The sequence below is a fragment of the Symphodus melops genome (assembly GCF_947650265.1).
Source record: "Symphodus melops genome assembly, chromosome: 5".
Lineage (NCBI taxonomy): Eukaryota > Metazoa > Chordata > Actinopteri > Labriformes > Labridae > Symphodus > Symphodus melops.
This window is the reverse complement of record NC_136695.1, coordinates 13444433-13551423: the sequence shown is the minus strand read 5'-3', so window position 1 is coordinate 13551423 and position 106991 is coordinate 13444433. Positions and strand designations below refer to the sequence as shown.

The window sequence follows — 106991 nt, the reverse complement described above, 5'->3', positions numbered from 1 at the left end:
TGATCTGTGGGTTGGAATCTGTGACTATTCTACAGAACCTCCAACAAGAGATATTTTGGGAAGGGTAAACGCTTTTTTCTGAAATTTGGATTTAATGTTAAGGTTTCTGCAGGTTCGTTTGATTTTTAGTTCAGACTCTTAACCCAATCCCTCCAAATCACTGCATCCCTGTGGAAACAGAAATGTGCACATCGTGAGTCTAGCAGAGCATCAGGGAGACGGAGAGATGAACCGAGGCTGCATAGTGGATCTCTGTCGCCATCTAGAGAAACAAGTCCCACCCTTTTAGTGTTAAGACCTGAGTGACCTGGGAAAACTACTGCAGATTTCACTCGATGCATAATACATGGTGTGTTTGATTTATGTGGCAGAATTATAATCACATTTAGTCATTACTTCTTGAATATCCTGTGTGTCACCGCCTCTCTCCGGCGCGCTGAAGGACCAGAATCAAACGCGCCCTGCAGCATGTGAGTCATGTGATTGATCATGAGGAAGTAAACAGGGAAGAGGAGTCTCTAAAAGGCAAGCATAGATTCTGCGCTCTGTTCTACAGTAATGTCTTTCATTTTCATTGACATAATCGAGATATTCATAAAGTCCTTACTCTGAGGTGATCGCATGTTTTCACGTTTGTCGCCTGCAGCATTAAGGCTTATGTTAATAGCTAGCAGGCTACATGCTAACGTTAGCTTGGGTGCATATGATCATGAAATAATAAATTCACGTTGCAAATTCTTCCCATAAATGTCGAGCAATGAGTCTATTAAAAGGTTAAAACATCAGTCTGTGTGTGTGTGTGTGTGTGTGTGTGTGTGTGTGTGTGTGTGTGTGTGTGTGTGTGTGTGTGTGTGTGTGTGTAATGAGTCTGCTTTACAGAGATATTTTTGGGCAAATAGTGAAATTGAGTTAAAGAAATGACTTGAATTACTATTGTGAGAGTTATTTATTGGTTTGAGAACAAAGTAAGACGTACTAACAAATCACTAAAGGCACTATCGTAATGCTTTGTATTTGCTCAGTTTATCTCATGAAACCATAATAAGCAATTCTATAAACTTGCTTAATTGCTCCTTTTGTTTCTCAGGAGGAGTCACACATCAACTCAGGGCAGAAATGAAAGAAATGCACAGCATCACGACTTGAATTAATCTTGTATACCGATCTGTCCCATTGTTTTCTTTCAGCTGGGGTTTCCAAACAGCCTACTCTCGTCCTCTTCCTCCAGCTGCCATGGTGGACTTCCTGGCAGAGAACAACCTGTGTGGACAGGCCGTCCTCAGGATTGTTTCTCGAGGAAATGCTATTATCGCAGAGCTCCTGCGCCTCTCAGACTTCATCCCTACAGTTTTCAGGCTCAGAGACAAAAGCGACCAGCATAAATATGGAGACATAATCTGCGACTTCAGCTACTTTAAGGTAAGAATCACGCTATGGCAAGATGTTTTAGATGACCTCCAGTTGACCTGCTGAAACAACCATCCAATAACGTGTACGCTTTATAGCCTTGAAGGAACTCTTTCAAAGGCTCGTTGTGAGTTAGTAAATATTGAGGTCATCATTTATTTATTCTTAAGTAACTAAAGATGGAGATAATTTTCATCTGCAATAACTAGTTTTATAGATTGGAATATGTTTTCTGTATATCAGTATCTTAATGTTATACACATTTAAAATGTCCTTCCACAGGGTCCAGAGTATTACGAGGCAAAACTGGAAACCAAACCTGAGCTTCAAGACCTGGATGAAGAGTTTAGAGAAAACAACATCGAGATTCTGTCCAGGTTCTATCTGGCTTTCGAGAGCGTTCACAAATATATAGTTGATCTTAATCGGTAAGGCGGCAAATCAAATCTTTACAGGGCTTGTTTTTAAGTGAACTCGAATCAACCAATCGAAAAGATAAATGTTATTTTATCATCTTCTTCCCTCCTGCAGATATCTGGATGACCTACATGAGGGTGTGTATATTCAGCAGACCCTTGAGACCGTGCTGCTAAATGAGGATGGAAAACAGCTTTTAGTAAGTGACACAGATGCAAATCAGGTTTAATTTCGTACCATTACAAAAGCCAGCTGTCATTACATCTTCTTAATAGTTGTTTGTGACTTGTCATATCAGAATTAATTAATTGTCTCTTTTTTTTTACAGATTGATTTACACCTTAAAAGGACATGTAAAAACAAACTGACAAGACACTTGAAGTTGTTGACAATGTTGTGTTTGTTTTCTTACCCCTCCAGTGTGAAGCGCTCTACCTTTACGGAGTCATGTTGCTGGTTATTGACCACAAAATAGAGGGAGAGGTCAGAGAGAGGATGCTTGTTTCCTACTATAGATACAGGTGCGCATGTGATTCATACACACTGACACACATGTTCAACACACCCTCATTAGCCTTTTTTCACACTGCTTTTTTTTTTTTTTTTGCACTGAAGTGCCGTCAGCTCATCAAGCCTTTGTACGTTCATATTGATTCTGCAACAGCGTACTGTTGGTTTCCCTGTCTGTGAATTCAGCTAGAATCCACAGATCACTTTGTCCCCCCTTTTATGCCTCTGTGACATGCAGATTGAAGGCTAAACGTCACAGGGGTGTAACTATTGTGGCTTGAAGCAGCTGTCTAATTAGGGCTATTGACTCATGTGCTTGTTTGCACCGTTGACTTGTTGGCCAGTGAGCTTGTAAACGGTAACATTAAGGAACTAAGCTTCACTGCATTTCCTTAGAATATGAAGTAAACATTGCAGATGGACTACTACATGACCTCTTTTCGCTCACCTTGTTAGCCTGTGATTTGTGTTATCGCCACTCTGTGTTAAATTGTTTGAAATTCAGGATTCAGTGTGGGTGTTTCTATTTCACTTTCTCTCTCTTGCTGTGCTTTGAGTCATTTGTACGTCAGAAATCTGCTTATTGTTTTAAAATGTAACTTGTACACGTTCATATTTATATCTCATTAAAACAGCTATATCATAGTTTATTTCTTGGGTTTATCTTCAGTGCTGCCCGTTCCTCAGCTGACTCCAACCTGGATGACATCTGCAAACTTCTGCGCAGCACTGGCTACTCCGGCCAACCAGGAGCCAAACGACCGGCCAACTATCCAGAGAGCTACTTCCACAGAGTTCCCATCAGCACCACTTTTATCAGCATGGTCATTGGCAGGCTGCGATCAGACGACATATACAACCAAGTGAGACATGCTGCATTTGCTCACCCATGAACGTTGTTCCTGTTCTTTTTGTAACAGGTTTAATGCGAGTAACAGCATGAGCGAGTAAAGCTTGGGGCAGGTGGATTAAACATGGTTTTGTCTTCTGGTCCGTCAGGTGTCTGCCTACCCTCTACCAGAGCATCGCAGCACAGCGCTGGCTAATCAGGCAGCCATGCTGTATGTCTGTCTCTACTTTAGCCCCTCCATACTACACACCCAGCAGGCCAAGATGAGGGAGATTGTTGACAAGTACTTCCCTGACAACTGGGTGAGACATTAGTTATAAAGAAGGATCATTCAGTCGACGTGCTTAATATGCCTGATTGTGTCATTGTGAAGGATCAGAGCGGAAGATTAAAGCTTCAAGAAACGTTGTGCCATGTCTTGCTTCGTCTCGGCGTTTCAATGTAAATGTCGTCCTGAAAGCGTTTTGTGTTGTCTGCCTTCAGGTTATCAGCATCTACATGGGGATCACAGTGAACCTGGTGGAGGCCTGGGAACCATACAAAGCTGCCAAGACCGCCCTCAACTACACCCTGGACTCTGCAAACATCAGAGAGCAGGTGTGGAACTTTTTGGATTGGATTCAATGTCACACAGCCTTCGGCTTGGTCGATTTACAGTCCGTCAGTGTGGCACTCTGTTGTAAGCAGATGCTGATAACTGTGTGTACAGCATTTGGAAGTGATCCAGTGTGACGGTGCAGAATCTAAATTTACACCCAAGGGGATTAATCAAAGAGGGGACTTTAGAAAGACATATTTAAACTTGCCTTATATAGTTGAATAAATGAAAGTTTGTCACACGCAGCAGTCCTCGTTTAGTGTCTCATCTGAACACGTTTCTTTCTCACGGCTACTTGCAGGAGCAAATGAATGAGTAATTCATCGTCCATGGTTAGGAAATACTTTTTAACCCTTTTCCACCACCACAATTACGTTTTTTTAAGGCCACTCGGTATGCAGCCAGTATGGAGAGCCTGAGGCCTCAGGTGCAGCAGCTGCTGAAGGAAGGCTTCCTCAGAGAGGAGATCATCCTCGACAACATTCCCAAACTGCTCAACTATCTGAGGGACTGCAATGTGGCTATACGCTGGCTGATGCTGCACTCTGCAGAGTCAGGTGAGTGCATTTACGTCAGCAAGAATATTCTAAGACAATTGCTTTAAACTTAGAACTTTAAAACTTGACCTTTGGATATCAGATTGGATTTTCTGATCTAGTGAGAGTTTACTTTGTGAGTTTTGTGGTTTTCTTCCAGCCTATGATCCGAACAACAAGCGCCTGCGTCAGATCAAAGAGCAAGTCCTCTGTGACTCCAAGTACAAGCCCAAGATCCTGTTCCAGCTGCTGCTCGACACTGCACAGTTTGAATTCACACTCAAAGAGGTGAGGGTCACCTTTAAATTAGACGAGAATAAAAGTGTGATATTATGCTGGAATATTTCCAAAGTGCTGATTCAGCCCACATCATTCATCACACAGTGTCAGCTCTGTTGTCTATTAGCAAACGGGGAGACAGCATATGGCCGGTCTATCGCTAGCAGACGACACAAATTTAATGTTCTCATTACATGTCTCATCCGACTCATCCTCCCTCATTGATTAAGCATCTGTGCTGACCCTCTTCCAGATGTTTAAGCAGATGCTTTCAGAGAAGCAGCTCAAGTGGGAGAGCTACAAGAAGGAGGGATCAGAGAGGATGACTGAGCTGGCTGAAGTCTTTTCCGGTGTGAAACCTCTAACTAGAGTGGAGAAAAATGGTGAGTTCCACTGTCGGGGTGGATAAGGTGAAGGATTACATGCACAGCAGAGAAATGGCAATGCCTACAGGAGACTCTGCAGTGTTTCAGGCTTTGAATGTCATGGATTATTGCATTGTGGAACAAAAAAAAAGGCTTAAATGAGTTCAAGCTTGAAGCAGTTTAGAGAAAAATGCAGAGGCAGGGAGACACACTGCACTGTAAACAAGCATCAAGGACAAACATGCAGGGAGAGGCGGATTAAATTTACATCAGTCATACTCTCTTCTGTCACTGCCACTTTAGCTCTCTGGCACAGAGACACATTTTTATAAACCACCACTTGTGAACGATACTTTCTTTTTTTGCCTCTCACCCACACCTATTTTATTCTTCACAGAGAACCTACAGGCCTGGTTCCGAGAAATCTCAAAGCAGATTGAATCTCTGAACTATGAGGACTCCACAGCTGCGGGGAGGAAGACGGTCCAGCTCATACAGGCTCTTGTCGAGGTGAGCGAGATGATCACATTTCGCATATTTGTACATGCAAATGATCATCATGGTCAAATTTCACACAGGTGGACCTTAGAGCATTGCATCTGATTACTACATGAGAGTTTGAACACAGATGGTCAGAAAACAAATGCTCTCTTGTCATCCCTCCCTCCTGCCTCCACATTAATATTCAAAATTCATTCACTCCACATTTATTTGTCTATTTATGTCAAAATAATTATTTCTTTGTTGGTTCTATTTCAGCAATGCAAATAGTGCCCTTGAGTGGGCATATTAGGCAAGAGTGATGGCCCATCACTCTTCTTCAAAATATATATATATATAAAAGATAGCCAAATACTAAGTACCAAGTACTGCCTTGAAATGCCTTTAATTATAGGAGCACCAGAATAATGATATCCTGTTACTTAGTGGATTGAAATGGCCTCATTTTCCGTCTGTCCTGACGGCTGATGAAAAGTGGAGATAAAACAAATATGATTGTCACATGAGTTGCAAAAACTGGGTTACCTTTATTTTTTTATTCACAATCCAAATGTCCATCAGTACAGTCTTCTGTAGCCAGCTCCAAATAATTGTCACGAGCCAGATGTTGTATAAATACCAATATTTTATTTGCTTTATAAATCTGTCAGTCGATCTCCAAACCTTGGATACAGATACACATGTGCAGTGTTTGTTTCCTGTCCTGCTCAGTGTGTCTTTAAACACATTTCTCTCTTTGTATGCAGGTCCAGGAGTTTCACCAGCTGGAGTCGAACCTGCAGGTGTGTCAGTTCCTGGCTGACACCAGGAAGTTCTTGCACCAAATGATCCGCACCATCAACATCAAAGAAGAAGTCCTGATCACCATGCAGATAGTAGGAGACCTGTCCTATGCCTGGCAGATAATAGACAGGTACATAGAAATATTAAAGCTAGAAGTGCTAGAAGACGGTGAAGTGACTACAGATCAATGAAAAGATATTGGTTTTCACCACAATTTAGTGAATTGCAACATGAGCGAGTGATTTTGTTGCATATTTTGCCTTTCATTGTTTCCCCTTCATTTGGAAACTCCTCAGCCATGGCACTTTTATGTGGTCAGCTAAAGATGCTAAACTTTTTAAATTCAACTAGAAGACCATGGTGAGCCATGGTTTAGTTTTCTTTCACTCGGTTATGTTTGGCTCTCTTGTCTGAAAAGAAGAGTTCACCAGGTTTCCTCCATATTTTTGACTCTGCAGCTTCACATCAATTATGCAAGAGAGCATCAGAGTGAACCCATCGATGGTTACCAAACTGAGAGCTACATTTCTGAAGGTGAGGACTCTTTAGGCCTGCCTTACACACATACACTCTGAGACACTGACAACAGACCCAAACAAAATCCTCCCAACAGGACTGTTAAAAGAATGTATCTGGTGTGTGTGTGTGTGTGTGTGTGTGTGTGTGCGAGAGCAGCTTGCATCTGCTTTGGACCTCCCGTTGCTGCGCATCAACCAGGCCAACAGTGCCGACCTGCTGAGTGTATCTCAGTTCTACTCTGGGGAGTTGGTGGCTTATGTCAGGAAGGTACAGTTTATGAAGTTCATATTTTTGTTTTTGACACTCTTTGATGTTGCTTTGTTGAAGTCGTTGCGGATCATGATGTAAAGTGCTTGTACAGCTTGAACAAATGAGCCCTGCATGCCGTTAATGATTGTTGGATGAGTGTACAGCAACAGCTGCAGTCCTGATTAATGTTTCTACAATCATCTGTTTGGTATATTTCCCCCCCAAAAAACAGATACTTAGTGGATGTTTTCCCTTAAAATCCTATTACCTTCTGGTTTCATGAGCTACTCACCAAGTTGTTTTATGCCAGAGGATTTTTCTTCTCCTGTCTGTACACACGCTTCCTTACGCAGCATCATGAAGCCATCTGCTTCTGATGACTAATCTCATATTTTCTGTCTATACCCCCCCACAAAAAAAAACCAACACATTAGATACATGTTGGAACTCAGTCTTGGCATGATATCCGCTTGTTTTCAGGTGCTGCAAATCATCCCTGAGAGCATGTTCACCTCTCTGGCCAAGATCATCAAGCTGCAGATTCACGACATCATGGAGGTGCCCACGCGGCTCGATAAGGACAAGCTGAAGGACTTCTCCCAGCTCGGAGCTCGCTATGAAGTAACACAACTGATGTGGTTGAAATAGTCTAACTTGCAAAATGCATTTAGCTCTTGAAATTGTGTTCACAGTCTCATGAGCCGATGAAATAAAACACTTCTCATACATTATATAAAATCAAAAGCAGAAATTGAAGCCCTGTGTCGACTGTGCGATCACAGAGACGTTCACTCTAGCAGGAGCAGCCTTTCTGAACTCGTTTCAATCTCACAGCTTTCGATCAATATGGAAGCAGATGTTGCAGGTAGAGACTCCCTGGAATCAAATTAATTAGATGTTGTCAAGCTGGTATTGAAAAACACTTTTTGAAATGTAGTCAGACACTTTAAATTTGAACAAGATTGAGTTTCACTTTTGACGAAAGTTTGAATTTAGCATAAAAAGACAGAATAGCAAATTTTAAAAAAAAAGAGTGTCTGCTGGAATTCCTCTATCTTTATACAGTTTGATATAGAACTCTGTCAGGTCCCTCTAATGCATGAATGTTGTACTTGTTAACAGTAATTAAAGATGCACTTTATTACATCTGTTATTGTGCACTGGTAACGTCCCTCTTTTCCGTGCGCTTACAGGTTGCCAAACTCACCCACGACATCTCCATTTTCACTGAGGGGATCCTGATGATGAAGACCACTCTAGTTGGCATCATTAAGGTAGAGGATGTCTACAGTTATTGTCCGATAGTCGAGGAGATTATCAGCTTGAATTTTGACAAGAAGAAACAATATTATGCAGGGTTTTTGTTCTAACATGCGCGCAGATATTTTGGTTTTGAAACAAGCTCGAATTCAGTTCATGAATAAGTTACTGTAGTAGATTTGACTTTGCTGACACACTTTGATACTTCAGGTGGATCCTAAGCAGCTTCTGGAGGATGGCATCAGGAAGGAGCTGGTGAAGAGAGTAGCTTATGCTCTGCACAAAGGATTGATCTTTAACCCCAAGGCAAAGGTCAGACATATCCATTCTGAGTTTATGCTTCACGTCTTATCATGCTTTTTAATGACTTCAGTAAAACAATAGTCTTCCACTCTTTTAGCCTAGTGAGCTGATGCCAAAGCTAAAGGAGATGGCAGCCACCATGGACGGCTTCTATAGGTCGTTCGAGTACATTCAGGACTACGTCAGCATTTATGGACTTAAAATCTGGCAGGAAGAAGTGTCCCGCATCATCAACTACAATGTGGAACAAGAGTGCAACAGCTTCCTCAGGGCCAAGGTCAGGATTAATACAGCAGCTTGTGATTTACTGTCTGATCACACCGCTGAATAGTGCACCGACATCAGTCAATTTCCTTATTGTGGATGTGAAATAATAAGGTTTTTAATCATTTGTGTCATTGACAACGGCTGTTTTATTGATCGGTCCTTTCCTTGTTCAAAAACAGATCCAGGACTGGCAGAGTGTGCATCAGTCCACTCACATCCCCATCCCAAAGTTTCCATCTGTGGACGAATCTGCTACCTTCATTGGTCGTCTGTGCAGAGAGATCCTAAGAATCACTGATCCTAAGTATGTATGTTTCCTCGAATGACACTGAAATAGAAGACTGATTGAAATACTACGAGGTGTTTTTTTTTTCTCTACAAACATCCGGGCTTTAATCTGAAGGACATTTTTTTGTTGCGAGTTTTTAACAGTTGTTCTTTCTTCAGGATCACATGCTACTTCGACCAGATGAACACCTGGTACGACCTGAAGAGCCACCAGGAGGTCACCAATAACCGACTGTTCTCTGAGATCCAGAACACACTCGGTACATTTGGCCTCAATGGACTGGACCGCTTGCTCTGCTTCATGATCGTCAAAGAACTTCAAGTAATGAGTATACAACACTGAGGCAGATCACAAAACTGCCTTTTTGAAAGAAGCATACATGACAAGCGAAGGTTTTAAGGGCCTGTAGTCCAATTTCAATGTCTTCATTGCATATTGTGTTCACATCAGAACTTCCTGACGATGCTTCAGAAGACCATACTGAAGGACAGAGCTGTGGTGGATGTTTTTAAAGCCATGCTGATTGCTGTCAACCCAGTCCAGGGCATTGTGGGTAGGTATTTCATTTTGAATCCTTTCACATGCCCAAATCTTTTTAAGTTTGTCTCTTGAGAAGAACGTTTAGTTTTTTTCTGCAACAGGTAATGCCAGCAAAGTATATGCCAGTGCTGTGGCCAAAACACAGAAGATATGGGGGGCATACCTGGAGGCCATCATGAAGGTACTGGTCTCTAATTTTTCTAAAAAGAAACACATGAACATTCACTCTTAACTGGGATTTCCATAAGCTATGTTGAATTAATGTGTTCATCATAGGTGGGTCAGATGCAGATTCTCAGACAGCAGATCGCTAATGAGCTGAACTATTCATGCAAGTTTGACTCCAAACACCTGGCAGCTGCTCTGGAGAATCTCAACAAGTCAGTCCAGTCTCATCTCATAAACAGTATCTCTGTGATTGTGGTACACTACTTTTTAAATGATGAGTTATTGTATTCATTCTTACATTTATCTACCAATTCTAAACTCCCATTTCAACTTGTTCAGGTCTCTGCTGGCAGACATTGAGGCTCATTACCAGGACCCATCCCTTCCCTACCCTAAAGAGGACAACACTCTTCTGTATGACATCACTGCTCACCTGGAGGCTGCCGGCATTCACAACCCACTGAACAAGGTGTGTGATTACTCTTTGACGAATATTGTTTTGTTTTTTTTGTTGTTGTTTTTTATGCTCTTGGCACAAAACACTCACTGTGTTTTTGTTTAGTGTTGTGTAGAGTGTAAAATGCTTTGACTTTTGCCCACTGTTCATGTTTGTCACAGATCTACATTACCACAAAGAGACTGCCTTATTTCCCAATCATAAACTTCCTGTTTATAATCGCTCAGCTGCCTAAACTTCAGTACAGCAAAAATCAAGGTAAGGGTATCTGTAGTTTGGACCAAAACTTAATTATATAAAAGTATTATTCTTTTTTTTTTGGGTAGCACTCGTAGATAATTACTCTAAATGAAGGAACAGACTACTTGGATCAGGAGGCTTTAAATAATGTTTGCCCACCAGATTCTTCACATCCTAGTGATCATTCACGTTTTCGATTTTTTTGTCAGTGCTGCTTCCAAATGAAAATTACCACCAACTGATCTTGTTTTTTTTCCAGGAATGACGTGCAAGAAAGCCACAGATCCAGTTGACTGGCCCCCACTTGTGCTTGGCCTGTTAACTCTGCTCAAGCAGTTTCACTCCAGATACACACAGCAGTTCTTGGCTCTGATTGGTCAGTTCATCCGCTCTATAATGGAGCAGTGCACAAGGTAATGAACAACATGAACACTTTATTTTTGTTTAAGTAAACTACTACATTACATTTTTAACACTTCTCTCTATGTAGATTTGGGTAAACATAGTGAAATATATTCGGTTCTGACTCTATGAACTCATCTTTGAGTTTTTTATTTGACTCCTTCATAGTCAGAAGATCCCTGACATGCCATCTGATGTGGTGGGAGCTTTGATGTTCCTGGAAGACTATGTCAAGTACACAAAACTGTCACGCAAGGTAGGACAACTTTGACCTTGATTGATTTGATGAATAGACTTTGATTTCCTGCAACACCTCATGATAAATGAACACAGCACTAGGCTGGTAGTGTAACAAAAACAGATTTTATTTTTTTTATAGATGATATTTTAAATTGTTTCTGTTTGTACTGTTTAAGATCAATGTGTCTGAACCTTATCTGTATTCCTTTTGTGTTCTTCAGGTGGTGGAAGCCCATGTGCCAAGTTTCATTTTTGATGAATTCAGGACAATACTGTGAAGACCGTGATGACGCATTTCATCAGGAAATTGTGCTCTTTGCTGCCCTAGACTTTTTTAAAAATATTGCACATTTATTTGTAACAGCCACTTTTAACATCAATCATTAAAATTACAAATTAACATTTTCTTCTATCAAAGAGTCATGGTTAGTCCCTAAAATTAAAGCAGCTAAATATAGTTAGGCTATCAATAATTATTTATGAATTGTTTGAGCGTCATTGTCTTCATGGGGGGAAGCATACCGAAATATTTCCTAAAGCCTTCTCATTTCATTGACCATTTTTGTATTATTGCACTAACAGTAAATTGTGTAGATAGAAAATATAAATTGTCTATGACTTAACCTGCCAATTTTCTACATTAACACTGTGTGCCATTTCTAAATGTAAATCATGAAAAAATAAATATGACTGTACATGTGTTGTTTTTGTGTCTGTTCAGTTAGAAGGATTCGGAAAAAAGTTTTTACTTTCAAACGTCCCCGACAACAACCGGAAGTCAGACGCCATTTTTGTAGTTTGGTTTCCGCGGGTGATTTGCGTCCCTTTCCTTCCTGTAATGTATTTCACTTGTGTTATTTTGTTCGTAGTATAACAAAACCTTCCTGAAAATACCACCAGGGATGAAGAGCCTGCTTCTTTTGATTCATACAGTAGATCAGTAGGTCGTCGGTTAGCCGCTGAAGCTAAGCCCATCAGGGGAGAGGCTAACGTCGCTTCAGTCAGATTAACTTCAGGTTGTATTTGTTGTCTGTGCTCTCAGACGATAAAAAAAAAAGTTACTATCATGTCTCTCAGCGCTGTTCATGGGACTCTGTCGAGCCTGAAGACATTTCAGGCAGACATCGGGACGGGGATGGACATAGTGACGGATGTTGCTATGGACCTGGCTGAATCTCAGAGTAAATATTACTGTCTTAATGTTCTATTATTTCTATCTAACGCTACCGTTAACATGGGCAGATGCATCAAAACCTACTTTTGAAGGTGACTTTTCAACCTTGAAAAGTTGCATACATGCTACTTCAATGTTAATGGGTCACTTCTATTGTTTATGATTACTGATTCAGATCCAATCAGATAATAGTAAACAACAGATATAACTGTGTATATTGACATCATGCATGTTTTGTTAATACTTTTGAATAAGTGAGGCTTTAAATGCAAGATTTATACAGTGTTTTATACAGAGCCTATTTATATTGTATGCAGAGTTTTTGGACATATTTCATCACTGTGTGCTGTTCTGTTACAGATGAGGCGATGAACCCGGCCATCGCAGAGATGGAGGCCATGATTCTTGAGTGTGCCAAACTTGACCGGGAGATAAATTACTTTGTGGACATTGTGCAACAAGTAACAGCAGAGGTGAGAGTTGTGACAAGCATCCTAACATGAACAGAGGCCTGTTTCAGAAAGAAGGTTGAACAAACTCTCAGTCTGACTCTGAGCTCTGAGGTGATTTACCAACAGGTGGGAAACTGAGTTTTGGGTTTCATAACAGCTAATTTGAGTTTGTTCAATCAACTCTGTGTAGGTTCACTCGGTGTTCAGCTCGTGCACCACAAGTATAACAAAAACAACCTTAATGAAGCCCTGATACTTCGATTCACCATGGCAACAGGTCACAAAAAAGAGGTCATTGTACTTTAACTCTCTGAAAATAAAGCTTCATCCTTACTTATCTTATTGCAAATGTGAAGATGTTAAAGTACAAAAGTAACACTGCCACACAGGCAAGGAGAATTTGGGTATAAAAATGGTGGAACAGTATTAAACCGAAATGTATTTTCATAAATCCAGTGGGAGAAAAACGACTTTAGAAACCATAAAAATATAACAACAAACTACACTCATGGTGGTGTTTTAATCATATTTGATATTATACACAGTGAACTTCAATCAACTTCAAGTGTCTAATTGAATGTACATTATCTTTATCCCCAACCTAATACTAGTGTCACACACAGGTTAACTGTCCTCTCACCTTTATCCTGTTTAGTTGATTAATTAGTCCTTATTAAATTAACATCTCCTGACGTAGACCCCTGGTGAGCCTCGAGGGTACAATACCGGGATGAGGACTAAGATGTACAAATTACAAATGTTTATTGGTTCTTTAAAGGTCAGGTCGGTATTCAAAGTTGATCCTGCTTCTCTGTGTACATTTAGATTTTCTTGAGTGGCCAGTTTTAATGTCAAGGTGTAAACTTGAAATGTCAGGGAAAACACTTTGTTGACCTCGATTGTAAAAGTCAAGGAGACAACCTAAACACGTTTGGCTCCTGCAGGTTACTACACAGCAGCCAGAGTCCATGTTCAGCCTGTCTGCCAAAGTGAAGGAGCAGTTCACAGGGAGAATGGCCCGGCTCTCTGACGCTGAGCTGCACAACCATCAGAAAGTGGTGGCCTTCAAGGACAGCATCAAGAACTCTGGAAACCAAGGTAAATGTTTGCACTGGCAGTCTCAATAAGATGTGTGCAGCACAGTAATACACTCTGATTATAGCTGCGTTTGTAGTGAGCTTTCAGCAGAGGGAGAATTCTAAACATGTTCCATTTTGACAGGATAAAAAGCTCTCTCTTTTAACCACCCCACACACTTTGTAAATGTTGAACAATCCTGTTTGTTGGCCAGCCTGTGGCTCGTCTTTTCTGCTCGTTAGATGTTGTCCTCATTATTGAAAAGGTGGCCACAGAGACAGTGCTGCAACAGTGTTATTTTCCTGATCCACTCTGTCCCTGAAGTTGTAAATGATTAAAAACAAAACATTGTGCGGTCCCTGAAGTGTATACATTTCTCTCTTAATGGCTGAAATATTTCTATAACCCAATTGCCTGTGCAGTTGGTTCTTTGCCTGTAAGAGTCCAACGAAGCTCAGTGTAGAGTGTCCTTTAACCTTGAATTCAAGATGACCTCGGACTGTTTAATAGGAGCTGCTGCATAGAGACGACAACCGAAGGCATTTTAAATAGGGGGCTGTCAAAGAGGAGACGGCTTTAAATGTGGTATGGAGTGTCCGGTGTTTGCGTATCTGTGAGAATTTTGATTTGATGGCATTTAATCTGTCTAAATGATAGTCGAATTTTGTAAATGTGAATTCTTTAGAGAGAAAAAAATGGTATTAAATTGTTTTGTTTTTTTAAATTGAATGACATACAAGAGATTGGTTGAAAACATATAACCGCCATATTTCCATGGTGGGTATCTAGCTGTCAAAGTGTAGTTGTTCTTTATTTCCCTCTTTGCTTTAATTTGGATAAAACTGTAGAACAGCAGTACTCATTTTCTGCTCTTGTTAACTGCATTTTAGTTTTCCTCCTGACAGATGTTAGAAGGAAACAGCTGCCATTGTCATCAATCCAGTTCATCTTTTATTTCTGTGATTTGATATTTGGAAGCTTACTCCGTTGTGTTTGTTGTATTTTCAGCCAACAAAGAATCAGAGGAGAACATTGAGGAATTGGATGAGGACATCGCTGTTACACAGAGCCAAGTCAACTTCACCTGTCCACTCACACAGGTAGAGCACTCCAGCTCATTAAACTTTACAGCAAGTCACGACGCCGTATCTCTTCGGACAAAAACAAATTAGTTTCAGAATCAGCAAAGCATAGAAAACCACCTGGTTTTGATATTCGAGCGATGTAAAACATTTTTGCTCAGTGTTCTGTTTCATTATATAACCCACCTCTCTGTTTCTGTATTCGAGGTGGAAATGGTGAACCCAGTTAAGAACAAGAAGTGTAACCACCATTATGACGAAGCAGCCATAGTGGGCCTGATCAAAAAGAAACACAGCCAGAAAAAGAAATGCCGGTAAGACATACTCCGTCTGAGGACTTTTGAGAACACAAGTCAGGTTTTTGACTCTGCAGTCTGACTGCTGCAGTCAGACTTAATTTACAATGCCTTTATCATACTGCTTTGATGGTGGAATATAATTAAATGTGGTTGCTCCTAGAGAAACACTGATTAAATCCCACTGTTAAATCCAGACAAAGAAAGATGAAGAACAGTCTGAGTCCTGATTGCGGCCATTGTGCACACCTTACATGCATAATAATTGCAGCAGCAGAGAAGGCTTTCCCTATTGTGATTGGGCAAAAGAACAATGAAATGCTGATGTATGTTGTGGTCACAGTTTATTTGCTAACCGTTTTTTCAACACACACTGGCTTTCTTTAGTATTGATGTGCTTTGTATTTAAATGTGTAAATCTTCTTTAAGGTGTGATTTTTTTCCTCTCTGTCCTCCAGCTGTCCTGTGGTAGGCTGTGGAAACTCAGACGTGAAAGAGGCAGATCTGGTTCCTGACCAAATGCTTCGGAGAAGGATCCAGAGCGAAAAGAGAAAGGCCAAGCGGATGTAAAAGTCTACCTTTTATCTTTTTTTTTTTTTCTATTTCAAATACTGTTTTGGGCCAGTTGTGTTTATATTTCCTAAAATTGTTAAACTGATTGTAGATATTTGTATAAAAGTTAAACATGTCTTTAAAAGATGTATCCCTTTTTTTTTTTTTTTTTACTCCAGTCTTGTTTATTATAAATAAAAGCTGCCGGCATAAATCAAACAATTTTCTAAGTATTACTGGGCGGGTTGGCCATTTATAAGTCAAATAGTTTCCAGTCTCTGTAATGCAGTGTGTTGACAAAACCACAAGAGGGCAGTATCTACAGTCTACAGAGCTAGAACAGAAGAAATGGACTTTTCATGTCTGGATTATAACATTTTTTACTGAAAACAAATGCATACACACATATATTTACTTTTAATAATATCAGAAATGTTGATGTGTGTGGACCTAAATAATTTTTCTTTGAGACACCGAAAGAGTTTTTTTTTTTAGATAAGTTTAGTGAATGAGCCATGAACAAACCCTTCTTAAAAATAAGCTGGAATGCACTTATGTGATTACACGTTTTCCTTCCTGCATGCTCTCGCCCCACTGTGAGGGGTCTTTGTTCCAAAAAGAAACAAACAAAGGCTGTGTTCAGATGAAATTATGTGACACTAATCTTTTAATAACCTTGCATCAGGCATTTTTAATAATCTCTAATTGCTCTTCCCCCCTGAACAGTATACGTCACGCAGCACTAAGAGCATTTCCTGATGAAGATATTAAGTGGAAATAAATGATGTAGCTGATGTTAATTCATTCATTTATTTCCACTCCGTTTCATTTTGAATTAGCACTCTGCAAATCTAGTCTTGTTTACTGCACAACACGTTAAGTCACAGGTTATTTCACAACAACAAATTAGTGCAAAGTGAGCACATGCAGGTAGCAGCATTACATGCACTGTAAATATCATCTGAAATTATTAATCACAATGTTGTACAGACACACAGCTGAGGATGAAAAAGCAATCAATTCCCAGGGGATGTTCCTTTCTTATGATGATGTTTCATCTGGAATTCACAGTCACTTGTTCAAAAGCTCCTGGAAGCAGGTGTAATGGCTGCCAGAGTCACTGTAAGCCTTGGTACCTGCCTTGTCCAAGAAGGGTTTTACCTTCTGGCAGGAAGTGAACACAGTCTCTCTTCCTGGCGCTGGAGTCCTGGTTAGGCGTCTGCCAAAGATGGAGGAGAGGATCGTAGGTAAACATGAGATTGGTACTCTAACATTCAGCTTTGATTGAGATGTCATGTTTTTCTGCCTCTGCTTTTCCGGGCTCAACCCCAGAGCCTGGTTTTATTGTGATTTTAATATACTAGATATATATATATATATATATATATATATATATATATATAATAGACAGAGTAGTGAAGGAAACTGTTATTTTAGAGGTTGTCTAAATGAACTGTTGGAGTAAATAACACGTTCCTTTATTCCAGACTTTCATTTTTCAGACTTTCAAATCTAAAAATGCATATTGCACATAATAAATATATATATATATATATATATATATATATAAATAAACTTCATTCACAATATGAAAGCACATGTCATTGTTAACGTGATGAGTAACACCTCTACAAGTTACAAGTCAAAGAGTAAATTAATTTCATGGCCCAGTGGTCATATGTGATGTTTAATTGCTGCAGCTGAAGTGTTTTGGAAACAAAACTCGGAGCAAAGTTGATATATAAAAAGTACAATATATTTCTGTGATTTTAGTTTTAATTTGACTGCATAAAACTGGGTTTGTTTGTTTATAGTGGCATAAGATGAGTTAATCGAGTGAGTCAGTGCCGTTGCACATTTGATTTTTTTTTCCGAACAAATGAAGGAAACTACATTTATAACCATGAGGTTAAGATGGGTTGTACTTTTTTAAGTCCTTATGACCCTTATCCGTACATTCCATCATCATGAGTCCCTTCAGAACAAACATTAGGGAAATTGCTGTGGAGATTTTACCTCATAATCTGATTTCACTCTCAAACCTTATTTCATCATAGTAGCCACATAACTTTTTGAAAATATAACTCATGAAAGGAACATCGACTGTATACGTGGTTTCTGTCAGGATTTAGCCCTTTTTTGTCTTAAACTTAGTATCTATTGTTGACAACAAAGGGCATCATTTCTAAAGACCCTAGCATTTCACTTTAGTTTACCAATTGACTAATATTGGCTCTCACTTAAATTTACCTTCCTATTGTTGCTTGTGTTGATTAGATTGTAGAATATATTATGTGAAAATATAACCTTGACAATTCTGCTAAGCATCATTTTCACACGTGTGTGTGTTTCCAGATGTGTCCTTTTAATGTACCGAATTTTGTGTAAAAAAAGATTTGTATAATATCTTTGGCTATCTTTAAAACTAACATGCCCAATTTCAGATTATGTTGTAAGGATCCACATGTATATTACAGATATACATATCTTATATAGATATACATATATCTACAATAATATATGTAAAAAGCAGAAATATAAATTTCTCCCTTTTGGTAGTTCCTCTTCTGTAAATATGTAAATAAAGCCAAAAAGGCGTACTGCCGCTTTAAATGATAACACCTCCCAGAAGCCACAGATCCGAGTTGAGTTTCGTTGCAACACACACGGCGGTTCATAGTACAGACAGTGTGTAGAGGCAGTGCAAACCAAGAGCCTGCTGTACAGGAAGGAGTTTCTGCTGACTGTACTCCTGTTTATTCTACCGATGTGACACAAGGAGAGAGAGAGATCGGCTGCGTGTCAGGAGCTGAACTGTGGGTGAGTCCGTCGGTTGGTCTCAGAGATAAATATGGACCGCTCTGAACAAATATTTGTTCAACACAGTAACGTGAGAAATGATGATAGCCTAATATGGTGCAGCAAGGATGTTTTTTTATTTTATTTTAAAAATTCGGTTTAGAGAGACTCAGGGAAACTGTGAGACAACAGGTGCGACAGGTCACACCTGTTGGGAATGTAAGCCACACTTCTGAGTTTGAGTTGAATATAGGCTTCTCTGCCCTAAAATGTATGTTTAAGCCACTGCTTTTTATAATTTCCCTCCCAGGTGTGCGCAGTTGGTGCCCAGTTGAAGGATATCTACAGCTGGGCATGGATTATTGGTGCCCGTTTTCTCCGTGTTGGATTTAGTTCAAACTCACCACCACCCTGTGCCGCCCACCGTCTCTCCTGCCTGAGTGCGCGTAGAACAGGTGAATCCTGTTTCTGTGCTCAGCTTTCGCTCTCTTCATCCACCTTTCACCTTTATGGGGAACCAGGTGGAGAAACTAACGCACTTGAATTACGCAGAGGTGCCAACGTCGGACCCAAATGGGTTCGACCCGGACGACGATGTACCGCGGATCGGCGTCTCATACATTTTCTCCAACGACGACGGTGACGACGAACAGGATGACCACATGGATAACTTTTCATCTGAAAATCACGCTGTTAGCCATGAGGAGAAGCCCTTCGACCCACAGGACGAGCTGGAGTGCGCGGTTTACTACCGAGAGGAGTGCGTCTACGAGAGGAACACCGGAGACGCCACTCACACTGCAGAAAGTCTCCTGAACAACTGCAGACCCGGAGACTTGCTGGAGTTTGTAGCCACTGGACAGTATCCTCACTGGGCTGTTTACGTCGGCGACTTCCAGGTGGTACATTTGCACAGGGCTGAGATAAAGAACAACTTCCTCACCGATGTGAGTCAGGGCAAAAAAGGCAGGATAGTGAACAGCCTCTACAGGTACCGTGCGCTCCCGCCGGAGGTGATCGTGCGTAACGCTCTGGACCACGTTGGCTCCAGAGACAGAGAGCTGTACTGGAGAAACTCAGAGTGCTTTGCTGCTTGGTGTCGGTTCGGTAAACGGGAGTTTAAGATCGGAGGGGAGATAAGGATTGGAAAGCAGCCGTACAGATTGAAACTTCTTTTTTCAGAGAAGAAGAGTCACGTCCTGGAGTTCCAGAGCTTAGAGGACGTGATCATGGAAAAGCGGAGGAACGATCAGATCGGCAAAGATGCTGTTATGCGAGAGCTTGCCAACCACCTGAACGCAACGCATGACATCAAAGACGAGGAATATGTTAAATGTTAATGGTTGCTTTGGTCATTGTGCGGATTTGAGCTCTACATAAAAGAGAAATGCACATTTTACATGCTTAGAAACAAAGCAAGAGTGTTGCTGCTGAGCGAGCTTTTATCCTTCCACTTTGCAAGAGCTCGGTCTGTGGACCCGGTGCGTGTGCCACACTGCAACCAAAAGTACATCTTCAGAAGATTAAATTAATCTTAGAAATCCTCTTTTCTTTCCGAAAAGAGAGCAGGGCTGTGGGATCTGCATAGACACTTCTCAAGTTTATTTGCAAAGCAGATCAAAAGTTCACAACAAAACTTTCAAGTTAACTGCCCATAATTATCTTTCTGATCCAATCAATCTTTGCACACAGGAGACAAACCTCTTAAATGTTCCTCTACTTGAAGAGAGAGCTGAAAGTGCTTGCTCCTGCACAACTCAGGTGTCGTTGGAGATCAATACAGAGTGGAAGAGACAGGACTGTGTGCTTTTATTACTGTCAACCTTCAGGATTCCCTTCTGTTGCTTTCTATTCAATCATCATGCAGCTTTACCCACTGTGACTATTGTGCACACTGCTCACTGTGCACTTGTATTGATTTAGTCCTCTGAACAGTTTATTTTTTGAGGAAAAAAAGATGTTTGTATGAAGGAATATGGAAATAAATATATATTTCAACAGAAAAGGATATTCTTTTCTTTTCAGTGAAGAATGATTGGTGACCTTTAAAATGATTTTATGGCAATGTGCAAACCCACACTTTAAACACAAATCTAAAATGTTTAAGAGCCTATTCTATATTCTCCCCAAACCCCATAAAACCAGTATTGTTTACACTGCACACAAAGCAGCTACTCCACCACCATCACAATCCCAGTTGACACATGTTACCTACCTGTTCAGCTCCTAAGATCCCTGCCTTTTGGTTGTTGTGTTTTGAAGTGTGCTGGCTGCCCTACAGTTAAAGCTGTCAATGCTGCCAGTTTTGATCCAAACATTTGCCTCAGAGCAGGAGCGGGGCCATCAAACTACTTACACATCAGCTTTGTTGGCGGGTGTTAAGTTGTGTTCCAACCGTGCTGGACATTTCGCTTTGTTTACACCTCTGCCGACTAAAGATAAGTCTTTTTTTTTTTTTTTTTTTAAGTTTAGCCGCAGGCATAAAATGTTCTTCACCCATATTTGGATTTCCTTCCTTGAGGTGCTGGAATCACAGCGTTCTTTAAACATTGGGCGAAGGTGCAGATTTGTTTGTGTACATCTGTAAACAAGCTCAACCAGCCAAATCTTACTCAAATTAAGTTATTTTAAAGACACAGTGCAATACATGGTAATGTATAAACATATGTGAAAGAATTGTGTGTGACATGGCATTGCAAAGATCAAAAAAAATACATCTGATGAAATGACATTATTTCAGGCATTATAAACAATAACAACCTATGACACACTTTATCGGACGTTCACACATAGAAAGGCTGCAACGGAAATTGCAGCAGACTGAGGTTGTTTTGAACAGTTTTTTTCCCCCTCTGGGTTTCAGAGGAAGCTGATGACTCCCTCGCAGACAGTCACTAGATGAGTTACTCTGCTTGTTTGTTTTCCTCTGGTCATATTTGCATGGAGATAATGCTGTTTCATTTAGCTGCAGGTAAGGTCCCACTGGACCCAAAGCGGGATCATCATCAACACTGGAATTAAATAGGAAAGCTGCCGGACACATTAGCATTTCCTCAGTCCCTTCGTGTCTACCACAATGATGAAATATAAATTGTGTGTGTGAGGTTGTGTGTATGTGATGCATATTTATGATAATCATCATATTTCTTTAGCACCCACAGCACTACAAAGCACACAATGTTAAAGCAGCTGCCAGAAAAGCTGTGTGAATGTGAATATTAACTCATATATTGCACTGTGCTGACAAAACAGAAATGCAATTATACTCCCATAATACAGGCGATTACTTTATTCACAATGATTTTATTTCTTATATCTTTGATCTCTCCAACAGCTCTAAAACAACTGATACAGTTAAGAATATTTTTTTTGTTATATTATTGGTTTGGCTTCTCTTCTGCTGAACATGTGAGGCTCTCCTTTGGAATGTTCTTTTAAACCAAGTTCCTTGTTTACATAGACTGTTACTCATCAAAACACCCATAACAGTATCATTGAGGTCCATCAAATGTACTCAAGTAATCTTACAATAGTTGGATTTTTTAGCAAAAATAATAATTTTCACGTTTTTTTTTCTTTTTTGCATCTGTGTTTGCAGCTCTTCTGGGCCTTTATGATGAAATGCTGCACAAAGTTTGAACAGTAAATCAGTGGGAAAGTGGCAACATGCATGATGCAAACTCAAATATTGATGTCTAATGCAGCCTTAGTATTTAAAACTTCAGATGGGTTTTTTAAATTTTCCTTGAACCAAACTAAATTGGTTATTACCGGTGAAAGTGATATGTACTGAAGCTGTCTTCTGCAATGCCATAAAAAGTGTGAAACCAGGGGAAGCTTTGGCTTTGACACATTGTCTCATTGTTGTCTGCCTCTTGGCCAGTCAGTCTGTCGTGTTTCCTTTGGACGGTTGGAGGAGAGCCCACAACCCTCAGGCAACACTGGCAACATCACAGAATTTGGGGGTGAGCCAGAGCTCAAATCAAACCCACCCTGTGTTTACAAAATGTCGTTATGTACCAAAACTTCCTCCCACACTCAAACATGTCTGAACTTTGAAGGAGTGTGCTCTATGAGGAGATCATATCTGACAGGCCTACAGGAAGAGGGAGTTTGTTTCAGATGAGGCCTTGAGTTACTGAGAGATTGTTATCCAAGTGGGACAAACACTGCATAGCTTTGAGATGGATAGTTTGAGGGCATTTAAAGATATCATGGGATGTGTGCTCCACTATTTAGAACATGGATCTCTTGAGGGTTTATAAGATGGCCACTTTTAGGCCACTTTTGCTTTTCAAACAGAATCTTTGAACCTCTCAGGCTTTTGCCAATAGACTGGATTCATCTTGAACCGAAATAAATATATAAATGGCTGTTGGGGGCAGTGTGTGTTTGTAAGATAAGATAGTAAAAGAGATTAAGATTACACCAGCCTTTGATAAGAAGTGCCACATTGAGTGTTTCAAACCTTGCCAGCAGTGATGTGAACTTTCCGGTCATGTTTCTGGTAATTGTAAAAAAAAAAAAAAAAAGTTTTAATTTGCTTCCTCACCAATAATACAATCTGCTTTAGACAGAAACAGGGTGCTGTGGGGGTTTGTTTGTCAGGCTATTTTCACTGCCCACTCACCTGAATCATGTTTGGATAGACAATTTCATTTCCTGGGAATTAGAGAGAAAATAATGTACCTCTGAAGCTCACAACACTGCATTCGTTAATAAGTATTGATCCAAAGTGCTGCAGCTCATTAAACTTTTTTTGTGTGGCTAAACTTTACTTCAGGTACCTCCCATCTGATTTGGGTTAATAATTTATACTGGACTCCTACCTGTTTGATTTGGACTGGGCTGTGTTAGTTGTTCGTCTCAGATGAGGGCTATGTCTAATTCTTGCTATAGTCCCTGCGTGGGATGACTGCTTGTTTTTTCAGGCGCACAAAGGCAAAGTCCAAACCCAAACACTTTCCAGTTGTGTAGTTTTCCTTGCTTTTTAAAGCAACATTCTCATGGATTAGTTAACTTTGTTTGTCTATCAGCTGCCCAATTCAGTTTGTATGCTTCCACACATACATGCTGGCTATGTTCCCTGCCTTCCCTTGTGCTTCCTTTCACTTTCCTTGACAAATGTGGTTTCATTGAACTGAGCAGCAAGCTGTGAAGGTAAAGCTGCTGTTAAACCCTAGAAGGAGAGAATTGCTTTCCTTGGAAGTGATCCGTTCAAAAACATCTTGATGCTTCAAAGGTAATACAAAAGAAACAAGAATACCGACGCTGCGAATGACGCTGGGTGAAAATCCAAGACAACGTGTACGGATAGCTTTGTGAGACAAATGTAGGAATATCTTTGATTTGGTTGTGGAGTATAAAGTCTCAGAAAATGGGAAGTGATGAGGAGCTTGTCAGCATAAATTGAGGAGCTATTTTAGTTTGAGCTGTCGTGTTGTGTGCGGTCAGTCAGGACTGTCTGATCTGCATAAGCAGAGAAAGAAAACAAAAAGAGAAAATCTTTGATAAACTGGCACAGTTTCATTGGACACGGAGCCTTAAATGTATCAATAAAAGAAAAAATAAATGGAGGAATGAAAGGCTTGAGTTACGACCTGTGAGCGAGGGAATTGAAGCAACAGTGATTATTAAACCCTCATAATTGAACTCAGACATAGCTGAGAGTTGTTGCCTTTAAGTACTCTGACCCGTTTTGTCACTTCAATTATTTATGGCAGGCTGATTCAATAGCTATCAACATTCATCTTATCCTGAGTCATCGCGCGAAATCCTGCCTTGTATCTTCAGCTCTACATTAACATTGTGCAGGGTGACCATTGACAGAGGTCAAATAACAAAAAAATTAATTAGCAGAAAGTCCAATTATGCAGTTTAAGTCTAATTATACAGTTTTAGGCACTTCAAAAATCACTTCTGATTGTTCTCCCTCATTTTTGGTCTTTTTCTGTTTTCTCTGAGTGTCCTCTTGAATATTTGTGCAAAAAAAGTAGCGTATGTCACATTAAAAGCCTTAATATCTGTAGGTCAAAGGGCAGACTCTTCTACACCTTCATCCAATATAAACTAAAAAATACAATCTTGAAATAATACCAAGGATAGACTCATTAAAACATGAGAAAAAGGCAGACATTTTCTGCCTGGAGCAATTCACCTAGATGTAAAAACTGTAATCCTAAGAGTGTGTTTTTTTTGGGCCATTACTCGAGTGCACCGTCCTAGCTTGTCTTTTCATACCTTCCTCTGAGGTCCCAGGGAATCAAATTAGCACTTATCAAACCTTCTTGCTCTTCCTTAATTGTAATTCCATGTTGCTGCTCCTCTGCACTGTCAGTTTAATTGTCAGGGCCAGAGCTGGGTTTCCTTGTGCCCTTAACCAAGGAAAAAAGGTAACCTGATGTGAAACACCTTTTCTCTTTCCTTGTTACCCTTTTTTGCTGCCTTCTTGCATATGTTCTGCCTTTCTTGTGCTGAATATCTTTGTTTGTTGCACAAAGACCTTGGCCATGACTCAGACTTTTTTCAGGTGCTCGTTGTGCAAACTTTCTGACTGGAGGCGGTTTAGAGAAGGGCTGTCAATTCTGCAAACAGCACAGAAAAAGAGGCAGTGGAGTAAATGATACCTAAAACACGACTGACTACAGAGTCACGGCCATTAAAAAGTGTTTGGTCCACAATGAGGCTGATGCTTGAACTAAAAGCTGTGCCCTACGGTAACATCAAAAATGCAGAAATATGCTAATTCTTTCATTTAAAGAGCCAGTTAAAAAAATCTTGACCACTATCAGGAAAACATTGTAATAGGGATCTGAGAAGGGGGTAGCCTAATAAGCTAGCATTGCTTAATCCAGAAGTAACAAAAGTCACTTAACAGCATTTACAAATATATTATATAGCCTACTAACATGTTGTACTCAGATATTTCTTTATCCACCAAGTTAAAAGTGTGAACATTTTACAATTTGTAGGTTTACAACATGGGTTTACAGGAATATTTCTTGGCTGGTTAAAGTTGCTTGCACAGGTCACTGCTTGTCGTCTGAAAATGTCATCGTAGGTTATCTGAAGCCTGTTCTAACTTCCATGTCGTCAAATCCTACAGCCTGGTTAGGATGACATCTGTATGCTGTCTGCCGGTTCATTGATTTGTTGTGGCGTTAAAGCCGTGTGATGTCCCGTTAGGTTGGAGTTTGGAGACAATGGAACTTGTATTCTGAAGAAGGATTAACAGAAACTGTCACTATTTTTCAATGTTGCCTTTTTTTTAAAGTGTAATCTGTTTTTCCAGATGCTGTTGCAAACCTCAACTAAACACGTAGTCAGATATGATCTCCACAAAATGGCGGCTTCATTTTGAATGTCTTGTACTTCAAGGTATTGCATGTTTGTTGCAAAGCTGAAAAATGACCTTGATGTTGATACTAGTATGGACCAGGTTTTTTCATCATTAGGTTAAGCCTTGCATTAACAAACTCAAATTATTATACAATTTAAAGTTGTAAAAACGGTTTGATTATAGAAACAAGACATCTACAAGAGGATTAACCAACAAGATCCCAGAAGGTGGTTTTAGCCACTTTTTGACTAAGCGACAAACTCCAGGGTTGAAAAATGAAGCCAAGTGGAAATACAAAAAGATACAATTCCCTGAGTGCTCGCTCAAGGTTAGCTCCATAAACCCCAAAATCCTGCTGAAAACCCTTATTAAAATGCCTTTAAGAAATGATAACAGAAATAAGCATGTTTACAGTCTGGAAAAGTTATTTTAGTTGATGATAAATAATCTGTTTTCATTTGAGTAAGGATATGAGTTGTGCATTTATTTCCATAATTAGGGGTGTGGCACAGGTGATTGACACGTGGGCCAATTGTAGCTGTTGACTTGAAGGGTCCACCTCACTTTTTCTGCATTGATAAAAAGTTTGGTTTAGACCACCATTGTTGGGCTTCTGAACACCTCAGTATTTTTTTAAAATGTTTATTTAGAGTAAGTACATACACAGTGTGTTTTGGATAAAGCCAGACAACCATTTTTTTCCTATTTCCATTGTTCTTGCTAACCTATCAGGTGACTTAAGTAGACGTGTAGAGAGTTCTATAAATCTTGGCCCATTCTAATCTCAATAATGACAGTAATTTGCTTTACGAATGAATACTAGAGTAAAAAAATCAGTGTGGACCGACAATAAAACATGAGTTATTGTGTGATCAATGATCTTGTTTTTGGAAATCCAAGAATAATTTCAAGCCCTAACTGTACCCTTTAGCTATTGTCTTATTCTGTCTGTCTGGGACTGTCTGTCTCTTGATTTTCAAGTATAGAGAAAAGAATACAGAAAGATGAGACTCAGGCATGAATCAGTGATCCATTATTTTGTCTGGTTTAACTTGCAGGCATGGCCTCCGCGTTCACACTGAGACCACTGATGCTGAATGAAAAAAGGTCTGCATGTTGTTTTGAAAAGGTTACACACGGTGACATTTTCTATGCGTAGTTGTGTGTCTGAACCTGTAATTTAAACCAACTTTACGCCAATTTTGCCCTGTGCAGATGTGCTTCACATGGGTTTAAGTGTTTAATTAACTTTATTTTTCGCAGCTGTGCATATTGGGAGGGGGGTGTTTTCTTCATTCATAATAAATCACTGCTCATTTCACTTGCGTGTTGTCGTCGTCACAAAACCTCACAAGATTACTCTCCCAGATTCCCACCACTGGAAAAAAAAAGCTTTTCAGTCTCCAGCTGAGGAGCATCTCATCATCCTTTGTGGGTGCCTGCCAAGAAAGCACGTGTTTCTCAGTAGCAACCTGGAAACCATGCTGGCTTAATCAAGAAATAGAAATATAGCTATCATAGTGAATGTGTACAAGTGTAAGAGACAGCAAAATCATGTCAGTGTCTGCTTGTGTGAACCGGTGAGTTCAGTGCACATTTGGTGTCGAAGTGAAGTGGGTGGCAGAGTAGCAGAGGTCTGGCCCTGCAGGCCAGATGTTGGCTGCAGATAATGAGGCACTGTTGGAGCTAATGGTGCTAAAGCCAATTTAGACTCACTCAGCGGCCGTGTGATATTGCCACACCGAGCAGATAAACGAGGACTTGTAGACAAGCTGTTATGCATCAGAATTCAAAGACATGAGATTGGATAGTCTAGACAGGCCTTTGGGAGAAATTATGGTGGGAAAAATTGTCTACAGGACTGGAATTTAAAATTGAATATTGTTTTAGGCAAAATCATTTAGTTTTCAGTCCCCGTTGGTTCCAAAAAGAAGGTCAGACAAATGATTAATTAATTTTTTTGAGCACTTATACATCCGACACACATTTTTAAACACAAACCTGAAATAAGGTTGTGTTCCGCGTGTGGTTTGAACCACAACACGGCAGAACTCCACTTTGCTTGTGGAGATTTGTCACAGCAACACATCTAGGCAGGGTAATTGCAGAATCCCAGAGATGGATCAGTCTCTTGTGTGTACCACAGTTTATTGCCTTATAATTATGAGACTAATTACCGAGATGTATTACAACCCCCCCACCCCCCCCCCCCCCACCCCCCAGTGCTTCACTATATGTGTGAACACATAATTCAAAAACACAGACACACAAACTCATGCACACACATCAATCAGAAATACTGTAGCAGTTGATTAAAACCTCAATGTGAAAATGGGAGGCAGTAATAAGGACACCACTGCCTTCATGACTCTGAGTGTTTTCTCTAAAGCCTTTCTAATAATACTCTAAGATCTGGGTTTAGAATTCATTGTCAACAAATCTCCCTTTTCTTTAAACAAAGAAACGCAATCAAGTTGTGTTCAGATTTCTTCACATTGCAGCTTTTGAATGCAAGATTTTCTACAATAATATACATAATATACATAATACAACAATTTTATAATAGTTGCAATTATAAAATTACTTTATTGCTATGACAATGATTTCTTTTTATAAATCTGGTTTTATTCAGGGTTTTTTTTATGTCTTTTAAATGTCATCAAAAGTGCTGTGATGTGCTGCTGCAACGAGAGAACAGAGGCACTAATCTCAACAAGGCTCTTCTGTGTAACATCAATCAAGAAACAAGAATCACTGTAAATGAATACAACTTCACAAAAACAGGATTATAGTACTTTGTTCTTCAGGCATTTTACACAATGTTATGCTCTTTGTTCTTTCAAATGCACACATGCACATACAAACACAAGACAAACAAACACACTTTTCCTGGAGCTCTCAAAAGACTGATAAAGACAATGGTGGGATGCTGTATACTAGTTCACAAGGATAAGGTGTGGCGACCAACACAGCAGGACGGGTGTGTGTTTTTTTAGCGTTTGCACACAGTGGGAGGAGGACTGTGGTGTACAAAGAGGTGATGGGAGTCGTCTCTGTAAACTGAGAAAACTGTGAAAAAGAAATTAAGGATGAAGGCTCCACGCAGGGTTCTTCTGATTGGATGGATGAATGGGTGGATGTGTGTATGGATGGATGAATGGGTGGATATTTACTTACTTACTTAGTCACAGTCTACACTCAACATCTACATCTCAACAAAAACATTTATACACATTAAGCTGACAGATCAATACTAAAATAACCCTTTCAAATGTACCGACGTACTAAAGATAATTATTAGTAAAATAACAATATCTTATTTACACAATAAAGTATCCAATATGCAAAATCAGCTTGTAATGTCTAAAATCCTAATAAGATAGACAGTGCATGAATATATAATAATATAAATGCTCTTGGAGCCACAGACTGAGTTTGCCCAGAAGGACCTCAGAGCCGAGGCACATTTGCTTTCATTAAACTTTGACTGAAGTTCATCAAAGAGCATTCTGCCCCTTCAGCAAAGCCAGTTGTGCTCTTGATGAGCTGCCGAGAAGCCAGTGATAAGTAGTTAACTCTTTCATGATAAAGACTCCATCAGTGCTGCACATGGGGAGAAAGAGGAGGAGGAGGAGGGGGAGACGATAACTTCATGTTCCTAAACAACAGGGAGACTTATCGCCACATGCTTTCCTGTTCAGGACATCCCACTTGGCTCAGAGGGAATGTTGTTATCATGGAAAAGGCTCAACTGGGTGTTTCTAAGCTCGAAGATTGTGCTGATTATTTTCCAACTTTAAGTTCTGCTTGGCATTTTCTAACCTCATATGAGAACCGTGGATTTTTCTAAAGGTTTTTGGTTTGTCGTGAGATATGAAAACAAAGGTTGACCTTGAGCCAAATCCCCCCCAATGGTTGTGAAGTCTTGCTGGTAGAGCTGTTTCTATCTGAAGGCGCCGTATGTTTACAAGGGAAGAACTGCAATTTCCTTTTTATAAAACAAGACACAGCCCTGCCACCCCTCAAATCACCCCATACCCTGCATCTGAATTCAGAAAATGATACCTTCAGGTATCCCAGCAGCACCACTGCTAAGGACACCACAATGAATACTATCTTGTCCTTTCTGTCTACTCACACAAAAGCGTACAAATATTCAAATGTATGTTTGGCATTTTCACCACGATGTTCGGATGAATAATTCAGGGCTAATCTTCTGCTGGTGGCTTGAATTGAACATACAGCAGTGAGAGGTGGCGGCTGTGCCAGGGGTTATGTTGAATGATCCACACACAGACAGTTTGCTTCTTTGGCCCGCCTCTCATTGACTTTTAATGTAGTTATGTGAAATGTATCATCATTATAAATCACAGCAGCAACGTAGGAGAGTTAGGGGGCAAAAAAGCAAAAAGACAACCCCCTCAAAATGTCTCTGTCTCGCTCTCTGTTCATTCATTAATGATATCTATAGCCCTTTAAGCCCTTCATGAGTGTTGGTGGAGTGTCGGGAAGCTCTCTAATCCTTAAGTTGCTCTTTATTCTGCCCATGACGCTCATCCCCTATGTGTCAGATCCTGAAACCCTGCTAATCCCCTGGTGGCATTGCGCGCAGGGCCCCAGCTGTCGGCTCCCATGCTGCGCCGCTTCTCGCCCGGCTAATTTGTGGCCCTGCTTGGGATGCTATTGATGTCACCCTGCCCCATCAAGTCCAATAACTTTGTTTCCACTCTCTGGTTTGTTCCCACTGCCTCCTTTCCCTTTTGCTTTCTCGCTTCTCATTCTCTCTCTTTCCTGGCTGACGATGAAACTCCCAGTTGGCACCGATTGCACCCTTTTGTTCCCTCTGTTGTGTAGAGTGTCAATGTCCTTTCCTCCTGCCTGCAAACCTGCCACAGAGGCTGTCCTGCCCTCCACCAAAAGCCGAATGGGAGTGTAGCAGAGGAGGTGGAGATAAATGCGAAGCAGAGGGCAATTCGGACTAAGCAGCCGAGATCTCACAGACTAAGCATTTGAATGATGGCACATTAAGAATCCTCAAGTTCAATTAAGAGCGCTTAACAATGCATCAGTATGCAGGATAGCTCTCTCGGACTTCTTTTAATGAGAGGAAGGAGGTGGGAGGGAGCAGAGAGGAAAAGGAAGGGTATGGGTAATGATTAGAACGGTTTTCTTTCTTCCTAAGCTCCACTGTGCACTTCAATGAAGCAGTGGGCTGCAGGGAGATCTTGGACGTCTTGGTGTCGCCCACCCAGACTAATGCCACCCGCCTGGCACTGTGTGGTTGCAGTGATTGAATCTGCAGAGAAACAACAATAGTGTAGATTATCCACAGTGGTGTGCAAAAAGTTTTCAGATGATTACATCTGCCGCAAGAAGTTTTTAAGAAGTTACAAAACAGCATCACTTCACAAACAAGTGTACCGTGTGAGCCAAAAAAGCAAATTGGGCCATTACCAAGAAAAATGACTGAATCTCTACAGTTAAAAGAGTCTTACCTGTGAAATCTTTTTTACAACAATAACATCACACAACACAATTACCTTTGTTTCTGGTTGGTTAACCTAGAATTACAGGGCTGTACCCATTTATAATTGCTGTATCTTAATTTTCTTTGCTTAATTGTCATTGGTTGAGAGAATTGTTGTCTTATCAGGTCTTTTTAACATATCCTTGTACTGTGCATAGTTTTTTAGTTGTACATGCGTTTTTTTTTAATTATTATTAACATTGTATTTTATATCTTGCTTACACAAAGGCCCAACTAAGGACAACAGTTGTAATTTAGCCTTAGTTCTCCGTGCAACACATCAGTTCTTTGTATTAAAACTTTGTTTACTTGCATCGTCCCTATTAAATAAATCAATTCCAATTCAAATGTGTGGTACATATTGTGCATATTGAAGAATATATGAACTGATATATTAGGCTCTACTTTACCTTTATAGTTGTCATTCTCTTGTTTAATTTGATGATACATCAAGGTGGTGCATGGAGCTGCATGTCTTTTGCATATAGGGACAGTCAATTTGATCTTATTTAAACTTACTGCATACATGGCTTATAATTGTTCAGAAGAATATTTCAAACTGATTACAAGTTGAACTTTGGCTACTGCTAAAATACTTTAGTTTTACAAATCAAACATTTAGATTGAATAGAAATGGACAGCCTCATTATGTAGGCTTCTATCATTAGTGTAGCACTAACATGCTTTAAAGCATCCTTTACTACTCTATATTCCCTTAACAAGAAGACATTTTGAGTCCAGATCATAGAAGTGAACTAAAAAGACTTTGAAAGAACTGATTGAGAAACAATAAGACAGAGGAGACAGATGAAAACTGTCCTTTGTTAGAGAAAGTAGGGAAGAAGGAAACAGAACAATCACAGTGAAGCAGTGGCAGTTTGGAAGAAAAAAAGAGACAAATACGCAGACATAGAAATGGCAAATAAATGATAACAGGGGAAATTAACGTCAGATATCCGAGCAGGGAGATGGGATGCGGTGTTGACCCCATTCTCTTTGCATGGCCTCATCGATGTGACATGCATTACCATTGCCGCTTTTGTCTGTGGCCCCGTCGTCCTTTTTCTTCGCTGTTGTCTCTCTACTGCCAGTCATGATCACAGCGTCTCCCTAAGACGCAGCGTCCCTCTCTTTCTCTTTGTCGTCCTCTCTTCTGGACTCACTGTCACAAAGATAAATAAGAAAAAAAGAGTCAGTGAGAATTTTCCAACAGTCACTCTCTCTGGGGGGATTTTTCTACACACTTTCTCAGCTCCTCTGTAAAGCGGTGGGATTATCCTGGGCAGCTGACAGGCTATTTGAGGTCAGGATGAGTATTTACAGGTCTGGTACCCAAGATGGAGACAGGAGGATTCACAAAGTGACACAAATCAAATCAGTGTGAGGAGAGGTTTCGAAAGAGTGTGAACCCTTATTCAGGTGTCAGTCCTCATTCTGCTGAAAAGACCAAGAGGTGACACAGAGGGATTTGAAGTTGTAAAGTTTATTTCATCGTAGTACCAAGTACTTTTCATGATCTGTTATGCTGAAATTATCTAAGTTACACAAGTCTAAAGAAGAAGCCCTGAATGGTTTTGTCATGTTTGTGAACTTTAAACAGACGCAGAACTTAAAATCGACCTTTATTTGAAAACCCATTTTAGTTCTGTCTGTGAAATCCAGCACATTGGATTCTAAAATCCTGAATTTCTTCTCCACAACTTCATGGAGACAAGAGTTTTTAAGTTCCATCAGGCACCATGCATCTGTTTCTGTTAGACAACCAAAAGAAGCCAGCCCTATGATCACAGTCAGAGGATTCAGGAAGAGTATGTTTTCAAATAGACAGGTACTATGAAGGGAGGCTGACAGACTGAGAAAGAGAGAAAATAACTGTGAGGGAAATTGACACAAGAAAGAAGAAACCTTGTTCGAAAATTATTCTTTCATTTCCTTTCAAATGTCTTTCACAGTAGAAAGTTAGCTTTAGTGACCAGACTGATACTCCCCTGTAATGTTGATTTATATTCAAACATGTTTTAAAAAAGACAGACAGACATATATTTATAACAATAACCTTTATTCTATGCAAGTTCACCATATCTTTAAAGGCTCAAATACAAAGCTGTCAAAGTCACCCACAGTCTATGCCTGTGGCTAACCCATTAGCCGATGAGTAAGCTAGTTACCGCTCTGTTTCTCACAGAATGAGAAACTTGTGGGAGTTACATTTGCTGCATGTTGCCCACATACTACAGTTTGAGAACATTGCTGAGTGAACAACATTTTACATGTTAAAAGCATCATAACCATGATATTTGTCCAAAAAACAAATACCACAAGGTGTCGAGTTTAGTGACTCAACACAGCTTGTGGTAGCCTATTAATTTCTCTCTTAAAGTGACCACATCCCAAAATATGCATAACTTTAAACCTTATTCATAAGTATGTTGATATAGTGCATAAATATCCACCCCCTTTGAAGTTGTCCAGACAGAGAAATAACCTAAACACCAAAACGGTTTACAGTACTGAGCTGTAAATTTGTGTTTTCATTTTGCGTCGAAAGTCAATTTTCTTGCTTTTTGAGCCAGCCCAAAGTGGCCCATCGAGGAACTGCTGATTTTGACCTTTTGTTTTGGTTCATTTTTTATCCTGGCTTGTGTCAGCTTTTGTGTTGTCACTTACTGTAGACTACTGTATATGTTGAACAAATTTGTCTATGTCTTTATGCTGTTCATTCACTCACATTTGCTTCTGGAATGGCTTCACAGCCAACAACACTACTCTGCCAGAAACATTTGAAAATACAATGAATGAAGACAAACTTCAATGAATGATTATTTTGAAGTTTTTGCTTCAGAACAGGAACTCTGCTTTGTGCTATTGCCCCACATGCCATTGACTCCTGAATGAAGGTATTATGAGGACCGGAGTTCACAGAAAGTTTGCAGTAGAGATTATGTAGCAGCTTGAGCTCTGCAGTGCACAAGGTTATGAGCTAATTCCTCAACAACACTGAACCTGATGAAGGCATGTTGATGTTATATACAGCCTCAGACTATTAGATATGGGTGTATTTGCAATTTTGCATTCATGTGCTACATGAATTTGGAGTTGTTGTACAAGTAAGGTGTGTATTTATGTCCTTCTATGTGTTTTTCTTCACGTTTAATTTCCAAATTCCAACGGCATCCTCCTCCTGAACTGCCTGTTTATCTTTCAACCACTGATAGAAAGCAACATTGAGCAGGTCTAAAAAGTAGAAATATGTTGACTTGCAGAACAGTTACAGCGTGATTTGTAAGATGTGCATTTTTAGTTTGAAAAAATGTATGTGTTGATAAAATATTCATCTGACAAAACAGCAAATAAGAAAGAAATACAGACACTCGGCTAGTAAACACACCACGAAGGTCTGTTCTAGGTGAAACAAACATCAGCTCTGGAATTACTTTAATTTATTTATGTGAGCGACAGAGGTCTTTCACAGCCCAGCACTAATAACACTCTGAGGTGTTGCACCAGCGCTGGGAGAAAAACCTCAGGGCAGGCTTATGCCCAGGATTTCTGTGGTTATCTCCAGCGGGGTGCAAAGGGTGATTTGCATCGCCCCCTCCAGGCACTTTTATCCTGACCCGGCAGCACTGTGCACGTGGCGGAACGGTAGCCACTGCTGTTGCCTGGACAACTGATCGCTGGATTACAGGCTGGGAGAAGGCAGAGAACGAAAGAGAGTGTTTGAATCAGTAGCCCTCCATCATGGTCCTGCTGGTTTTTCATTTTAGCCAACTAATGAAGCACTCTTTTAGGCCTGGGACTCAGGGTGAAAGCAATTAAGTGGCTGGTTGGAAAGAAAACCATCAGCTCTCTGCTGACTGTGGGCTGATGTTTTCTTATTGTGCATAAACTGCATGCAACTTTTATCAGTTATATTTAATCTTAAAGCACAATGCTTGACACACTATTTTATCAGTGTTAGCAGTATAAAAAAGATAATGAGTTCAAAAGGCTTGGATGTATAATGACAAAGAAAAGGCAATCAAACAATGCTAAAAGAAACCATACAGGCTGAACAGAATTTAGAGAAAAATCAAGAACAGGTTTAATTAATATCAAAAGGATTGAGTTGGTACAAAGAAGGGCTAAGAGGTGTACAAATAATAAGGCCTATAAATCAATATAAGTAAATGAAATGCATACATTAATCTTGTGGTTGAACAGACTGTTTCCCATTACCTATACAAAGGTGGTTTCAGTTGTGGGCTGGGCTTTAAGGAAATGGTCTTATTTACATTAATAAAAGGTTGCTTAATTAACATACAGATGCAAAAAACAAATGTGTGGGTGACAGAGGACAGCCAGACAAGGCAAGGCAGAGCGGGCAGGACAGAATGCTGCATGTGAATAATGTAAATATGTGTTTGATACATTGATTAGCTTTTGTTTTGTGTTTTTCAAAAACGTTTTAGCAGGAGCACCAAAAAAAAACCTAGAAAGATTTACAAAGTGTATTCAGTCACTGAATAACTGTCCGACACAAAGATTAAGAATCAAAGCATCATGTTAAAGCTGGGTTTGGTGCACAATTCACGACTCTTGGTACATAGGAGCATGTGAGGCCGTTGACTGTCTGTAAAGTGATCTATGCTCATGTTCTCATTCATGAGATGTAAACAGCACTGAACTGGGAAGAACATTTGGCTCTGGCATCTCCACACTTGGCTGTATAGCTGTGGTATACTGCTCTATAGCAGATTAAGCTACAGGAATATCAGAGTGACCAATTTTAGTCGAGCCCTGGTTGCAAACAGATTTGTTCTTTGTTATTTATTGAGCATATTGGGGATCAGATTTTCGGTATGTGTTCGTGGTCCAAAAAGTATCAGGCAGTAGTAAAACTGTTTTTGTAGTTATTGTCATCTTATTCCGCTAATGTATTTAAATATATTTGCATGCAACTTACTAACAATCCACTCTTATACAATGTTTTGTCTTTTTAACACTTAACACAGAACAAGAGGTCATTTTGCTAACCACAAGGAAGCCCTGAATAGTTGTCTGTTGCTCCTTAAGGCTATTCTGTATTATTGTCAAATTGGGTTCTGAGATTTAACCAGATACAGTTGCTGATGCATGTCCACAAATTCAATCAGAAAGCAGCTGTGACATGCTGGACATCAAGAGCAATGCAACAGCTCCCCCATGTACATGTAAACACAAATATATATATATATATATATATATACACACACACACACATATATATCCTTTTCTTATAGGTCTATTATTTTTTTAACCTTCAGAAAGGCTGACGTTTATGTAAAAACTTTTAAAGTAATCTTAAGATTTTGTTTTTCCTGTTACCCTGTTTTCAATTCAGTATAATTTATACTAATTAGGAAGAAGAATGAAACCACACATGCTAAAATCCAATGGTTTATTGGTCTACTTACACTAATATCCAGCAACACAACACAGCAAGAACGCTCTGAGGGTTTTTCCCTGATCAAATTATTAAAACCAAGAAGAAAAATCTCTCTTGAATATAAAACTAAATTGAGCTACTTTTAGAGTCATTGGTTAGATTAGGTGCCTAAATGGGTTATCATGAGTCAGGGAACACTTTTCCATTTGTTGCTCTTAAAGTGAAATCACATTTATCTTTTGCCCAAATCTGTGCAATGAACAAATGGACATCACCTGAAACGTTTTAAGTGAACGTAAAATATGTTGAAGTAAACCTGCCTGCGTTCAGCTCTGTTGACATTGTCTCCATGTAGACCAGGACATCGAACAACAGAATTCACTTTAATCTAAAGCGCTAAGAGAAAAAAACCCAGAGTTTTTTCTGCTGCTGCGTAATAAAACATAGCTATTTCTGTGGGTGAGGCACGTCTTTATTCAATATCAGCAGCTCCTCAGAGACATGTATAGCTTTAGGCTGGCAGCCACGCACTCAGACTGTGAGTAGCAATCTGACTGACTGATGGTTTTTAATAATCTTCACCCCCTCCTTCGCTCACTTTTGTTCATATTTAACAGGGGAAATGTTTGAGTGGACCGCTGTTGCTCTGTTTTTCTATTAAGCTAACAGAAGGACAATTGTCATTATTTGTGGAAACAAGGGGGTGGCCTTCCCTCACACTAACTCAATGACCTCATTATAAAACAACCGAACTAATCCTGGTTGTCAATGCAAGGAGAACCCAATAGTATCTTGTTGTGTTGTTTCTGTTATACTATCTTTAAAGCATTAAAGGCCATCTCTAAAATATTCATAAGCCCTCATTGCTATAAGGTAGATGAAAAGTCACATAAAACCTTTACTTCACTGTAAACATATGTATACCTGTACTATTCAATTTATCTCACAAGGCTCTCGATTTCATATCAAGCAAAGTTGTTCCATAAACCCAGGAAGTGTTCAGATGCTTTAAGACTAATGACCTCAGCACATTTTAGATACAGCTCAACTGCCTAGCATTCATAGTTAGAGGCTTCACATCATCAGGTTTCTTGCTCTGGTGAGTGGTCTCACAATTTTCCTGATCACTGGTTTAAAAATTTGTGATATATTTTCACAGACCTCTGGTCCATCTGCCTCCTCAATGGAATATGACACATTTGTTTTATTCTCTACCAAAATGAAGAACTCTTTTGACTCACATACTAACATACACAACTCCTGTTCAGCCACCTGTCTCAAACACCTTATTGACATGATAAACTCTGTGTTAATTTCTTCCAGTCCTGTGGAGATTTTGCCAACTGATTATTTTATGGAAGCATTGTCCCGAGACTGCATATAATCATTGCTAACACGTTCTCCTCTGGTTGGTCCTGTTGTTTGATATTTAAACCACTCAGGTGCTCATCCATTTTTCATTATACCAAAACATCCAACAACAACTTCATAACAAAACAAACATGAAATGTGTATCAAAGCAGCTTGCAGAATGGTTTAACAATGGCGATTAAACACTGCTGATTTTCAATGCTGCAGGATTGAACATGCAAATCATTTAAATTCATGAATTTAAAGTAGATATTTTGTTGTTTTCTCTTTTTTGTCCAACTTTGTTACTTGGTGCAACTCTGTGCATTGCTTTCTTATTTTTAAAATGACATGAGGAGATGGATAGTGAACCTTACACCTGCTTTAGACAAATATTGAATAAAGTGACTCATGGGGGAATTGTGCAAAGTAAGATCTATTCTTTCAGACGATGACGCTCAGTTTTCTGCATGTTGTTGTGACAGACTTAAAGATCATTGTTATCACTTTTACATCAATCCCTTCCAGCCTTTTTAAAAGTATGCTGCCAGGCTTTAGTTGTTTTGCTTTTACTAACAGAGAAGGGATTTGTTTGAATTGCACCCCCAGTGACAAAAAAAATAAACATAAAACAGTTGAATTGAATTAAATAGATGATATATGATTAGCACAAATTAAAATAAAAGAGTTTACCGGTCACAGTTGGGTAAAAACAAGAAACAATAACAAGGTCCAACAAAACACAAGCAGAACCCCAAGGAAACATTGACACAAAAAGCTGCAGGGCAACAGAAATGACCCAGCAAAAACACAGGGGAAGACTATTATACAGAGTGAGGGTAATCAGAGACAGGTGAAAACAATCAGGGCAGGACACACAACCGCAAAGGTGGGAAAAGAAATAAGGAAAGGGGGAAAAGCTGCACACCAGAGTGACACGTCGTAAACAGGAAATAAAACTGTACAAGAAAAATTAACAAAAAGCAAAAGAAAACAAGAATAATGTGTCATTTACACTTGGTCAGGTTTTAGCGTGACAACATTGGGTGCTGGTATTGGGTTTTAGACAACATTTTTAATTTACAAAAAGGACATGTTTAATTAAAAGAGGTAGTTACTTTTATTCTTAACTTGTATTAAAAGCCGTTCACTGACATTCCTTTCCTCTTGTATAGTCCTCTGAATAAGCCTAAATTTTTTTAACCTCTTACATGCAAATCATGTTAGAGCATACAAAAGCTTTATTGTTATTGTAATCTAAAATCTGCTTGTAAAATCGTTGCACGCCTTTGCAAAGGCCTTTTAGTGCTCTCTAGTGTTCCAGTGCAACACAGTTCGCACAGTTCTTCATGTTTGACATGCATTTGTAAGCCTATTCTTGTGGTTGCTAAGAGGGGTTGAACAGCGATGTAAACATGGCGGTTGTGTAAATTAATATCTCTGTGAAAAAAAGGCTTCTTTCCCATAAAGGTTCAAGGCCAGCAAACTGTTGAAGCGACAAAAGAGAGCAAAACTGTTTGAATTGTTATTGAGAGCTAGCATTCAGCTCAGCTGCTTAGTGTGGCTAAACACCGATGACCTGTGCTGTTACATTAGATACTCATGTTTCTCAGTGTTAGGAGATCACTTTGTTGGGATGATAGTCGAATTGTGAAAAATGAGGCAAAGGACACTTATATTAAATAGAAAAATTTCAGCTTTCTTTTCAGCTATATCAATAATTATTCCTTTTGTTTTTATTCTAACCAACACTGTTTCTGCTCTTATCAATTGTTAAAAAAAAAAATTGAGCCTGCTTTCTTTTTTAGCTCAAAGAACATAAAGTCATCTCAGAGATATATCTGTCCAAAGGGATTAATAGCTAGACATTACTTTAAAAAGTAGGAGGCAGGTTTCATTAATTGAAGTGTTTGTTCTAGACAGTCTTTTATCAGTGTGTACTTTCTATCCAAACACAGTTTATCAGCTGGTTCAGGTTTGACGAATCACAGCCAAGGTCAGCACAGTCCTCCCCTATCTTCTGCCACTTTGCCACTTTAAAATGAACAATGTTTGATCTGTGAAGGAGGGTTATATAGGGGAGGAAGGAGTGGGTAGGGAGAAGGTTTGGTGGAATGAGGGAGTAGAGTGGTGTAACACGTTTCCAGGAAAAGATGGAAGGTTTAGAAGAAAGGGTGGGTTTTGTGAGAGCAGGAATGGCAACATAGTGAAGCATGAAAAAAGAACCAAAAGGAGATGATGGATGATGGAAAGAGGAGAAGAAGTTCACCTAAATGAGAGTGTGAACACAATGGTTGAACATCAGGTATGTTTTCCCTTATTGCCACAATTGACAGCACCATGTTAAACAGATCTTTAGTTTATTACCAACTATGGATGTGATTTTTTTTTGGTTCTTTTACTGGCATTTCCTCCAAAAGGTTAGTTTTAGATTTTGTTAATCTACAATAGAGCAAGTAGGTTGCTCTGAACACAATGGAAGACATGTTCAGATAGCATTTGTTCCTTTGGATATCAAGGTATTGTGATACATAAACTTGACTATCAGCTGATTCAAGTATCCCTCAGATACCAGGTTTCAAAAAGAATCAGAATCAGCGTTATCGGCCTGGTATGCTTACTCACACTATGGATTTGTACTTTGGTGAAACGTGCTCTCTAATACAACATTACATTTCAACAACACAAAATAAGAACAGACTAATATGTGTGAGATAATAGTGTGGTGCTGAGTAGTTTAAAACACTTAACTGAACCTAATAATAGAATCATTTCATTTCAATAGATTAGTACATGTGAGACAGAGCATTGTTTTAGTATTTACAGTAACCAGTGTGCATTGAACAGCTCTAAACAGACATGATTTTACATGGCACCCCACACCAGTTTACATGATCCCCCTCTCTACAAAAGCCACAAATCTCAGCATCAACAAGGTCCCTCACCTGACCTTTAATGCCTACATTAAGCATCTGTGCAAACATTCATTCTACCACCTCAGAAACGTTGCCAAAGTCCGTTTCACACTGTCCATGCCGGATGCGGAAAAACTTGTCTACGCCTTTGTCTCCTCCAGGCTGGATTACTGTAATGCACTCCTCATCAGGATCCCATAGCAACTTCCTACAGAAGCTCCAACATGTTCAGCACAGCACTGCTAGGATCCTGATGAGAGTGTGTAAACATGAATGCCCCCATTACCTCAAAGAACACCAAACCACACAATCCTCCCCACGAAGCCTTCGCTATGGAAATACCAAGCTCCTCCATCCCCCCAGGACTAAACTCCACACCATTGGGGACCGGGCCTTCTTTTCCGCTGCTCCCAGTCTATGTTATGCTCTCCCCGACCAGCTGAGGGCACCACAGTCTGCGGACACTTTTAAAAGGGGCCCTACAAACCCACATTTTTAGCAGAACCTTCTGTCTTTGCTTTTAGTTTCCTTATTTGCTTTTATTTTCATTTTTTCTCTGTCGCACTTTTCTCTAGCTTTTTTTGCAAAAATGTAAAGTGCATTATAAATAAAATGCATTATTCTAGATTGATATCAGGACGATAATACAGTATTTAAATGTTTAAGTTATGTTAAGTTAAGTTATTGACCATAAAATGTAGTCTTGACAATCAAATGTACATTCACATTGTGTGTTGGATTCAGGGTTACCTGTATTTCACAGTGACAGTTCTGACACTCTGCGACTCTTTAGCATTCGTCAAAGTGACAGCTTGGGGAAAGAAACTGTTCTTAAGCCGAGTTGTTTTGGCGTACAGGGATCTGTAACGCACACCAGTGGGGAGGAGAGTTTGTGTCCGGGGTGTGAGGAGTCAGCTGTGATGATACCTGCCAGTTTCCTGACCTTGCCTGGACTGGTATAAATCCTGGATGGATGGCAGGTCCGCACAGATGATTTTTTCATTTGTTTAAGTCACATCCTGATTTACCTGAAACCAATTTGGAGTTCCCTATGCATACATACTTAAAGTCAAGGTAAAAAAAAAAGTCAATTAAAATAGACGTCAAGTAAACTTTGTTTGTTTCGTTGTAGTTAGTTCTTGTGCTGCTTATAGAAAAGAAGCTTTTAATTAGTTATTTGAAGCAATAAAAGTGGTACAATGTCAGGATTGATAGTGAGTGAGCTGAGTAGAGGAGAAGCAGCTGGAACAGCACTTTACTTTTCTGGAAAGTTTACTAGAGAAAAAGTGAATGACAATAGAAACACCATGGAGGCTAAAGACAACAAGAAATGCAAACAAAAGAGTCACTGTAGGAATCCTGCAACATTTGAGCTAAGTCTCTGTTTAATGGCAGGCAATGCTTTTTTAATGTTTGTGTGATTTATTCTTTTGTGTTTGTGTGGATTCACTGACCGTCTAAAAATTTGCTCTGTTTTGAAACCTGACATTTACACCACCTGTCCCTCCATCCACCACTCCCTCTGTGTCCATCTGTTTCTTTCTCTGTCTGCTGACAGAAGAGAGGGCAGACGATGAGGCCTTCAAAGACTTTAGAGTAATTTCACCTCCAGAAAACCCGCCAAAGCGTTTGCGCTCTCCCCCCTATCTGCATATTTTCCCTCTCTCCACCTCTCTCTTTCTCTCTTCAATTCTTTCTCTCTTCTCTGCTCTCTTTTCTCCCTTCCCTCTCTCGCCTTTTCTGTCCTCAAACCTTGGGTACACCTGGCTGGCTGCTGAGGGCTGACACTTTAAAGACACTGGCTTCGGCTTCTGCTGCTGCTGGAATATCAATATCTGCTGCACACACACACACACACACAAACACAGTTTCTCCCCTCCACATGTAGCAACGTTAACACACAAACACCACCCACATTCGGACACAGTGTCTTTGACTCTACATGTTGCACAGCGGTGGCCACATATAAACAAGGTTGGAACCTTAGGAGGGCTACAGTAGCAGGCACAATAAGTAAACAAAAGGCATTTTCTCTCCACATCTTTTGTTCCAACAAGGATTTTTTTTCTTCTTTTAAATAACATGTCCTCCATGTGTTGGTTACACCAGAGGAATTTTAAGCAGCTAACTGTAAGCCCTTTAAGACCTCATCCCCGCCTGAGAGTGTGTGTATGTACAGAACACACACATACATACCCTTACCTTTCAACACAAACCTCCTTCTGTCTCTCTCTTTGTCTCTGTAGGCTGCATCTCAAACCTCCCTCGCTCCTCCGCGCTCTTTGTTGATTTTTGCCTGGATGTCTATCCTTTAAAGCTAGATTGCTGCTCTCAGAGTTGCCCGTATGGACGCCTATACTCCCACGGCATGTTGACTCAAGGGGTTAAAATATCATTCTTACTCTGTTTCAATTATTTTCTGTATCTGTGTAAGACTAAATCATCTTTTTAAGTTTAAAATCACATCAGTTCACATTTGCAGCAATAAACGTATGTGTATCTGGAGAAATAGCCACATCGGAAGGCATGCAGTTGTTATCTCAAATGTTTGTTTACTTGCTGACTGTGAGTTTAGCCTTGATAATTTCTTGGAAGTCTCAGGAGACACAGTCAGCTTTTCAACACTGTAGTATGCATAACGTAGGCCTGACACCTAGTGGATGCAATAATGTTGGTCTAAAAGGGCAATCCGGTTGTCCAACACTTGATTAAGCTTCCAAATTACATTAGGATTGACTTTTCTTCAAAAGTAGTCTTTCCACTCTGGACCCAAAAACAAGGTGACGTGTAACTCTACACTTTAAACAATTAATTTGATCTGATTCTGAATTTGCAAACAATGCAAAGACAGTTTTGTTAAATTCACATAAATCATCAAAGTTGATTTGCCACACCATTTGTCTACAATTAGATACAATGAAATAAGCAATCAACACACATTAATTGCAAATAAAAAAAGGCTGCAAAGAAGAAATCATTAAATGGTTATAGTACATGGATTTTCGTATAATAATACCAATATTTTTACTATTTTTATGTTTACACTTAGTTTGTATTGTCAGTGATGGATTGGTGATGGTGATGGTGATGGTGTGCAAATACACAAGGGATCTGGATTCACAGCTTTGTTGTATGCATGATGCATTTATTGAACTAAATTTGTAAGACAGCCAGTGCATGCACAGTATGTATGTTACTTGCATCAGTGTTTTATGTATCAACATAGTATGGACAAAAGCCATTTAGAAGAGTTTTGTTTTATTGCTGACAGACAGGCTGTTTAAAATTTAATGAAAAGTAGTAGTGTAATGTGTTTATAGCATTACAATGAATAACCAATAGGTGTCATTGAGTAAACCAGAATTAAGTACCATTCGTAATATAACCTGTAAACTTATCCCGATATGCATTCATGTGCCTCTGGTTATACTCTTAGGGTTCATTGTCTTGCCCAATGATATTCGGCACGTGGGCCGCAGGAATTAAAATCAAACAGCCAACTTCCAAGTAAGTCTGAGACTGAGTCTTCTACTGTGCCCCAGTTTTGAGTTACACAGATAACCAACCATATTAAGGACAATGGTATAATTCTCAGTAACAGTTTTGATGCCCTGGATAAACTTTGATGTCTGATAAAGAAGAATTTTCAGGATACTTAGTGAAGTGCAGAATCAAACCAAAGCACCATCGCAAATCATTTAAACAGACATGACAAAGAGACAAACCATTTCAGGTTTATCCAGGAAGAAGTAAAATAATCAGAATCACAAACAATTTGAGATAGAATAGAGGCTTTTTGGACAGGATGTAATGCCTGTGAGCATCATTAAAGGAAAATAAAAGATTGTCTGCAGGATGTCTTATTGGGTTTTTACTTTTCCCTGATGTTGGAATAGCACTGATTGGCACTGATACAAAGAGTCTTACTTTTCCATCGTTTTAATAAGAGGGGCAAACATGGATGAAAGACAAGAATCATTACCTTGGTTTTCAGGAAAGAGCTTTGACCCTTCTCTTCTGAGTATGCGTTTTGTTCTTTTCTATCCAGCTCATTGATTAGGTCTGATAAGGACACAAACATGGAACTATATGTAAAATTTGATCTTACCTGTAGCAGTGCTCTTAGTAATCAAATGTAGTCAATTTACTCAGGAAGTAATGTGAACTTAATGTTGCTATTAAATTGACCAAAGAGAGCTGTCTGCCCTTCATACACACAAACCAACAAACACACACATGCACAATACTAATCAGTGAAATCTCAACCCCCTGGGTGTGGGCTCTATCAGACCATGAGCTTATGGGAAGATAACCATTTAGCAATATGAAGATGCAGCACCAGACGGTGGGCGGTAACAGTAATGCTTCTGCATGAAAATGGTCTGCTGCAAACTGTGCCAAAGCCTTGACTCTTAATATAAGTTGTTTTGCTTGAAGGCAGACAATTAACGAGTCCTTTTTGTCAAGGTGAAGGAACGACAGATACAAGACAATGTGCTTAACTTTAAAGGATGCAGTAACAGCTTTGAATATGAGAGGGAGGGTTATTAGATGACACTGCAATCCTCTGAGGAAACAAGTTAAGCTTTTGCCCTTCACTTTAGAGATCCATGAGATAATTATAATGTCACTGATGCAAAGAGGACAGACATCAAATTTGACATTTAGTTGCATGATGCGGTCAGGATTGCCCTGCAGGTACGGATGTCTTATGACCTTATAAATTAGCTGACCTTATTGTGGTGTTTATCTTTGAAAAGAAGTCCCCCACAAAATCAGAGGAAAGTAGAAAAATTTCAGGGAGTCGATTAGGAAATGAGCCAATTTTTCACAATTGACAAAATGACACTTTGAACACACAAACACTAGATGGTGCTGTTTGGTTGGTACTGCAATACCAGGACAGCTGACCTTGTGTCATTGTGCCCCAAGTGGAAGTATCGCTCATTAATGTAAATCTCCAGTTTGCACCCTCCCTCCCCCCCGATATTCTTCGCTTGTGTTTTCTGCATTCTAGCCCAAAAACATCAAGAAGGAAAACAAAAAAGCTGGCCATGATATGTCCAGCAGTTCCTGATACACTGAATGAATTTGTTGTGTAATTCACATTAAGCTGACCTCTAGTGGTCGTGGTATCTCAAGTAGCTATTTATGTCTCATTCGCTGAGCTCTGAAAACAAGCCTGGGTACAAGAAAAACACACCACTTCACGAGGACTGGAAATGCATTCCTGCTTTGTTGTTTTTAATCTGCAATGAAAAATCCAGACTAGCTTTCATTTATTCCAAGATTTAAGGAACAGGCAAACAATTATGTGGACAAAGCTGATATTTTACTGAGTAATTGTTATGTTTTGATATAATACATAGAGCTCAAGCATTACAATGATAAGAATTGTGAACTGTTGTGGACGTCAAAGACACTTAGACACAGTTGCAAGAGGAAACAATTCTCTTCAATTACCCATGTATCTTGCTAAATATGAAACAACACTAACAAATCACATGTGACACTGCAGTAGTGTTGCTTGTGCGTCTCTATTTTTGGAGGGGGAATGTACACAGAGACCTCGTGGAAAGAGTCCATAACAACAAACAGTACGCAACATGCGCCTACAAAGAGACAGCCCCCTTCAGAACATTCAGTCACACAGCATCAACACGAGCGAAACGAGGAAGAAAGGACAGGAAAATGTCAAGGCGTCAGATTTTCTGCTGAGGCCTGGCTTTGAATACAGAGAGGAACCAACAGAAAACATATAAAGAGAGAAGAGGGACAGGTAAGAGGTGAAACTCTGTTCAGCTTCATGAGCTGCACTTAAACTTGTCACGTTTGCATGGTTTTTATTCATAAACATCGTATTCAAACATGTTTTGGTGACATGGTGACGTAAACTTGTTCAATATAATATATTGAACGTAAATAAATCTGAAATCTCAAACTCATCTGTTTATTCTGATACTTCATTTGTCTGATTTGTTATGTACTTTGAGTCTCCTGTATCTAATTCAGGCTTTTTTTGAAAAGCTTTTTTTAAATCCAGTTTACCAATAACAAAAGCAAATAAAACAATCAACAACAATCATACAATAGGAGCACAAACTGCTCAAAGACTACACAATAAAATATTAAATCCTGCAACTGAAATAGCTGCACATGTGTTTCTGTAGTAATCTGTCTGGACAGCTAGTCTCCAGAGTGAGCACACGGGCCCTGTTCCTAAAATGACTGAGTGCAACAATGCAGAATTTGTATTGATGTGTCAAACATGATTTGAAAAGATACAGGTGGTCAAAAGCCATTTGAAGATATGTGTCTTCAATATCAGTAGAATCAGCAAAGCATATGTGCAGAGTTAGAGCGACAAACCAAAAGGCACGATCCCCTTTGTTTTCAATCTGACATGAGGTACAATGAGACGGCTTTGGTCAGAATGTAGGGATGGAGCAGGTCAGAGATATACACAGGTCCCTGATCATACAGTACTTTAAAAACACAAACATAGATCTTAAAAATGAATCCTGAATTTCACGAGAAGCTAATTTAGAGAAAAACAAGACAGATGTAATGTGACTTGACCTGCTGGACCTAATCCTTTAGAACAAGTTGTAGATTGTGGAGGGAGGTATTCTTCAGACAGGTGAAAGTAAATTGCAGTAGCCATGTGTGGTCTTTTTTGCTTTTTATTGCCAAATGTATAATAAAACAAAAGAACAGTTTGGTTAAGTGTTTAAAGTTTTGATTAAATCACTACTCTGAATATCCAAATAATACTGACAATTTAAAACAGGATAAAATAGCCAATTCTTTGATGTTGAAGGATTCCAGTTATGATAGAATAAAACAGTATTTTTTTATTCTATGATGCAATCTAAACTGAAACTAAACCATTGTTTAACTTACACAGCAATTTCGAGGGCAACCACAGGGTGATAATTGTCCTTCACTTTGCGACTAACACACTGAAAAATGAATCCATTTTCAGATAACTTCATGGACTCAGTCTGCAGTATGGACCAACCTGCAATGACGGTCTTCCACTTTAAAGACCAGGAGCAGTCGTCCAGCCTCCTGTTGCAGCTGAACAGACTCAGGCAGGAGAACATCCTGACTGATGTGTGGCTGTGCTCAGATCACACAGAGATCCCCTGTCATCGTAATGTCTTGGTAGCCAGCAGCCCATACTTCAGAGCAATGTTCTGCAACAACTTCTTAGAAACACAGCAGACAAAGATCCACATAAAGGGCATCACATCAAACATTCTGAGCAGTGTCATCGACTATGTTTACACAGGACTCATTAGTATTAGCTTTGAGATTGTTCTACCTTTGATGCAGGCGGCATCCATGTTGCAATATGGACGACTCTTTGAAGCCTGTTCGGGTTTCCTGCAGGACCATCTGAGCCCTGACAACTGTCTGAGCATGATTAGACTCTCTGAGATCATGATCTGTAACAGTTTGAGAGACAAAGCAAAAGAGATGGCGATGCAGAGCTTCTCAGATGTGTCAGTGTCTGAGGATTTGTGTGAGCTGTCCTTATCTGAGCTCATGGGATACCTGGAGGATGACGGTCTTTGTGCTGAGGAGGAGCAGGTGTTTGAGACTCTGATTGCTTGGATCCACCATGATCCTTTATCAAGACGTGGTGCAGTCAGCGACCTTTTCAAGAAAGTTCGTCTTCGCCATATCCATCCCACCTACCTCTTCCAGTTCATAGCTAACGACCCCCTGATCCAGTCATCTACCCTCTGCATCGAGCTCATCGAATCCGTAAGACGACTCATGTTTGCTGTCAGCACAAAATGCATCGACACAGCAGTTGACCTCAAACCTCTATGGGTGGCACCAAGACGATACTCTTCTCATGACATGTTGGTGGTTATAGGTGGAAGAAAGAACAACGAGCAGACCTCCAGGGAGGCCCTCGTCTTTGATGAGAAAAGCGAGAAGTGGCAGTGGCTCGCCAAGTTGCCTGTTCGTCTATATAAAGCCTCATACGTCGCTCTCCACAGTGTGTTGTATGTCATCGGAGGCCTGATCACAAACACAAAGTATAGCCAAGTCAGTAGAACCGTCTACACACTCTCACTAAAGACCAACCAGTGGAGGACAGCAGAGCCCATGTTGGAACCTCACTTTGCCCACCAGAGTGTTTCTTACCTCCACTTCATCTTTGTTTTGGGTGGCCTTGGCTCTGACATGCAACTGACAGGCAGCGTGGAGAGGTAAGCTCATTATTATGCACATAACAAGCATAAGACACACAAATGGGGCAAATAATAGCTAACTCCAAATAATGCTGTTAGGTTCAACAGCATGTTCAACCAATGGGAGACGATGGCGCCTATGCCCGAGGCTGTGCTGCACCCTGCAGTTGCTGCAACCAACCAAAGGATTTATGTGTTTGGAGGGGAGGATGCCATGCAGAACCCTGTCAGAATAATACAGGTAGGATGCATTGTTATTTAGCCGCTAAGAACCCATTTACACCTTGAATTAGCCCAGAGGAAACATTCAGAATGTTTTCAGATCTGCTGACCTCATCTGGAGGGAAAGTGGCTCACTTTGTATTTTAATGTCATGTAAATGTGGGCCTACGTGCAATCCATACAATTAACTGACGTCCTGATCTAAAGTGCTTCAGATGTCCATCCCAGTACTGGTATCAGCCTTAGCCTCCAATATTGCCTAAAATGCTGTATCAGGCATAGGTGGGAACTTTTACTATTTACTAGTATAAGGAGATTGCATTTAAAAAAAAAAACAAGTACCAATGCATGGCAAGTTCGAATCAAATCCAGGTTACAGGTTCATTTTATTAACAGGTGTGAATGTGATGCACACTGCTTATGTTTTCATTACTCAGTCCATTCTTGTTGAATTATTTACTCTTTTTTTCTACCCTTCCTCTAGGTGTATCACATTGCCAGGAACATGTGGTCTAAGATGGAGAACAGAACAGTGAAGAATGTGTCGGCTCCTGCTGCCGTTTTAGATGACAAAATCTACATAATTGGAGGTAGAAAACTGCTTATAAAAAAGAAATCTAGACAAAACATACCTTATTACAATTTTGCTTTTGTTGATGTTTTGAAACACATCAACCTGATAGTATTTACTTTGTTTTCTGTTCAAGTGGCATTTGTTGGCTGTTTTAAATTAATGTCCCTCCTATCACAGGATACACAAGGAGAATGATCGCATACGACACCAAGGCTAACCGCTTCATCAAGTGTGCCAACCTGAAGGAGAGAAGAATGCACCACTCTGCCACCGTCCTCAACAACAAACTCTACGTCACCGGTGGACGTCATATCAACGGCCATGATGTAATCGAGGACTTGGACAGTTTTGAATGCTACGACCCAAAGACAGACACTTGGACATCGACAGGGACTCTGCCTTATAAACTGTTTGACCACGGCTCCCTGACTCTGACGCACGTGTCACAGACAAGGGCAAAATCATAACTGCATTGTTGTTCATACTGGAGGATTTTCAACCACTCGTTTTCATGTAGAAAAATATAGAAACATGCATACCAAATAATAAATTTACCAATAAAACAATGTCCCTTTTAGGATTAAAAAAGTAGGCCCTATTTCCAATCCTGAATTATGCATGATATAAATATAAGAAATGTGATGCTTTATAAAGTACATTTCAATATTCAGTGTCTTTTAAAAAGTTTTCTGTCGAAACCAACCCGCTCTAAATCATGAGATTTCTCCTGTCATATCTAAATCCTTTGGCTGTATTCTGTGGTGAATGTCTCAGCTATATATCGGATTCCACTGCCGTGTTTGTTCAACTCATCTTTTGGGTCAATTATTGTGATAGTATTGTGACTAAGTTTTTTTGTGCAGTAAGAATTTTAATGTAAAATTCTCAGAATGTGTTGGCTTTCTGGCAAAACAGCTTAACATTTGATATAGACAATGTTTGATTGTTAATGGGCAACAGACTCCGTTTGTCATGATACCTCAGTATCCAGAAATGTTTATCGACTTTGACATTTGATTCCAAAGCTTAAAGTATAGCCTCAAATTGTGTTACATGTTATTAACAATAATTTTCTTTTGCTTTTTTACTCTTTTTTCAAGTTTTTACTGCTCATTTACATTAAAATCATTATAATTGTTGTTAATAATAAAAAAGTCCTTCCTGACATATGGCATCTCTTTCTAGCAATTTGTTGTTTGTCAGTTTACAGTGAATGCAATCTGAGCGTCACGTGCATCCTATATGTATCATCATGTGTCTGTTGACCCCTCTCACACTCCTGTGGCGTCAGCACAAGACCCAACATGCCCAGACTGCCACACACACACTCACAGACACACACACACACACACACACATACATATATACAGGCGGAGAGGATGATCCAGAGAGGTGTCATTTTACAAAGAGCAGCCTTATATACAGTATTCTATCATGTGTGATTGTGAACATGTTGATTTCCACCTGTTGCAGGTAAAATTAAAGCCAATGGTGCCCTATGAAGTCTCAACTGATAGACATAAATGTGTCTGCACATAGAAAACATGTAAAGGTGAACAGGAAATGGAAGTAGAATTCAGAGAATCAAAGCTAAAGCTAGGTTTATTGCCTGTTCATCATCACGAGAGGTGTGCAAATGTATGTGTAATTTAATGAAAAATTGCTTTGAACACAAATCTCTGTAAAGTCTAATATAGTTAAAATAAATCCTCAAAGTAAAGAATCAGGAATGGTTAAAGTGATAACATAACTTTATTCATCAATGACTTTCAGATAAATATGTCATACGGAGTGCACATCATGTGCCCAGGATGTATTACATGGGACTCCATGTGCATTTCTTTGAAACCAGAAGTCACTGGGTCAAATGTTTTAGCTGCTTACTGCCAGCAAATAGAGTACAAGTGACAGTGGGAGGGCTTGTGGAGAAAAGGTGTGAGTGTGTGTGTGTGTGTGGGGGACTACAGGTGATCTGATGTTATTTTGAGAAACAACCATGAGGATGAATGTTCCACCACGTGAGGCATGTGGTCTCGTCTGTTGCCATGCGTGCTGGCAGATGTGAGAGACGAAGAGAGAGAGAGAGAGAGAGAGAGAGAGAGAGAGAGAGAGACATTGATGAGCAGTGTTTCACAACAGAATCTGAACAAGTGATGAAACTCAACTCAGTAGGAGTAGGAGCAGCAACAGGTGTGTGTGTGTGTGTGTGTGTGTGTGTGTGTGTGTGTGTGTGTGTGTGTGTGTTTGTGAGTGAGTGTGATCATGTGTGTGTTTGTAATGAATGTTTCTGGAGGGTCGAGCTGGCAGGACAGCTGTAGCGTCTTGTCACAACATCCCAACAAAAACAGGGATGATGAAACCACCTTTCTGCTATAATAAGACTGTTAACACATATATTACATTCATTTATCCAGCCACCATAGCCAGAGGTTATAAGTATGTAGTATAATATAGTTTTTAAAATTCACCATTTTGTGTTTGCATAGGCTACTCACATTTGCTTCCTAAACTTAGACACACTGTATCAATGATAATGGGAAGACAAAGTCTTCAGGATACATCATCTTGGGAGAATTAATATCTAAAATGTTGTATAAAAAAATAAAATATCGAAAATCTTTGATTTTGTAGGGCCTGTCACTATACACATGTTTTAATCTAAAAACAAGCTTGAGAGAAAAAGAAACATTTAAGCTAACATTAGCAGCAGTGTGCAACTTGAAATGGTTTTAAAAACAGCACAGGCTGTGCTAAAGAAAGACAGGGTAGTAATATTAAACAAAGTAAACAAAGAAGTACAGCCATAAATATTGTTATCGAAAGAAAATGTCTGACAGCCATCATTTCCATCGTTTCTGGAAGAAACAACACGGTACTTCTGATACGATATGCAATCGTACTGACTCGAATGAATGACAGGTAATTTATATCAGTGTATTTACTGACACACTTGCCTCAACTCAATACTGCATTTTAAGGTGGTGTTGGATAAAGGTTTGATACTGGTAAATAGAAACCTTAAGCAGGAGTGGACTATTTGGTGGACAGCTCTTAGCTGACAGGTCTGAAGGTGTTCGGATGGAGGCTTTATCCTGTGTAAAAAATAATATCTATACTAATTTCATTGCAATATATCAGTCCAGGGCCAAAGAGGGAACTCTATATTTATATTTCTTGCATGAACTTAAAAGCCAACATCCCAGATTAGTCTTTGTTTGTAATGCTCTAACATATTAAACAGGTAGCCTTTGAGTCTTATGTTGCTTTCTTCTTAGTCAGTCATCAACTGACTGAGCACTTGCTGGGACTTTCCATGTGATCCTGTAGTTTGGCCTACTCTTAAAATAGACTTAATTACACTCTGAGGACTCTCAACATCACCATGCAGATTGCTAAACACTCCATGTGGTTCACATCATAATACTATAGTCTTTGATTTTCACTTTTTACATTCACCCATCAACACTCTATGATCATTCACACAGGAAACTAGTTATTTCATTACTGCAACTGTAAATTATAATACACACACATAGTCAGGTTACAGCTGTCGAGTGTGCTTTAATATACTGCCATGTGACCTCTTGTTGATATATTTTAACATGCAGAGTGTGCAGAAATCTTTGACCTTTCGAGTATATCAAGTTGTTGCATTAAAACCTCAGGCATGAAGCCACAGATGCACCTGTTTCAAAAGCTTTAGTGACAAGATATCTGTAACAAACAGCAGTAATGTTTGAATGCTTCCGACTATTCTGATAAAATTAGAGTAAAAGTTGTTTTTATGCTTTCCATACTCCATACTGTAAATGTTTTTCCAATGTTACAAACAGACAACTACTGAATAGAAGACGTAATTAGTCTGCAGTGCAACAAGCATGTTATCCTCATCTGCAAATCTGTCCATGTTGCACCAACAGGATGTGTCTCAACACCAGAACTGCATTAGCTAAAATACTGCCATGCTGATTCTTAGAAGTGCATGCTTGCAGTGCACCATGTGCTGCTACTGACATGTTGTACAGATTGTCTAGTGTGTCATGAGTTATGAGGAGCCAGAAAATGCCCCCTCCTCTTTCTCTGTTTAGACATGTAAGCATACACTTATTCAGTCACATGGACACACACACACACACACACACACACACGCACACACGCACACACACACACACACACAGAGCTCTGACTTTTTAAAAAAAGAACGAGAACAAACAAACAATCGGTTTCACATGCTGCAACATTTTCAGGAAGTTAACGCTCTGCAACATGACTTCAATGATCAAAGGGTTTTAGGTGAAACATTTACAGTACTCACTAATCTCTTTGTTATCATCCTTACTGTATGCTGATGACAGATCTAATACACAAGTCTTGGTGAACTTCCACAACAACAATGGAAACATTAACTTCCTGGTAATTGAATGTAAAAAACACAGACTTAAATCACACAAGAATGGCTACTGTACTTTTACCTTGAATTACCTTACAGATGAATATAAATATGCCATGTGTCTAACCTAGCTGAGAGTCAATCTTTATTTGTTAAGTGCCAGCAGATTTTATCTTAAGGCACTTTACAAAAAGCAGGTGAAAAAAACTATTATCAGTAACTCATTGTTACTGATAACAGTTAACCCAGTGACCTCGACGGGCTAGTTAAAGACCATCTAGCACAGTCCAAAATAAAATGTCTTTATCCAGTCTTGAAGTATCAGCTGATGCTGTTTTGGGGATTTGATAAAAATACAATGGAAACCCCCCTGCATACTGGTTACTCCCACACAATCCACAATGCAACCAAATACTCTGGAGGAATTCAAAGGACAGCTTCATCTTTTAATAAGACCAGGAGTGACTAAGGTTCAGGGGACTTCACAGCCACATCACTGTGTGAGGGTGTAATATTTTAAGCTCAGGAAAATCACTTCCTGAACTCTAATTACTTCTCTCCAAAACAGAGAATTAGCCATTAAGCACATCCCTGAGGCCCTGCATCATTTTGGTTGAGAGTTTTGTGGAGATTTGAATGTGATCCAGAGTGAGGTCTTTAGCAGAGAGCAGTTTGACTTCTTGATCAGTTCTCATCAATAAATCTCTTTGGCATTTTTAAATCCCATTTACAGCCAGAAGTGTAGTAAAAGTCCTAACCCAAACTGGGTCTTAACTTGATAAAAGTAAAAGTAGGACAGCATACAGCAAGAACATGAACTTATCCATAAATATCTTTGTACAGCTAAAACTTCATGCATCCAAAACTGTTGAAAAACCGACCTTAATCTCACGTCTAATAAACCACGTAGTTTAAAACACCTGTAGTATGAATATTCTGTTTTATCAGATTTTTGAGTTAAACAAAGTGAGAGCAGAGCTATAGAGCAAAAGGGCTACAAAGGAACTTTAAGAACAGCAAAAATGTCATTATAAAAAAGACAAAACAAAATAGAAATCATTAAACACTAAAAATAACTTTAACGAGAGCAAAGACAAGTAGTATGCCTACATAGAGGTATGAATTTACCTCAGACATACACAAAGCACATCATCACTTCTGTAATCACCCTGTGTTTCATTCAATCTGATGGTCTTGGTCAAGGATGTGTGAGGGGATTAAGGCTGTACATGTCTGATAACCCATCCATGAGAACAGCTCTAAAGTAGCCTAGTGTCTAGTGTAATAAGGAAGTACAATATCTACCCTGAAAGCCTGAAGGGTCACGTTTTGTTGATAGGAATTACTTCAGTAAACTAAATATCTCAAAATAAAGGACAGCAGCTTTTTGTTGTCTAAATACTCTCCTCCCCTCGTCACAGTAAAGTCAGTTATATAATCATATCCAATGCCGTTTTTAAAATGTTTTCTCAAAGACACTCATCATTTGGATTACTTCATCGGTTTTCTTTTGCTGAAAACGTGTTGTTACTTGTGCTGTCTTCTCCCAGAGGTTTCGCAAGCCTTGAGTTGATAAACAAAGCCACGTGTTGCAGGGAAGTTTCCAAAGTGGGCGGATCTTTTGTATTTCCGGGTTCTGACTTGAGGATATAAGAAGAGCTGCGCAATGTCAACAGTAGATCAGAAAGACGTGAAGGAGAAGTCGCTTTCAAACAAGCAGGAGTGGACGTTGACTCAAGCAGGAACTATTTTCCTGATATTCATTTCTTTAAGTGAACATCACTGAAGTGGGATGCCTTTCCTCGGACAGGACTGGAGGTCACCGGGTCAGAGTTGGGTTAAAACCGAGGAGGGATGGAAAAAGACATCAACAGAGGACAAAAACAACAATGTCTCCGTGGAGAGGTTGGTCATAAAGCCTCTAGAAATGAACTCTTTTTTTTATTTCGCAACTCTTGAATGCGCCATCAATTACAAGTTAGTTTGAAAACGGATGGAGGGAGAAAAGAGTGAACAGTTCTTTGGAGTTTGAACATCTTTCTGAACAAACATCAGGCCTGTTTCCTTTGTGTTGTCTATCTCCTTACCCCCAGCGTCTTTTTCTGGGGTCATGTTTCTTTTCCAGGCTAATCACTGAGCTATTAATAACCTCAAAACAACTGAGTGGATTAACAAACGTCAGATGAGTCCACTTCCCCGAATCAGTACACTTATTGTAACATGGCCTGAGGTAATACTAAGAACACAGATAACACAGGGAGTTAGAAATGTGTTTGATGTTATGGTGTCTTATTCGTTTCTGAAAAAAACCCAAAAACGGTTTTCTTTGCTGACAAGACATCGCAATTGTTGAAACAATAACACAAAAATATGGTTCCTTGTGCTTTTTCCAGCTTCTGCAAAGCCGAGGAGGAGGAGGAGTGTTTCAACAAGGAGAACCTGCTGCTCTCTCTCACCTATGACATGGATGCCAAGAAGAGGAAAAAAGACCTCATGAACAACAACACCAAGGTCCCCTGTGAGTCTAAATGACAGTTATTCTCAAAAAATAATCAAAGGATCACCTTTTTGTTTATTATGTGTTGGGTTACAAATCACATAATGATAAGACCCCAATGTTAAGTTCTTTCAAAAATACACAGAGGAGACACTCATGGGGATGTTATGTAACATTCATGAGATAGGCTTTTTGAAAATAGTATTGTTTATGATTTATTTTCCATAATTTCCAAAACTTTTTCGATTACCCTGAAAGTTTTTCTTTCATATATAAGGTGTGTTTGTGCGCATTTGTTACAATATTTAAGCTTATTGGGGGAAGGCTACTTATGTTTAAACATTATGTTTTCACTCAGATTTCCACCAGGAAATGTGGATTTATGTTCATAAAGGAAGCACCAAGGAGGTAACAAACCAACTCATTAAGTTTCACATTGTCAATGCTAATGCAAACATGCATAGAAAATCCTATACTCCTCCAGAGCTACACGCTAATACCATGATAATTAAATTCTCTCAGCGCCACGGATATTGTACACTGGGAGAAGCCTTCAACCGCTTAGATTTCTGCAGCGCCATCAAGGACACCAGGAGATTCAATTACGTCGTCAGGGTGAGTCTTGTCTCTTTTTTTACACTTTTTTTTTTCTTCTTCCTCTGTGGTTGTTTATAGTAGATGTCCTGTAGTGTCATAGAAGGGATCTGGTTCAGGAGGGCGTGTAGGATTTTGTGAGACTCTTATCAATACTGAGCAGAGTACAGATGAACTCCCAGGGAGGTTTTCTGTGTGTTTATGGTGTGTGTGGGGGGGGGGTGTTACATTTTGCTGTAAAAATATCACCATTCAGTGTCCCTTCATTAATTTTTTACTTTAGCATCCTTAAAACTCCACAGTATTTTGATTGAAAATACGCTCAGGATGCCAAATCCTCTTGAGAGCGTTGTGACACCAGCAACATCATTATGTCATTATCAAAAAATTAATTATTTATCAACCATAAATCACTTGAAAAAGCTTTTTTTCTGCCCACATCTAAGTACTACCACACTGAACCAAACACATAGCTCTCCCACATGTGCTCCCATGTGAGCTGAGGGCTGCATGTGGTCCTGGTCTCCTGAGGTAGTGTGCGTGTGTGGGAGGGGTCAAACTGAGGGGTGCAACAGCTGTGCGGTGAGGTGCAACCACCCGGCAGGGGTTTATGAAACCAGACCCGGTGGTTGTCAGGTGATTCAGTCCCTCAAAACACATCACAGCCACTTGCCTATCTCAGGCAGATTCGGGCTGCCTTCTATTGTGTCGTCTCCTTCTCCTTTCCTCATCCACTATTTGAACTTCTCTCCACCATTTAAATGCCAGCCTGATAAATGTTTTGGAACAGAGCAATTCAGGTTCAGCCAGGAGGAGACAATCCCATTTCTAACTCTGGCAGAACATTGAGATAGCAGGGGGATCATGTTTTATTATTTCAATGCTTTAGTCCACAACTATAAACACAAGTGTAGGGTGTCATCATCTAGAATACAAAACAGTTCTCAAAGCAACTCAGGCTTTTAATTCTTGCATATATCTTTCCACAGACAGTTGTAGCCATTTGTTTCTGCCTCTGTTGGAAGTTTTGGATTTGACCTTTTTAGCGCAGGCTCCAGCTAACAAGTGCAGTGTAGTGTGGAAAGCCCGAAGAACAATACGGCTGTGAAACCCAAGCATCCAGTCTGCACACAGTGTCCCAGGTCACTGCTCTTCACCGGTTGTGTGTGATGGCATTTGTGGGTTCGTTTAACCCCGTCTCAGTTACACAGATCAGGTTCTGCCACAAAGAGAGACAACGGGGACAGTGGCCCTCTCTCTCTCTCTCTCTGCTCAAAGGACATGTGGAGGTTATTTCAAGGAGACAGAAACCTTAAAATGAAGTTATTTAAACAGTGTCACACAAGAAGATGTACTGCTCTGACATGAAATCTTATGCAAAAAAGGTGAAGTGCTGGCTGCATGCAAACCTGAGCTGTACTTTGAAACTGTATCTTAATATAGTCGTTTGCAACACATCCGTTTCACATTGAATGTTAAATTGCATTGTCCATATTAAATATATTCAGTACATATTACAATTTTGGCGTGACTGTGGAAAAGTGTGAGCAGCATGTCAAGCTATGAGTTTCGGTGTGGTGAACAGCAGGAGCTAAAAGTAGACACGGAAACGCACGTTGTTCTGCCCGGCTGAACTACAAAGAGAGGAACACTTGATGTGCTGCTAAAAGAAAAGAAAAAAGAAAAGAAAAAAGGCCAGGGGATTATGTTTCAGGAATGGTGATGGAAAGAATGGGGGGTGAAAACAGGAGCCATGAAAGTGGCAAAGAAGCTTAAAGTTGTTCTAAATAACAGAAATGGGAGGTTGAAGATTTTATAAAGGAAACGTATAAACTTGTTATTTAAGTTTTATTCATTCTTACCTGCTGTCGGGGACATTCATTTCATGACATTGTCTTTTTCTTGAACCTATTACTTTCTTAAATATGTAGTGCCTATGCCTTTCATAACTGACCTACTAGCACTGCTATTAATCACTCCAGTTTAGCATTAAGTAGACCACAATATGTTGATGTTGATATGATGACTGAGGTCGCATGCTCGGGTCAGAATTGAGCAAGAGGGGACTTGAGTTTCTCCATGATGTCACAGCATCTGTGACATGCCAGACATGCCACCCTGGAACTGGCTGCTGTCGGCTCGCCAATGGCAACAATTTAGCAGACACACAAACGCGCACTAGTGCACACACAGTCTGTCAAATGATTCAGCTTATTCACAAGACAGCAGGCTCAGGAGTCAAATGATTAAAAGCTTGTTTGTGGAGGCTGACGTTGATGACAGGCCGGGCTCCTGTCCAACACCTTTCCAGTAGTTTCTTCCAATCACGAGCCAAGCAAGCTGTTATACGGTTGTTAATGACCAGGTGGAGGAGCTCCAAATTTTGTTGTAGACGCCATTTGCTATTAAAAGGGCATGTGCTTTTTAGTGAGAATGCAGCATAATAAACATCAAGTAATGAGTCAAAGCAGAGAGTCCTCGCAGCCGACAGGAGGAAATTTACGATGTTTCTTTTTTTTTTTTTCTTCGCCTCTAGCTCCTGGAGCTTATCGCCAAGTCCCAGCTCCCCTCGCTCAGTGGAGTGGCGCAGAAAAACTACATGAATATTCTGGAGAGGGTGGTACAGAAAGGTGAGCCCTGTTGATCTTATTAAGCTACTTTTCCTCTCAGTTTCTTTCTTCTTTATTTGTCCAGTGGTTTTATCTTTTTGCTCTGGGTTTATTCGTTTACACGTACAAACACCTCGCTCTTACCATATGAAGACAAATACACAGACAGGCAGTCCTTTCAGTCTAATTAACAATCACTAGGTGTCTCCCTCTCTTTTAAAGTGAGCACATAAAGACGGTTATTATAAGTAGACCATGATACGATCCTCGTGTCTCTTAGCTTTGAGCACATCTAAAGAAAGCCACACAGGGATTGTGGTGCCTTAAAGACACCAGAAGAAAACACTGACAGTCAGCAGACCCCTCTGCAACCCACAGTGTAAACCAAATGTTCCCTCTGCTAAACACAGATTAAGGCTGTTTAGGTAGCGTTATGAAATCTGTCGGCCAAATACTTTGAGCATCACAGCAGAGGAGTAGAACTGCTCCAAAACATTTAGTTTCATAATCGGGTTTTGGATGATTCACAATAAATATTTAATGGTTTGGATGTATGCCTGTCGGAGACTGATCTCTCTGCCGCCTCCAGAATTGTAAACGGTATTTACTCTTTGGTTTTGATTGGATTCAAACTCATTTGGTTCAGTGATTATCTTCTGATTTGTCCCCTAAGTTCTCGATGACCAGCAGAACGTTCGTCCCATCAAGGAGCTGCTGCAGACGCTCTACGTCTCACTGTGCGTTCTGGTTCAGGACATGGGCAAGTCTGTGCTGGTGGGGAACATCAACATCTGGGTGCACCGCATGGAGAACATTATGCAGTGGCAGCAGCAGCTCAAAAACATCCAGATCACCAGGGTAGGCGTTGATGAAAACATTCAGGCTCACAAAAAAAAAAAAAAATTAAATGTTCTTTATATTCATCACTTGAATTGCCCCCCAGGGATGAATAAAGTTTTAAAATTGAATTTTACCCCCTTTGTTTTCTTTAGCCGGCGTCCTCAGGCATGTCTCTGACTGACCTGCCTGCCAGTCTGCAGCTGAACATAATGCAGCGTCTGTCGGATGGCAGAGACCTGGTCAGCCTGGGCCAGGTGTGCCCTGAGCTGGAGCCCCTCACGGAGGACCGGCTGCTGTGGAAGAGACTCTGTCAGCACCACTTCACAGACAGACAGGCATGTAGACACAAGCTTCAATCCAATTCAAACGCATACAGTCCAGCTGTCTTCCTCATCGTTCGATAGAATAAGCCACTTCCTCAACCTGACCTGCATGTTACAGAATAGTGACAGTTCAGTAAGATAACATAAAAACACTGTCGAAGGAGGTCAAGCACGTCTGGTGGTGGAATGTGAGTCGGCTGTGTGTCTGTACAGACCCGACAGTAATCTGGCACCATGCTCGTAAGCGAGTTTGGTGATTAAGTGAAAGCAATTTGTTATTCATATTTTATAAATGTAAGTAGAAAACATTACACACTCAGGGTTGTATATGGTGGTGATTTCAGGTCAGAAAACTCTCAAGAGAGCTGGCATTAAAGAGGAATTTCAATTCCTCCTCCAGTCATGTCCTAAAGTCTGTTTTCCTTCTCTTCAGATCCGAAAGCGCCTGATGGTGTCAGATAAAGGTCACCTGGAGTGGAAAAGGATGTACTTTAAGATGAGCCGCTGCTACCCTCACAGAGAGCAATACAGTGACACCCTCCACTTCTGCACACATTGCCACATCCTCTTCTGGCAGGTAGTGTTTTTTTTAATATATATATATATATATATATATATATATTTATATCGTACTTTCTTCTTGATCAAAGGGAAAGCAAAGCTGGGCTTGGAAGAGAGAAGCGAATAAATAACCGAATGTTGATCTCCTGTTTGTCTTCGCAGGACACAAAACATCCCTGCACAGCCAACAACCCAGAAAGTTGCACTATGTCGCTCTCTCCTCAAGACTTTATCAACCTTTTCAACTTCTGACACTCCCCCTCTTGAATCCAGATGAACTGATGTACATACTGTACATAGAGATGTACAATGTTTTTCTTTAATAGCACAATGAATCCCTGGATGTGTATTTAGTTGAGGTATAACTGGAGGCATTGGGACAATTATGCAATCGAGTTTGTTTTGATAGAGCACAGAGGCCTGTGGGAGAGTTCACAGTGAGTGAATGTGACGGAGAGAAGAGCTGTAGCAGCAGTCGAGATGTAGACGGAGGAGGGAAACAAAGTGGATAAAGGGAACACTCAGCTGTCAGTATTTAGTCTTAGTTTATTGTCGTTGAGAAAGACTTGTCGAAAGTACGACACAATGTTTGACCTTTTTAGAAGTCAATGCTTGTTTTTCCCAAATTTGAAGAATTTGGTGTTTATCTCTGTTTTTAAACTTTTTTTTATTCTTTTTCTTAACACAGAAAGTAGACAATGACTCAAACCTGTTTCCTTAAAGTTGTAAAGTGTTGAACAGATACTTTAAGCCTAAGGTTGAGTCTTGAGTTGCTGCAGTTCCTAAGAGATGATGAATGTAAGCGAGGGAGTCAGTAACTGCTTGTTAGACTGAGTGATGATTCCTTGATATTTAGATGCACCATAATGTTTTCTATTTTCCTTGTCGTTTTTCACTTTTTATAAAGATTTGATATGACTTTTTTAACATTTCATTGTGTGTTCATTTTCTGGCTGTGGCTGCTTTAGCAACAGCGCCTGAGTGCAGTATTACCAAAACATCAGAGTCAGTTTAACATCGGTGTGTGTGCCTTCTCATGTAACTTGAAACTGGTACAGCTTCATCCTCCTTTTGTTTTTTTCCCATCATCAGCAAGTGTCTCCTCCACAAAGAGAGTACTCTTTGCGATCTGAGAGAGCTAAATTGACTGTTTGCAACATGTTACTTCCTGTAACCTCCTGCATGTTCCATTTTTTTTACACCCAGCTGGGTTGACTTTTATTTATTGAGATTTTTGGCAAGTGGCTCGGCTTGCACTATTGGGTTTGGAATAGGAATAGCAATAAAGAGGAATTTTGACCCACGTTCCTCTATCACTGCTCAGACAGTGAGGAATGATGTACATGCTATGCAATGCATTCTGTTTATGTTCTGTTGAATAAATAAAATAAATACTCTCAACTCTGCCATCAGTTCTATGTGGTCTTACTATAATGTGACTTCTCTTATCGCTAACTGAAGCAAAACATCCTTTAGAAAGGTGTAACATACACAGGCCTTGGCTCCTTTGAAAAGGAGCTGCTGTTTATGGGCTGGTCTTGGAACAGCAAAGTTGTGCCCTCTGTTGGACAAATGCTGAACTGGATGAAAATGCTTGTAGACTAAAACACTTGGCAAAAAAGCTGCTGGTACTTTGCAACCTCGGGACATCTTTGCTGTCACTGTTTAGATGTTAAATCAGTATGTGATATAAACTCAATTTCAAAAATCTTGTGATATAAATTCCTAAAGACAGAAAAACCACACCATGCAATTCAAAAATTATATTAAACAAATCGTATGGCATAAGTGACATGACATTCCTTTCTCTTTAATGATGATGGAGATGTGATTATTGAGGCTAACTTTCTTCACTGTTGGAGTCGGTCTTAAAAGTGGAAACACAAAGCGTCTTGACACAAGTGGACCTCTCCAGAGAGATTCAAAGAGCTCCACAGCTAATCACGACATGCCTGCTGTGTAATAACACTCGGCTGGTTGAACAACGACTCTCTCTGTGTAATCAACAACAAACACTGTGAGCACAAGTATCCAAACACACTTTTCTCAAACAATACATTTAATTGTGGCAGTCAGACAACAGATGAGGTCAAAACATAAGTTAGAAAAGCAATGACAGTCTAGACTTTATAAACAATATAATACATCTCTGCTGGTTAAACAATGTACTCAAATAAATACAATGTATACAAATATAGTGTCAATATTATTCTGATATAGAAATGAGATTTATTAGTCACTGTTGTTGTTTGCATCTCTGCAGCATTGCACATACAGTACAAACACTGCCCTGATCCTCAGGGCTTCAGGTAGCTTTTACAGAGAAATCAACATGTCAAAGCTTGATGTGAATGACTGGCAAAGGCATGAAAGAGAAAGCTGTCAAGGCAATAATACACAAATATGTTTTTAAGGCTATATAAATCGATAATTTGGCCCACAAAGTAACTTTTTTCTTCAATTATTCAAAGCCTAAACATGCCATCATTGCATGCTCATTTTCTTTACAAAACCGTTTGACACAACATTTAGTCATTGCCCATCCAAAGAAGTCGTCAGTGTATTGTTACCTAAACAGCTGAAAAAGAAGGCAATGGTAAAGGTACATTCCTAACTTTGTGAGTTCAAAATGATTATTTCTTTGAATTCTTATCTATCTAAAGCAATATTTTCAAAGTTATAGCTCGCAAACTGGCTCGCCATCTACCACACTACTAACAGGCTGTGTTTGATATCGTTCACTTATTCACAACTCCTTATCCCCGCTTATCAAGACATTAAAGACGAACAGAAAAGTGCTAATCTCAAAAAAATGGTCTAATTATTTCATTTTTTGTCATTTAGCCCAATGCATACGGGTATGCTCTGTGTAATCAGCTCCAGGGAGTGAAAAAAAGCCTTTTTGAGCTTGATGGTCATTTCTGTGTTCTGTCTCCATCAAATAAAAAGAAACAACATAAAAACAGTCCTTGGTTTACGAGTTGTACAGTACTTTTCAGGTGCATGGTGTGATAAATTATTTTAGTATATCATTACACATTTGCTTTACAGAAAGATGAACTCATGTTTGTGTAGGTCATTCCAGATGTGTTTGTTCACCACCTTATTTGCCTCTATGAAGGTTTATTCTCTGATGGGCCCACTGCTCAACAGAAATGTAGTTTTGCTTGTGTAAATTATGTAATCTGAATTGTGAATCAAGTGGACTATATTGGTAACAGTGATTGATTTCACTCACAGCCATTGTCTTTTATAAGCCCTCTCACTCATCCAACCTTTTTTTTTTGACTATCGTGCATGCAAACATACCTTCTACACCTTCCTACTACCTTCTAGTGCCTCTTTAAACACATAAGCACCAGAAGCAACTTTTTAATGAACTCCTGCTGCAGGAGTCCCCAGTGTTTGACATGACAGAAGATTCTCAGCAGGTCAAATGAAATAAAAATAAAAACTGTTGCATATAGTCATTGCTGTCATCCAACTATGTACCTCCTGTATCCCTCCAATGTATTTCTTTTAAAGAATGCTACGATATGTCACTGGAGAAAAGGTGATGTGGGGTAGTAATGTTATAATGTTTTTTTTGTTTTGTTTTGTTTTTTGCAGAAGTGCTGTTTCAGCAGTCAGAAACAAACTGTCCGGGTCTTCTTGCTTTCACTAATTTCAGTAGTTGTTAATGCGTTACAGATTTCTGAGTTAGCACTCAGGCTACACCTACCCTCGTTAAATCCATCTCTATCAGATTTGGCAGCACACATTGTCTCTGAACTTTCAGTGCATGGACTCCAGAGATGAGAGCAGGGTGAAACCCCACAAAACCTGCAGTGTAAAAACCCACTGCAGAGGATCCCGAGATGCTGGGAATCCCCCCCGCGAGGCTCATGAGGCGTAGCTGGGAAGAGAAGTCGACACTGCCGAGCTGCAGCCCTGTGTGTGCAGACAAATGATTAAGCACTATTTAAATTGATTTAGGAGTATTGCATGCTTTTTAAGTATCTGGTAAGACTGAAAGAATGAAGTTGCAAAGGAAAGCAAAGAGGAGAGTTACCAGAGTTAGTAAATATCACAGAGAGGCACGTTCTCTCTTTCAGAGTTCTGAATAATCCACTCAATCGCATCCCAACCCTACAGATTCACACGGAGAAATGGAAGATTAAAGAAGAAACAAACACAGCGAGAGAACACCTTCCATTTGTTCATCCGGGAAACTTTCAAACGGCAGAGAAACTATCAGAGGGGGTCAAGTACGTCTCAGTTAGACGGCATGCGAAAGAAAACAATGAACAGAGAGGAGTTTTTCTTTTGTTACCTTCCGAGCATTTGCGGACATTCTTCTCGCCATCATCCCCTCGAGGTAACTGCTTAGACTCACTCCCTTTACTGTAATGATGGCCTCCTGGGTCAGGACAGTGCTGAGGGTGGAGAGAGAAAGTGAGAGAGCACGAGGAGATTAAGTGGTGAACCAACAGCGTAACAATGAAAGAACACAGAGCCGGCCTCATCAGGTTCTTACTGTATCTCTCTGTGCACAATTCACATAGGTGGACTCATGCTCTCTGTTCCCTGAAATACTACCAAACATAATGAAAGAGTGAATAACTGAACAATGTACGTACACCTCAGGGTTGTCGGGGTGTGGTCTGTAAAGGAGCCTCTCGTCCACTGAGATCAGGTTGGTGAGAGTGATCTGGAAGATAAACTTTCTTGTTGAGGGGAAATGAAGCTGAAATAATGTCAGGTCAAACAAAGTGTGCACAACAACTGATGTGGAAAAAAGCAGCTTCTATAGAAACGTTCATTACGTTTCAATTATTGTTGTTATTATTTTCTCATTTATTTATTATGAACCCATTTTAATAAACAATAAATAAAAAAACAGGCTGCCTATCTGAATGTGGTTGAAAAAAACAAAAAACATATTTATTTTATTTCAATGTCAAAGGAGCATTCAGTCTTGCAGCAAATCAGTAATACAACACAGTGAAGGCTGAGGTGGAAACACACATGAAACAGGTTTTACATACTGTAGTATGGAAATCTTCATGCACTTTTTTCCTGATAATCTTGTCGTCTGAGTTGTACTTCCTGCCCCGCCGCACCTCGACTTTCTTTTTATTTATTATCACAAGCATTTCCATAAAACACCTCAACATATTTTGACAGACTACCAGCCTTTTTCCATAATGTATGCACATGTTTCCATTGCAAAACAAGATAGATTCATTTTGAATTTTAAATACTTTATTAATCCCTGAGGGAAATTCAGGTTTTACACTGTTATTTTAGGGACGTGCATTGGTGGAGTGATGTCAGAGTGGGGCTGCTACACATTGCTATGCAGGGAGGGTACCAGAGCAGTTTTGGGGGCTTAAGGGCATCTCGGCAGTGCTCGAGAAGTGTCCTTGCACCTCTCCAGCTATCAGACCATATTCCGACCCTCTGGTTCCCAACCCAAGTCCCTACTGCCGCCCCAATATCTGCTTATCTATCAGCTTGTAAGAAACACAGTCACTCTCTCAAGAGACATTGCTTGGATAAATATTATAATATAAGTCAAAAATGGATCTGCAGGTTTAATATTTGTCAATCTATGTGAGGTTCCTCGTCTTCCCAGCCACTTCAATCCGCATAACGTTCTCATCAATTTGTTGCTTGAGCAGTGATGTTTTTAGCGTTTTTATTAGTCCCGAGTGCTACACGGACTGTTTAAATGATGCTAATGAGATCAGTGCTAGCAGAGTTTGAACTTACATTTGTTGAGCAGAGCTCCATCTTCTTCTCCTCTGGGTCCACTATGGAGTGTTCCTTCACATACGTCTGCGTGTGGCTGGTTCCTAAAATCTACAAACACAATAAGACACAAACAACAACTTTTTTTAATTGATGTTTCCATCAAGACAGTAAAGCGAGCAATAAGTAGAAGTTAGTCCCGATGGAGCTTTGTCATGTCTATCCCTTTTTCTTTTGGGCTTCTTTTCCTGCATGTTTTTAAAAGGTTAAGATGATACTGACTGCTCGTACGATTCCCGGGAGACCCCACTCCGTGCTGAGGAGTCTGTGGCTGTGCAGGCGTCCCTTTTCATCCATACTGCGGTCCAGCACGTCTACCCCCACCACATTAGGGTTCATGGGGTTTGGGTACTTCCTCATGGCAGCTTTGATCACTGTCTCCCATGGGTAACTACACATAAAACACATCATATGGTACTGAATGAGTCATATGAAGGAAAAGAAACATTATAATGATTATAGATAAGACTACGAAGATGCTTAACAAAGAACAACAACAAAACAACATTGGCTTAATCATGCATACATTTTCTTTACAACCTGACAAAGAAGAAGAGGGGAAAAAAGGACCTTTGTATTAATTCCAGTTCACATGGTGTATGAAGACAATGCCCTGTACAGAAAGAGCTCCTCCGTTGTGCCTGTGTGAAACTCTGGGACAAAATTTGACTGGTGTTTGATTCGTGATGCTACTTTCTCATGGTGACTCTCCATCAGTCCATTGGCATGCATTTGGCAGGTGGATTCACAGACTTTCACTCCTGGTTATAATGTAGTGATATTTGTGATATATGTAGTGTAGTTTAAGGTCGTGTGAATAAATATTATGAGGAAACCGTGTGTGTGTCCTGCCTCATAAAAATACTCGCAACATCTAAAAAAAAAAAATAATAAAAAAAATAAAAATAGATTGTGACCAACCTGAAAACATGTTCCGTGCTCCAAATCTTCATTATTCAAACAGCCTTGACCTTATCGCTGTATTTCATCGGACCATTGTCATAAAGAGGAACAAGCTCCAGTAAGTAGAGAGAGAAGAAGACGGCCTTTAGGAGAGCTCACAGCCATCAATGAAGTGAGGAACAGTGAATATCTGCCTTTCTTTCTATGGAAGACTAAAGACTGCGCAATATACTCTGCTGATGAATGTGTCCTAGTTAAACATGCATACAACTCAAACTTCAAATATTATAACAATTAGCTCGCTCTGTAGAGGACGAGAGAAGCCGGTGCAGCAGCGCAGAAAGCCAGTGTCAAGTCAGACAGGGTAAGATACAGGACGAAGGTTAAGGACTTTCAAAATAAAACTCGTTTAAAATGTGGTTTTCAACTGTGGTTAAACAGTCTGAGTTAAACAGTCAGCACCCCAAGTCTTTGAAAAACCTGACGGTGAGATTGATTCATGCCTTTTAGAAACATTATAGAAAAGCATTTCAAATGAAAATCTTCTTTTTTTAGGCCTACAATATCGTATAATTTGCAACATAAGAAAATGCTACATAAAAAACAAAACAAAAACAAATTACACATATTTTATTTAGACTTTTTCGTCATTATATCTGATGGTATCTTTTATTTTATTATCTTATAGCTTTTTTTATAGCGAAGAAACAACTCACCTACACAGAAAACCTTCGTGCAACAACGTTTTAATAGCTTCTTCAAACAAGGCCATGCATAAATATATTACAGTTTTGTCTCAAATGACAGTGCTCTGCATTTCCTGTCGTGGTCTTTGTTATTCTGGTTAACTTCATGAAGAGGCTGAACTAACGCAGATGCTGCATCCGCTTCCACCTCTGCGCATGCGCAAAGCATCTTTCCATCATCCCGTCAAGTGTCAGCAGAGGAGCGGAACTTCATCAAGTTAGACATAAAAAACAAAGAGCAAAGCGGAAATACAAAAACATCTCCTTCAAATAAAGGTTTTCGATGGGAGAAGTCAGAACCAATCCAAGAAAACAAGCTCAACATTCAGCAGTCAGTGTTGATTAATCTTCTTGATAGCATATAACTTTAAAGATTTCATAACTTGAACAGGTGGGAGGTTGAATTACTATTAGTATTGGTTGATTGGCCTTTATTTTGAAAGTAGAACCGGAAGTGTGCACTCTATGCCTTGCCGGAGGTTGGACGATGCTCAGAGGATGAATTGAGTGAAGCAGACGCGCTGTGGAGGCCAGTGTGGTCCCGCTACGAGAAATTCATGCCATCGCCGTTTATTCAAGTGTCCGGTTATTCCGTCCTGGATCCCGAACATTCAATGAATTAATAGATAAGTCCAGCCGAAATCGAGCCGGATTACCGCACAACGCATGACCTTGCATTGAATGTCATTATAGACGGATTTTTTCCAAGGTAATAAGCATCTACACCCGCACACGGGGGAAGCGAGATAAATGTGATCATATTCTAGGCTAATGTAAGTCTCTTTTGCATAGTCTGGTTGCGGGAAATAGCCTATATGTAGCTCATCTTTTAAGGTAAGCAATTATTTTTTCCAGGTGATGAGACGAGAAAGCTCAGACGTTTTTTCTTTTTTCTTTTTGTAAAATTCATGTTATTGACAGCAGTGATCGTGCAGCCATGGTTGAAGGCCGGACTGTGTATGCCGCAGAATGAAAATGTGCCATGCAAATTGTGATCAAACCTGCTGTACAGATATTATCCCGATTCTTTCAGAGGTGGAATACGTGTGGTTAAATGTTTATTCCAACAGATAAATCGGTGACACTATAGAGCAGTTTATTTGTCGAGCAGCAGAGGAGGCAGATGCTGCAGCAGCCTGATCCGCTCCGGGCTGGAGAGAGAAGGAGGGAGGAGGGGGGGGGGGGGGGGGGGGGGGGGGGGGGGGGGGGGGCGTCATCCATCCTTAAACAGGATCATTAAATCATAGTGAGTCTCTGAGCGTGCTACTCATCAGCCTTTGCGTCGGTCTGCCCCCTTTTTGACCTATTTCAACGTAAAAGTGGGACACAAGGCATCCCCCCCTATATCACCAGGTTGGTGATCTGATCTTGTTCGTGCCTGAAACCTGCTGACACATGCGCTGTGCCAGCCAGTCCCCCCCTGCCTTTGTGCGCAGTGAAGCCTATAGCTCATCTATCACGGCCTCATGGGGCCACAGACTCATAGGTTGAGGTGTACTACTATACTGGCATAAAGCCTTATGTTTCAGGAATTTTCAATATTTAAACAACATATAAAGTTATGCGATTATCCAGTCACAGCCCAGCTGAGGAGGTGTTGTTGGTTACTGGAATATGACACCACTGGGCTACTACTAAGTGAATCTAGCTCTGCATACTAAACACTGTGTAAAACTAAGTGTTATATGTCAACATCTCACATTTCTCTTCTTTTTTAGGTCCTCAGCTGCAGCCATGGAGATTGTCACACATTTAATTAATGACACCATAGAGTTCTACAAATGGACCTTAACCATTGCAGGTAAAGCCCTTTAACTTTGCCATGACTATATTCTATTTTCAGAGAAATTATTTTTTACAAGTTTCTAAAAGCACTTTCATTTTGTGGCCAGTATAGGGCCATTCAATGTTAATAAATCAATGGCATTAAAGATATTGAAGGTTTTTTTTTTTTTGGATAGAGAATTAGTATTATCTGTCATAGCCTGAAAGTATCACAAGCATGATTAAACTATGGTGTTTGTATAGATCGACCTGACCCTCTTTAAATAAATTGACACTGACAAACAATAAGACTGGTTATGTAATGCTTTGAGAACATCTGTCCCTCTTGCAGACAAGCGGGTGGAGAAATGGCCCCTGATGGACAACCCCCTGCCCACACTGGCCATCAGCACCTCCTACCTGCTGTTCCTCTGGCTGGGACCCAAATACATGAAGAACAGAGAGCCCTTCCAGCTTCGCAAAACACTCATTGTCTACAACTTCAGCATGGTCTTTCTCAACTTCTTCATTTTTAAAGAAGTAGGTTACTATTATAGGTGTTTGTTTACCTGGATTTCTTATGAAGATGTTTTTTGTGGAAGTAACAAAAACCACAGCTTACTGTGTTTCTGTTTGCTCAGCTTCCTTCTTGTTTCCCTAAGATATTCTTTTGTTTTTTAGTTGTTTATGGCAGCGCGGGCAGCAAAATACAGCTACATTTGTCAATCTGTGGACTACTCAGAAGACCCCAATGAAGTCAGGGTGAGTGTTTGGAGCTAACACAGGAGTTCAACTTGTAAAGTAAAGTAAAAGACACACATTTGTGTTACTTGAGAAATGAGCATTTATTAAGATGGATTGAACTTGATCTGTCCTTTTATGTAACATATTTGAACATGGTTTGTGTGTGCACTACTTTTATAGGATTCAGAAACCTCTCCTTATTTACTACAACATAACATGTTTAACAGATAAATGTCACTTTACTGTAGTGCGTTTTTAATGCAACTAATGATGATTGCAATCTTTGCCAGCTTGCCACAGGAGCTTCACTCTCCATAGTTTAAGACACACGATCAACTTCCATTGTTTTGCACTCTGCTCCTGTTATCAGGAAAAGTGCAGGCTGCAGCAGGCATGACGGAAGGTGTTCAGTTTCACCTTCCTTCCGTTTGCTCCATGACGTAGACACACATACTCGGTTTCAGGTGACCCTGAGATTGAGATGTTTCAGAATTAATTAGAAAAAACAAAAAAAACAACAACAGTTTTGTTTTATTATACAAAGAGCTTCATGTAAAGAAAAAAAACTCCTCTTTGTCTTTGTCTGTTTTTCTCTTTTTGTGTCTCCATCTTTCCTCCACCTGTGCCTGTCTGTTCCCTCCACCTCTGCTCTTCTGTCTGACACAGGTGGCAGGAGCTCTGTGGTGGTACTTCGTCTCAAAGGGCATTGAGTATCTTGACACAGTGTTTTTCATCCTGAGAAAAAAATTCAACCAGGTTACTTTCCTGCACGTCTACCACCACTGCACCATGTTCACGCTCTGGTGGATCGGCATCAAATGGGTGGCAGGAGGACAGTGTGAGTAGCTCATGCTCAAATAGATTTCTATTTTGTCACCCCTATTCTTATTAGGGTTGCCAACTTTTCCATCACCCAATAAGGGACAGTGTTGTGTGAATGAAGTGCATAAACAAGGCCTGAGTAGCCTATTCGATTTGTAGTTTTACCAAAACTGTATTATTTTACACATGAATTTAAAATAAATCTATAAAAAAAAGGACCCCTACCCTGACATATTATACCTCAGACCTCCATCTGAGAATAATATCTGATTTTTTTTTCAAAGTTTATGCAACCATGGCCCATAGTTTCACATTCTGTTACTTTGGTGCATAAAGGTAAAATGATTGTATTGGAAATCCATTAACTTGGGAATCCATTAACTCTGTGACCCCCTTGCTGTTATTGCCTACACCTTCTATAGAGGGGCGTTGTTGTGGATCCCTGTAGCAGAATGCTCACCTTAAAAGGCTTTTGTTTTTCATTGTGGGCGGCTTAACCCACGTTCTCTTTGCTTTCCATTGCTTAGTTTAGCTGCTGTTTGACCGGTTTATGCATATTTTTATCCATACTTGGGCGCCAGAAGCCAACTGAACAACATCATTCATGAACAAAACTTATTTCGGAGGGATTTGGTGCTTTTGATGCTGCAGATATAACTGATGCGTCACTATATGTTACAAAATGATACGATTTCCCAAACCACAAGATACCATGCACATTTCCCTGGAGAGAATTTTGTCTTCAGCTAAAGTGCTGCAAAAGTGCATGCATCTTGTGCAGATTCGATAATGTCAATTAGTACTAAGTGTTCCAAATATGTTGTTAAAATTGTTATAACCCACATGATTGTAAAAAGTATTGTAAAAATGCCAGAATAAGTACTCTTTAGATCCAATTGCCAGATTTATTTGGGCTATGATTTTATTGGTGAGGACAGGACAGTAAAAGTAGGAAAACAGGAGGAGAGAGTGAGGAATGACATGTGGAACAAGGTGACGGGGTCAGAGTTAAACCCAGGCCACCATCTTCCAGGACTACAGGTTATATACATGGGTGCACAACCTACTGTTGGTCCAACCATCACCCCGAGAAACACAATTGAGTTAGCATTGGTAACAAATTCATTTTGAGTACCAAAGCCTAATTAGTTAATGTATGTTGTAAAAATGATAGAAAACCTATGTTCAAAACCTCGTATTGGTTGTGTTTATAAAAAATAAAACTGTACTTAAGCAACAAGTTAATGATCACAAAGCTCACATGAATGATTTCCTGTATTTGCAGCATTCTTTGGCGCACACATGAACGCAGCAATCCATGTCTTGATGTATCTGTATTATGGCCTGGCCTCTTGTGGACCTAAGATCCAAAAGTATCTGTGGTGGAAGAAGTACTTGACTATCATCCAGATGGTGAGAAATAACTGATTGCATTCCTTAAAAAAAAAAATGTACACAATTAATCTCAATGATAAAGCTTTTTTGGAAAAAGTGTAAAATAAAAATCCACGGCAAAAATATGATACGATTCCCGTTTTTCCGTCTTAGATCCAGTTCCATGTCACTATTGGCCACACCGCGTTGTCCCTCTATGTCAACTGTGACTTCCCTCACTGGATGCACTACTCCCTCATCTGCTACGCCATCACCTTCATCATCCTGTTCGGCAACTTCTACTACCGGACCTACCGCCGCCAGCTTCCCAGACGCGAGGCTTCCTCCTCCTCTTCCTCCTCCTCTTCCTCCAAAGCGAGCAAGGCAGTCTCAAATGGCTCCCTCAACGGGCTCAGCAAGGCCGCCAACGGAGCCACAGTGACGGGGAGTAAAGAGGAGAAGCCCCAGGAGAACTCAGGGAGGAGGAAGAGGAAAGGGAGAGCTAAAAGAGATTAGAGGATGAGTAAGGGAGGTAGAGGTGAGGAACTTGATTTGGGTTCTAGGTTTATTATGTTAAAATATGAAAGACTTAATTTGAGGCAGTTTTAGATGGATGGATGCATTGAGGTATGTCTATTTAAGCCATGATCTAAGTTGTTGTAGATAAAACATGAGACAGATGTGCATTGAGAGAAGATCCTAGATGGTGTGACAGAAATAACCCAAAACACAAAGTGTATGCTACAGGATAGATCTTAGTATTCCTTGTCTTCATTGTGGTGCCAAGTACTGTAGATCGGGTTCACAAAGTGACTTTCAGCTTGTAAAAACAACCTGAAAATGAAACTAAAAGTTTTTCAGGCTCATTGGGCATGCTGGAAAAGCAACATTACGTGTGTCTGAGCTGCTTAAACATCAATATTAGCAACCACTGCTGTGCTGCTGGGACAGGAATACACATCATAACACATGCAAAAGTGTGTCAGTGGATATTTGAACAGGATTTTTTTTGTTCACCTTAACAGATACAAAATGGATGATAATGTACAGTATCATATCTTTTTTTGTTGTTGTCCTCATTTCACTCTAGTTATTACTGACGTCGTGTGCAAGGACTTCAGTTTACGGAACGTGAAAATGGAGTTGTCTTATTTATTTTTTATTTATTTAAAGTTGTGGACTCACTTACTTTGTGTGTTTAGGGCACAGTTACATTCTAAAGATGGAGAAAAAAAAATCAATATTCAGATGTAAGATGTACATAGAAATAGAACAAGAAATTGATTTCTGACCCTTTGAGACTTGGATGGACGTTACATTGCTTGGTGGAAAATCACCAAGTGTAGCTGAAAGCAGGCAAATGTGAAGAATTTCTATTCCTGCAGAAAGGCTGTTACACTTTTTTTTGTTGATGTTTCTAGTTGTATGTAATGCAATGCTGTTTCATTGATATGCAGAGGAATGATGGATTATCTCAATGTTTCCTATTTTGACAGAGAGGATGGTGAAGTTTTGTCTGGGGAGATGTTTACTTGTTAACCTTTTTTATATTCTCTCCTCGCTGCTGATTGTGGTTGTTTGTCTTACATGCTGGTGAAAATGTCTGCTGAGCAGCAAGCTAAGGACATGCAGCTGAGTCCCCCCCTGTGTATTTACCCACATGACAGCCAATTCTTTATCAAGTTAATTAAAGCTCAGACACCCTTTTCTTTCCATCATCAATCAGATATGTTTTGGTGTCTAAAGTTTCAGGCTTTACTGTGAGTGCTGAGCTTGCTTGAATGTAAATGTATCAGGGGACATTTTTAGATTTAAAAAGAGAGAGAAACTGTTGGATCTCCGTGGACTGTATCCATATGAAGAATAATTCTGTCTGTGGTGTAAAGGATACATAACTGGTCAGCTCTTTTACAGGATAAACTCAGCTTTATGTCCTCCATTATCCGATATATTTTGACGTTACTTACTGGCTCTTTCTATTTATTTTATGTAAATACCAATTCACATCAACTGGGAGTGTTTGTCTGTGTATTATGTGTTCTTTTTGTGTTTTACATATAACATTGTGATATTTTGTACACTGCGCATTTGGGAACATTCCCAGCTTGTTAGCTCGGACAGTTATACGTCCACATTGCTTCTGTGTTGTTTTTTTTTCTAAATTCTCTGAATAACTTTGAACTCTCTTCAACATTAAATTAAACTGAATGCCTCTAGTTATGCTTGATGCTTCATTTGACTGACTTTAGGATGTGAGTTTTAAATATGACTATAAATCAATTTAAACGTATGTTTGTATCATCACTGTGGGACTGAGGAGGTTGCTGATGTTAAAAGACATTATTGGCAGCAGATGTGCAGTGTAGGTCTTCAACACTAGATGGGGTTGTTACATTGCAATTAAAAAAATAGAAAATGATTATTTTGTTTTTATTTGTTTAAATGTTATTTCTATTTGACAAGGCAATTTGACCCATTTGATATCAATATGTTTTACTTTAAGTCATCTATAGCACTTTTTGAATACATTCTTCATATTCAAATTTAAACAAAACATAATTTCTGATAACGCTGGCAAGGATTATCTTGAATATGATGAAAATCTGAAAAAACTGGTTCACAAGTTAATGATAAAGTTGATTTACTCAGGTTTGATGTGTTCGTTCTACAAGCAGAGACAATTTCAACAAGTAAAACGTCCCTATAGTGCTGCTGGATATTTTTGTTTACCATTGTTTAGAAACTATTTATTTATTTATTTCTACATGATACAGTATAACAGAACATCACCTACATTATTACTTTTGAGGTTGTTTTATCAGCCAGCCTAAGACAGAACACATCAAAGAATGTGTAAAATTGCATTCCATCCTGCTCCTTTGGAGATGACAAGATTAAACGTTTTCTCCTAGAAACTCATTAAGATACTGCAATAAGAGTAAAGTATCTCTGAAAACTCACACACTCAATTTATTGAAGTAAATTCATTCATGGTTGAGAACTTTATATGAAATCTCTGAAAACCATTTTTAGAACTGCTCAAGAAGCAACAGATCCAGATCCCTGTTTTATGTTATTAGTTCAAGAGCATGAGCATGAATCATCTCAAATACTTGACTCTATTTATGCCTGAGGGACATTTCTGGCAATGCAGTTGCTCTTATGCAGAATATAATCATTAAGAAATGAAATAAATGTAAGGAATATGCAAAATGTATTAAACAACACAATATATATAAAGACATTTGACCACATTAGGAAGGCAAAATGTACAAAACATGATTCTATAAATGTATGACTGCTCCGTTCTTATCTCACATGGCAGATGTGTAGTTTCTTTAACAGGTCTCCTGGGGGCGCTCTGACACTACAGAGAGAAGGCTGCTCCTCCTTGTTTGGCTTTCACTTCATCAAAGGTTTGCAGCTCCATTTGGTAAAGCTTAGATAGAGATGTATTTTGTTCTTCAGATATTGAGCAATGTACGACAATTGCACATTTTTAGTGGAAAGTTGGAAAGTTTCATTGAAAAGACTTCAAAGCTCAAAATCACTTTTTTTTCTGAGGCTTGATGTTGTGTGGAGTTGTTTGCCACAGACTGTAACTCTGTTTCAGTGTCTACGCAATACATCTGTGCTGGTCACTTTCTGTGGCAAAAGTTGTCAAGGTCCGACTCAAACTTTCCTCAACAGACTTTCAAATTTAGCAATGAAAAATATCATGGTGTGACATTTTGTTGCAAAGCAGCTAGCAGACTAGTTTTGTTGTTTTATATGAACATGGCTACACTATTAACATTACCATTCTTATTTACTTTAACATACCCCATAACCCTTCAGCCTATCATGATCATTTTCAATTTTTTTTAAGATTGTTTTAATATAGAAATATGCCTCAAAATATTCAGCCGTATAAATTGTGTTACAACGATGGGCGTGGCAATGTCTCAGATGTGTTTCTTATCTTATTTGGTTCAAAAATAAAAACTGAATTACTTTTAGTAAAAGCAGATCTATGGTAACCTGTTTGCTTTAGAAGAAGATAAATCCTCGCAAAATGTAATTGCTCATCCCTTTCAGTTTAAACAAAGGTTTCCATGGGAACAGTACACAGCAGCTGTGTGGACCTCCTCTACCCCCCTCATCCATCCCCAAAATCTCCCACCCCCACCCTCTGTGTCCCCTCCCTTTTTCTCCCTGAATCAGCTGAGCATGCGTGGGAAAAAGCCCCAACACCATAAAATATTTGAAAGGGTTTAAGTATTTATGTGTGAGTTTGTGTGTGTGTGTGTGTGTGTGTGTGTGTGTGTGTGTGTGTGTGTGTGTGTGTGTTAGTTAAGGTCTCATTTTGTGTGTGCTCGTGTAATGGGAAGAGAGACTGCAAAACACATGTATAGTGTACACTGTGTGTGTGTCTCTGTGTGTGTTTTTGAAGCTCTCCTGCAGAGTTTGAGTGGGAGGACTCCAGCAGCAGAGAGGGAGTATTATATGGATGGTGTTAGTGTTTTTCTCCCACTCTGAACCCTGAGCAATAGTTTCACAATCATTTCCTTTCCCTCTGGTCTCTTCTTTTTTTCTAACAAAACAAACAAACAAACAAATGTCTTTGGCATGTACTCTGATGTGATTTGGAGAGAGTGAAAATTTGTAGCTGGGAATAAATTACAGACTGAAAGTATGTAATAAAACATTCCAAACCTCCATCAACACTTCTTTGCTAAATACTAAGATTACAGTATACAATGTTTTTTTTATTTTTTATTTTTTATAAATCTTGTCTTTGAATTTTTTTGGAAATGGACACAATGGCAGATTTCACCTGCAGAAGTTGTGCAGCACGACTTAGTATCATCAACAGTACAGCATGCCAGTTCATATGTCATCTGTTTTTTTCTGTCTTTAGCCAGTCTTTCCTTCTAATAATAAATCTCTGTTCAACCAAATGTTGGTCCAAATAGAATAGAGAAACCCCAAGCCACATAAATATTGCACTGGTTAAAAAAGAAACCATTGCTGCCTAACGGAACTCAGCTTCACATATCAAACAGATGAAAAATAGGAGCTGAAATGGACATAAATCAAAATTTGACAAATAGGATTCACATACATGTCAGTTTGACTATGTGTCCACAAACAGGCAGAGCATCCTTGTTCATTGAAATCCCATGAGACTTTGACAACAAAGATGCAATTTTCCTGTCTGTCAGACTCTCAGTTGATGTCTGGAGCACAACAACTGAGACCAGAGGCAGGTGGGGTTTTTTTTATACCTTGTGGAAAACACAATGCACCAATCAGCACCAGTTTCAGAAAGCCCTCGAAACATGGGCTGGTGGAGAGGCTGTGGTGGAGTTGGTTCTCAACTGGAAGGTTAGGGTTTTGATCCCCAGCTAATGCTGTCACATTGTCAAATTGTCCTTGGTCTACCTCACCAGCATCATGAGAAATGTGTATGATGGAAATAATTTAATGGTGGGGTAAAAAGCACTGTGAGTAGTCAGAGGACTAGAAAAGCAACAATAAATTGACGCTTTACTAATGACTTTTCATAAACTCATTTGGGATATGATGTCATTTTCATCCTACATATCAATGGTTGAGTAATGAACATGTGCTCACAGATAATATGCTTATGTGTCAGGCAAGGAGTAATTTATGAATAAACATTACAATATAATGAATCTTTAAACTACAAGAACAGAGTCTAGCCCTGCTCTCTTCGTCAGTATCTCGGCAAAGCTTTACTTTTGATCAGTGTTTCGTATTCATTTTCTGTCAAAAGCACATTGTGTGTGTGTACAAATTCAACTGAATTGAATTCTGCATTTGATTCCTGACTGTTTGTGTGAATAGTTACAAACACACAGCCTGACTGTGATGACCACTGTTAGAGTATTTGTGAATTATACAGAAGGCGAGAATGTGAGAGAGACTCTGGAGTGCAAAATAAGGGAGGGGGGATATTTTTAGATGATGGTTCATCAGGGCCACTCTCTCTCTCTCTCTCTCTCTCTCTCTCTCTCTCTCTCTCTCTCTCTCTCTCTCTCTTAGAAGAACATGGAGTGGGACGGAAAGCTGAGAAATAAAGGAGATTTACCACTCGGAGGATGAACAGAACAGTGATGCAGACAACAATAGTAATAAAAAAAGGCTGGCAGTTATTTTTCTTCAGAAAGCTGTCTCATCATAGCCGAAAAACGCCGATCTTAACAAGTCATTTGGTCTCCAATGACGTCTTAAACAACACATCTTCTGATTAGATCAGGCAGCTTGGTGCAGCAATATTGCATAGAAAGGTACTTCACTAAGAAGACAAGAGAAGGCAATCAAATACAGAATGAAAATAAAAGTAAATTAATGACACCTTTTTAGTTTAAAGTAGTAACTACAGAAAAATTAATGTCATAATAAAAGACTCTTAAATCCTCACAGATAGTGACATGACTTGCCTCAGCTAAATATTACCTTCTTTTGTTTTACTTGACAAAAGGAAATCAGTAATCTTATGACACACATGGAGGCCTCCACGGTGCAGACATCTGTCACTTTAATGCAAGCAAATGATTGAATAGTCCCGGGGCAGAGGGAGAGCATAGGTGGGGGAAGTGGCAAATGTGGGTGTGTCTCTGAAAGGGAGCACAAGACCCCAAACATCTGTTATCCTAATAGACCATCATGGTGCCCAAAGGTGGCTGATTGGCCCAACAAAATCTTGTATGGCAATTAAACAGTGATAACAAAAGAAACCATGAGTGACTCAAGACATATTGTTGTAAAAGCCTGCAGCCACAGAAACAAAAGACTGAACAGTGATATACATGAAGAAGCTGAGAGCTGTGGTTACTGAAGCCTTGACAGAGTCTAAAATCCATGCTGTAAAACTTTTAGAGCAGAGAAAATCTGCGCTTTCAGAGTCAAAATCAATCCCTGCTGCTTTATGGAAATTAACTTGTTACTTTGCTCACGCAGAATTGATGCACTCTACACCTGTGTGTCCCCTTTACAATGCATCTTTAAGCAGCTGTGAGATATTTCAGAAGTGTTTTATCTTGTGGGCACAGGTCCAAGAATGAAAATCTCCAAATGGGTATAGAGATGCGTCTGGCCCTTAGCAAAATAATTCAATCATGGTGAAAGATGCATTGAATTTATCAGGAGAGCTGGTTCTGTGTCCAAGCTGAATACATTCTCTGCAGTGAACATTTCATTTAGAAAACCTCACATGAACCTGTTTTCAAACCAAAAGCACTCCTATTTCCACATTTATATTTCCTCACAATTCTTCGTCAAACTACTTGCTGAGAGATAAATGCCACAGTACTCATTATTTCAATGAATGAAATGTATTAAACCCCTGACCACATTGGACGAGTCCTTTTCTGTCCTCTTTAAACAAGGAAAAGTTTGACAAAGGATTTTTTGGCATTTGTTGACGCATGTTGTTCTACAGCTTCAGTTTGAGGTTTTAACAGAGAAAGACGGTTGTTTATGTTCGCTTTACTTTACTTTTGCTGAGAGACAGAGGGGGGAAGTTTGCTGTTCCTACGGTATAACTAACAACAACAACCATTCTGACTTCCTTTACAAATTCAGTGAGGCCAGGGATGCAACTATAGGGTTAAATGTCATATAAGCAGAGGTTCCATTCCTACTGAGCCCACAAAGTTTTAAAACAGTAAAATAACCCTGGACCGATAAGGTTATTATAACAACAAACATATGCCTTCAGAGTATTCAGTATTTGCATCATTACGTTTGGTGAGTCAGTGTTTTTATAGAAAAACAAATAGTATGAAATAAAATATAAATGAAAAGCAACAAAGACAGTTTAAGGGGCTTCAGACTTGGGGTAAAAAGGGAAACTGTTCCCTGCGCAAAAGGACCTTGAAATACTTCAATAAATCTGGACCCTTAAATAAAGCTGTGAAGAGGAGAGGGGCCTGTTGATAATGTTTGATACTTGTTTGGTGCAACGCCCTTGTATGACATATCAACAATTTTACACACTGTAAGTCAGGATATGGTCATGAATAAGAAGACTGTAAAGCTAATCAGTTCTGGTCGAAACATTAAGAGCGAGAATTCCCGTATCCCGTATGTGTGATACATGTTCTTAAGTTTTTCTGGTTTCACTCACCGCCATGTAACATTTTTCCATAGGGTCTCTAAAGTCATATTATACCCAATGTGAACAAACAGCATTGTTGTGGGCTACCATAAAAAAACCCAACATGTATCATCTAAAGAGTTATAATCAGAGCCACATACTGGGAACGACAGAATACAAAGGTGAATGAATATCATTTCCAATAGAAAGAGAGAGAGGGGTGGGTGGGGCGGGGGAGGAGAGAGAGAGAGAGAGAGAGAGAGAGAGAGAGAGAGAGAGAGAGTATGGCTCCTCTTCCAATGAGAGCAGCCTGCTGCGCACAGCTTCATCTCCGTGCACGCGGGCCCTCCCAGCGATGATGTAATGTCATGAATATTGAAACAGGTTGGCTGGTGGTCGGGAGGCGCTCGAGTCAGCATCCCTTCCGCCTCCCCATCACCATAACCCTCCAGCATCCGACAAAGGCTCACAGAAAAGGTAAGAAATTCAATTGAATCTTCTTTTTCCCACGTGCTCACCATTTATTTATTTTTTAGCAAAGAGTTGTCTTTGAGATCAATATTAAACAGTTACCAGAATGAAGGGCAAATGTCTGTCTGTGCTCCACATTCTGTGCTATCAGGCCTCCATTGTGGGTTAATTTACTGTTGCTGACGTGTAGAACACGTTTTTTTCTGATTGCAGCTTTTTCCATGATTGGACTATTCTTTTTCTTCTTTTTTTTACTTTACATTTCTTTAGCATGGACAAAGAGTGAGTGAGACAATATAGCCAATAGATTTTGGCGTGTATAACCAGACGAAACAATATATAGACTTGATCAACTGGATTATTGAAAAGAAATGTTGTGTCTGTTGCTTTCTGACACTTTATGGATAATCGTCCTTCTTTCATTTAAGTGAGTCATCGCTTATGTGGATAGGAGATGGAAGGAGATAGCTGACAGGAAATGGCTCTCTCCTTTTTCATCTGTATGTTGCTCATCTAAAATTAAGAAACTAGATCCTCCTTTGTTTTTTTTTTTACTGGTCTGTGAAGATCAGATCAGGGGCCTCTCAGAACCTGATTCCGATCCACTGAACTGGAACCGATGTAATTGACTGTCTGCTGCTCCAGGTTTACAGCTTCTGACATTGCTTTCTGATTGGTCCTCTCTGTCTTGTCCGTTTCCCTTTTGGCTTCTCACATGACGCAAATGATCGTTTAATTGTACGAGCATGTCTGATGTGACATCAAACATTGGCCTCCCTTTTATAAAATCATTAAAAAATAATGGAAGGTCCTGTAAAACCCGTGTTAAAGCCAGAGGATTTCAATTAGATTTTGAGATACAGAAACAAACTTTGACTCTAACTGATGGAAATGAAGAGGAAAGCTTTTCCGCAAATGTTTTGGCAACATCCTTTATATATTTTCAAGCCTCTTATTCAGCGATTTGACTTCTTTTCCCACAGCCACAGAGATACTGATAAAGAGAATGGATGTTTTAGAGGAAGATTTGAGCCTTTGACACCATCATGAACCCTTCCTCTGCCGACTCGTCGCGGCAGCCAGACAATAGCAGCCGGAAGCAACAGCGGTCCTCGTCTCCGGCCGGGCTCAAAGACGGTGGATCTAAAACTGCACAGAAGGGAAGCAGCTCGTCAAAGCCCATCACCTCAAAGCAAGCAGGAGGAGGGGGAGGAGGAGGGAGAAGCAGCCGAGGTCAGTCGCCCGTCTCTGCAGGCAAGGAGCGGCAGGCCGGCGGCGCTTCTTCCGTCAAAGGCGCGGCTGCTGTCCAGGCTGCTGGTGCTGAAAGCCCGACGCTCAGCAGGTCTTTAGAAAGAGGCGGTCAGACACCAGAGGACCCCTCCCGCCTTGATGCTTCCTCACCCTCGAGAGGAGATCCGAACCGCGTCGTCTCCGACCAGCCCTGCGCATCCAAATCCCCCAAACTGAGGAGCAAAACTCCGAAAGGTGGGGAGGCCGGCGCGGCGACGAGCGGTAGCAAGAAGAGCTCCAAAGGCACGGTGGGCTGTGGACCCGGTTTCTGGAAAGAGGGGTGCTTGCAGTCCGAGCTGATACAATTTCACTTGAATAAGAGCTTAGGAAAGAAAGGGACAAAGATGCAGACGAAATCAGCATCACCACCGGCCTCAGAGCCGGAGCTTTCCCCCGAGCCCGAGTGTCCAAAACCAGCTCCACAGCCAGACCAGAGATGGCAAGAGGAGATAGAGAAGCTGGAGGATGAAAACGAGGATCTAAAGGTATATGTTTTATGCATTTCAATTCACATGTTTGTTTGCAGAATGTGTGACTTGCGCAATGGGAGCACCTGTTGTTTGCCAATATAGGCTGCATGTTAACGGCACGCTTTGTTTGAAAATGATGTTTAAAAAGGCTCCGATCGGTTTTCCTTCGAGGACCCCGTTTGGGTTTGTTGAAAATGAATCATTTTCTTTTTGTCCACTGCCTGTTAGATTGAGATCGAAGAGATGCGTGCAGAAATGGACGAGATGAGGGATACCTTTTATGAGGAGGACGCCTGCCAGCTTCAGGACATGCGCAGAGAGCTGGAGAGAGCCAACAAGAATTGTCGGATCCTTCAGTATAGGCTGAAAAAAGCTGAGAGGAAGAGACTCCGGTTTGCAGACAGTGGCCAGGTGGATGGGGAGCTGCTCAGAAGTTTGGAGCAAGATCTGAAGGTGAGTCAATGACAGTATAAGAATAATTCTAGCATATATTTTGTCAGTTTAACAACTTCCCCCTCACCTCATGTCGTGGTTATAGGTTGCAAAGGATGTGTCTGTGCGTTTGCACCATGAGCTGGAGAGTGTGGAGGAGAAGAGGATGAAGACAGAGGATGAGAATGAGAAGCTGAGGCAGCAGCTTATTGAGGTGGAGGTCACCAAGCAGGCCCTGCAGAATGGACTGGAGAAAGCCAAAGAGGTGCGGGACAGCTGGTGTCTAATCCCATTTATGCTTTGAAAATTCTAATAATTCTTCTTTAAATTATGGCGGGAACTAAAATTAAAATTCAGGTTTGAGTAGATTACTGACTGGTCAAGGGTGAACAGAACAATATGGAAATAGTTTTTGCAGCATTAATTGCACATATCTTTCAATCTTTGGAGCCAAAAAATAATAGCATCATGCAAAAAGTTGTGTACTAAAAAGTTGGCATTATAAAGATGGACTACATATAATCTATAATACCTGGTAGGATTGTCTTTCTTTGGAAGTTGCTTTTGAACATCTCATCAGGCTAAATTGTAAATAAACTGCCCATGTGTTATACCCCTTTCGAAGATGTGGGAGATACCATGCTAACAGTCAGGATATGATGAGTCACAAATGTCAACTTGTTAAATATGCTTTTTTCTTCAAGTCTTTTAAATCATACTAAGGGCACTTTTGGATTTGAAGTTAGATATTTGACCTGATGTGTTCTTGAAGGGGACATAATGTGTCATGCTTTTTCCAGAATATTCTGGGTTTTATAAATATGGATGATATCATTGGTTGGTGACTTAAGTAAGGAAAAAAGAGTGCTGCTGCTGCTGCTGCTGCTGCTGCTGCTGCTGCTGCTGCTGCTGATGCTGATGATGATGATGCTGATGATGACGAGAATGATGATGTAACCACGGTTTCCCTGCAGCTCTCACTGAAGAGAAAAGGAAGCAAGGATGGGCCGAAAGCAGAGAGGAAGGCTCCACAGACCCAAGTCGAGGTGAGTCAGCATTATTAGATTATGCATTTATAAACTCAAATTAAGATGTTTAGTAATGTTGTTGTTTATGGTTCAATTACCAACTAGGTTTCAGCAACTCATTTTGTAGTGTGCTTCAGAAACATAAAGGAAAAAAATAACTTTACAATTTGCACTGAGGCATTAAATGTCTCTCTGGAAGTCTTAATATTTAAGCATGCTACAAAACTGAATTTATGGGGGAACTATATTGCTTTAGTATTTTCCATGTGGACTTTGTGTAAATACATTTACAAATCAGACGACTGAAAGTAATCTGCAAATATACAAACTTTTGTTTCTCGCCACAGGAAGAAAATGAGGATTTGAAATGCCAGCTGGCCTTCATCAAGGAGGAAGCCATCTTGATGAGAAAAAAAATGGCAAAGATAGACAAGGAGAAGGACCGTCTGGAGCAGGAGTTGCAGAAGTATCGATCCTTTTATGGCGATGTGGACAGCCCGCTGCCTAAAGGTGAGGCTGGGGGGCCTCCAACAACCCGGGAGTCAGAGCTGAAACTCCGCCTACGCCTGGTGGAGGAGGAGGCCAACATCTTGGGCAGAAAGATAGTGGAGCTGGAGGTGGAGAACAGGGGACTGAAGGCTGAACTGGATGACATGAGGGAGGACAGGTACTTTCAGATTCCTGATAGTTAAGCAGTAGATAATGATGGGTGAAATGTTATGAAAGATTTTAAGAATAAGAAAGTCCAATTCTTTTTATGATGTGCATCAAATTGAAGGTATAGTTCATTGGAGATGGAATAACATTGGGCTGTAACCTAAAACATACAATACCCCCTCCCCCCTCCCAGCATGGCTGCCTCAGGTGTGGATAGCTCTGGCAGTGGAGGTCAGCAGTGCAGAGAGCAGGGCGAGGCTCTGTCAGAGCTGAGACAGCAGCTTCAGCTGGTGGAGGACGAGGCCGAACTTCTACGCAGGAATTTAGCAGATGTGGAAGATGAGAACAAAAAGGTATGCACCCAAGACTGCCTTGTTATTGAAAGACAGGAGAAGGTAGATACAGTACATAATCTAGCTATGACAAATATTGAATATAAATCAATTATATCTGGTACTGTCATTTCATTTGTTAACTATCTATTTGGACTTTTGCTTCCATCATATTCACAACATACCTTAAATTATACAGTATGCAGTAAGTTTTTTCAAAGTAGATTTCACAACAGCACCAGAAACATTTGCATATTTAGCTATTTTCACACATGCACAAATGAAAGAAAATGTCCAAAATATTGGCGGTAGCCTGCATGTGTGCGTAAACTATGGTCATGTTGTCGATAGTTAGATAGTTCACACACACACACACACACACACACACACACACACACACACACACACACACACATCCTATGCATTTACAAACATGTTTTTACCAGGCTTCTCTGTCAGTCAGTGGGTTGATGTGGATTAAATCTGATTAAATCCACTTTATAATGGCTAAACTACCGTGAATGTCTTGACCAGGAGCAGGTGAGCAGGTAGCCTACAGTAAAACATTAGTTTACCTGTTTGCCTGGTTCCTAGGCAACTAGGTAACACAATTCTGCTTAAATTCAATGTGTATGATTTACTTTTGTGTGTGCTCTGTCCTTGTGTGTCTGGTGCTATTTTTAGAACCATCAATGACTTTAATGCCTTTGAAAACTATTCACACCTGATGAAATACATGCACAAAGAATAATACTCAGTTTCATCTTTAGGTGACAAGTGAACTTAATAAACTGAAGTACAAGGCTGGGTCCCATGAACCTGGATCCAGACATGGAGGAGGTTTGTGGATTTGTTTAGTGACTTTAATGTAGTTGTTGTTGGAAGAGGAAAAACAACTGCACTTTAGAGCAGAAATATATGTTGACAAATGGGTTTCATAAAGGGTCCAATTATTGCACATTAAAGTGTCATTTGCTGAGGTGTTCCACTTTTCACTGTTGCCTTGTTTCAACCCCAGGAGGAGGTGATCCCGCTAAAGTGGAGGCCCTACAAGAGGAGCTGAAAGTGGCACGTCTCCAGATCAATGAACTGAGTGGAAAAGTAATGCAGCTCCAGTACGAGAACCGAGTGCTGCTCTCCAACATGCAGCGCTACGACCTTGCATCCCACCTGGGCATTCGCGGCAGCCCCAGGGATAGTGATGCAGACAGTGACGGAGGACGAGACGATGACACTCCTTCAGCCTCAGCCTCCTCACCTCGCCTCCTTCCGCCCCATCGCAAACGCGAGGGCCCTATTGGAGGAGAGAGTGACTCAGACGAAGTGAGGAACATTCGCTGCCTCACCCCAACGCGTTCCCTTTACTCACCTGTGGACAGTCGTTTTTTATCCAGAAGCCTGAAGGACCGGCAACAGATGATAGACATCCGCATCGAGGCGGAAAGGCTGGGTCGGACCATCGATAGGCTAATCGCTGACACCAGCACTATCATCGCCGAAGCCCGTGTATACGTCACCAACGGGGAGCTGTTTGCAAGGCTGGATGAAGATGAGGAAGGTGGCAGGTAATAAACGAATGAAAGGGATTAGGAATCTTAATATTGCTCAAATTAACTCATTTCAAAATGTCTGATATTTAAAGTCCAAACTACCTCATTCTCCCAGGATCAGAGAGCATGAGCTGTTGTATCGTATCAACGCTCAGATGAAGGCCTTCAGGAAGGAGCTGCAGAGCTTCATAGACCGACTGGACGTCCCCCGTCAGGAGGATAAACAGGCAGAGGAGCCACTGTCTGTAAGCAAATACAAACCAATGAATATGAATGACTTTAATATTTTTCTTGTTATCTAACATCCACTTTTCTTCTTGCCTTTAATCTGCCCTACATTTTCCCCATTTCATCATTTATCCATCAAGATGTTCCAGCCCATTATTTTGCTGATCCTCATTCTTGTTCTTTTTTCTTCACTTTCTTATGCCACCATTTTTAAACTGGTATTCCTTTTCACCTTGTTCTTTGTTCTGTAAAGCACTCACTCAGCACCACATTATGTACATTTTCATTTTTTATTTTCATTTCCTGTTTATTCATTTCAATTATTTTATGTTGAACATGTCACGAAAGGTCACTGAAGGTACAGGCCATTATCATTTTCCATGTATGATCCAACCACACATCTACTCAGATGCATTCAACATTTACTGGAGGCCACACATCTTGCAGCGATGGTAGAGTCTTAGGTGAGTATGTCATTGCATTTTCTTGACTTTGATGATTAGTTTGCTGTATTTTTATTGGGCACATTTGCAATGCAGCACAATGACTTATAGCTGAACAGTGGTCTTATGAGAAAAAAACAACAACTACAATCTTCTCCTGTATGGGTGTGCAAGAGCTTTAATTAGATAGAAGATGTTTGGAGATCTCTGTTGTTACAACTGTAATAGTCTAAACAGCTAACTGTCTGGTTTGTAGCATGTGTACAATATTTTGTTCACTTAATCTCGTTTTAATGGGTGTGGAAAGCCAATAGATCAGTAAAATGGTCTTTACACAAATTCACATAATACGTTTGAGGAGTTTTTAAGATCTATGAGTAGTCGGCTTACATTATAGTCAATGTTAGGACAATAGGGCACCACAGAGATAAAGCCCATGCACATCCAAAAAGCAAATTTACAATAACATTTGCTAAAAATTACTCACTATCATCTGCCATCAAAAAAAGAAAAAAATACTAGTTTCAGCCAAGCTCTTCTTGGGCAACTCTGCAGCCTGAGTCATAGTTTCTGTCAACATCATCTACTACAAAGCAGCCAAATGTGCAAGAGTAATATGATAGTAGCGTTGCTATTTCATCCATATTCTGATTGTGCTTATGCGACATTAGAGCTTTGTAAAAGTGCCCTTGGGTGGTTCTGTAAAAAACTGTCAAAAATGTGCTGATGGGGGATCTGTTTAAAACTAGCAGACCTGACCACCAAGAAGGGCAGGCAACCGATCCACTTCTTTTATCCCATGGGATGTTTTACGTCACATATTAGGGCCAGCTGTGGAGAGAGAGAGAGAGAGAGAGAGAGAGAGAGAGAGAGGATAAATGCATTATTTCGGCCATAGCCACTCTTCGATTCTCTGTATTAGTTAGACTGCCACATTCTTGTCCAGACTTCCCTGAAGCTGCTTCTCGAGGTAAACTGTAGCTCTCATGGCTGCTTTTCAAGGATAGGCTAATGCAACACCGAAGACTAGGACATTGTAGGAGAAGAGGTAAGGGTCTACTCTATTAATGGCACGCGCTCAGTATTACTTCACAGAGCTAGCTCGCGCTTTGACACTGCCTAATGTTAGCCTACACAGAGACAACAGCAACACAAACACATTGTGACTTGCAATTGATGCTGTCTTCTTTAATCAAGATGATTAAAATCCCACCTCTCGGTCCCCCCCTCGTGATAGTCATCCCTCGGCCACGCTAAAATAGCATATAAAACAGCTCAGAAACGATGGCGTCATGTAGAGGGAAGGTACGTCGGCTAAATTTACTGGCATTTTAATAGATATAACAATACACCTACTGCGTATTTTGAAAGTGTGACCGACAAACGCTGAAGTTTGAGGAAGCTTTGATTCTCAAATCACTGACGCTAGCTACGGAGTCTACGGTGTAAAAGTACGTTGCCATGGATACCACGGAAGGTTGGTAGGTAGGCTATATGGCTTGAATCCTGCGACCGGTGTTGATTAACAGATGTTTTGCCCACTCCGGCCCGGACGCCTTTCTGCTATCCGACCTCAGGAAAACAAACTCTTGGTTACTGGGGGTAAAAATACTCCCCTGCTCTTACATCAATGAGCTCCTGGATATTTTTGGTCGAGTGTCCCATTCGCGACGGAGCGGTTACTGGGTGTCTGTTTTTGGATTGTCTCCGACACCGAGTCAGTGCAAGAGAGAGAAGGAGAAGTACAGACTATGAAAGGCCACACACATGTAGAGGAAACGCAGTGCAGTGAAGACGTTTTTTGGAGCACAAAGGGGTGCTGTCAGGACTGTGAATGACGGCTTGACCCGGTCTCTGTGAGGATATGGAGGGGACAGAAGCGTCCAGTCCCGACCCCTTCGAAGCGGTGGCTGCTTTGTGGCCATCGGTGGATCTGGCCGGGTTCGGATAATTGACGCACTCAAGAGTCCTAACCCGAAACAGTTGTATGGAAAAGAGTGCTGAACTGTATCTAAGTTTTTTTTTTTCGCGTAGAGAGCATAAATTGACACTTTTAAATTAGTTTGGTAACTAGCTACTTGCATTTTTTTTTTCGTTTTATTTGAATGCGTTGGAGGAATGTGGAGTACGTTTATGAACGGCTCGGGGCTGAATGGCGGGGGCAGTGGTGGTGGTGGTGGTGGTGGTGGTGGTGGGGGCTACGTCCCGTCTCAGGGATGGGAGTTCGTGCCGTGCACCAGGATGGATAGGGCAGATAGAGGAAGGAGCAAAAACCCCCTGAGGAGAATCTCCTCCCCGCCCACCGTCTTCAGTCAGATCTTCGAGCCCCAGTTCGCCGCTGCTTCACCGGGCGTTGGAGGAGAAGGACGAGCGGTGTCACAGCTCGAGGACCTAACAGGACAAATGTGGCCTGGTCCTGAACCCCCGCAACAACAGCCACAAACACAACACACGCGGCTTAAAAAGAAACTGGAGGACTTGAAAAAGCGGCACGTGCAAGACAAGGAGGAATGGATGCGCGAGAAGGAGTCATTGTTGAGAGAAGTAGCTGACATACAAGTAATTGTAAATACATAGTGTTATAAGGTTAATTATGTTTGTGTGTGCCGACAGTCTGTGGTGTGTCTAATTTCCCCGAAACATGCACTTTTGCTGCACAGGTGTTATTGTCAGTCATTTGGTTGAATTTTGTGGCGTCAACTTAGGGCTCAAAACGAAAAAGTGATAATTCTATAAAGCAGTTTATTAGTTTGTTGTCAAGTGACTCTCTAACATAGGGGTGTGTTCCTATATGCAGGGAGGAGAGAACCGGAGGATTCTGCTGGACCTGAAGACGGTTTTGGATGACGTGCAGGTGGAGGTGAAGAGAGAGGAGGAGAAGAGAAGCGATCTGCAGCTGCAGTACACCAGAGATAGATGTGCCTGGGAGCTGGAGAAGGCCGAGCTCAAATGCAGGATTGCACAGGTAACAGAGGAACAATGATGTCGGTGATGATTAGATGTGTATACGTGTATCTTACAGGGTTTATCTTACAGAGAAACACTTCAAGGTTTTCTGCTGTGCTTTCTATCTCATGTTCCATTTCTCATGTCTTTGCTTGTCTGGCCTCAAGTTCGGTGTAAATTAGGCTTGTCACTTTCACCACCCACAGGGCAGAGTGATAAGTCACCCTGGCATCCACCCCGGCTAAGCCTCAGCTTAGACAAAAGATTTGCACCGAGGAGACGACTGTAGTTATCCCCGCTCAGCCAGACACAGACACCCAACTTTTCTTAAACAGCAAACTCTTAGTACATGAAATATTAACCTAATACTTTTTACTTGGATGGTTCAGTTTATCGAAATTGGCAGAAATACTGAAGAGTTAGAGTAAGCTTTCCATATCATGGTCATGCTGTGTCGGGCATCGCGCGGATCACTCGAAAGATTTTTCATGGATGTTCTTCAAAGTAATTTGTCATTTTTTACCGCTCAGATCAGAACATGGATGTATTTGGTGAAACAAAACAGAAGCAGACTTGCTTTTAGTACTATGTCTTTAACTCAGAGCTTCATTTCTCAGACTTTCTTTGACTTTCTTTTTTTTTTCTTTTTCTTTTTTTTTTTATGAAGTTGTGACGCCACCACCTCAGCCAGTTGAGTCTCATATGATTCCTATCACAGACTTAAAACTGATTAGTCACGCATTAAACCATCACACAGCTCTCTTTTGTTTGCGCTCTGGAGCTACAAGAAAAAAAAATACAAATGGTATATTAAGTGGAGCAAAGATGCGGAGGAATTCCATGATGTGGTGCTGGGAAATTAACAAGGTGGTGCAATGACACTGCAGGGCTGCTGGAAAAGACCACTGATGACACCATGACATGGGAATGCAACATAGTAACACGCTTTTGTCACATGACACACACACACACACACACAGAGTGTGAGGAGATGGCAAACGTGTTCATGTTCAGCTCTTCTCTAGCTCCTGCTGGCTCTGTGCCTTCTCATAGTGAGGATGACTGAGCCTGATAAAAACAGACATCTACTGTCCTGTTCTGTGTTTGTGAAGCCGAGTGTGGCAGTTGAAGAGGCTTATACTACTGCTGGAGATTATAGCATGATGCCACACACACACACACACACATACACACACTGTTGTTTATCCCAAGATGCTCCTGTGAGGCTGTTGTGTTAGCGTCTGTTGAGTTAGCAGTTCTGAGAAGGTTGCCACTCATCTGAATCGGACGTCTACGATTGATTTTGGACAGGGGTGTCTCCACATTTTCGTCTTTGTTTATAACATTCTCAAAGTCATGTGGAACACTAGAAATATACGTCACTTTAAACAGAACATACACACACACTCACAGTCAGACATTTCTAAATTAACCACACAGACCAAAGGGAATGTGAGTTGGATTTAAGCCACGCTAGGCGGGGTTAGCTACGCTCTCAGAGTTGTTTTGTCCTGATGCCACATCCTGCCACATTGTGCTAGTCTCGGGGTTAAGCAACATAAGTTACCTCAAATTTTCGAGAATGTTTTGCGGCTCAGTTAATGATCTCCAACAGGATTTGGGTTGGATGCTTAACAGGTGGGTGAGGAGCTGATCTGTCATTCTCCACCTGTAGGTTACAATGTACCGATGCAGAGGAGACGCCAGGTTTAGCTCAGACAGGGCAGAGGGTGTAAAAGAGGTAGAAAGTAATGAGGGCAGTCTGAAGGCTGACACTGAACACAGATGAAGTGTGTGAATATGAACAATAATTGCAGAGTAAGTGTGTGTGTGTTGTGTGTGTGTCTACCAGCTATTTGATGTTAGCATGTAAATCTGTTGTAGTCAATGGGGGGGCTCAGCTGAACTACTTCTTGTAGTTTTCTGGCACACACACTCTGTTTGTGTTCACCACTGCACTTTGTAGAAAGACTGAAAGTGTGCAGCACAATGTGAAGGCCAGAACGAATACTGTAGAGGATTATCGGAGCAGCCAAGTGTATTATACAAACCTGGAGTCTGGGAGTGGAATAAATGGAGGGTATTCAAGGACCTGGGTCAAGTGAATTAGAATTTTGAGGTAATTTTAAGTAAAGCACAAAGTGAAATAGCATTGAAGTTCAAGATGGCCTGCTCATATAAACGGACTAGATTGCTACATATTTTACACTTTACATATATACCTGATGTTTAGTCAGTTATCTTCCCTTTAGTAGATATTTGGCAGGGCGTAACTGTTTGTAACTTCAAACCACAGTTTCTCCACCAATAATTATATTGTCTTACACTTTCTATACCAGAGATTAGGAGTTATAATTACCAGTGAGATAAATTAACATCATATCACTTGTAGCCTATCCACAGTTGCCTGCTTGTTCTATTCCTAAGTCTTTAATAACACACTCTCTTCACAGTGAATGTAACTACTGTATGTTGTTTCCACATCCTTTTCGGGCACTCCTACCACCAAATACCAAGCAGGCATCTGAGGTCCCCGGAAGAGGTCTAAGGCCGGATATTTCTAGGCATATTTCTCCACATGCCACTGATTTATGAAAGCTTCTGGCAGCTAGGAGACATCTCATTCTGCCCGAGCAGCCGACTCCCCTCCTCCCTTTACCTCGTATCCCCACCTCCCCAAGGAATGTGACATTGTACAAGGCTCTGTGTCCACTATTTATAGTGGGTCACTGTGGTAACACCGTTACCTTCACGCAGTGACAGGCTGGGTGTCAAGGATGGCAGAATATCACCACTTGAGACTGAGCTGGAGATTGTTGTATACAGGCATTACACAAATGTTTCATCTCTTTTTGCTCGCTTAAACAACAGTGTGGACCAATGTTCCTGTTTCCTCCAGAATTTCCTCATGGAAGAAGCATCTACTGTCTCACAGAAACAAGATTTCAGTCCTTTATTTTGACTCTTTTTCATGCACTCTTGCTGCTTGTTTACATGTGGATGTTTAAATAGACATGTGGACAGCACCCATCATCGTCTGTCTGTAATTGTGGAGAACTCAGAGAAGAGCCGCAGGCAGACAAAAAGAGTCAACTTCTTTTTCTTTTTTTTTCCTCCTTCCAAACCATCACTTCATGACCCCAGGCCACAAGCAGAAATAGACCCATGACCGGGGCTCGTAAGAAGGCTTTGGTTGCTGCCTGTGACTGAACACTGAAATAACACACTCAGGCATGCTCGTATGCATTCTGTCCCTCCTACTAACACACACACACACAAACACCCGACAGAAACACACACTCACTCTCTCTGAAGTACAAATATATATGCTCTTCATGAACACACATTCACTTGGGCTCTCTCCAGTTCCAAAGCCAAAACGTTTTTTTTTTTTTGTTTTTTTTTGTGTTTAATAGCAAAAGAAGGAAAGGAATACACACATATTCACCGCAGAATGTACAGACCTATGTTCCAAAAATAAACCCAAACTCTTTATTTCTCTAAAAAAAGAAAGCCTCTTAACCATAGAATAACATGAAGGGTATTTCAGATGGACTTTGTGACGACGTTATCTTGTCTGTGAAGCACGAATCAGACCGTGGCAGTGACCTCGGACCCGCCTTTTTAGAAGTGGGGCAATACTTTTGAAACGTTATTGAATTATTGTCAATTTAAGTGCAAAATGTTTTGAATAGAAGTTCTTGGCCCCATCACAACAAAATTCCATGGGTATTTCCCAGGGTTGTTTTGTTTTTTGTTTTTTTCATGTGAAAAGGGCATTGAGTTGGGGCACTCAGTAATTCTCATTAGAACTGTCCAAAATGTCCAATAAAAGCTGATGAAGTTGGCTCTTTCCACAGTCGGTGTTGAAAAGAAGCTGAAGTTATTTGTGTTGAGAGATACCCTTTGTGTGTATGTTTCCGTAAAAAAAACTCTTAACACCAGTGTGTCACTGGACTACAGCTGCATTGCGTTCTCTGCAGACCCATTCGTCTGTGTGTGAATCTGCCGTTTCCTCCTCTGTATCCTGTGTTACTGAGGAACAATAGGAACGAGTCGTGAACCCTGATCCCATGAATCCCATAAATTATCTTACAGGATATTTTCATCTTTCAACCTTCTATGTTTTCTCCCTCCGTCCATATGAACCCACTCACACTCGTCCCCGCGGTGCCTTATTCTCCCACTTCCTCCACCTTTTCTTCCTGCCACTCCTTCATTCTCTCGATTCCACGTTCAAGAATTTCTCCCACTCCAAATTTGCTTGTCATGTCATCTGGCTCTCCAACTGCGATTTATCCAGTCTATCACTGCTGACTGCTTACTTCACTGTCTCTCCCACTCCTTCCCATACCATCTCCCCCTTTTCTCTCCTCCTTTAATGCTCTCTCCTCTCCCTGCCTGTCTCTCTCTCTCTCTTCAGTTGGAGGCTAGAGAGGGTGCAGGTTTGGTCACTGGAGTGGTCCGGCCAGCAGCAGCAGCTCCCGGCTCTGTGGCGTCTCCGAGTGCTCGAGGACAGCACAGTGAGACCTCAACGCTCCTCCGGGATAGGGAGGAGCAGAGGCGGCTCCTGGCGGACACGCACTCGACTGCCATGGACCTGCGCTGTCGTCTGGAGCACAATGAAAGGGACTGGTCCAGAGAGAAAGCGGAGCTGCTGGAGAGGTTCAACGTGGAGAGGAGGGAGTGGGAGAGCCAGCTGAAGGATATGCAGAGGAAAATCGAGGAGGTAAACGTTCTAAATGTGTGTATCTTAATGAGCATATGTCTGCATTTAAAAGGTTTCGTAACTTGTTTTTTAAGACTACATTTATATAAACTAAAGAAGTAGCTACACAAAGAAAAACTCTTATTGTGAATGATATATTTCTTATTAAGCTCTGAGTAATATACAGTGAGTAATACTTCCCTCCTACACATCCTGTTCACCATCAGCTCTGTCAAAACAATACCTCGATCGATGCAGCTGCAGAGGATGAGGAGAGGAAGAAGTGGTTCTGAGGCCATGAGAGATATTTAAAGATTTAAAGAAAAAACTAATTTCACCACATTTTAATATGTATTTTTTTTATTAACTTTAACATGTAAAGCTCCTCTCAAGAATTGTTTCAAGGTAAAGAAAAAAGACTGACATTATGAATGATTCCTCTTCATGAGCTTCAAAAGCAAAACTCAGCATCAGCATGAAGACTGATTTTTCCTTTATTGTTGTTTTAAATAAAAGAAACCGCTGCCGGGATAGGTGTCGGATGAAAAGATTTACAGCATGCTGCAGAACTCGCCTTTTACTGACAGTCAACAGACAGCACACTGTTTTACTTTATTCAGAGGAGGCAACACAATTGACAAAAGCAGTTCCTTACAGGATTTCCACCTTTTATTTTGTTTTGAACCCAAAAAAATCAATCAGTTCAAAGTTTGACCTTTTTCAGCCAGATGGCTTTGAATATTTGAGTTCCAAGAGATCGTGGATAGGAAAGTATCACCATAAGACAGAGAAGGGAGTAATTCAGAGCAAAGGTGTAGACCATGGGGACCAGGAGACAGAAAAGAATGCTGTGGTTACACATGAGCATAGCAAACGGGTTTTGAATGAAAACATAGAAAAGTAGTCTGACAGAGTGTGAAGGCTGTGGAACAATCTGCTAAGACAAGAACACATGGCTATGATTCGCCCCCCTGAGACCAGAAAAAATAAAAAGAGAAAAAATAACAGTGGAGGAATAAAGCAGGCTGAAAGTCAGCGCTCCCATTAAGACAGAGCGTGATGGGTGGGGAGAGCAGGCGGCCAGTAATGATTGCTATTTTAGGAACGCGTGTTCACAGGCCAGAGGTCCACTCATTCTATTTGAAAGAATTATTCCAGTGTTTTCGATCCTCTGTGGTTTTAAAATTGGTTAAAGATTGGTACGCTGTCGTGACTGACATCTCATCATGCTGTGTGAGAGTGTAAATACAGCGTGGTATTGTCATTGCAATCATATAATTAACCCAGACAGGTTGCTGGTTATTTACCATCTCATTTGGAGAATTCAGTCATAGAGTCATAAAAGTGTAGACTGCAGGCACATCCAGGACGGTGACTCAAGTGTAGCATTTCGATGGCTGTAATTGAAAATTAAAGGTTTAATAAGTATCTGCACATGGCAGATATATACAGTAAGACATCAAACTATCTAAGAAATTTCAGGCGTGGCTTTTTATTCATTGATTTCAGTTGGGATGTAAAAGGATTTTCATCAAATGTAAAATAAAGCAATGCTTCTCTCCTACCTGTTGTGGAATAGCACTTTCTATTCTTGCAGATCTAATGTTTGTATTTTGAGGACAACATTTGAAAGACTAAAAGCAGCAAAATGTTGGTGAATGATTGCACATGAAGTGTTTTTTTTCCCCTTTTTCTAGCTGTACTGTGAAGTGAGGGCAAAGCGAGAAGGGACTGGACTAACCAGTGGGAGGCAGGATCCTGACGATGCCGTATGCCGACTCAGCATACGCTCAACCAGCACACGCTCCAGTCTGCTCAGTGACAACTCGCGCTCGGAGCTGCTGAGCAGCAGCAGTCAGTCAGAAAGAATGGGACACTCATCTTTAACTGGTTCAGGTAACGACGGAAACATCGGTGGCTTCCAGGCAGACCGCCTCTGTGAATTTCACACAGGCTCTCACTTCACTCCGAGCGGCAAGTCACATCCTGAGCTGCCTGATGAGTTGAGACGCAGAGGCACTTGGCAAAAGGACTCTGTCAGTGAAAGCAAGGACGCTGGGGATACAACTGAGCTGGAAGCTATTTTTAATGAGTCACCTGGATGTGGAGTGCTTCAGAAAAACGTGTCTAGAGAGGCTGAAGACAAAATTCAAGCAAGTCATGAAGAGCGTCCCCTGTGCACAGAGCTGGGTTATGGCAGCGACAAGAAGAAGAACACCACAGCGCTCAATGCTGTGAGTATTATTTAGTTGATAAAACTCTTTAATTAAATACAGCCCAGACATATTGTTGGTTGACTGATTGTTGCTTTCTTCAACGCTGACGCAAACCTTCATCGATCGTCAGTGCTCCTGTTATATTTTTGTCTCTCTTCCTGTATTTTTCACTCTACTGTTTCTTCGAGTAAATAATCCTCTTTATTTGTCTCAGTTTTATTTTGAAAGAACTTGAGCTATACACAGTGTTCGGCACGTCTTATTTTGTCTCTTGTTCCTCGTTTTGTGCGTCTCAGGCTCTGAAGGAGATAGCCCGTGTGAGCGAGGAGCTTTGTAGCTACCAGGATGAGATCAGAAAGAAGAGCGGCGATAAGAGGTACATAAATCCCTGAGCTATGTTCACCTCCTAGCGCCGAAATGCAACAGTGATAATCACTCCATCTGATTTCTCTAAGCCATGCGGAAATGTTTTTCATGTGAAAAAAAATAAATAAAAAATAGAATCAAACATGGAATTATTTTTACAGGAGATATTAATTACACATTGAATGGTTAAAGTCAATCGAGTTAAAGTGTTTTATTGTTGAAATATTTCAGGAATCGATCTGGGTCCCTGTGCCTACCTGAGGAGAGAGAGAAGCAGTTTGAATGTGATAATACCAGTCTGCAAGTAGACGAAGCTCCCTGTGACCTCAGCCAGATTTATGACGACCTTCGAGCGTTGGAGAGGGAAAATTGGATCACCTGCCAGGCCAATGGAGGGCCGAGCAAATCCTGGAGAGAGACTCCACCTGATCCAGACAGAGAAACACAGACGAGCCCCGGAGAACTCTCTGATATCGATAATGTAGCTCCTCCCATCCCTCCCCGTGTCTCCTCCAGGAATCTGAGTACCCCCATCCACTTTGACACAGAACTACACATCCCAGAATCCCCAGTGACAACAGTGAAACGCTGCCATAGCCCCTGTGTTTTAGTGGACAAAAAGTGTAGTAGCCCGTCTATTGTGAGGAAGTTTGAGGCAATGCTGCAGGAAAATGAAGGAAAGGTTTTAATTGATGGCATGGTGGCATCCTGCTCTGTACCTGTTAATCCTAACTGTAACTTGGGCTGCTGCCACAGCCGCTGGTCCTGCGATGCAAGCAAGTTCACCGGTAGCAAATTGCCTGTATATGGGACTGTGCAGAAAAGTTTCTCTGAAGTCAGCATATTGACTGCAGGAAAACGCTCAGATCACAGCCCTGGTGTCGGGAACTTAAAAGAGCTACAAACTCCCCTGATTGTTCAAGATTTACCTGTAGATCTGCTCTTATCCTCTCTTGAAATATCCCCCGCCTGCCTCAACCAGCATGGCTCCAAAAGAAACATAATGCTGGAACAAAAAACTGCTGAGTTTAACAGAACTTTGTTTCAGGCAGAGATGGGTCGTGCTGCAGAGGAACAAGACAGCATTACAGTGACAGATGTCTGCTCTGCGGGACGCATACCAGTGTTTTCAGCAACAAGTGGGTCATGTCAGGTTTCACCTCCCAGGGATACAACATGTCAGCCACAGTGTAATGATGTAGCCACAACCGTCACCAGTGTGCATCCTGAATCCAAATTGTCGCTTTCCATCTCAGAATCCAAGATCCAGACTCCAGAAGTTCAACTCAGACAAAAGAGGTGTAGTCTTGAGGGTCAGGAGGTCAAAGTAAAGCCAGAAATCCCCATCGACTTTTCATCTCAACAGCTACAGATGGGATTCAGGGAAGCAGTCACAATTACCCCTGAGAGCCCTCCTCTCCATTCTGAAGTCAAGCACAAAGTTCGAACAGCAAGCAGCCCTTCCAGGAAACCACAACAGAGAGTAGCCACAGAGGCTCTCTTTTCAGAGCCTGCAAACGCCCAGCCAGGTCAGGATGTGGACGACTCCAGCTCTAAGAAAGAGAATCCATGTGGAGCAAAGCCTCGTCCAGCCAGAGTCTCGCTCCAGCAGTCTGCTGAGAACAAACAAAGACAGACGATAGAGCCAGGGCACCAGGCACAGCCAAAGCATGTGTCTGCTCCTGTTTACCAGTCTGACTCCTCCAGACCTGGGGCTCGATTGATGAATGACCATCCCTGGAAGCCCCTCACTCTGGCTGCGTACCCACGACCAGAGGGATCCAGGTCCAACTACGGAGCAGTGGAAAGGATTCTGAGGAACTACGAGAGCGCAGCCAAGGAAAAACAAAACCAGAGCCAGAGCCAGCAGGACCTGAAGTCTCCAAGTCCTAACGTCAGTGTCAGGCAGGAGGAGAAAGTCACAGAACAGGACATGCTGGACATGGACCCTCTGCCCTTCCCGCCCACCCTGAGGCACACACATACTTCACACACCACACATGCACAGCTCAGCAGCCACATTACCATGGGTGTGAAAGAGATACATCTGACTGCCCAGGTGGGTCGAGTTTCACGTCTCTTACCACATGATAACGGTTAAAAGCCGTCTCTTTTGGAACGCGTTCATCATGTTGTTATGAATACAATGAAGCCGTTAACTGTATTTCAGGGACTGCTGTTGATTCCATTTTGAAACACTGAGCGATTGTCCTTGACTGAGGACAGCTCTGCTGGGAATGTTGTTTATTTCTGGGATGTGCTAAGAGACAGTAGCGGGCCAGAGCCTCCATTATAATCTGGGCATCTGGGCCATTCCACTGCTTAAAGGCTCCAAAGAAAGGGAAGTAGTGGTGTAGCATATACAGTTTAAACTTGGCAGTAGGTCTATCACTCTCATCAGAATATCTTTCATCTGTGTCCTTTCATGGAGTGTGTGTGTCTTTTTTTATTGCAATTACAGAAGTATCTTCAAGGATCCAGCTGACTTGTTGCCCTTGGCAGACCATAGAAATGAGAAATCTGGAGCCACTTTAAAGTCATGCACATGTTAAAGAAATTGTGGAAGCAATTATCAAACCAATTTCATTTGACCTTAGAAAAAAAGAGAACAATCAAAGCACCACTTCAGTTTGTGCTCGACCAGAGAGAACTGACTGAAAGTTTTAGCCAAGGGCTAACACAACTGCAGAATATTTCAAGTATTTCAGTCCAGATGCTTTTTTCCCCTTGATCAAATGGAATGGGATCTACTTGTGTGACCTTCCCACATGAGCATCCTGAATTTATTAGCGCTCCTGTTGTCTCCCCTAGGGTCAAGAAGACTACAGATGGAACACGTGACAAAATGTAAAGTATCTGATTGTGTGACTTTGATCGTTGATAGAACGGTGTGATTATCCTAAACGTTAATCCATTTGTTTCTCCACAGGAGCACGAAGGCCCCGCAGTATCCTCCAACTCCGTGCAGAAGAACTTCTCAAGGCCGGCCCGTCCATCCAACAGACGTCTCCCCTCCCGATGGGCCAATTGCTCGCCCACCTCCTCGGACTCCTCTTCTCCCTCTACCACCCCTGTTGTGCCTCCATCCTTCCCTCTCCACAAACACACTTCCTCCTTTACCTACTCAAACTCCTTTCACATAGAGACTGTCATTATCTGACCTCCATCTGACCGTGGGACTGTACCGACAGAAGCCTTTAGTGATAACCTCGGAACAATTTCTTCTCATAATTGATGTACATATCAAGCCCAGGCTGCTCCTCTGATCCTCTTACAAACTCAGAAAAGCTTTAGTTTTGAGTAAGCCCTCGTCTACAGAATGTATGTGGCATTCGGTGTACCCAAACTGACCATGGAAGGCAAGGAAAGGACTTGAAGCAGCTTCTCTTTCTTTCAGCAGTGTGATCTGATTAACCTGCCAGGCTTCATGCAGCCTCTTTTCCAAGAACAATCACATCCAATGCTTCATCCATTCATGGCATCCATCTAAATGGAAACCCTTTTGCTCAGGTCTGTGTTCTAGCTCTGGTGTAGCCTTGCAGATCCACCAACAAGCTGATTCTCCTCGACCGTACTCCCTCTGTTTTCTAGATTAGCTCACATCTAAAAAAAAAACCAGATGATGTATTTAATATGTACTGTATTTTGTATTGTATGTTCAACATGTTTTGTGTGTGTGTTTTTTTTTCTTCACAAAATATGATGTACCATCCACAATATGCAGCATCATGTTGGACCCTGAGAGGAAGTGACTCTCAGTGTGCTGGACAAAGCAGTGTTGGTTTTCTGCCTTCTTGAATATTACCGTCAGTACATGCCTGGACTGTACCTTAACTGTGACTAATACATTTTGATTTACATCGTTCATGATTGCATTAACTAAACAATGAATGTGAGTTCCTTTTTTTATAACTTTGTACCAAAGGCTGGTTTCTTTATATGCATTTTCCTGATTTGAAAATGAAATGCATTGATTAGTAATGGCAACATCTTTGCTGTTCGTCCTTTGCTGATGTTTTTCGATCAAAATGTGTGTTAAGCATCTTTCATGAGACTTTGCTTTGTGCAGACTATAACTAATGTTGCTTATATGACAGAAATGAGAAAAAAAAAACTTTTTCTACCTTTACTAATACAGAACATAGTTCTGTATGGTCACATATCAGAACATCACTCAGCTGAGTAGTTCAGTGTTTTGGCTCAAAGTGTTCAATAATATCATTAAGAAGACAAATGCCTTTGCTGTTCTTTGTGTAATAAACATAATATTTGTATTTTCTTTTTTCATTTTAGCACTCTCTTATTGTTCATGTTCATCTGACCTACTGGTATATTAAAAATAGGTACACATCTTTCAGTAAATTATGAAGTGTGACTAAAAGCCCCAGCAAAACCTGATGTACTGTTGAGTTGGCGTTTTGACAAAACCCTCTGTCTTGTTTATTCTGCTTAGTGTTATTTATTTTCAATGCTTCAAAGCGTTGAATTGACCTTGCCTCTGCACGTGCAGCTTTCTGCGATCCTTACAGTGGGAAGGAACAATACTTAAGTGAGTTCAGATAATTGATCAGTGACTGCATAAGATGAAGCACCACGGTTCCTTCAATGTTATTGACTCATCTGTGGTGACACGATGATCTCTTATGATCTTCTTATGGATGATTGCAGAGCTCCATGACAGCAGAGAAGAAAACACTATTACTCAAATGATGTGGGTGTGTCACTCTGTTTCTCTCTGATCCAGTATAAACACACTTTTTTTTTTCTTTATTACGGTAATATTAAGACATTTACATTTCAAAGATGTCATGTAATCAGCAGCATCTTGTTAACCTGTATTTTTATAGTATTTTCAGCACAACCTGGTGGAGGATAGGTTTAACATCTTTCTACACACATACACACTTTCGGTATGCTCATTCACTTGCGTAAACATTCACACACACGCGTACATATCCGTGTCCGTGCACCCGCCACCCTGAAACCTGGCACCATGGGGTGACTGAAATAGCAGATGCAACAATATTATGGTGCCAGAAATCCTAGCCCAGCACTGATATAAATATTGTCATCCCTTCCTGATTTCAGACCAGCACTACTCTGGCCGTCTCAGTCTGTTTCACTGTTGAGACTGCTTGGACTCCCAGGACTGGCCTTTGTTCAAGTTTAGAGGTTTCCAGATGCTCCAACCATTTTATTAGAACAATATGTTTTGGGTCCAGTGCAAATATACAACTTAAAGAATCTATAGAACAATTTGTATTTCATTATGAAAACAGAAAAAAGACAGTTTCTTAAAGAAGAAGCTTCTTTAAATAGCACAGGGTGCCTTATTAACACATCTTTTTAAGTGTTTAATCATGTAACATTGTTTTATGCATGCAGCATTATGATAAATATGATGTCTGGATTTGATCTTTGTCAACATCAGGAGAACAGAAGAACATCAGAAGACAAAACAACCTTGATAGGCAAGATACAGACCCCATCTTGATGTCTTTGTGTATTCAAAATTGGTAGTGTGGCAAACAGCAGGATAAGATACCCCCAAAGTGGTGGCTGTGAAGCAAAGATGCATGAGGTGATGAGGGAAAGACTGAGGAGCAGAAGCTAGACACTGATGAGAAGGATTGGAGGGGACTGTTATCCAGGAGAGTTAGAAATGTCAATGTGATGGTACCAGAGAGGAGAACAGATTCAATGTTTGACAGTGCTGAATGATTGGTTAATTAAGGCCGTGGTAAAAATTTGGTTGGTTTCATGCTTCAAGAGAAATCACCCAAAATCCAGGTTTCTGCCATGTTTGTAAAAAGCGAAGACGTGCACTCAGGTTTTGCTGACTAGTAACCAACAAAAGTCACAATGCAAAAAATATATATTCCTGAGTCAAGTCTGACCTTTGAAAATGTTTTGCATGAAATGGAGACACAACTTCAGCCAAAGACAAAGAAGCTATCAGAATGCTGTACACAATATTTCCTCTAGTACATCAGTAGAATTCAATTCCTACAAAGACTATACTGTGTGATCTGATGCATTTCCCTCTGTCCAATGGGATGACTGGGATACAATTTCCACTTTGTATTCTTTTTTATAATAACTCATAGTCAGTATAGTTGTTCATGCTAGTTTTAAGACTGTCCTTTCGAAGCTGTTGCTCCTAAACTTTGAAACTGTCTTTTTTTGTTTATTTAGACTTGCCTTTTTAAAATCTGTCTATGACTGCTTTTAAGTATTTGTCTTGTTTATTGTCTTATGCGACCTCTGTGTTGCCTTTTAAGTCTTTAAATGTAAAGTCTGTTCTTAAAAGGTCCCACATACTTAACTTTACTACTTCAGTTACAAGTTATCTGATCGAAAAATATGATTCATTTTGGCTTTCTGTGTGGTCACAACCCTGTTTGTTTCTCTTTAAGTTTTCTTTGCAGAATATCTAGACATTGAATAGATGTAAGGGTCATTGTCAGTTTTTAAAATGTTTGTTTTATCAGGAACGTTCCCATCTAGAAAGAAACACTTTTACAAAGGTGTCTTGGCCAAGACAGCAGCTTTAAAGGTCACATATTATGCAAAATGCACATTACCATGGTTTTGTAACACTGATATAGGTCCCTAGGGTGTCTATTAACAAAGACAAAGATGTGGGAGCAAAAGCAATGAAAGCACTATTACCAAAGACAGAGTGAGTTTAAGAGGTGATATGCATAATGTGTTATTATGTATACATTTGTTAAACGTTTTGGTGTGATTGCAAATACACAATGCAAACAGGTGCTTTCATATCTTGATAGTATTAAAAGAAAAAAAAATGCCGCCTATACAATTCAGTTGCTGCTTCTGTTTGATTGCTTGCTGGTCCTCCAGTGTCTCTTTGCTGTCTGCCATCCAGCTCCACTGACCTCCACACACTCCTCACAGGAAACCTCCAGGCCCTTGAGAGCCTCTGGCACCTGCCAACCTGCCATTCTTCCTGTCCTGAAATAGACCCTAACTGGCACTTATCTGATCTATGTGTGGGTTTTATGTGTGTGTGTGTGTGTGTGTGTGTGTGTGTGTGTGTGTGTGTGTGTGTGTGTGTGTGTGTGTGTGTGTGTGTGTGTGGGTGTGTGTGTGTGTGTGTGTGTGTTTTCTTATCTTGTTGAGTTGGTATAGAGCCATGCTGACTGCAGCACATTCCCTGACTTCCTGTGAAGTCTCAGACAGCTGGAGATCGATCAGTGCACTGATGCATCACTTTAGAGGCCACATGCATTACAAACTGAAAGACACAAGCGCACACATACAACATTTGTGCATGCATATAGACAAAAGTGTGAAATATGAAACTGTGTCTCTCTTTGTCTTACTCTAAGACTTGTCATTTCAGACAGACTTCCATTATGATCCAGAGTCCGCAGCTGCATCACTGATATCCGAACAAATTATAGCATATAGCATAGTATAGCATATAATATTATATTATTATAGCAGGGTGGACTTGCAGACAATGAATGGGATTGGACAGTTATTAATTGTGAAGGAATCAACGTTTATAATGGAGTATAAACCCTTTGGATAAGCTGCCGGTCATTCTCCTGCTTAGTCATTACCAACAAAAAAAAAGAAGGTGGATGACCATGTGCAAATGTCTTTAA

The 106991-nt window shown here is 40.5% G+C and overlaps 8 protein-coding genes and 2 long non-coding RNA genes across 21 annotated transcripts; 7 read left to right on the top strand and 3 right to left on the bottom strand.

The window, feature by feature from the left end:
- Positions 1 to 481: 481 nt before the first annotated feature.
- Positions 482 to 11880, top strand: washc5 (WASH complex subunit 5). Its single transcript, XM_079342868.1, has 29 exons — positions 482 to 555; positions 1188 to 1419; positions 1690 to 1835; positions 1939 to 2023; positions 2245 to 2345; positions 3005 to 3197; positions 3334 to 3486; positions 3668 to 3781; positions 4168 to 4339; positions 4479 to 4606; positions 4851 to 4980; positions 5360 to 5472; positions 6210 to 6376; positions 6705 to 6780; positions 6922 to 7032; positions 7495 to 7635; positions 8208 to 8288; positions 8485 to 8586; positions 8675 to 8854; positions 9024 to 9148; positions 9292 to 9454; positions 9584 to 9686; positions 9775 to 9854; positions 9950 to 10053; positions 10181 to 10310; positions 10460 to 10556; positions 10798 to 10951; positions 11109 to 11196; positions 11402 to 11880. Exons 2-29 carry the CDS (start codon positions 1234 to 1236, stop codon positions 11456 to 11458), a joined length of 3480 nt encoding a protein of 1159 aa, XP_079198994.1. The 5' UTR covers positions 482 to 555; positions 1188 to 1233; the 3' UTR covers positions 11459 to 11880.
- Positions 11881 to 11954: 74 nt separating this feature from the next.
- Positions 11955 to 15958, top strand: nsmce2 (NSE2 (MMS21) homolog, SMC5-SMC6 complex SUMO ligase). The gene is made up of 6 exons (XM_079342869.1): positions 11955 to 12361; positions 12715 to 12827; positions 13751 to 13904; positions 14892 to 14983; positions 15173 to 15279; positions 15720 to 15958. The coding sequence occupies exons 1-6, from the start codon at positions 12247 to 12249 to the stop codon at positions 15829 to 15831; spliced, it is 693 nt and encodes a 230-aa protein (XP_079198995.1). The 5' UTR covers positions 11955 to 12246; the 3' UTR covers positions 15832 to 15958.
- A 2479-nt stretch (positions 15959 to 18437) lies between these two features.
- lratd2b (LRAT domain containing 2b) lies at positions 18438 to 20617 on the top strand. Its single transcript, XM_079344703.1, has 2 exons — positions 18438 to 18633; positions 18923 to 20617. Exon 2 carries the CDS (start codon positions 19122 to 19124, stop codon positions 19950 to 19952), a length of 831 nt encoding a protein of 276 aa, XP_079200829.1. The 5' UTR covers positions 18438 to 18633; positions 18923 to 19121; the 3' UTR covers positions 19953 to 20617.
- An 8176-nt stretch (positions 20618 to 28793) lies between these two features.
- On the bottom strand, positions 28794 to 43430 carry LOC306823775. 2 transcript variants are annotated; one of them, XR_013779049.1, is made up of 3 exons: positions 43353 to 43430; positions 32507 to 32640; positions 28794 to 31247 (listed from the first exon to the last, which is right to left on the bottom strand). It is a non-coding gene; the product is annotated as an uncharacterized lncRNA (long non-coding RNA). The 2 variants fall into 2 exon arrangements; XR_013779050.1 differs by lacking the exon at positions 43353 to 43430 and adding an exon at positions 41437 to 41526.
- Positions 43431 to 46757: 3327 nt separating this feature from the next.
- Positions 46758 to 51323, top strand: klhl38b (kelch-like family member 38b). Its single transcript, XM_079344339.1, has 5 exons — positions 46758 to 46929; positions 48136 to 49378; positions 49460 to 49601; positions 50067 to 50172; positions 50334 to 51323. The coding sequence occupies exons 2-5, from the start codon at positions 48144 to 48146 to the stop codon at positions 50621 to 50623; spliced, it is 1773 nt and encodes a 590-aa protein (XP_079200465.1). The 5' UTR covers positions 46758 to 46929; positions 48136 to 48143; the 3' UTR covers positions 50624 to 51323.
- Positions 51324 to 56178: 4855 nt separating this feature from the next.
- Positions 56179 to 63376, top strand: fbxo32 (F-box protein 32). The gene is made up of 9 exons (XM_079343918.1): positions 56179 to 56451; positions 56940 to 57064; positions 57402 to 57451; positions 57566 to 57658; positions 60174 to 60267; positions 60920 to 61104; positions 61239 to 61421; positions 61843 to 61986; positions 62133 to 63376. The coding sequence occupies exons 1-9, from the start codon at positions 56339 to 56341 to the stop codon at positions 62220 to 62222; spliced, it is 1077 nt and encodes a 358-aa protein (XP_079200044.1). The 5' UTR covers positions 56179 to 56338; the 3' UTR covers positions 62223 to 63376.
- A 1800-nt stretch (positions 63377 to 65176) lies between these two features.
- Positions 65177 to 69538, bottom strand: prelid3a (PRELI domain containing 3A). Of its 2 annotated transcripts, XM_079343043.1 has the most exons (8): positions 69383 to 69538; positions 68685 to 68741; positions 67986 to 68154; positions 67725 to 67814; positions 66590 to 66660; positions 66283 to 66385; positions 66022 to 66098; positions 65177 to 65900 (listed from the first exon to the last, which is right to left on the bottom strand). In XM_079343043.1, the coding sequence occupies exons 2-7, from the start codon at positions 68714 to 68716 to the stop codon at positions 66027 to 66029; spliced, it is 537 nt and encodes a 178-aa protein (XP_079199169.1). In that variant the 5' UTR covers positions 68717 to 68741; positions 69383 to 69538; the 3' UTR covers positions 65177 to 65900; positions 66022 to 66026. The 2 variants fall into 2 exon arrangements, with proteins under 2 accessions (XP_079199169.1, XP_079199170.1); XM_079343044.1 differs by lacking the exons at positions 66022 to 66098; positions 69383 to 69538 and having other exon boundaries at positions 68685 to 69053.
- Positions 69539 to 69885: 347 nt separating this feature from the next.
- Positions 69886 to 76332, top strand: elovl4a (ELOVL fatty acid elongase 4a). The gene is made up of 7 exons (XM_079343039.1): positions 69886 to 70121; positions 71131 to 71213; positions 71529 to 71716; positions 71858 to 71938; positions 72587 to 72758; positions 74028 to 74155; positions 74291 to 76332. The coding sequence occupies exons 2-7, from the start codon at positions 71147 to 71149 to the stop codon at positions 74630 to 74632; spliced, it is 978 nt and encodes a 325-aa protein (XP_079199165.1). The 5' UTR covers positions 69886 to 70121; positions 71131 to 71146; the 3' UTR covers positions 74633 to 76332.
- A 6135-nt stretch (positions 76333 to 82467) lies between these two features.
- On the top strand, positions 82468 to 103222 carry LOC306823747 (microtubule cross-linking factor 3-like). 8 transcript variants are annotated; one of them, XM_079343556.1, is made up of 12 exons: positions 82468 to 82697; positions 83675 to 84466; positions 84680 to 84904; positions 84990 to 85148; positions 85858 to 85929; positions 86259 to 86578; positions 86762 to 86921; positions 87671 to 87740; positions 87919 to 88465; positions 88566 to 88695; positions 88819 to 89142; positions 91919 to 92009. In XM_079343556.1, the coding sequence occupies exons 2-11, from the start codon at positions 83738 to 83740 to the stop codon at positions 88927 to 88929; spliced, it is 2523 nt and encodes an 840-aa protein (XP_079199682.1). In that variant the 5' UTR covers positions 82468 to 82697; positions 83675 to 83737; the 3' UTR covers positions 88930 to 89142; positions 91919 to 92009. The 8 variants fall into 8 exon arrangements, with proteins under 8 accessions (XP_079199682.1, XP_079199681.1, XP_079199678.1 ...); XM_079343552.1 differs by lacking the exons at positions 82468 to 82697; positions 83675 to 84466; positions 84680 to 84904; ... (6 more) ...; positions 88566 to 88695; positions 88819 to 89142 and adding exons at positions 90587 to 91686; positions 96491 to 96796; positions 98473 to 99009; ... (2 more) ...; positions 100614 to 101416; positions 102287 to 103222 and having other exon boundaries at positions 91919 to 92086; XM_079343553.1 differs by lacking the exons at positions 82468 to 82697; positions 83675 to 84466; positions 84680 to 84904; ... (6 more) ...; positions 88566 to 88695; positions 88819 to 89142 and adding exons at positions 90587 to 91686; positions 96491 to 96796; positions 98473 to 99009; ... (2 more) ...; positions 102169 to 102204; positions 102287 to 102426 and having other exon boundaries at positions 91919 to 92086.
- On the bottom strand, positions 88351 to 90571 carry LOC306823749. Of its 3 annotated transcripts, none has more exons than XR_013779045.1 (4): positions 90478 to 90571; positions 89876 to 89952; positions 88553 to 88693; positions 88351 to 88439 (listed from the first exon to the last, which is right to left on the bottom strand). It is a non-coding gene; the product is annotated as an uncharacterized lncRNA (long non-coding RNA). The 3 variants fall into 3 exon arrangements; XR_013779046.1 differs by having other exon boundaries at positions 90446 to 90529; XR_013779047.1 differs by lacking the exon at positions 90478 to 90571 and adding an exon at positions 90293 to 90393.
- Positions 103223 to 106991: the final 3769 nt, after the last annotated feature.

Bases quoted from the DNA above. Each gene is read 5' to 3' on its own strand.
- lratd2b (XM_079344703.1), top strand. From the start codon at position 19,122: ATGGGGAACCAGGTGGAGAAACTAACGCACTTGAATTACGCAGAGGTG.
- fbxo32 (XM_079343918.1), top strand. From the start codon at position 56,339: ATGCCTTTCCTCGGACAGGACTGGAGGTCACCGGGTCAGAGTTGGGTT. The intron at 60,268-60,919 runs GTGAGCCCTGTT...TTGTCCCCTAAG, and splicing joins GGAGAGGGTGGTACAGAAAG to TTCTCGATGACCAGCAGAAC. The intron at 61,422-61,842 runs GCATGTAGACAC...CCTTCTCTTCAG, and splicing joins ACCACTTCACAGACAGACAG to ATCCGAAAGCGCCTGATGGT.
- LOC306823747 (XM_079343549.1), top strand. From the start codon at position 91,240: ATGTGGAGTACGTTTATGAACGGCTCGGGGCTGAATGGCGGGGGCAGT. The intron at 92,087-96,490 runs GTAACAGAGGAA...CTCTCTCTTCAG, and splicing joins TCAAATGCAGGATTGCACAG to TTGGAGGCTAGAGAGGGTGC. The intron at 101,417-102,286 runs GTGGGTCGAGTT...GTTTCTCCACAG, and splicing joins AGATACATCTGACTGCCCAG to GAGCACGAAGGCCCCGCAGT.
- nsmce2 (XM_079342869.1), top strand. From the start codon at position 12,247: ATGTCTCTCAGCGCTGTTCATGGGACTCTGTCGAGCCTGAAGACATTT. The intron at 14,984-15,172 runs GTAGAGCACTCC...TCTGTATTCGAG, and splicing joins TCACCTGTCCACTCACACAG to GTGGAAATGGTGAACCCAGT. The intron at 15,280-15,719 runs GTAAGACATACT...TCTGTCCTCCAG, and splicing joins AGCCAGAAAAAGAAATGCCG to CTGTCCTGTGGTAGGCTGTG.
- prelid3a (XM_079343043.1), bottom strand. From the start codon at position 68,716: ATGAAGATTTGGAGCACGGAACATGTTTTCAG. The intron at 67,815-67,985 runs GTCAGTATCATC...TTGTGTTTGTAG, and splicing joins TCCCGGGAATCGTACGAGCA to ATTTTAGGAACCAGCCACAC. The intron at 66,099-66,282 runs GTAACAAAAGAA...GTGAATCTGTAG, and splicing joins TGTCCGCAAATGCTCGGAAG to GGTTGGGATGCGATTGAGTG.
- washc5 (XM_079342868.1), top strand. From the start codon at position 1,234: ATGGTGGACTTCCTGGCAGAGAACAACCTGTGTGGACAGGCCGTCCTC. The intron at 2,024-2,244 runs GTAAGTGACACA...TTACCCCTCCAG, and splicing joins AGGATGGAAAACAGCTTTTA to TGTGAAGCGCTCTACCTTTA. The intron at 8,587-8,674 runs GTCAGACATATC...CCACTCTTTTAG, and splicing joins TCTTTAACCCCAAGGCAAAG to CCTAGTGAGCTGATGCCAAA.
- elovl4a (XM_079343039.1), top strand. From the start codon at position 71,147: ATGGAGATTGTCACACATTTAATTAATGACACCATAGAGTTCTACAAA. The intron at 71,717-71,857 runs GTAGGTTACTAT...TTTGTTTTTTAG, and splicing joins ACTTCTTCATTTTTAAAGAA to TTGTTTATGGCAGCGCGGGC. The intron at 71,939-72,586 runs GTGAGTGTTTGG...TGTCTGACACAG, and splicing joins AAGACCCCAATGAAGTCAGG to GTGGCAGGAGCTCTGTGGTG.
- klhl38b (XM_079344339.1), top strand. From the start codon at position 48,144: ATGGACTCAGTCTGCAGTATGGACCAACCTGCAATGACGGTCTTCCAC. The intron at 49,379-49,459 runs GTAAGCTCATTA...TAATGCTGTTAG, and splicing joins CTGACAGGCAGCGTGGAGAG to GTTCAACAGCATGTTCAACC. The intron at 49,602-50,066 runs GTAGGATGCATT...CCCTTCCTCTAG, and splicing joins ACCCTGTCAGAATAATACAG to GTGTATCACATTGCCAGGAA.